This window comes from Saccostrea echinata, unplaced genomic scaffold, assembly GCF_033153115.1.
Source record: "Saccostrea echinata isolate AGI-Se365-2 ecotype Australia unplaced genomic scaffold, CSIRO_AGI_Sech_v1 ptg000029l, whole genome shotgun sequence".
Lineage (NCBI taxonomy): Eukaryota > Metazoa > Mollusca > Bivalvia > Ostreida > Ostreidae > Saccostrea > Saccostrea echinata.
The window spans coordinates 18,786,469-18,919,094 of NW_026889778.1; the positions used below are offsets into that span (position 1 = coordinate 18,786,469).

Consider the following 132,626-nt stretch of genomic DNA (forward strand, 5'->3'; position numbering starts at 1 on the left):
CTCTAATTAACTGTGTCTTTTGTTGAAATGTTTATAGAGATTTGGCTGAGGTGATTTGATTTTAAGAACGATTCTACTTTCTTTACAACTCGAGTGATTGAATTGCTAACAATTATTCAGACGGAGGTTAAGATTTACATTTGACTATGAAAGTAAAGACGAAAGGAAATGTGTCTCATTTAGAACTATTGTTTACAACTTATTAAATTCACCTGTTTCTGCTCGCGATCTGTAATAATCTGTGGAAGTATAAATGGCGTCACTAGTTTCCCCCAGTGGTTTCCAATCCTCTATCAATCCATTACTTCGCAAACTATTGTAAACTTTCAGAAAACCCTTTTCTGTAAAATATTTCCGGAAGTACTCGTGTTCAGCTCCAAAGATATCTCTTTTTTCTCTATTTCTGCAATATGAATTGCTTAAAAATTAATTTTAAAAGAAACAAAGTATAGAAATTCTATAGTTCAGATCACACCGAGTGATTACTGAACTTTCAAAAATAGTGATATGTTGCATATTGTTGCATATTGTAGACAGCATGATGCATGTGAAAACATGGTTCAGACTTGTCAAACCTTTCAATTCAACTATCAATAATTTCGGCACGCAATCCAATATACATGTACATTGTACATACATTAAACGTTCCTGTTGGATAACACGAATTTCGTGAATTCTAATTATGGAGAGACCTCGAATGTTATATTTCAATGAATATGTGAACCATGCTGCCTGACCACACCTTTATGTGCGTGAAAGATGTTATAATCCATATTTGAGAGAATTTCTGTGAGCAGAATAATTTTTCAAAAATTTTGCAATTATGATACCCCCTCTCAAAACTTGAATAAAGATTTGATAAGTTAATGTCTGGTACCGAATTCCCTCTTTAGTCAGCAATCAAAGTGGACTCTGACCAAACAGCATTTATTTAGAGACAGAAACTATGATATGTATTTGTTTACTTTACGATTAGCACCCCAAGTCAGACCCGTAGCAGCAACGATTTCAAAAGGGGGGGGGGGAGTTCCCACAAAATCTGACTAAAAAGACCAAAAAGTGTGGGGGCCAACTTCCAAAATAATCTGACTAGCAAAGGAAAAAAACCTAATAACTGTCCAAATCCTTGAGCTTGCCAGTGTTCGACCTTACAGCAACCGTCATCTAAGGGAAATTTTGTGACAATACAGCAAACTAAATCTTTATTATATCACTGTAATCAATGAATGTATTAAAACTGCTGAAGTAAACCTGATTTCATACTGTTTCATATTTTTCATTGTTTAAGCATATTTCGATAGTCTTCAGGTTATGTTTAATTTAATTCATAATTTAATTAATTAACTTAAAAACAAATAACATATTTATGATAAAAGTTGCATCGTGTATACACTTGTACGTGAAGCTGTTGTAGCAAACACGCGTATAAAATAAAGTGCACAATAATTAGGAGTTTTCTCAGATTCGGCCTTTGTCTACTATCATTGGTATTTACTAAAGGTATTTTAATTATATTTTTCTTATCTCTCTTTCTGCTTTGCATTTACCAAGTTTTCTGTGACCTATAAACTTATTTCTATGCTCAATTATCTGACACATCATATTGACGACTTGTTTTCACTGGTATGGAAAACATATTGATCATGATGATCAGAAAGATCTAGATAAAAATACCTCGTTAGAAATTAAAATAATATAAAATTTTTGCTTTAAATACTACAAACTACATATAGATTGCAAAAAGCTAGATATAAAAGAGAGATAATTGTGATGCAAGTAGAATATTTTTTAAAAAAAATCTGGCATTTATTATGAAACTGTATTGAAAACGGCTCATACTACGGGTGAAACCTTGTAGGGCTATTTCATTCAAGGAACTATCGAAAAATGTCGTAGTCGATTTTATTTTTGGGCAAAATGAACTTAAGATATAAAAAAAACTTAACGTAATTTTACTACAGTGAAACACGCTTATCACAAATGCCAGGGACGGACGATTATGCTTCGTTATAAACGTAATTCATTAGATACCCATTAAGTTTACAATATACTGGGAATGAAAATTAATTCAGATTTAGAAATGTCTGAAAGAAAAAGACGATTACTGTCAAATGGTTAATGGTCTGAACTATACGTAGAAAGATTTTAGAAGTAGTAAATGTTAGCAACCTTTTATATTGTTCGTAAACATTTTTTTAACAAATAAAATTCTTCAGTTGCGGTAAAATTGTTAAATGATTTAGAATACAAGCAATTAAAACTCAAGTTTGCCGACAGAATAAAATTTATTTAAGATATTTCCAATTACATTCTTGTTTCTCTTTTAAGCAATTAAAAGAAACTGTAACAAGTCTGCCACTTCGTCCTCGGCTCTTTGGAAAACTTCTACTGTTGCTTGGGAGGCTTCCCCTGTTTATTCCTCTTTTTGAACTCATCATGGTCTATGTATTGATGATATCGAGCTTGGCTATCCTGAATTCGTTCCAGTCCGTTCTGCCAGTCGGGAATGTTTAAGTTATGGCCACTATAGCCACCACCATGATCGCTAGCTTCTTGCTGACGATAGTCTAGGATACGCCTTTTTTCTCTATCCCTGCAATGAGTTACTTAAAAATCATTTTTAAAAAAAAAAAAAATTATTTTTAAAAAAGTCAAATTTAGAAATTCCAAATCACACTTAGTGAAATACTGGACTTTTAAAAAGTGATATGGTGCATATTATTGCATGTTGTAGACGACATGGTGCATGTGAAAACATGGTTCAGACTTGTCAAAACTTTCAATTAAACTATCACTAATTTCGACACACAATCAAAAATACATTGTACATGCATTAAACGTGCATGTTGGATAACATGAATTTCGTGAATTCTAATTATGGAAAGACCTCGAATGTGATACCATTCCGAGGAATATGTGAATCATGCTGCCCGACCACACTTTTATGTGCGTGAAAGATGTTTTAATCCATACTTGAGAGAGTTTCTGTATGCAGAATATTTTTTCAAACATTTTGCAATTATGATACCCCCTCTCCAAAATTTAATGCAAAATTTGATAAATTTATATCTTCTGGAACCTAATACTCTCTTTATTAAGCAATCAAAGTGGACCCCTGACCAAACATAACATTTATTTAGACAGAAACTATGAAATGTATTTATTTACTTAGCGTTCAGCATCCCAAATAGCATATGATGATTTGCCCTCAAAACTGGTATTAAAATTTAGAAAATTAAATATATAGTAAAGCCGATAAGCTTGTGACGTAACAGCCTATACGACTTAAAGTATTTTTTATCCAATCAAATGACGCGTTACAAACTTAATTTAAATCATATCACTATAATCAATGAATGTATTAAAACTGCTAAAGTAAAACTAATTTCATAACATTTCCTATTTCTCATTGTTGAAGTATATTCGAAGTCTTCAAGTTATGATTAATTTAATTTATAATTTAATTTGCAGAATTGAAAATATCTACTTAGTAAAAAAGCAAATGCATCATATACTTATAAAAATACATTTTATCTACTAACCAAACATTATAAAGAAATTTTTGGATATCAACCATATTTCACCTTTTAAACTTAAACTTAAATTCGTCATTGAGGGCACTCGTAAGTACTCCATTGTCATCGTCAATCTTCTCTGAGAATGATGCACCTTGGAAAATAGATACAGAAATCGTATAATCAAAAAACATCTAAATTAATGTTAAAGAATAAAAAAGATGGTAGTTGTCTCTCAGTATTGGAATGTTCAACATACTTTCAACGTTGAATTAAACGATTAAGAAAACTAAATCATTTAAATAACGTCTATTTTTAAGACTTGAAAATACACCTCTGTTCCTGACTTCTAATTGACGTGACCTTAGAGACACGCACCTTAGAATGGATCGTGTTTGTGAACATACAGAGATACTATTTATGAACTTAACAATACAGATCAGGCTGTTTGTAAAAATCCTGTACTTAACATCCATAATGTAAGAGGGTTAGATAATTTCATATTTAGTCTAATACTAAAAGTACAATTCTATCAAGCATTAAATAAATTAGAGACATTTACGTTTTTCGACTTAAATTCACATAATTACATGTACAAACAAGATTTAACTTCTGTCATATGTTGATAAGTGGTACCGGTTTAAACTATCAACTTCGAAAAATGAATCTATGACTACCGGTAGGTGTTCAACATTGAATTAACTTTGTTTCTGCATTCACATTTCTTTCGGAAATCACCTCTCATTATCAATAAAATTAATAATATCAACATTTACTAAAAAAAAAAAAACAGGTGTAGAAATTTTATATTTTGTTTTATATTCATATATAAACAATCACTCTTTGGTAATTTTAGGCATATTTTAGTATGACAATACCCCAAACGTATAAAGGTTAATAATTTTGCAAAACGTTTTATATGCAAGCTTTTTCCTTTGCAATTGCCATAGTCAATTCAATTTGTGATCATGTAATACGTGCTTGTTAACTGAAAAATCTTATTTCATACACGTTAAAGTGTATTTGAAGTAAGTGAAAAAAAATCCAATGGCGAATAGAAAAAAAAGGAAAGAAAAGAAAAAAATCCACGTCAAATGCTGAATATCTCAAAGTTAGCAAAAATACAATGAAATAGTCAGTACTTTCAACAGTCATTGTATAAAAATAATCAATTGCTCATAAACAAAAACGATTATAAAGGTATGGTAAATTAAGGGTTTTAATAGTTTTCTTTTCACATATAATAGGTCTTAATTACTGTTTAGATATATGGAATTTTTACGGAATTATTTATTAAAAAATCTTCTTACCTTCATTTATTATGAAGATCAACAAAACAACGAGAAAGGGCTCCCAATGCATTATCAGTTTATCTACAAATAATTGTTAGAGGGAACATAATTTACATGTATAACAAAAAGCTCTGTAGCATATGCTACAATTAATTAATAAGTCTGGGAAGTTTGCAATGACCGTTTCAAACATTTTGAAACTGGAAATAATTATATTTTGTTTACAGAAGTTTCACGACTTACCGTGATTTTAATACGAGAGGATATTTACAAACTTGAAATAAAATAATCTTACCTCATTTGTGACTTTGGACAATGCAATGCTTAAGTATGCAGAATTTACTTAAATATATATACTTTTTCTGAGTAGCTGGTAGCTGGAAAACACCATGACGCAAAATTCTTAGAAGTAATTGACACACATCAGTTATGACAAATTAAAATTAGATCAAGACCTTTGAAATGTTTAAGGATTCATAACAAACGATCAAATCTCAAAGTTTTATTGGTTGGTTCATTATCTTCATCTTTTCCATTTTACAAAGAAGATATAAAGAACTGAAGAGAAAAATGGATGCCAAAATTTTCATAAATTTTTACTGAGGAAACATTTTGAGAGTGATTTATATTTGATTCAATTTTCCATATCTATTAAATAACATTCAAATTGCTAATTGAACATATTTGCACCTGAAGTTATCATTATTTTGAAAACTGTGCATTTAATTTTTATCTCTTTGAGATTCTTTTCTACTAGTTTTAAGAAATCAGACACAGCTGTCAGTATGGACCCATTTGTTTAGGCGAAGATGTCAGGAAATCAGTTTAATTTATTAATATTTTAATACATCTGATTTATTGAGAGTAATCGATTTTATGAATTTTGTGATTTTATAAAGTCAATAAATATTAGCAAGTGACTTATCGTAGTTTGTTAAGATGGAAGCTAAAGGTAAAACTTTTATTTCATTGATTAAGTTTTCTTTTCTTGATAAATGTTGTAATATTTCTAGTCAGCATTTCGTAAACTCTATGATCTTTATTAGGACCTTGTTAACAAATATAACCTTTCATTGGGTGGTATTTTAGCTGATGTGTTTCATACGTATTGTAAGGCCTTTGTTTTTTTTTCCTAAATTTGACTGCAGGATATTCAGTATAAATGATAAATACATTGGCCTCACGGCAGATGTCACCAGTCGAAAGGGGTGCTTACTTCTCCTAGGCACCTGATCCCACCTCTGGAATGTTGTTCGGGGGTCCGTGTTTTACGCCCTGTTTACAGATTTATATGGTCTGTAGATTTGTTTGAGATCGATGAACTAAAGCCTGTAACAGAGTATCAGGAAAGGCGTATAGTCATAGTTTATAACTGTGTTAACAGTATTGATACATATCACAAACTAGCAAAAAAAGGTCATATATTCCTGATATAGATTTCAATTTTTAAACTCAAACACTGCCTCTGTTTATATCATTTAAATTTCTGACAAATTATTTAACACGTGAAAGACGGATGATCAGACAAACAAACCCTTGATCTTTAGACTCAGTAAATTAAAATTAATGACTTCGAATTTTATCTAGGCCATATCTGATGTAATTCTCGTGAGTGCTTTTAAAGTGGATGCCTATTGTTTGTTATGCAATATCACCAATTACTCTCCATGCATTTCCCACCAAACACTGGTAATCAATTATGATTAGCTCATTCTTATACAAGTTCATAGACGAATTATTACTACCAGGCTCCTTTTTATAAGGTTTTTCAATTTAACTGATTTGATATATATATATATATATATATATATATATATATATATATATATATATATATATATATATATATATATATATATATATATGAAGGACATTTGAAATCAATAACCATGATGGTCATTAAAAGTAAAATATATTAAATAAATAAATAAAAAATACAGTTAAGTGTATTAAACATCTTATGAATTATCGCGGAATAATTTTAGAAATTTGAAATTCTATGATACCTCCTTTTAAAAGAGCTATTAACTAGAGATTTGAAAAATTACCTTCTGGAACTTAATTCCCTCTTAATAAACAATAGTTAACGTCTAGTGTAAGTATAGTACACATAAAAAGTAAATTTCTAAAGAATTTTCTTACATTTGGGCCACTACAGTTCTCCTCTTTGTATTGTAAATGATACATATTAAAGAGATAACCATGTACCGCAAAAGGCCTCTATATGGTATGTGACACGCAGTCCCAGAAAAGAAAACACGTCTTATACTGTTTGTATTTTCCCGTCTTGGAGATCATTAAATTTGATTTCGGAATGTTTCATCAATGGACGAATCACTCAATGGATATGTCAAGTTTAGAAGGAACAATAATTATTCCACTCCCAAAACACCAAAATGAACGATGGAAATCTCTTTCGAAAATAGAATCATTTCACGGTCGGGGAAGTGATGCTTGCACCCTCAAGCACATACATGTCAATTGTTTTGGGAGGCAAGTCTTGTTTGTACATTTTCCCTCTCAACTTGTTCTGTAACATTTTTGGTATAATATATTACAAAGTGTGGTTAAGCTTAAATGGATTTAATTTTTCTTCCACGATATACCGGGTAAAACAAGTAGAAAAAAAGTTTCTACTGTCTTAGTAGCCCGTAATTATATACTGTAATCTCCGTTATTCTTAGAAAAAGTAAATGGTCTTTAAAGCAAAATTAACTTAAGTTGCAGAATTAAAAGTATTTGATCAAAAGTGGTTATAAAAATGTATAAAAACCTACAATGATATAAATGTTAAAGGTGAAAATATCGACCTGTGATAAAGCTCATAAATCAAATAAAGAATACAATTGAACAGGGAGGAGAAAACATGACCCCTTGAAACACCAGAGATGGGATCAGGTGGCCATGAAGAGTAAGCATTCCCTGTCGATCGGTCATATCCACCGTCAGCCATATATATTGATCAGATAAACGTAGTAATCCATAGTCAAATTGGTATTAAAAATGGCCTAACATTTATTGGAAGACATGTCAGTCATATTACGACCCAACGATAGGTTGTATTGGGAAAGAAAGCCTTTATAACGATAATAGAAATTACAAGATGCTGACTTGAAACGACATAAAAACGGTTTAAAAATTAATCGTACTTGAACATGCTCTTGCGTGCCTAATCAGCTGGGAGACATGAACAGCAAAGGCAGTTGATAGTGGAATAAACCTATATAAATAAGGAAAGCTGACGATGGAAAAGCTGAAGTCGTCCCCTTTGTCTATAGTATGGCTGGGCAATAACACCGATATTCCAGCGTATTGCAGTTTGTTGACCAAAATGTCGTATTGCGATACGTCTTTCTAGTACCAATATACCGGCAAATGGTTGAACTTGTGATTTCTATAATAAAATATAAAGTTTAAGATGTCAGAAATGTTTGCGATCGCGCCAAACAGTAAGATAATAATTGCTGTATGGGTACGATTTGGTGCATAACTGAAATTAAATCAATAAGAACTTTATTCTTTTTTTTTTTGGGGGGGGGGTGCTACTTATCATAGTTGTTTCCCTTTTGCATCTAAATGAAGATTAATTTAAACGAGAGAAGATCATTATTATCTTTACTGAAAATATTTCAATACATATCGCAATACAGTTAAAATTCGCATTATATCGCAATACGTTTACAGCCAAACGCAACCCTAGTCTATAGATTGGTTATCAGTTGGCCATCGACGTCTATAGGCAGTAAAGCATCCAAGAAAGAAACAGATCAAAACTCTCTCTATCTCTTCCTATCTCTCTGTTTTCATTTGAGTTCAATGGGATATATCAAAATGACATATGAATGAAAAAAAAAATTCAATTAATAAAACGATGTATCGAAATGTTACTTAAAGCCAAGACAAAAGTCTTCTCATGTAGAATTTTTTGAATAAATTTGCTTCATAAGAATCTAAAACAGGTCGGCTAACAAATCACAATTAGTGCCCATCGAAATTATCAACGATTGTTGGAAGACCCAGTCTTCAAAGACTACATGTATATAGAAATTGTCAATGAGGAACTCCAGAATCAAACAATAAAAAGATATATGATCATGTTACGGTAGTCTATAATAAGATATTTGTTATTCAGATCTTGTCAAGACAGTAATGTATATAGTTTAGACCCGAGAACAAGCAATCAAACGTTTCTTGAAAGACGTTTGCTTTCTTGAATTCATATGAAGTGAGGTATGATTAGAATTCTACCTATCGTCAAAACTTTTATGACGAATGATTAAGTGTGGAAGTGGTTGAACAGGTGTGATTGCCAGAGAGTTTAATGTCTGCCTGTGGTCATAAACACTGCGTTACAGAATGGTAAATATCAGCATATGTGGACGTAGGCTTTTGCAGCTGTGATTGCCTGTGGAATTCCATATCTATCTTGCTGATATATGCATATATACACCACAATATAAAAAGAAACAGCAAAAGATGAAAAAATTATATTTATTTTTTCCCTATTTTTATTTCATTTTTTATTTTATTAGTTTTTGTCCCTGAGTTTTATTCATTGTAAATAAATCATGCTTTATGGTCCTTTGTGCTCTTCAGACAATTATTCAACCTTCATGATAAACTGAGATATTCATCTGTAAAAAAAAAAAAAATAGATGATGTGTATTTTTGCAATCTTTTACACTCGAATGTTATTTACGGAATGAAGCTAATTTTAACCTACGTTATACGATATAACATAACTTGGGGCAGTTTACGCTTTATAAAACGCGAAGCAGTTTATAACAAAGTTATGTTTTATCGTATAATATAGGTTAAAATAAGCTTCATTCCTTATAATTTAATTTCAGTGTAGATGATAAGACAATATTTCCTCTAAGATGGCTTCAAATTGATCATGTTTTTAAAAGTAACGTCAAAGGGAGTACATTGTAATATGTTTTTGATGAGACTCATTGTGACGTAGGCAACTTGTGTTATACGATATAAACGAAATCTTTTATCCAATCAACTTTTATCCAATCAAATGACGTGTTACAATTAAAATTAAATAAATTTGATATCATAGATGTAAATTAAAATAGTTATCAATCAAATATAAGTCTAAGTAACTAAATATCAGTAACTTGTGCTTATATAGGGAAATGTAGAGAAGCTTGTCACTCAATTTGGGTCAATTCAACCTTTACATTAATACAAGAATAAATTTACTTTTTTGATCTGCACCAATGTCCTGATATTGATGATCATCCATCTTTGTGACGTTCTGCATGACGTAATCTTCATTTCTAGCAAGTAAAAATATGTTGTAAAAATTTAGATCATAGTAAAATAAAAACAAATCACATTAAATTTATAAATTTATACTTACATGTACTCAGATCTTCGGAAACAGCATATATCTAAATTTCAAAAATAATATAATGAAATGGATTGGATACATGTGATAAAACATGGTTTCAGAATCAGGGCATATTGCGAAAATGCTTGCCTTTTTTAATGAATCTCCTTCGAAGGATGATAAAAATTATAAGTCCGGCACAAAAGATGAACATAACAGTAGAGACAGATGCCAATATGGGAATAAGGGCGGATAACTCTGGAATCCATCAATTTGCCATAATTTGAATATGTGCATTTTTATATACATGTACATGAACATTATTAAATTCAGTGTTGCTGATAATTAACACTAAGTTTAATGAGTGATGGTTTTAGGAATGATTATCTTGTACATGAACATTTTTCAATTCTATGTTGTTTGATAATTAAAACTTATTGTAATGAGTGATAGCTTAAGCATTGATTCTTTATTATGTACTTCAAAAATACAACGGTACCTGTTGAAGAAGATTTGCATACATTCTGCTGTGAATCGGAATTCCCTGTAAGATATTGAAATGTGTATTATTAACTAATGAATAAAATGCACTTTCATCTCAAAACTTTGTTTTCGATTACTTATTTACAAACTATTTTTTTCATGTTGTCATGTACAGGTTTAATTGTGCATTTTCCTTTTATTTAGGTAAATTAGGGGGCCCATTCCTTTACATCTAGATTATCTAAATTCAGTATTTAATATATCGTAATACACATTAAATACAGCTTGATTCTATAGTATACAGCTGTTCTTTAATATATAACACGTGTCCTCCTGACATTTGACAAATGGATTGTTTGCAATGTGTTTTAAGAAAACCGGAATGAGGTGGGCATACCATGGATTTATAACTATACCCTGTGACAGATAAATGTTATTCTCACAGGGTGAAACTACGCAAATCTGCGCGTGTCAACTAAATTTTCACTCTCAGGTCTGGAAAGATGACCTAAATGAGAAACCTCTGTCGTTCAGTCATCTTTCAGTAGACTTTCAGTCACTTATCACATGTATCAATTCAGCGGATTGCATAGTGTCTTCCTTTATTTTGAAAATAGTTCAAAAATGCACAATCGGTAATCCTTTCTAGAAAAATGTGATAAATATATCACATTCTAAGCATGAGATCCTCAGTTTTTCTAGTCACTGAGAAAAACTTATAGATGACTCAGAATACCACTGTCATCAAAGGCGTAGTTCTCAACAGGGGATTTCAATTATTCGTATGCGCAGTTATCAACATGGAATTTATAATAGTGTCAGTGAAAAATGACACTTGAGATGTGTACTTATCATACAAAACAGCCTGTAACATTTTCAATTGCAAAATAATTTCCCGTTGCATTATAAATTTAGAAAATGAAATGCGGAAAAATAACCTAGACACAAAATAATTGAATGAAATGATATTTAATATGTGGTTTTTGTCATTATTTTCCTTATTAGTAAGTATACATGCAAAAAGTATCTTTTCGTGCGTATCTATATCGATTCCATTGATTTTTCGAAGCATAAGCATTAAGAGCCATTCTCTGTAAGCATCAAAATGGGCTGGAAATTGACTGCCACCGATTTTGTTGAAACTTGGTGAAATAATTACACTATACCATTTTACAAAAATATTATTGGAAATGGTCAATTGGTCTTGTTTCCATGGCAACAGGTTACCTATTTTCACACATTGGTGGAAAATACTTATAAATGTCATATCACCCCATTAATGTATATTTAATGAATATAGGTGACCATTATTAATTTTGTTTTTTCTCAAAAATAATTTGTAATTTGTATTTTATATACAAGAAAGTTAAAAAAAAAAAACAACAAAAAACTTCGACCTGCCGATAAATGCCAAAATGATATCAAAAATTGCTTTAAAACAGGTGGGGAAAACATAACAGTGTGTACAAAAAAAAAAAAAAAAAAAAAAAACAAACAAACAAACAAAAAAACAGGCACTGGAGGAATATTTTGATGCTCTGAATTTTACCCGAAAAAATTATGAAAACATAAAAAAATTGGAGAGGTATTATTTATTTTAAGAAAATAAATTGATTGTAAAGTTTGTAAAAATCTCTAAATTTACACATTTTTGCCAAGAGTTATTTCCCCTTTCGGAGATCTTTTGCTAAAATAAAAGAAAATGAAAGTGAAAGTAGAGAGCAGAAAGTAGATTCTGTGTGTTTTGGATATTCTCAGGGTTTTTTTTAACCCAACTTATGTGTTATTTTATATTACCTATAGTTAAATGGTTGTTCACTCCTTACTGAGAAATATACATGTATGTGTATAATGAGGATAAGCATGAAAATGGATTGCACCTAAATTCCTACCTATGTGACACGTACTGCATCATTGCAAAAATGTTTTTAAAAACAAAGTAACATTCAGTTACATGGACTTCAGAGCAACGAATAAGGTTGTGATGTAGAAAGATACCCGGCAGTAAGAAGATCACTAGGCAAGGTCCAGTGAAAATTTTTACTCAAACTCACTTTCACGCTTTGTAATACGGTAAGTTTATTAATAACAGGGTGTGACTATCTATAGGAAAGAAACATTAAAGTATCCAAAACATAATAATGACATGAATCTAATTATATCAATAATTTAATATCTATTAGTATCTAGGCATATTTTAAAACTATCTGTTGATGAAAATATTGTTAACCTAGTTTTAAACCTAAAGCATACCTGTAGTGTTTATGAGAAGAGCTACATTGATTTTAGGCATAGCATCAGCTTTCTAAGTGTGTGCTTTAAATGGGGGTGGGGTGGGGTGGGGGTATCAAGTTATTGCCATGCAAGGTATTTCATCCATTTATTCTTTTTTTTTTTGATTTTACATGTTGACCTCATTAGACAGTATACACATTTAAAATCACATCGCTAAACTGAACACGTGACAATATTGAAAGTTTTTTTAGATTTCAGTTTGTGCAGGGCTTAAATTTGTTGTTGTACATTGTTATGTTTTTGTTTTTTTCTTTGTTTGTTTGTTTGTTTTTTTTTTTGTGTGAAAAGGGAAGGGGGTGCCAAATGCTCTTTCAGGCCTTTTTTTTAGGAACTTATTGTATAAAATTGTAAGAACTTTGAAATTTATCTTTTATCAGATTATTTTATTGCAGCAAAGTAAGAAAATTAATAATATATTTAGAATTTTTTTTATCATTATATTAAACATTCCGTTAAATTTAAGCCACATTACAATGTGTGTACTTTACTGAAACAGTATCAATCAATACAATAAGGTAAGGAAAATATGGCAATTTCCAGTTGAGAAGAGTTCCTTTTACATGCATCCAGATGTTGAGGATATGTATAATGCCCATTGTTGAAATCTTGATTCATAGATTTATGTGCCCAAATTTTGGCAGAGAAAGATATTATATTTTGATTCTTATGTCATATTTTATGAGTACAAAATATTTATGGTAACTGATCAAGCCCCCTCCCCTTTTTTTAAATTTCATTTTTTGGGGGGTGGGGTGTCACATTTTAGTGTGCCTCCACTTTAATCAGATATAGTGTAAGTCTCATACATCGATGTGCATGTGTATTAAAGCTAAAATTACACTCACTTTGAGTCAAAATGAGGTTCTCTGTTTATTGAATTTCAAAAGCATACAGGGAGTTCACTCCCATGGGCATCCCCTACGTACGGTGTTTTGGACCTAATAATAACGGTGGAGGTCTGTAGACTACTTTCCACCTAATAGCACTTCCCCTAACACAAATCTTGGTTTTGCGCCTGAATAAGGAAGAATTAAATTACAGAATCTTTAAATTATATATTGAGTTGTGATTGTCAATTTTAATGTGTATGATGATTGACAATTATATCTTCAACAGTTTCTTTGTACTTGAGCTAAAATGTAAAGGGATGGAAGGAAGAAAGGAAAATGAGGAACATGACAAATACATGTAATATATTCCCCTAGCATATTGTTTGTGGCAAAATTTGAAGGACATAATATATTCTTTCAGGGGAAAGGTATAATATGGAGGGGGTGGGGTCAAAATTCATTTTTTCAACAAGAATTTTTATAGATACATGTGGCAGCGTTTTACACCATACTTATGCTACTGCAACAAAAAAAAAAGTTTTTTTTTTTTATCAAAAGTCCTGCAACCAACCATTTAATAAATAATTCCCTACTAAATGAACAGCAAAAGATTATTTCAAAAAAAAAAAAAAAGTGGAGGCCAAAGGGGGGGGGGGCACTTATGACTATGTGCTTGTCCTACTAGAATTACATGTTTAAACATGGATATATGTTTCAATTATAAAATCATGTTCCTTCAATAAGCAGGGTCATGATTTTATATAGGTACTTATTGCTTGTTTCCATGGAAAAAGAACAGTGCAAAAACACCTATGCTGCAGTTGTTCAGAAATATGATCAGTTTAAGTATTCATCTGTATATGTCCGAGTAAGTACTGTAGATTCCTAGATATACGCGAGGAATTAATTATCGCGTAATTACGCGAGAAGCACCATTCGCGAAATAAAATTACTCGCTTTTATTTTTGGTGAAGAAATCAATGTAAAATCACTTGATCAACCATCCACTTGCGAATTATTGTTCTCGCGATTTGACGTTAAAGAGTCATTTCGCGATAATAAGTACTCGCGAAAAATAAGGAATCTACAGTATATGAATTAGAAGTACAATCAAACACTGAGGCTAGAGTTTTGTATATTGATACATCAATAATTATAGGGAATATTCCTGAACTATTTGGTTGCCATAGCAACTTTTTTTTTAAAATTAAGACTTTCTATTTTCATGTAAGTGAAATGACAAGGTTAATGTGATTTATTTTATTGAAGAACTAAGTCCTGATAGTCCTGCACTATTGGCTGCTATAGCACCCGTTTTTTATTTAAATTATGAATTTCTATTTAAATGAAAGTGAAATACAAATTTGATTAATGCAATTTATGTTATTGAAAAAGAAAAATAATCATGCATGAAGCTATCATAATATTTGTTTTATACTTGTGATAGCAACCCCTATATAAGGAAGCGTTCCAGAACTACCGGTATTTGGTTACCATAGCAACATGATTTTTAGACGTATGATTTTTTATTTATCTTTTTAAATGTAAGTGAAATGACAAATATAATAAATGTGATCTATTTCATTGAAGAATTTTTGTCTTGCACTGAGGCCATAGTTTTCGCATAATTATAACATCAATAATTATAGATATTGTTCCTGAACTATTTGGTTGCCATAGCAACACAATATTTTTTTTTAGTTATTGAACTTATATTTTATTCAGATAATGTAAGTGAAATGACATGGTTTATTAGTGTGATTTGTTTTATTGATAACTTTTTTAATGCTATAATGTACAATTAGTAAGCAAAATGTTGAATCTACAAATTAATCCAAAAATTCCGTAGCAACCATTTTCGTTTTCATTTTATTTTATTTTAAGAAATAATACCTCTCTAGAAATTTTATATTTTGTTGAGTGTAGAATGAACTTTTCAATGATGGTAGTTGTTTGTTATGGATTTCTCGCGTTTTCTAGCTACTTTGTTTAGAAAATGCCAAAAATTGGCATTTTTTTTAAATTTGTTAAATTTCAAAAAATTGACAATTTTCACTGAAAGACGACTCTTTCATGACCCACTACTGAATCAAATCATTAGTTGTGATAGTTACAAAAACAATTAGTCCATCAGAATAGGCAACAATTCATCCTGTAAAAATTACGTAGAAAATAGAAATTGAAGATGAAGTTGGTATAATTTCAGTAGATCGCTCCATATTTTTGGCCTTAAAATGGCGGGTTTGGTTACCAAGGCAACCTGGACTCAAATTTAATAACTGCCCCCAAATATGCTCTATACATGGTGTTCCTATATTACATGCAAAAAATCAGCCAAATCTGTGATGTACCATTTCCAACTTTTTCCATATTTTTTTTTTTCTTACAGAGAATGACTTCACATGCTAAGTTGCTTTTCGTACACTTATGTGTCTGTATCCTTATTATCAGACATAGAAGAAGACATGCATAATTAAGTAGATTTTTATTTGTTAATGTAAAACCATAGATATGAAAAATTGAGAAGATTCAGAGAACAACTAAAAAAAGAGTTTGATAAAGGGAGTTATCATATATCTTTGGTGAGCAAATTATAAAGCTGAATGAACATGAATACTACTTATTGTTGTTGCCCTATTTTTCCCAATTGATTTTATGTTCAGTTTCTTTTTTACATGTTGTAGTTTAAATTTAGTTTCATTTTGCTAAATTTAGCTGGATATACGTGTATTTTTCAATTGAAAAAAGAATCAAACTACAAATATGTCTTAACATGTCAATTAGCATATGACAAAAGACAATATAATTGTATATATCCAATATTGTTATATAAAACAAATCTTCTTGCTTTTGAAGAGATTCAGGCATTTATTTTATTGTAAGGTAAATTTACCTTGAGGAATAATGTGGAAAGTTGTCATAAAAGATCCATAATCATTGGTTACTCTCACAGTATAATATCCAAACTGATCTTCTTCCAGCACTGTCTTCTTCAAATGCACAGAAAATGAAGAAATATTGATAATGGTGCTTGTTCTTATAAAATCACTGGACAAAGTAAGCTCTGGTGATGTACTTTTTTGTCGGAAGCCCCACTGAAAGGATGGTGTAGGGTACGACAGAAAATTCGCCGACATTTCTAGCTTGTCATGAAAGGAAGCAGGTATCCGTAGAAAGTATAAACCATCAAGGGATCTTGGCCCACCTTGAATTGAACTTTTATAATTAAGAACAAATGATAAAACTTTCAAGTTACAAATAGTTTCAATAGTTTTCTGATAATTAAGTGAGTAAATATTATATTTATAGAAAAATAAAATATAGTATTATAAATATTTTGAAATTTACGTTCATTATCAAAATACATCATGTGTACTGTTTCGCCGTTTTTCTTATGTCTCTTTTTCCACTCAATTTCATTCTTTTCCTAAAAATTATAGTCTTTTTTGAATCACATTTTGATTCGCATAATTTACATTTTATTTTATAACAAATAGAGCTGTACATTTATCAGAATTAGTAATTAACATACAATTAACATATATCTGTATCGGATCAGAAGCAGCAAATCCAATACGGTTTTCTGCTGTACATATATACAGAGCAGTATGAAAACATCTAGCTGATTTTTCTGTGAAGTTCAGCGTGTTCGTAAAGGTACCAATGCTCAGTATCTCACTGGTGTTCTGATTCCGGATCGACATGTTAGTAAAACTAGAGCTATCGACTTCGCAAAACACCGACATAGGAGCTGTTTCGTTGACTGTTGGACAGCCATGAAGTTTAAAAACCTTAATTTTAGGAAGATCTGTTATAAACGGAAGAATAAAACTAAAATACATTAATAACATAAACAAACCCAGAATTATCTCACAAATACAACATTTTATAAGACTTCATTAATGATAATTATAATTAGTTTTTGAAATGAAAATCATGTGTCTTAGCTTACAGAGCACCGTTACCCTGCGGGACGACTGAAGACCAGTGGGCACAACTGAGTTATTAGCCATACATATGATGTTCTTTCCGTTGTCCTCTTTGTTGACTGTAATGTTTAATATTGCATTCACTATGTGAGTTTGAGTAGAAGGGTCGATCGTACAGGAAACGTACGTTGATTTTAAGTATGTTTCCCGGAATATCCACCAGAGTGATACAGGTGGACGACCCCCAGAAGATGAACACGTGACCGTTATCTGATTGCCCTCCTTTGTGTTTTGAATTTTGGAAATTTTTGTGGTTCTTGGTCTTACTAAAATAAAAAAAAATGTATGTATTAAAAAAATCAAACATTAAAAGCATCAACACATATGCCTTCTCTATGTATCAAACAAGCATTCATCACGATAAATCAAAGAGCAGGCGTTTTGACGTCATAGACAACTGCTTTCTCAGTAAAAATGGAAATCGCTTTTTTCTTGTTTTGTGATTGATCATCCACAAAATTATCTTTTCAAAAACCATTCTGATTCTACGTACAGAACTCTGAAGTTGATATTAAAAAATGATGGGGTCCCTCGTTCGGAAATTCTATGTATTGTTTGGAGACCAGGTCCCATAACAATCCTATTTGGATTTGATGGGCACTAATTTTTCTTATTTATTACCTCACCTACTTCTATACTCTTATAAAGCAAAATTAATTCAAAAACATCTACACGAGATGAAGAAAACAATTGCTGTGATCTTCAACTCGACCTTTAGATATATTTACTGCAATTTATCAATCATCAAGCTACTTTCATTCATATGTCGACTCGATATATCCCAATAAACTTGAAATTGAAGACACTACAGAGTCTGATATACATGTATCATATTGGGTGTTGTATAACAAGCGGGGTGATTTCAGCTTTTCAATAGTCAACATGTATTGTTTATGTAGTAATATTTACATTTGCAAATGTTTTCCTTTAAATAAGACTGTTAAAAGCAACGCGTACCTATATCCGTATAAACAAGGGTTCCTCGCGTCATAAACGTTTGACGTTATTTCTCAGTGAAGTCATAAAGGGTTGACGCTGAATCAATGGATCAAATACATGCCGTTGAGTTTGAAAAATAAAACATTTCACACGCTAAAGATCATAATCAGGAAAATATAAACTATAAATAAGTCATAAATGTAAATATAAGTAATAATGTATCATTTTTAAACATCTATCAGGATACAAATACGGGTTGGTACGAGATCAAATTTACCATAAAGCCCTTCGGGCTTTATGGAATTTGATCTCGTCACCAACCCTTATTTATATCCCGATAGATGTTTAAATATGATACATTATTTCTTAAATATTCCTATATCATCTGTATAAATGTTTATGACTTCCAGCTACTGTCTAAGTATTTTTCTGCGTGGTATTAATACGCTCTTAAGGTACATTAAATGAAGGTTCACAAAGTCAGTCTATGAAATAAGCTTAAATATCTACAGCAAACTGACAGAAATTGTAATTCCGCCGAATTCTGACCCAGTAAAAAGTATATCTACACTAATTGAATTCGCAAGATCATGTTATGAGTACATACAATCAATTTTTCAAATCGAGATAAGCTACTGACAAATAAGTTGATGTTACAATGATTTCAATAACATCGTTAAGAGTCAGCTTTTTAAAAAAATCTTCGGTCGTGATAATGACAGTTATAATGATTTTTCATACTTGAACAAAGGAAAAACACACAGGAGATCTTCAGTGTTTGGTGCTAGTGCATGTTCAGACAGGAATTACAAGTAGAATCTCCCTTTTCATTGCATGGATATTATAAACATAATTTGATGCGAGCAGGAAACACGTATTACTTTAACAAAACTGATGGAATGATTGGTCTAACCTGAATATGACAGATGCAATATACACTGACCCAAACTTCTAAGTGTTCACCTAACATTTTTCAAGTTATAAAGAACAAATGCATACATTAAGTATTTTTTTTTAATTTATGGTTAATGATGCAGATTTCAGTTCGATGTTGCGTAAATTTCATGTAGGTATCTCGTCAGACTTTAAAGCAAAAGGTACCCCAAAATGAAAATTCACATAAAATAATCTCTATGGAGTAAGACAACCACTCGCTCTAATTACTTCACGACATCCTTTTCTCATGGAAACCATGTACCCCTGAATAGAAGGTTAACCTATCTGCTGCCATACCTGCTGTATGGATATTTCTAAAGCGTTGAAATTGCGTGGAAGGGGGGAGGGGGGTTTTGACATTCCTTTTAAAAGTCCCAAATGTGTTCAATGGGATTCAGATTTTGCAGGCCAGTGCATCACACAGATGCCTTTTGGTCAACACTTAGACCCTCTTTGGGCGTCTCGCACGTAGGTGTACCTTTTCAAGGATGATTTAGACTGTTTTGAGATGATACTGGACTGCCATGAGCACCAATTTGTTTGCCATTTTCTTACCATGGAAGTTGCTGATCTAAATGTTTCTAAAGTGGTTCAAGACCATGTAACAATCTTTTGACCTGGTTGTGACGCGAAACCTTGGCCCCGGACGATGATCCAGATCACTTCCGGTTTGGTTAAATTTTGTCCAAAACTTTCAAATTTGATAAGTTCGCGATGAAAATAACGCACAATTTATAGAAATATGTGTTTAAATGGATTTTTTTTACTGGATATTAATTTTTAAAAGTAATATCAAGGACAAATAAACACTGAAATAAAAATGAGTTAAACGTGTCGTAAGGATGATCCAGATATCAACATTGCAACGGCTCTCCCTCCTTCCTCAAAGGTCATTTTGCCCTTGTTTTGTGTTTTTTAATTAAACCCGTTCTTAAAGATCGATAATGGTCACAAAAAGAAGCTGATTACGCAAAACACGTGTCGTAAAGTACCGATTTATTGTTTTTAAGCTTCGTCACGGGACATTGGTTTTCATCGGTGATAATTGATTTTCTTTCGACAATTGTTAAGATGACTCATTGGTTATAATAATTTGAAAATGTCATACCATTCTATCATGTAAATTTTTAATAAATACATTTATTAGAGTGAACACTTAGAAGTTTTGTTAAGTGTACAAGAAAATGATATTCAATACATTGTACTTACAGTCAAGGAATATTTGAACAATTCTTCTCATTGGCTGTGATAAAGCAGGATTGTATGAAGTACATGTGTAGTTCTGGAGGTCATCGACTCTTGTAGGAAGAAAGCTGTACATAGTAGCATTAATACCAGTAGATAATAATGCAAAGTCTTTATACCATGACACATTGGCAGGAGGATCACCACCTGATGACTGACATGACAGATTTAAAGGAGATCCTTCTGTACCATTGACTCATAAGGTGCCATTTTCATTGTAGGAATCAATGTTTATGCTGGAAGGAGGCACTATAAAAATAATGCTGAGTATTAACACTTTTGAATACTTGAACAGGAAAGCTGAGTATTAACTCTTTCGAATAATATACTTAAATGGAAAGGCCTCTCCACTGTTCAACTAATAAAAAAAGAATAACTTCGTGATAACGTAGATATTTACAATATAACTTAAGATAAATTTTGCTTTGTTGTGGAGGGTTAGTGTTAACAACACACGAGTACAGCCCCACGTCCTCCTCTCTGGTGAGTCCTGTTATCTTAAGGTCGTACCCCCCTGTCTGTGTATTCCTCACCACCGTCAAACGTTCTCCTCTGGACAGATTAGGGTTTTTCTCCTCATTATAAAAGTAGGCAGTCATTGAAGGTGGTCCATTCCAACTTGTTCGTCCATGTACGTATGGTGGTCTTAAAGGACATTTTAATCGTATCGTTCCCCCTTCCTGTCCATAGATGACAGCACCACTTGATTGGCTGCAGACTTTAAAAAAGACTTTAAATAGTTTTAAATGAATCTTCAATACCCAAGTTAAAATATTAACTTCAAGAAATGCCAATGACATTTTAACACTTTATGTTTTGTTTTAATGGGTCTTTTTAGAAGGAGGAGGAGAAGGTCTTGATAAATCTTATCATCTGGAAAAATAGCATCACGAAGAACACACTTTTTAAATTTAATTTATTCTTTTAATATATAAAGTATCAAAGTTGGTAATTTTTTTCAAAATGACGCGTTATTTCAATTGAAGTAATAAGTTTAGATAAAAAAAAAATAATGATATCAGTGGTTTGAATGAGACTATGATTATATATAAGTACTAAAAAATATTGTTTTGTTTAAAATTTGTTTTTGAAAGTTAAATTTTCAGTAATTTTTTGTTCCTTATACAGCCAGGAAGAATTGATCAAAAACACCTATTGTTCAAGGGATTTAAAAAAAATGAACGAATTATCTATAGCCTTTTCTTCCCTAAAAATGTTTCTTTTAGATATTTACAAATGTCCTTTACTTGTTACAAATTCAATGTAATCCTCTTATTTTTTTTAAATAGCTTTTACTCTACTTTCTGAAATATATGAACCATGTTAAGGAATTTCTAATTCGATACAATTATCAATCTCGTAATCTGTACTTTTTTATTTGTTTATACAAAAATAAAAGTCAAAATGGTAGTAATTGAATCTCATCGTGTATGCATAGTAAACGCAAAGTAAAAAGTTACATGTAAGAAAGCCTGAAATTAAAATACCTACTTAAAATGATATTAATGAATGCGACCTATTGAATATTGTACGTACCAAAAGGCAGCCTTGAGAGTTGAAGAAGAAACAAAAATACACAAGAAATGTAATACAGTGATCTGTGTGCAGTTGTATCCATTATCTTGTAGTTCTTCCGTGTTTATTTTTTGTAGTGAGAGTGTGAACAAAGAAATATTTATTACGACAAGTATGCTTTGACGGCGCGCACGATTTTTGTGTCATTTTCAGTACTGTCAGAACGAAATAAATTGTCCAAGAATAATGATTTTGGCTTAATCTTCAAGTCAAAGAAAACCTTTAATTGTGAATCTAGCATTTTATAATACATACAATATTGTTTTTCGCTCATCTGAGCTGAAAGGTCAAGGGAGTGTTTTTGTTCTGTGTCCATTAGCCCTTTCGGTAAACTTTACACATTTCGAACTCTTGTAAAAAAAAAAAATCCTCTGTCTTTTTCAACTTAACTTCCCTTAAAGCATCCTCAGGTGAATATAATTCAATTTGTTCAAATGGAAGGTCACGATCTCTTTCATAATTAAACATTTGTGAAAAATTATTAGTATTTTTCAAAAAATCCTTCTCGAGAATCACCTTGGCCAAAAAGGAATAAACATGCGAAATCTTCATCATAATGAGTAGATTCAAACCATGACACCGGTGGTAGGGTGGGATTTAAGGAATGTTTATTATAAATAAATTTTAAAATCCTCTCAAAAACAGCATGCGAACCCTCTTAACTAAAGTTAAGGAAATTTAAAAACTTTTTTTTGAAACTTAGAGCAGAGGTTCATCACTTCTTAATTCAAATTGCCTACCAATTATTGGGAAACATGTCAAACATGTCGACCGGTGTTATTGGCAAAGAGACCCTATAGAATATCGTAGAATTTTTGAGATGATGACTTTTTAAGCCTGTAATAGCAAATTAATTGTTAGGTATTATGTCATGTCTCGGTGTAAAATTTGATCCTTCGAATTGTAAGAACATGCTCTTACGCATTGAAATAGCTGGGAGAAAAAAAAATACCATATCCAGGTGATAGTGAAATTTTATTACATTAATAAGAAAAAATGACGATGTCAAAGCTGCATTCTTTTCTTCTGTCTGTAGGTTACTTGTTAATTGATAATTACCGTCGTCACAAAAAAAAAACATTCAAGTTTGAAACAGATGTATCAGATTGTAATTTTTCTTTTTAATTTTGAGTTTACTGGGAAAAATCAAGCTGAAAAATAATTGCAAGTAACCAGTTTTGACTGATGAAATATCGTTGAAATGTCAAAATGTTGAAGGCCACAGGAAAAGTTTCTTCCTCTCATGAGGGAAATTTTAAATAAATTCTGCTACATAAGAATATAAATACAGGTCGAATAACAAACGAACACAATTAGTGCTTACTGAAATTCCAACAAATTGTTGGAAGATTGGTGTCCAAGGACTGCAAGTTTATTGTCAATGAGAAACCCGAGCATCAAACAATACAAAATAGTAAGAATATTGATACTAAAAGGTTGTCCATAATATCACATAGGTATTAAATTTTTGGCTAAACAGTATATGTATGTATTTAATATAGAACTGAGATCAATCAATCAAGTGTTTCTTTAAAGATTTTCTTTCTTGAATTCATATCAGATGAGATATAATTAGAATTCTACAGATGCGATTACACGTATATGTCTTTCTGCAATCTTTAAAACTGTTTGTTTATCCGAAGAGTTTCATGTTTGCCTGCTGTCATAAGAACTGCTGTACAGGATGGTTAATATTATTAGCAAGTGTTGAGTCGTTTAAAAGTTTGCCGCTTTAATTTTATTTAACGTTCAATGTCTATCCTGTTGATTCATACACTGCTAAAATGCACTTTGAAATATTATGCACTTTGTATTTTTTCAAAGTGGGACCAAGTTAACGCACATATTAACGCACTTGGAAAAAAATGTGCACAGCTGGTTCAATATTCTTGATATGATAAATGATTAATTGAATCTAGTTTGATAACTTTTCGGTGATGACGTCACTTCTTGATCTGAGATATAAACGTTTAAAAAAAAAATAAGGGTTGACTTGTTCCCAAAGGTTCTCGTAACTGCTATAAGAGTAAAAAAGTCTTTTAGAAATAATGGAGGAATACTTGTTTAATAGCACAATTTGCTTTGTTTTTTATTTTATCCAGTCTGTAATAACTTCGGTAGATGTAGTTGTTTATTGTTTATTCCCGAACAACATGTTTTTCTTTTGATATGTATTGCAATTGATTTTGTAAAGTGACTTTGGCCAAAGTATAGTCATTTGGCTATTGTTGCCTAGATCAGCAATAAAGCCCATGAGTCTCTCTTCCTTTATATAATAGGGTGGTTATTTTTTTTTCAGGGAAGATTATTTCATTTTTTTAATCTATTTTACATAAACTCAAATTTATGGAGAGAAAGTATATCAATATCATACCAGTTATGTAAATGCATATACCTGGGTAGAAAAGATAAAGAGTTGGGCTGAGGGACCTTCTACTTGTCTTCTCCTCGTTCTCGATGAGGGTAGATCAATTCATCAGTTTTTCGAAAGAAATATAACAAAATAATGCTGGCTTTGACTAAAAATCTAAGTCCAACATTATTGATTTATAATTTTTTTTTCAAAGTGCGTCAGGTGTCTCCATGGTAAAAATATTGATGTTCACTCTTATTGCACTATGAAAATTTTTCAATTTGCGTTGAATTTGTTCCAGATTTAACGAATTCTGAAGAATTTGTTCCAAAGTACGTAATTTGTGCGTTGCCACAATGCACTTATACACCACTTATAGACAACAACTAGCAAGCAGAAATTTACATTTATTTTTCCCCCTACGTTTGCATTTGTATTTAGTTTTAAAATTAATCTTTTTAATTACAGCATTTTTTTGTCTGAAATTACTATACATGTACAATACAGTAAAACTTGTCTAATCCGGCGACCAGTGGTTCCAAAAATTTTGGCCGGATTAGACAACATCCGGATTGGAGAAAATTGAACCGTTATAGCAAGTTAAAAATTACATAGATATAAACAAAGAGTGGTAAATAAATACTTGATCAAATGTGTCATTTTTTACGGTTAACTTAAAAAAATCGTCTATTTCATTTGTTTTGAACTCTGTTAGTTCTTCAGAATTTTCATTTTCTGTTTATTTTTTTTAATCAGTAACGAAATATAATATCTCTTGGTCATTTATCGTGAAATGTTTAAAACACACTCCAAAACCTCATCGTAGCTGTAAATATTATTTTTGTAAGATTTCTAATTAATTTCTTTCTTTTAAAATTAATATGTTTGAATATTTAGACACTGTATTTGTTAATTTCAAATGTTATAATGAATATTGGACCAAAATCTTCTGTCGTTATGGTCGTTGTAAACTAGCGACACAAAGGGAAGTAATTCGAATTACAAGTCGTGCACGCAAAACGAAAGTAGAAATGAGGTCATGAATAACTTCAATAATTCTCCAAGTTATTCTACAGACAGGCTACACGCAACCATCACTATCACTCACTGTACATATCTTCATTCAAACTTAAATAGAGTTTTATTGAAACGTAAATCAATAAAACATTGTGTTCTTCTTTGCACTACAGTCAATTAGTCTCCACCTTCATGAAATATTGAGATCTGTAAAACAAAATAAATAAGCTGTATATTTAAAATCTTTTACATTGAAAAGTTACTTAAAAATAAGTTAAATATCATAGTTTATAAGTAACTAAAAGTAAATAACTGAATCAGTAACATATGTCTAAATAAGAAAATGTAGAGAAGCTTGCCACTCAATTTGGGTCAAGTGCATGTTAAACTTTACGTGAGCATGTTTGTTTGTTGTTTAATGTATCATCGAGGATTTTTCACTCATATTGAGATGCCACAACTTGCCGGTGGAGGGCTGCAAACTTAGACCTATACTCGGTGCTTGTGGCATTTGAGCAATGAGGGATCTTTTTCGTGCCAACACCTACTGCGGCACAAGACCTCGGTTTATGCGGTCTCATCCGAAGGTTACAAAAAACATGATTCATTTAGATCATTTTAGCCCTGTGAATTTCTAAAAAACAGAAAATCTAAACTGCTAAGTTGAAAATGCATATCATTTCATCTGAACCCTTTGTGACTTCATATCTTAAAAGGACGAAATTTTCCCGCTAGTCCACGTACTGATTTCATGACTTGTGTCATTATCCTCAAATCCTGATAAATTCTTCAAAAAGATGACAAACATTTCAGCTGTTTTTCAATATTTTGCATTGACCCCAATCTCTTATCAAAAATGTTCAAATTTATCATAAAAAACTGTTTCAGAGGACTATTGTCCATGATTCATTTTTTGTATCGAGGGATGGGCTAATATTTTAATTCTCTGCTGAAGATACTCAAATACACCAATTTTCTTAAAAGAAATAAAAAAAAACGTTGGAATTTCACAAAGTTTTTCATCAAAATATGAGCTCTCAAAGTAAAGTTTTTTTTATGGGCCTTGAAATCAGTAAGTCTTTGCTTTATATTGAGGTTGGAAAAGGGACAATTGGTCTCATTCGGTTTATAGGATATATGATCGGGGCCATTCTATATACAAAGTAAATCTAGCTCTTTTTAATATTTGTTTTACCTTCAGTGTTTTCCACAACAACGACATATACATTTCTGTTTTGGATGTTTCCTCTTTTTTTGTAAGACTGCAAGTAGGCATGGCATCATTAAACAGAATAAAATAAATTTTTAATCTTCAGAAAAACTATTTGAAATTTTTTTTATTGATGCACAGTGTACCTTTCGACATGTTTTCCACTGAAATCGTTTTCTAAAATGAAAGTATAAAAGACATTTGATTTATGATTTTGGTTTTATGCTGAAACACATGCACGTGAAGACAATGGCTCATGACATAAATGAAAATGTTTCAAACAAACTCAGATTCATAAACTCATACAGTTAGCAATTAAGAAGCCGAAATTATTAGATAAGTGATTACAAAAGAGGGAAAGCACTAGTACTGAAAGAGAACTAATTGTAAGACAGGTACTTCCGATCATAAATTCATTAACGTGAATGCATGTTTTAAAGATTATCAGTTCATTAGAAATTTAAGAAGAAGGCAATTGATTTCTTTTAAAATAAATAAATTTTGAGTCAGCCTCATTATGCAAACATTATTTCTGGATACTATTTATTTTCATAAGATACCATATACAAGGTCGCCCGCGTGGCGCAGTGGTTAGAGCGTCTGCTCTGGAGTTGCGAAGTAAGGGATTGATTCTTACGTCGCGGGTTCGAATCCCACTGTGGGACATGGAGACCGGTCCTTCGGATGAGACCGTATAAACCGAGGACCCGTGTCGCAGTAGGTGCTGGCACAAAAAGATCCCTCACTGCTCAATGGCCATAAGTGCCGAGTATAGGACAAACTTTGCAGCTCTCTACCGGCAAGTGGTGGCGTCTCCATATGAGTGAAAAATTCTCGAGAGGGACGTTAAACAGCATACAAACAAACAAAACCATATACAAGTACAAACATTGATATATCTGTTTAAAATATTGTAAAGGAATATTTAGATTTTTCAGTAGTTTTTCTTAATTACCTTTCATTTGCATTTTCATTTATTTAAACTGAAAAAAAAAAAATCTTTTTCGATCTGCAACAATGTCCTGATCGATGATCATCTATTTTGTGTGACGTCCTGCAAGACGTAATCTTCATTTCTAGTAACATAAATATGTTGTGAAAATTGAGATTATAGTAAAAGCAAATCACATAAAAAATTAAAGATTTATACTTACACATATCTTCGGAAACAGCATATTTCTAATTTAAAAAAATCAAATATATGTCAAAGCATTAAAATTTCAGAAATCTGAGCATATTTTGTAAATTCTTGCCTCTTTTATTACATATCCTCTTAAGGATGTCAATAGTTACACGTCCGGCACAGACAGCTAACAGAACAGTGGAGACAGATGCCAGTACGGGAATTAGAGGGGGAATTTCTGGAACCAGTTGATTTACCATTATATTAATCGAATACGTGTATCTTTATAAACATTTGCACTGTTTAATTCTATTTTATTGAAAATTTAACACTCAATAAATATAATGATCATTGCATTCTATATTTTGCAAAAATACATGTACAACTTGTTGAAGAAGATTTGCATAAGCTCTGCAGTGACTCGGGCTTCCCTGTAAGATATTGAAATGAATGGAGACTAAAGTTTTAAGGGTAAAATGTACTTTTATTACAAAACTTTTTTACTATTGACAATCTTCTAATTCAATGACTTTTGATGTTTTACTGTAAACCAGCTTTTATTCGCTTGTGATAAATATCTGGGAGATTTGCGGCCTTCTTAAAGTTGCGAATATTTATCGCCGCAAATTATTTATTTTAAAGGTTTCCTATGTCGAGAAAACTAATCGTCACGGATTAATTTTAAACTGCCGAATCGCGAATAAAAGATGACACGAATTATAGCTGGATTACAGTATTACGTACTTTCCTTTCATCTTACCTCAGTTAGACGGCCCTCTCTGTATCAATACTCTCTAAATTCAATAGCCAATAGGTCTCCGGTACATATTTCTGACAGTATGACGCTATGTTACATATTGATAGCTCTGTTTTATTTAACACACGTTTTCTTGACATGTAAGAAGTATAGCTCATCTTTATACAAAACTCGGTTGTAAAAATATATAGAATAACGCAATCAATTTCAAAATAACTTCCCGTAACATTAAGAATATAAAAATAGAAACGCAGAAATAAATAACCTATATATATATATATATATATATATATATATATATATATATATATATATATATATATATATATGTATGTGTGTGTGTGTGTGTGTGTGTGTGTGTGTGTGGGTGTGTGGGTGGGTGTGAAATGGCATTTGTGTTTTTGGTATTTTTAATTCCTTAGTATGTATGTAAAAAGTCTTTTCCTGTACATCTATATCGATGCCATTGATATTCGGAAGTACGCATTAACGGTGCAGAGTTGTTTTTCATACATCACTTATGTGTTTGAAATCTTATTATTAGACAAAGAAGAATCAATGCATAGTAGTTAATGTAAGTCATAGATATGTAAAACTGGAAAGTTTCAGTAAACAACTCAGAATCGGTTTGATAGAGGAAGTTTTCATGAATTTTTGAAAAATGTGGACCTGAAACAAAAACGTTACAACGTTTGTAAGACCTCATTTATGGTAATAGTAATAAGTGTTTTTAAATGCTAGCTTACAGATCACCGTCAGCCTCTGGGATGACTGAAGACCAGTTGGTACAACTGAGTTATTTGCCATACATATGATGGTCTTTCCGTTGTCCTCTTTGTTTACTGTAATGTTTAACATAGCATCCACAGTGTAAGTTTGAGTTAAAGAGTCCATCGTAGAGGAAACATACGTTGATTTTAAGTATGTTCCCCGGAATATCCACCATAGTGATGCAGGAGGACGACCCCAGGAAGATGAACACGTGACCATTATCTGATCGTTCTCCTTTGTATTTGGAATCTTGGCAATTTCCGGAATTGTCGGTCTCACTGAAAGAAAAATAAATAAAAATATGACATAGAGATCACACTTCACATTAAACTATAACGTAGTCAGAAAGATGCGCTGTATTTGTATTTTTGCCTTACACTAATTGATAATACGTCGTCAATATATCTAAATGTTGAAGTGAAGGCCATAATAAGAGACTTTTTTTCTTTTCAAGTAGAGGTTTTTGAATAAATGTTGTTTCAGGTGAATACAAAAACAGGTCGCATAATAATGGAGCGCGATTGGTACCCTTTGGAATTTTGACAGATTGTTGGAAGACATGATCTCCAAGACGCATGTAAATTGTTATCATAATTTGAAACAATTAGGAAACCTGTATTACTAGCCAACACAACTAAGAGAATATTTGATCATAATTGATTATACATAATGCAGTTTTCAAGAAAATGATATTTATGTCCTTGCACTTACGATCAAGGAATATCTGAACATTTTTTCGCATTGGTTGTGATAAACCTGGATTGTATGCAGTGCATGTGTAGTTCTGGAGGTCGTCGACTCTTGTAGGAATAAAGCTGTACAAAGTCCTATTAATACCAGTAACTAATAATGCAGAGCCTTTAAACCAAGACACAGTGGCGGGAGGATCACCGCCTGATGACTGGCATGACAGATTTAAAGGAGAGTCTTCTGTACCATGGACTCTTAAGGTGCCATCTTCATTGTAGGAATCAATGTCTATGCTGGAGGGAGGCACTATAAAAATACAGTTGAGTATTTACAGTTTTGAATACCTAAGGATCGAAAGTTACGAATAACACTTTTGAAAACTTAAACAGGAAAGACATCTCCACGTTTCGACTAATAAACAAGATGGGAACATCTTTCCAATAGCGTAGATATTTACAATATAATTTCAGGTATATTCTGTATTCTTTTGGTGGGATGGTATTTACATCACACGAGTATAGCCCCACGTCCTCCTCTTTGGTGATTCCTGTTGTTTGGAGATCGTATCCTCCTGTCTGCGTATTCCTCACCACTGTCAAACGTTCTCCTTTGGACACATTAGGGTTTTTCGCCTCATTAATAAAGTAGGTATACATTGACGGTGGTCCATTCCAAACCGTTCGTCCATTTACGTCTGGCGGTGATAAAGGGCATATCAATCGTATAGTCTCTCCTTCCTGACCATAGATGACAATACCACCTGATTGGCTGCAGACTTAAAAAAAGTTTAAATGACACTTCTTTGTCCTAAAAAATCATATCTAATTTAAATAATGTAACTAAAATCCAATGATATTTAAACGTTTTTTAAAATTTTGTTTTTTATAAAGTATATTTCTAGGAAAGCAGAAGAATAATACCTGTATAAGTCTTGAAAATCTGGACCATACCAATTGTAGTGTTAAATATATTTCTTGTTAGTAGTAAATCGTTGTTTTTATAAAATGTAAAAGGTTCTTTCAATGCAATTGAAATATGACAGGGAGGTTTCAGCAATGCAAAGTTGAAAATTTTAAAATAAAGCCTTCGAGGGGAATGAAAATAATAAATCCAACCCACAAGTTAAATAACCCTTACAGTTAAATAATATATATGGCTTTTCAACATAAAACAAAAATAAATTAGTGAGATAAAGCGCCACCACTGTAATCATCAAAGTTTTACTTTATTTCTCTTGTTTTGAACTAAGTAATCAAAATTTTAATCACCACGCAGTGCAGTTAAGGTGCCAAATGGAAATATCGGCGAATTTTTTTTAGATAGACAAATACATTCTTTACAAGGATGGACGTTTCTTTTTATGACTTTACTATTATCAGACAAATGTAATGTGGTTGAAAACTACATGTTGAGGACTATTAGATTTCTTATTTAGACTTGTCACGTGATGTGGCAGTCATGTGATTTTAGCAAATATACCTGAAGTATTGAGGTCAACTATAAATTCTAATATTGCAAGGGCATAACCAAAAATACATTTTTCATTGTATAAATATAACTTGATCCGCCTCTCACTGCATACAAACTGCGTCAAATTTTACGATATGACGTCACATTGACAAGTGCATTGCGAACAGTAAATTGTTTATATATTGCTCTGTGGGACTTAACCAACGACAATAATGCATGCACTAGTTAGTATTGATGTAGTTTAAAGCTATTCAACAGTTTAAAATAGCAGATCATTTCATTTTGTGGTACTTTGAAGAACTTATATTTTTTTGTGATGTCATAGTAAGCATTTCCCGTATAAATTAGGCACCGCCTTCTTACTGCAGCCTTAACTGTGCTGCGCAGAGAATATTTTTTTATGTGTACTTAGAGAGTAGGCTAAAATAAAACAAATGTTTTATAGACAACAAACACAATGTCTGTGTTTCTCGTAAAACAAGGAATACAACCGGAGTTTTCTTTGTTTTTAGGTAGCAGTTGTTTTAACAAATCATGTAATCATGATGGATTGTTATGAATCCATTACTGATTTTTTCTCAAGGACATAAAGGTCTTAAAATTGAGTTCATGGTTTGCCAACCTGATACTGTTGGTTTCAATGAGGTTATTATACATGTACGTATACTTTAAAGAGTTGTTTTAAAATTCTCTCATTGAAGATTACCCTTTTAGCTCTTTTATTCATCTAAAAAAACCAAGAATTACATGTATGCAGCTCATAAAAATAGATTGGGCAGCTATCGGTAAGAGGTACATTTTTTAAAAACCAACACATTCTCTATATCCCAGTTTTCCTTTTGACAAATCTTACGTGTTTTAAATTCAATATATTTTTTTTCTACGAGATCCTCAGCATTACTCTACATTCCTTACACATATAAAAGATATTATTTGATTACCAACTTCTTACGTGTACATACACTTCACTTTTATTTTATTCTAAAAAAAAAGTAGTGATGTCAGTAACGGATATTCATATACTTAACATATCAAATACGAAGTTAAAGAAAACGTTATAGAAGAGCCTGGAAACAGAATACATAAAACAATTTCAAGTATCTTCTGAAAATTGTACGTACCAAAACGCAGCCTAGAGACTTGAAGAAGAAAGGACAACACAAAAGAAATGAAAGACCGTGATTTGTGTACAATCTTATCCATCATCTTTTAATACTTGTACTTCCGTGTCTATATTTGTAGTATATATATATACATGTGTGTTTGTGAATGTGTGTATGTGTGTGATGAATAAGTGCGAAAAGAAAATGCATTCACATTGCGCACGCTATTAGTTGTCAATTTTGGTAACGTCAAAATGACGTTTTATGGGCAACATCAGAAATATAAGTTCCTTCCTGTACGAAATGTCCGCCCGGAACATAAGGGAAAAGAGGCGCACTTGGAGAAGGATTCCGGGCGTCAGTTTGTCTCACTACATATAAAGTGATAAACAGGTTCCAGGCCAAGAGGAAACCAAGCAGAATTGGACAGGAATTTGAGGCGAAAAATGCAAATGAGCTACGCACCGGAAAAATAAATGACACCTAGAAAAAAAAAAAAAACGCCTGGAAACTAAAATGCCGCCTGAAGGAGAATTACGCCTGGAAAGTCCTTCTCATTATATAATACTATGTGACCTAAAACCTATGTAGCGAAGAAAAGCAAAGTTATGATTTACAATGTTAAAGTAAAAAATCTAGCCTTTTTAACACATTGACAAGTCAGTAACATCTAAAATAGCATAGAAATATAATTTATGAAAGCCGTTTCATTTCTTTGCATAAGGGGCAATGAGACACCATCATGAGTGTAAAATTATATCTAAGAATATGACAAACTTTTTAAAATACATTTATCACGTAAATGATGACAATGAATCAAGCAAATGACTTAAAACAGTTCATGTACTCAGTACTTTACAGTTTGAGTGGTTTACTCTTGAGTGGAAGTTCTTTACAACAGGCCTTTAAAAGCACAGAAAAGCCATCCTAAATGTCAATAAATGGAAGATGAACCCAATCATTCTAAGAGAAATGGAGCAAAGTTGTCTTTGTTACAGAGCAGAAAGCCAGCGGGATTGTTAGTTAATCATCAAAGACAAAATATTGTTTATAAGGGTACCATATCAAATTTTACCTAGAAAAAAAAGAAAACTGACACATATTACAAGTTCTTATAATGGTTTATTGGCAGTCATGGCCACTGCTGCTCTCATAACTGCACATACAAATATGAAAACAGTTCTGAGGGGGGCCTGGGGACAGATGTACACCCGGAAATTAAAATAAAGATCATGTTCTTTAATACTTTTGAAATAAAATTAATTGTAAAGTCCAGGTGAGCACTACTTGTAAGCTAGACTATGCAGCAGATGCATATATGTAGTCTGCCTCACCAGTAGAGCTACCCCCCACCCCAACCCTCCTTAAACCTTAAACACCAAAATCTCTGACATACTCAAACTGTAAGTAAAAAAAGTCTTATGAACCTTTGAATAACCAAAACGTCTAATTAATTTTTTACCTATAGAGCCTGATAAACAAAAATGTCATTAATACTATTTGGCTTTGATAAACCGATTTAACTTAAATGAGTTAAAGCTAATCAAATTTCACAAATAAATCTTTTAATTTCTTTTAACTTTGTAATAATCGAGGTATCCAAGAAAACCTGGATGGGAAACTTTCTCAAAGTCCATAAAAACATTGATGAAAAAGTTTTCCATCTTATTTACCTTAGATACTCAATCAATAAAAAAAGCAAAATTTATTTCTTAGTAGGCCTGAGTATAGCAAGTTACCAAGCGATGTAATATTTATTTGTTTGCTTGTTTGTTGTTTAACGTTCCTCTCAAAAATTTTTCACTCATATGGAGACGCCACCACTTGCCGGTGGAGAGCTGCAAATTTTGACCTATATTCCGCACTCAGAGCTATTGAGTATTGAGGGATCTTTTTCGTGCAACATTTAATGCAATACGGGACATCGGTTTATACGGTCTCATCCGAAGGACCGGTCTCCACGTCCCACAATGGGATTCGAACCTGCGACGGAAGGATCAACTCCTTACTCCGCGACTCTAGAGCAGACGCTCTACCACTGCTCTACGCGGGCTGCAATCTTTATCACGATACGGTAATGCAATACAACATGTGTCAATAGAGTTATCAGTATGTATATCTTTATATTTTTTTGGTTTTGTCTATCCCCAAAGTAAATGGATATCTCGATGAAACCAAAGTTTATTACCGGTAAAGTTTATTACTGGTGGATTCAAAGTATTAACCTTGTATTCTCTTTTTTATCTACCTTGTCAGGTCTTACGTACTTTTTTCAAGCAAGACAATAAAAATTAACTTTTACTGTATCAAAATATACACCCACCAGACGATACGATATGTGTATCATACACCTTTTTGACCAATACATTTGATGTAATAATGTAAAACTGTATTGTTACACCTTTATTTCTTGATATTTCTCCTTCAATGATATTAATAAGCAAGAAAAAATTAATGGTTCGTCAACAGTTAACTTGTACGTGAATAATATAATGAATAAACAATTAATGTTTATATTAGCTATTTCATCACCATCTGCCGTTTGGAGCGCAATGTACTTGCAAATTCCTCAAAAGGCTTTTAATCCAAAGTTTAACGGTTTTATACATAAAGTTACTTAAAAAAATCCTCTTGACAAATCTTTCTAGATCATCGAAATTTAAGGTTTCATTTATTTGTCTATTCATCTAAATCTCTACAGTCTTCAAACATTTTCATTAAATAATAAATACATGTATATCAATGTCTAGATATGTGGAGACGATACAAGTAATCTGTGCTTGTAACAACTTGAAAAGGATTTTCTCTTCTCGCATTGTGAAAATTTTTCCTTATGGATGCACATCTATTTCGATATCCACCCCCACCCCCCCCCGTTTCTTTTCAATAAAGTGTATTGTCATGCAGACAATGTAATAAAGGAAGATAACTGAAAAGCAGCCACAGAAGTATCAATATAGTCCAAAAACATAAAATAAAATTTTATAGACCGTGGGCAAAAATGTAAATTTTTTTTTTGGTTTGAAAAAGTGTTGTGGAAGGAAAAATTTGAGTCGACTATTTTGCATAATCTTAAAATGTAGTTTCAGCTAATGTATGAAAATATATGTGACGAGAGTATCAAGAATTTTTTCAGCTTATCAAAAATGCCCACTCTTATCAATGTAATGAAAATATTACAGGATAATTTGTGCAATTGGATATTTTTCCTCCAAGCTTTCAAACAACACCTTAATATATAAAAAAAATTCAACTGCATCAAAAATCTTGTCATACAGCTTCGCATTGTTTATTTATTTAGACGCTGATGATTCCTCCGCAACCTCTTCCTGTTGTAAAAAAGAAAATTTTGAATTAATGAATGAGGAAAAACACGTTTAAGATGTGAATTTTTTTCTAGCATTTTGTTGGCTAATAACATCTATTTATGTTTTCAATATTGCATATCATAAGCCTTGCGGAAAAAAATTGTTTTTGCAACAACTGTTTCTAGGATTAAAAGATGAAGGGTGATCAGAAAAACATTGAAAAAAGGGTGTTGACAAGTATTAACAACGCGGCTAGGATAAGGTTGACCAAAAAATATCACAATGTGCCAGCTGCAGTAACCTCTCTGAACTATCTAGAGATGACTATATAATGGTATATAACGTCAAGTTACTACAAACTTCAGCTGTCATGACAGGGAAAGTGTCATAATTTTTACATACATCTACCTTTAACATGACATTTATATTTTTTTTTTTACGGTCTTCTGGATTTTTATTTTAAACTTTAATGTGCTGTTATGATGGTGAACACATGCAATATTTCATCGTTATACCTTTTTCTTGTCTCATATGTACGTATTCAAACAATAACAAAAAAAAATTGTGAAATCCCCCTCCCCCCTTCCACACGTCCGTAGGCAGAGTTAGAATTTAGAAATCGTGTATACATCAGACTAAAATCCTCCTTTATTTGTGAGTAAGTTAAATTTATCGTGAAATATTTTCTTAAGAAGTAAAATTCAGACTAGCCCCCTGCAATTTATATGTACCCAAGAAAACGTGAAATTGACTTATGTAACAAACTACGGAAGCCCGTTGAGGCCAGTTCAGAGAAATAAATAAATTTTATTGCGTTTAAACGCAGTTATTATTGCGTTTAAACGCAAAACATTGCGTTTAATCGCAATAATCATTGCGTTTAAACGCAAACGATTGCCCTTAATCACATTGTATATTGCAAACCAATTGCGTATAATCACGAAAGATTGCGATTGAACGCAATCTTTTACGCTTAAACGCAATACTTTTTGCGTTTAAACGCAATAATATTGTTGGGTTTAAACGCAATAATATTGTTGGGTTTAAACGCAATAATACTGTTGGGTTTAAACGCAATAATTTTGCGATTAAACGCAATAGTTTTGCGATTAAACACAATAATTTTTGTGTTTAAACGCAAAAATTTTGCGATTAATCGAAATAATCTTTGAATTTAAACGCAATAATAATTACGCTTAAACGCAATAATATCTTTGCGTTTAAACGCAATATTCTTTGTGTTCAAATGCAATAATTTGTATCAAACCTTTCAGAATGCAACAGATCTACACATACTGTTATATATTTTTTATTTCTTTCTTTTTTTCATTTATTAGGAAATTGTATATTGTCTACCTTTATAGAATCAGATTCCTCCGAGGAAAACGATCTCTGAAGGGATAAATCACCGATGTGAATTTATAGAGGAGAAACAGAAACATGTTGGATTGTAAATACAAAGGCAACCTAAGAACGAGACATGTCTTTAACTTACTAAATCGCTATATTTTTAATGAAGATTTGGTCAATTGCTTAATTACAATCACAAATCACTTGTCCATTTTGTTATTTTGTTCTACTTTTAAACAAATTCTGTAAACAATTAGAAGTTATCTTCTAAATAAAAGACTAAAGAAAAAAAAAGAATTGTTAAAAAACTATCCCCCACGTTTCGGTCACAAAGTTTAACCCATGTATAAATGGGTTCAGGAAAAAACATGTATCGGAATTAAGTATAACAATTGATCAAAGGATTCATAACATGTATAACATTGGGTTCTAATACGTTTAAGACATTCTGGTTGTTAGGATGCCATTGTTTTACTACAATTTCAAAACCTGGAAAATTTTGCAAAAAGACACAGAATCAAATGGTTTTTTGAAGTGTCGGCTCCTGCTAATTATAAGCTTTGGCTTATTGATGTCTAATTTTGAAACTACAGTACCATTGTGTTTAAATGCAAAGCGAATCCTTACAAGGAAGGCCGTGATCGGGAGGTCGTGAGTTCGAATCTCGGTCTCGACTGACCTAAGTCGATAAAAAATGGGTAGCAACTGTTCCTTCGCCATGCGCACGGCACGTTGAAGTTGCGGGTCCCTCGGATGAGACCTCAAAAACCGAGGCCCCGTGTCACGGCAGGCGTTGGCACAATAAAGATCCCTCACTGCTCAATGGCCCTGAGTGCCGAGTAAAGGTCGAAATTGAAGCCCTTCACCGGTATATGGTGACGTCTCTAAATGACTGAAAAATTCTCGAATGGGACGTAAAAACGATAAAATTATTGTTTTTAATCGCAAAAGTATTGCGTTTAATCACAATATCATTGCATTTTATCGCAATCTTTCGCGATTAAACGCAAAGTGTTTTGGATTTAAACGCAAAATACATTGCAATTAAACGCAATCTTTTGCGTTTAAACGCAATGATTATTGCGATTAAACGCAATTTTTTTGTGCTCAAATGGAATAAAAAATAGTTCTTTTTCTGAACTGGCCTCAACTGGCTTCCGTAACAAACCGTTCACAATAATTTTGTTTTTTACTTGTGCCGATGCAATTTTTATGCAACATTAAGAAAAAATTGGAAGTGTCCGTCACGTGATCATCACAGTCATGTGACATCACAAAATTGCTTTTTTATAATACCCTATTAAACTCTCTTCACAAAATTATTTTCAAAACCTAGCTCAAATTACAATGGTATTTTTTAAATGCATATCAAGCCTTTGAACAGCCTTAACATAGCTGCGAGGGAGCTGAGAGTTTCAAAAATTTAGGATCAACTCTGTCTGTATATTTACTTATACCTAGCCAATCTCCCTGCTCCACTCAAATACACCATGTTATTTTACAAACATAAACATGTAAAATTAACAATCTTATCATTATAGTATTCATGTCTATGTGTGTGTGTGTGTGTGTGAGAGAGAGAGAGAGAGAGAGAGAGAGAGAGAGAGAGAGAGAGAGAGAGATGAGTTAAAAAGAATGTGGCTGACAGATAAATAGAGGAGGAAGCAAAGCTAATAAACTTTCACTTGCCCAATCAGTTAAATTACTAGAATGATGGAAATTTTAGTAATGGAATGGAGGAATCGAAAAATTAGTAAATCTACTAAATGCTTAGTAATATCCAGTGCTGAATGAAGTAAAATATTAGTTGTCTGTTTAGTTAAATAATTATTTAACAAAGTAAACTTACTTAACACTCTATAAAATCTACATTTAAAGTAGCGGTTGTATAGTCAGCATATTTTATTAATTTTGTTAGTGTATTTTACCGGTAATTGTTTTAGTGAAGTTGCCCTTATTGGTCCTAAGTCCTCTATCAATCCATTACGTCGCAATCTATTGTAGACACTCAGAAGATGGTCTCTTGTAAGATATGCCCGGAGGAACTCCAGTCTAGCTTTCATGCTACACCTTTTTTCCATGCTTGCAAATTGAGTTACTTAAAAAAATAATTTAAAAAAGAAACCACATTTAGAAATTCTATGGTTCAGATCACACTTTTATAGAGGTTATCTGCTGCATAATGTTGCATAATGTTGACAATGTAATGATGTAAGTAGAAATTGTGGTTGAGGATCGACAAAACTTTCACTGATTTTGGCACGAAATCTAGCCTAATTTGTATGTTTTAAACGTGCCTTTTTGGAGAACATGAATTTCGTATATCTAATTTTGGATAGACCTCGAATTGATACCATTCCGAGGAATATGTGGACCATGCTGCCCGACCAAGCTTTACGTGCGTCAAAGATGTTTTAATTAAATGTATGGAGATAGCGAAAAGTATTCAAGCTCAAAAGTCCAATAAACAATACAAATTTTGAATCAGAGCAATTACAACCTCTAAAACATTGGAGGTGGGATCAGGTGCCATGAAGGAGTGAGCATACCCTGCCGACGGGTCACATCCGCCCGTGTGCTCCTTGTCATGATCGAGAAATAACGTAAAAAAACCGTCGACAATTCAATGTGTAAATAATGGCCCAACAATTAGTATGAAAAACGTCAGTCAGCATTTGACTTAATGATAAATTGCATTTGCTGACAAGGTCATTGTATCGTCCATAGAACTTATGAAATAACGACTTAAAAGGAGACTGGTGATATTCTTGTTTCATCAACTTGTTTGTCAATAACTTACCTCGTTTTAGAAATTGTTTAAACGTAATGAATGCTCTTGCGTATTGAATCAACTGGGAGATATAAACCCCGTATACAGTTGATGAAGGAATATTTCTGCATAAGTAAGGGAAGTTTCCGATTTAAAAGTTAAAGTTATCACGTTTATCATGAAGCTTGGTTGTTAGATTACCATTACCATCCTTTTCTAGTAAAATATCCAAATATGAAACAGATGTGTCAGACTCTGTGGTTATCCTTTAATTCAAGCTTACTGGGATATATCTTATCGACATAAGAATGGAAATAACCACTGTTAATTGACAATACGTCGTCGATATATCTAAATGTCGAGCTGAAGGCCACAGCAAGTGTTTTCTTCTTTTCACATATAAAATTGTGAACAAATTCTGCTTCATATAAATACAAAAATAGGTCTGCTAATAACGGGGCGCAATTGGTGCCAATGGGAATTCCAATAGATTGTTAGAAGACTTGGTCTCCAAAAACCACATAGATATTGTCAATCAGAAACTCAAGCATCTTTTTAATATCAACTTCTGAGTACTTGAGTGTACAATCAAAATGTTTTTTAACAAAATAATTTTGCAAATGATCAATGACAAGGTAAGTAGATTTACGAGTTCTATTTTTATTGAAAAAACAGCTGTCAATGATATCAAACAGCCTGGACTTTAATCCATCCTCCAGAGGATTTCTGTACACAGAAGTTTGCAATTATGATACCTCCTCTCCAAATTTTCACAAGATTTGACAAATCATCTTCTTGAACCAAATTCCTTCTTCATTTAGCAATATAAGTGGATCCCTGACCAAAAATAGCATATATTTATAATCAGAAACCCTCTTATGTGTGTACTATTCCCTTAGCGTATCAAATAGCATATCATGATTTGCCTTCAAAAATGATTCTAAAATGTCAGGTCAAGCTGATACGCATTTTGTGACGATACAGCCTATAACTAATTTCTTATCCAATCAAGTAGCGCGTTATCAACTGATTTGAAATTATATTACTGTAATCAATGAATGTATTAAAACTGAAAAGGAACCCTGAATTCATAACATTTCCTATTATACACTGTTTTGAGTATATTTCGATAGTCGTAAGTTTGCTTAATTTATAATTTAATTTGCAAAATTGAAAATATTTACTTAGCACAGACGGATCCAGCAATTTCCGAAAGGATGGGGTTCAATGGTGGTGCCCCTTCCCACCATACACATGCACACTCGGACAAAGATTCACACACACAGGGAGAGAAAAATATTCTTAGGCCGTAGTACAATATATGTTTGTCAAATACGTCTCTTTATTCTTTTAAAATGCACCCCCAATCCGGATTTAAAAAAAAAAAAAAAAAAAAAAAAAAAAAAAAAAAAAAAAAAATTAAACATTCCAAAAACTACCGTAGCCTTAGAATAAATTGGATTTGCAAAATTTCCATTAAATACAGAGAATAATTCAGAATGAAATAAATTGTCCAAGAATAATGATTTCCGGCTTAACCTTCAAGTCAAAGAAAACCCATAATTGTGAACCTAGCATTTTATAATATATACAATATTGTTTTTCGCTCATCTGAACTGAAAAGTCAAGGGAACATTTTTGTTCTGTGTCCATTAGCTCTGTCTGTAAACTGTACACATTTAGAATTCTTGTCAAGAATTTCTCTGTCTTTTTCAACTTAACCTGCCAAAAACACTACTGGACGAAAAAAGTGCTGAGAATCCCAAATTGTACTGATAATGTTTGATAATTACTGATACTGTGCTGTTTTTGCTGATAAATACTGATATTTACTGTTATTCTTACTGTTGTTACTGATAATTTTAGTTGTTTCTGATAAATACTGATAATTACTGTCGTCTTTACTGTTGAGTCTGATAAATACTGATAAATACTGTTGATGTGCTGTCGATGCTGAGATTTACTGATAATTATTATATATTTGTTATATAATACAGGATTTTTGCATCCCTGATATGAACACAGGCACGCGCCCTGTATTACACACCCTGTATCAGCACCCTTTATTTCACCCTTTATCACACCCTTTATTACACCTTTCTGGAACATCTCTGTATTTTTCATTTGGAGTATCTCGGATCTTTTTCTATTTGTTAATGAAGTTTATTTAAATTGTAATTTTATTTCATCAGATATCTTACGCTATTCAAAATAATGATTTGTTTAATTTATAATTATTTCATTTCTTATCGCTGAATGCATTGCCTTTGGGGGGAAAATGAGAAACGGAAATTCAACAAAAACAGAACACATTCGATTAATTAAAAAATGGTAATTAATTTACAAGTTTATATAAGATTTTTAGACACTATTTTCAAATATATAATAAAAACAACAATACATGACAAAATCTGTATCACACCCCATATCAACCCTCGACCAATATCAGCCCTCTGGCCTTCGGCCCTCGGGCTGATATTGGAGTCTCGGGTTGATATGGGGTGTGATACAGATTTTGCCATGTATTATTCTCTATTTACTGTGGTCATTGTTCTTTGGCTGAGAAGGTGCTAAAAAAGCTTGAGTGATGATTAATTATTTTAAAGAAAGCATTTTATCAACAAAATTCATTACAATCTACTTACTAGTTAAATTCTAAATGAAAAAGTCACATGAATTATTTGTTTTCACATTTCATTATTCATTCATTTATTTTATTTTCTTCTTCTTCTTCTTCTTCTTATTTTTTTTACATCTTAATGTTAAAATTAGATCAAAAATGTTTATGTTTTCCTTTATCTTTATATTTCTCCTTTGTTGTCAATATCTGAAAGCGGGGTGTACATGCAGTGGTTAATCTACCTATGCAGGTACTTTTTAAAACATTTTTTTTTATTCAGAAAGGTTTTTTTTTTTTTTTTAAAAAAATCCCATCTCATATTTTTTTCCGTGTGTATTTGTACTGTCGTTAAAAATTTTAGGAAGCATCTTTAATACAGTCAATGGCTGCAATTAAATTTATAATTTCATGTAGTGAACTTGAATATTTGACAAGTAACATGAGTTCCGTCTGCTCTGTTAGTGGAGACCCCCTCCCCCTTTACAAACCATCCTCCTTTTAACAAGGCAGTATTAAATATTTCTCACAAAAATCTATTCATATAACATATACTATGCCCTTTAATGAAGAATGTGACAGGTTCAAATAACAAGATTTAATCATGATCTTAAATTCGTTGAATTATCTCTTAATTTTAGCTAGTGCGCTCTAGTTCTATAATTTATGTCCTCCTCGCAATATTTTTAATATCATTTTGTGGTATCAAGCTACGTGTATCTTTTTTTTAAGTCATCAGGAAGTACATGTAGAAATCTTATGCAGTGTGATTTTCATTCAATGAAATACGCATCTTTCTTTCTTCGTTAGTACGATGTACTGGTAACAGCAATCTAAAAAAATAATAATAATAACCTGCTTATACGCGGTCAGTCAGTTAAAAAACAAAATAAAACAAAACTTGAAATTAATCGGTTATTCTAAAACACCGTGTAAAATATACATGTCCAGTTTCTACTTTCGTTTTGAGAATCGGGTCAAATATAAGTACATTTTGTATTTCTTACGACATACATTTAGTAAAATTAGTAAAATTAGAAATAACCTTGTACAGAGAGTATAATATTTGTTGTCCATTCCATCTCTCGTTGTGCGAAACCAGTGTACTTAAAGTACACGCGACATGATTCAATTACATGTAGTTATTCACAATGTAGAAGAAAAAAAAGGGGGGGGGGATGAAAGACTGTTAACTAAGTAAGCTGAGAGGCGCAAGGCTGATTCTTTAGTTTTAAGTCCCATATAGTTATACATGTAATAATTACTTAATATCTATAATATACGTGAATAAATTACTTTAGAGAATCAAGGAACAATACAAAATTCAGCTATACCATTTATTCATGAGTGCGATCAGCATGTTTCTCAAATTTTCAAAACAGATTTTTTTTCTCGGATTCAGCAATGCGGAGTTTTTGCGTTTCTGAATTGTAAACAGTTGATGCCAATATCATTACACAAATTGCCAAATCACTAAACCATCTTATAAAAAAAAATCTCGAACAAATTTTGCATATTAATTATTTATTAGATAAAGTCGAAATCCTCGTCTCCGTTTTACAGGCCCTTAAACACTGTTAACAGAGATTCAAATGAATTTACATGTAGCACGCTCCCCCCGGATATTCTTTAAACTTTATCTCAAGAAATGTATGTAAAACTAGCAAATGAAATTATAAATACTGAGCAAAGATCTACGTGAATTAAAATATATTTATTTTATTTTAACATGTTTAAGTTACTTCATTTAATTAATAAGTTTGTACAATGTATATAACTTCATCAATTTTCTTTTCCTTTTTTTATTTTGTACTGTGTCCTATTTTGCTAAACATTTTTCTATCAATTTAATTTGTCAACAAAATCGATAACAAAAATTAAATTTTTTGTACGTCCATAAAGATTATTCCTGCTCCAAATAGCAAGTACATATACAGTGTAGGTTCATTTGTTTATTATTAACACCGGTGGCCGCAGACGCAGAACAATAGGTAATTAGTGCTCATTGTTACGCTAACCACTACAACTTACATGGAATATACATGTTGTACCCCGTTCTGCCCCAGTGCCTAAGACATGTACACAAGAAAGCCAAATCACGGGTTGATCTTCGATTTCTGATCAATACAATCAATTTAAACGTGTATTCCATTCAGATCTGTGACCTTAAAATATTAAAATCGATCAACTTAATCATTCATTATTTACACTTAGTAGGTCCCGTTTCTTATTTTCCATTCCATAAAATTAAATTAAATTAATGAGATTTTTAAAACTTATTGAATAAAAATGTATTATTTGGTGACTTGTGAAATTGTAAGAGACCAAAATCAAAATTACATGTATACTATTGCACTTACGCTATAATTCTGACAAATAATTTTGATCAGCTCCCGTCTGCCGATTGCACATGTATAAACATGTAGCAGAGTTATATTCTGGGACGATCTACGAATGCTTGCATTACGTATTCCTAAAAAAAGAAAAAATACTAATAATAAATGTGCCTCCAGACGGAACATATTCACCCCTGTTTTCATCTCTCAATTTATTTTAAAAAAGAATAAAAGTATCAGTTTCGGGCAGATTTTCAGGGGGGAAAGGATCAGAAAGACCGCAAATTAAAAGAAATATGCATATCTATGGGAAAGAATAAAAAAAAAATGCTATCACTTAAGGCCATATTTAAAATGAAAATGATTGTTTGTCCTCTCTTGACCGAGTGAAAATTTTTTTTTCTATTCTGCTGAAATTTTTTTTATCCCGATTTTTTCCCATCCATTAATAATTATTTCAACTTCAGTGCTTTTTTTAATGAAAAAAATCACCAACCTCCTTACCAAAATTTCTTAAGTCGGGCTATCAATCTTTTTTTTTTCTTCAAAAAGCCTTAATGTTTTAGTATAACAGTGACTTATGTTAAAATGAAATCATGCAAAAGAAAAATTCCATTTATCCTGCTTACAGATAAACAAGTCATGTACTATTTTCGTAGATTCTTGGAAAACATTTGCCTTTACGCTGACAATTTTATTTAATGTTTAACTTTAATTATAATTGTCAAGATTTTCACAACCGTATTATAATCGAGATCAGTGTCATATTTTTTGTCACAAGCAGTAAATATAAAGAAACATGAAAATGTTGTGAAAATTAAATAAAGAGAAAGTAAAGATTGAAGAAGGTTTTAACAACCCTAAGCTCTATTTTAGCACCTCCTCAGCTCAAGAACAATGACCACAGTAATTATCAGTAAATCTCAGCATCGACAGCACTTCAACAGTATTTATCAGTATTTATCAGACTCAACAGTAAAGACGACAGTAATTATCAGTATTTATCAGAAACAACTAAAATTATCACCAACAACAGTAATAATAACAGTAAATATCAGTATTTATCAGCAAGAACAGCACAGTATCAGTAATTATCAAACATTATCAGTACAATTTGGGATTCTCAGCACTTTTTTCGTCCAGTAGTGAAAGCATCCTCAGGTATATATAATTCAATTTGCTCAAATGAAAGGTCACGATCTCTTTCATAATTTGGAATTTGTGAAAAATTATTAGCATTTTTCAAAAAAATCCTTCTCGAGGATCACCTTGGCCAAAAAGGGTGAAACATACAAAATCTTCATCATGGGTAGATTCAATTTTTTTTTTCAAACCATGACCCCCGTGGTAGGGTGGGATTACAATCGGAGATTTAAGGAATGTTTATCATAAATAAATTTTAAAAACCTCTCAAAAACAGCATGCTCCCCTCTTAACTAAAGTTAAGGAAATTTAAAAAAAACTTTTTTTTTGAAACTTAGAGCGGAGGTTCATTACTTCTTAATCAAAACTGCCGAACAATTATTGGGAAACATGTCAGCCAAACATGTCGGCGGGTATTATTGGCAAACAGACCCTATATAACATCATAGAATTTTCGAGATGATGACTTTTTAAGCCTGTAAGAGCAACTAAATTGTTAGTATTATATCCTGTCTCGGTGTAATATTTCATCCTTCGAATTCTTAGAACATGCTCTTACGCACTGAAATAGCTGGGAGACATAAATACCATATCCATGTACCGTTCACGGTAGCTCAGTCCGTAGAGCGCTCGCTCCGTGATCAGGTGGTCATGAATTCGAATCTCGGCCTCGACTGACCTAAGTCGATAAAAAATGGGTAGCAACTGTTCCTTCGCCATGCGCTCGGCTCTTTGAAGTGAAAGTTGATGAGTCCTTCGGATGAGACCTCAAAAACCGAGGCCCCGTGTCACGGCAGGCGTTGGCACGATAAAGATTCCTCACTATTCAAAGGCCCTGAGTGCCAAGTAAAGGTCAAAATTTGAAGCCCTTCACCGGTATATGGTGATGTCTCTATATGAGTGAAAAATTCTCGAATGGGACGTAAAACAATATACAATCAATCAATCAACCATATCCAGATGATAGTGGAATTTTATTACATTAATAAGAAAAATTGACGATGACAAAGCTGCATCCGTTCCCTCCTCTGTCTGTAGGTTACTTGTTAATTGATAATAACCGTTGTCATAAAAAAAAATCCAAGTATGAAACAGATGTATTAGATTGAAATTTTTTTTTTTTAAATTTTGAGTTCACTGGGAAACATCAAGCTGAAAAATAATTGCAAGTAACTAATTTTGACTGATGAAATATCGTTGAAATGTCAAAATGTTGAAGGCCACAGCAAAAGTTTCTTCCTCTCATGAAGGAAATTTTAAATAAATTCTGCTACAGAAGAGTATAAATACAGGTCGAGTAACAAACGAACACAATTAGTGCTTATCGAAATTCCAACAAATTGTTGGAATACTTGGTCTCCAAGGACTACAATTTTATTGTCAATGAGAAACCCGAGCATCAAACAATACAAAATAGTAAGAATATTGATACTAAAAGGTTGTCCATAATATCACATAGGTATTAGATTTTTGGCTAAACAGTATATGTATGTATTTAATATAGAACTGAGATCAATCAATCAAGTGTTTCTTTAAAGATTTTCTTTCTTGAATTCATATCAGATGAGATATAATTAGAATTTTAAAGATGAGATTACATGTATATGTCTCTCTGCAATCTTCAAAACTGTTTGTTTATCTGAAGAGTTTCATGTCTGCCTGCAGTCTTAAGCACTGCTTTATAGGATGGTTAATATTAGCAAGTGTTGAGTCGTTTAAAAGTTTGCCGCTTTAATTTTGTTTAATGTTCAATGTCTATCCTGTTGATTCATACACTGTCAAAACGCACTTTGAAATATTATGCACTTTGTATTTTTTTTTCAAAGCGCATTAAAATTGGGACCAAGTTAACGCACTTTGAAAAAAAATGTGCACGGTTTAGTCAATATTCTTGCAAGTTTTAGATATGACAAAAAATTAATTGAATCTGGTTTGATAACTTTTCGGTGAGACGTCACTTCAAGATCTGAGAAAAAAAAATAAAGGTTGTCTTGTTCCCAAAGGTTCTCGTAACTGTTATAAGAGGAAAAAGTCTTTTAGAAATAATGTAGGAATGTTTGTTTAATAGCACAATTTGCTTTCTTTTTTATTTTATCCAGTCTGTAATAAGTTCGGTAGGTGTAGTTGTTTATTGTTTAATCCCGCACACAAATGGTGGCCTTTTTTTTTTTTTTTAAACAGTTATTTGGTAAGTATAAAGAGGTATGGCAAAGATATTAATTCATTTTGCAAATGTTTCTTTTGATATGTATTGCATTTGATTTTGTAAAGTTACTTTGGCTAAGGTATAGTTAGTTGGCTATTGTTGGCTAAATCAGCGATATAGCCCCTGAGTCTCTCTTCCTTTATATAATAGGGTGGCTATTTTTTTTAGGGAAGATTATTTCTTCTTCTTTTTTTTTTTTTTTTTATCTATTTTACATTAACTCAAATTTTTGGAGAGAAAGTAAATCAATGTCATACCAGTTATGTAAATAGAGGATATTCAATGTTTTGTAGATGAATATGGAATTTATTTCACGAGTGGGACAGGATTTTTTGATATTTTCACGAGTGCGAAGCACGAGTGAAAATATTAAAAAATCCTGTCTCACGAGTAAAATAAATTCCATATTCATCCACAAAACTTTGAATTTTCTGTTTATTACATTTTCTTTGATTTTCCCTTTGCCTCTGTCTTTTCTTTTTTCATAGGCTTGACGTCAACGTTGAGCGGTTGAGACGTCATAGCTTAGCAGTTGTGTGATTGAAAACATTACATAGCATGGATTTTAGCAACATATTTGGGAAGAAATTTGCAGTTTAGCTCTACCAAGATGCTTAGTTACTATCTCTATCTTATGACAGGCCAGGAATTATTTTTTACTTACTTTGATATCCTTTCACACTGTGAGAGAATATCATTTTGGTATCCTTTCACACTGTGAGAGAATATCACTTTTATTCAATAAATAAATCACAGTATTTCACTGTTGAAAATGTAATAAATACATATATCTCGGAAAATAAAGATAAAAAGTTGGGCTGAGGGACCTTCTACATGTCTTCTCCTCGTTCTCGATAAGAGGAGATCAATTCATCAGTTTTTCGAAAGAAATATAACAACATAATGCTGGCTTTTACTACAAATCTAAGTCCAACATTTTTGTTTTATTCATATTATTTTTCAAATTGCGTCAAGTGTCTCCATGGTAAAAATACTGATGTTCACTCTTAACGCACTATGATTTTTTTTTTCAATTTGCGTTGATTTTGTCCCACATTTAACGATTTCTGAGGAAATTTTTCCGAAGTGCGTAATCTGTGCGTAGCCACAATGCACTTATACACCACTTAAAGACAACAACTAGCAAATCGAAATTTATATTTTTTCCCCCCTACGTTTGCATTTGTATTTAGCTTTAAAATTATTTTTTTAATTACAGCATTTTTGTCTGAAATTACTATACGTGTGCAATACATATCTTTTCATTTTTTGTTCCCGGAGTTGTATTCAAACGTGAATCAATAATACTTTGTGGTCATCTTTGCACTACAGTCAATAAGTCTCCACCTTCATGAAATATTGAGATAATATTGAAATCTGTAAAACAAAATAAATAAGGTATATATTTAAAATCTTTTACATTGAAAATTTACTTATAAATAAGTTAGATATCATAATTTTAAAATGACATAGGTTTCAGTTAAATATAAGTATAGGTAACTGAAAGTAAGTAACTGAATCGGTAACATTTGTCTATATAAGGAAATGTAGAGAAGCTCGCTACTAAATTTCGGTCAAGTGGTATGTTAAGCTTTACGAGAGTATGTTTGCTTGTTGTTTAATGTATCATCCAGAATGTTTCACTCATATTGAGATGCCACAACTTTCCGATGGAGGGCTGCAAATTTAGACCTTTACTCGGTACTTGTGGCATTTGAGCAGTGAGGGATCTTTTTCGGGCCAGTACCTACTGCGGCACAGGACCTCGGTTTAAACGGTCTCATCCGAAGGATACAAAGAACATGATTCATTTAGAGCATTTTTAGCCCTGTGAATTTCTGAAAAAGAAAATCAAAACTGCTCAGTTGAAAATGCATTTAATTTCACCTGAAATCCTGGTGACTTCATATCTTAAAAGGACGAAATTTTCTCGCTCGTCCACATATTGACGTCATGACTTGTGTCATTATCCACAAATCCTGATAAATTCTTCAAAAAGATGACAAACTTTTCAGTTGTTTTTCAATATTTTGCATAGACCCCAACCTCTTATCTAAAACGTTCAAATATATCATGTAAAAAACTGTTTCAGAGGACTATTGTCCATGATTCACTTTTTGTATCGAAGGATGGGCTAATATTTTAGTTTTCTGTTGAAGATGCTCAATTACACCCATTTTCTTCAAAAATCAAGAACGTTAGAATTTCACAAAGTTCTTTTGAAAACATGGGCTTTCTAAGTAAAGTTTTTTTTTTTCATAGGACATGAAATAAGTCTTTGCTTTATATTGATGTTTGAAATGGGACGATTGGTCTCATTCGGTTTATAGGATATATGATCGGGGCCATTCTATATACAAAGTAAATCTAGCTCTTTGTATTATTTGTTTTACCTTCATTGTTTTCCACAACAACGACATACACATTTCTGTTTTCGATGTTTTTTTTCGTTTTCTGTAAGACTGCAAGTAGGCAAGGCATCAATAAACAGAATAAAATAAATTTTTAATCTTCAGAAAAACTATTACAAAAATTCTTATAGATGCACACTGTACCTTTCAATATGTCTTCCACTGAAATCCTTTTAAAATAAAAGTATAATAGACATTTGGTTTATGATTTTGCTTTTTATGCTGAAACGCATATACATGAAGACAATGGCTCATAACATAGATGAAAATGTTTTAAACAAACCCAGACTCACAAACTCATTCAGTAAGCAATTTGTATGCAGAAATAATGAAATAAGTGATTACATGGGAGGGAAAGCACTAGTTACTGAAAGAGAACTAATTGTAAGTAAGGTATCTCCCATCAAATATTCTTTATCGTACATGCGTGTGCGAAGGAGGATCAGACCTCTAGAAATTTAAGAAGAAGGTAATTGATTTATTTTAAATAAATTTTGAGTCAGCCTCATTATTTGGAAATATAATTTATGGATACTATTTTTTTCATAAGATACCATGTACAAGTACAAACATTGATATATCTGTTTAAAATTTTGTAAAGGAATATTTGGATTTTTCAGTAGTTCTTATTCACCTTTCATTTGCATTTTCATTTAAACCGAAAATATTTTTTTGATCTGCACAAATGTCCTGATTGATGATCATTTATTTAAGTGACGTTCTGCATGACGTAATCTTCATTTCTAGGAACATAAATATGTTGTAAAAACTGAGATCATAGTAAATGAAAAACAAATCACATAAAAAATTAAAAATTTATACTTACACATATCTTTGGAAACAGCATATCACTAATTTAAAAAAAAAAAAAATCAAATATATGTCAAAACATTGAATTTTCAGAAATCTGAGCATGTTTTGTAAGTTCTTGTCTCTTTTATTACACGTCCTCTTGAGGATGATTTAAGTTACAAGTCCGGCACAGATGAAAAACAGAAGAGTGGAGATAGATGCCAGTATGGGAATTAGAGGGAAATCTCTGAAACCAATTAATTTTCCATTATATCAATAGAATACGTGTATCTTTATAAACATTTGCACTATTTATTTATATATGGTTGGAAGTTTAACATCAAATAAATATAATGATTATTGCATTCTTTATTTTGCCAAAAAAAATTTACATGTACAACCCGTTGAAGAAGATTTGCATAAGCTCTGTTGTGACTCGGGCTCCCCCGTAAGATATTGAAAATAATATTAACTACAGTTTTAAGGGTAAAACGTACGTTTATTGCGAAACTTTTTTACTTATTGACAATCTAGTATTTCTATGATTTTTTAAATGTTTTACTGTAAACCAGCTTTTATTCACTTGTGATAAATATCTGGGAGTTTTGCGACCTTCTTTAACTTGCGAATATTGATCGCCGCGAATTATTTATTTTACTGTGTGTTTAAAGAGAAGGTTTCCGATGTCGAGAAAATTAATCGTCACGGATTGATTTTAAACTGCAGAATCGCAAATAAACGATGACGCGAATTATATGTGGATTACAGTATTGTGTGTTTTCCTTTCATCTTACTTCAGTTAGACGGCCCAGTCTGTATCAGTACTCTCTTAATTCATTAGCTAAGATGTCTCCGGTACATATTAAATACAGCATGACCCTATGGTACATACATGTATTAATAGCTTTGTTTTATTTAACACACGTTTTCCTGACATGTAAGAAGTATAACTCATCCTTATACAAAACTTGCTTGTAAAAATATATAGTATTACGTAATCAATTGCAAAATAACATTAAAAATATAAAAATAAAATCGCGAAAGTAAATAACCTAAATATATACATGTATATATATGTGTGTGTGAAATGGTATTTGTGTTTTGGTATTTTTTTGTCCTTAGTATGCATGTAAAAAGTCTTCTCGTTTACATCTATATCGATGCATTTGATATTTGGAAGTACGTATTAACGGTGCAGAGTTGTTTTTCATACATCACTTATGTGTTTGAAATCTTATTATTGGACAAAGGAGAAGCAATGTATAGTAGATTTTGATTGAGTTAATATAAGTCATAGATATGTAAAACTGGCAAGTTTCAGTAAACAACTCAGAATCGGTTTGATAGAGAAAGTTTTCATGAATTTTTTGAAAAATGTGGACCTGAAACAAAAACGTTACAACGTTTGTAAGACCTCATTTATAATAATTGTAGTAAGTGTTTTTATATCACAGCTTACCGATCACCGTCAGCCTCTGAGATGACTGAAGATCAGAGGATACAGCTGAGTTATTTGTCATACATATGATGGTCTTTCCGTTGTCTTCTTTGTTTACTGTAATGTTAACGTAGCATCCACAGTGTACGTTTGAGTTAAAGAGTCGATTGTAGAGGAAACAAACATTGATTTTAAGTATGTTCCCCGGAATATCCACCAGAGTGATGCAGGAGGACGACCCCCCCCCCCCCACCCCCCCACCCCCCAAAGATGAACACGTGACTATTATCTGATCGTTCTCCTCTTTATTTGGAATCTCGGCAATTTCCGGAATTTTCGGTCCCAGTGAAAGAAAAATAAATTAAAGTATAACATAGATGTCCACACTTCAAATTAAACTATAACATTGTTAGAAAGATGCGCTGTATTAGTAACCGGTTTCTCAATTAAAATTTGCCATCCCTAGAATATATAAATATAACTTAGACTGGATAATGTTTGTAAACTTATCAACAGTACCTCAGGCTGGATCGTTTTTGTAAAACTCTTGTGCTTAAAACTCGTAGAATTAAAGGTTTACATTATTTTAAATTTTGTCAAATACTAAAAGTACTATTCTACCAAGCAATAAAGAAGTTTACATGTTTCAACTTCAATTCCACATGATTGCATGTACAAAAATAATTGTCCCCGGCTTTCGCAAAAGCGAGGGGTCATTAAATCTCATTCGTTTGTCGGTTTGTCCGTCTGTCACAAAAACTTTAACATTTGTCACAAATTTTGAATGAGAAGAGATAGGGCTTTCATATTTCATATGTACATAACCTGTGACAAGACCTTTCGAAATATACTATGGTTTTTGACCCAATGACCTTGAAGTTTGACCTTTTTCCAAAAAAAATAATAACATTACTTTAAATTGGTCATAACTTTTAAAAGAGAAAAGTTAGAGCTTTCATATTACACATGTATATTACCTGTGACAAGACCATTCTAAATAAACTATGATTTTTGACCTTGTGACCTTGACCTTGAAGTTTGACCTACTTTTCAAAAATGTTATCTTTTCTTATGACTTTTGAAAGAGAAGTGATATGGCATTCATATTTGACACGTGCATTACCTGTGACAAGATGTTTCCCAGGATGTTATGATTTTTGACTTCTTGACCTTGACGTCATGTTTGACATAATTTTCAAAAAAATTAACTTTGGTGATTACTTTTGAATGACATATAATAGGGCGTTCATATTTGACACAATATGCCATAAATAATGGCATCCCATCCACTAAGACACTGAAAGCTGGGGACCACAATTCTTTGAATTTGCTTGATTAACTTTTGTCTCATGAATATTTAGTATATCGGTTTAAATTGTCAACTTAAAGGTTGATGTTCAACATTGAACTTTGTTTCTTCTTATACATTAACATTTCTTCTGGAAGGCCTAATCGCCTCTTACTATCAATTAAGTTAAAAATTAAACAATCACAAGTTTGATAATTAAGCCATCTTTTAGTTTGGCAATATGTGAAAGGTATACATTTTATACCTTACAAAACGTTTTATTCTCAAGATTTGTCCTTTGTTACTGCAATAATCAATTTAATATGTGATAATAAAATATGTGCTCGTTATCTAATAAAACTAAATTAATACTCCTAAAAGTGTATCTTAAGTAGCTGAAAAAATACATTGTTGAATTAAAAAAAATTTTTTTTGCTAAATATGAATTTGATAAATATCTTAAAAGTTAGAAAGAAATACAATAAAATTCTTCCTACTTCCGTCATTATTTTATGAAACCAAAACGATTATAAGGATATGGTAAATTAAGAGACTAAATAGTTTTATTTTCACTTTTTTAGATCTAAATTACTTTTTGGCTAAATTTTTTTTTTACGGAATTATAAAACATTTTCTTACTTTCATTTATTATAAAGATCAACAAAACCACAAGAGAGGTCCTCCAATGCATTATTAATTTATCTACAAAAAATGTTTGGAAGGAACATAATTAACATATATTGCAGAAAGTTCTGTAGGAAAAGCAACAATTAATTAATAAGTTTGGGAAATTTTGCAATGACCATTTCAAACATTTTAACATTGTTTTACTGCATTCGTTATTAGATATGTCAAGAACTTCTAAAGAAGGCGTTTGTATCGGCGCTACACGTTTACACAGAAAGTTTGTGTATGGCACATGTAGTTCTTTTAAACGTTCTCCGGACAGAGTAAAATCAACGGATGGGAAACTCAAAGGAGGAATATCAGTCTTAGAAGCTTGTAAAATTACTTCATTAGAGACTGGACAATGGAATGCTTGTAACGCAAAATACTTTGGAGTAACTCACACATATTAGTGTGGCCCTTATGAATTAAAGTCTTTTCGGAAATTAAGCACTCCGAGTCAGCTTACAAGTACTGGAATTCTTCAAATCTTTGTGACAAATAAAAACAAGCATCAAGAACTTCAAAATGATTTAGGATTCATAAGGAAAGGTCAAGCATCAAATGTTTAATGGCTTGCATTTACAAGCAGATATATATGTAATAAGGAAAAAAACCAAAATTTTAATAGATTTACAAAGAAAACATGTTAAAAGTAATTAAAAGATTAAATTTGAATCAATTTGGCTACATATTAAAAAAATACAATTGCTAATTGAAGTTATTTCTCCTAAAGTTACCATTATTGTTAACAATGTGCGTCTTCCAGGTATATTTCATTCGTAACTCTTTGCGACTCTTTTCTACCCGATGCCCCTGTCTCTATGTAGCAAAAATATTTAAGGCGAAGATGCCAACTAGGAAATCAGTTTAATTGTCTTCATTTTTTAATATATTTCATTTATTAGGGTAATTAAATTATAAGAGTCTTGTGATTTTATATGTCATTGATTAATTTTACTTTTCTTGATAAATGCTGTATTTTAAACTCTTATAATGACTTTGATTTCAAATAAAAAAAATTCTTCAACTTTATAAGCTAGAAAATATCATAATGGTGGTTGATAAAATTCAATAATTTATCAAGCGTATTTTGCATTTCGGATGATTACTAAAGGGAGGAGAGGATTAGATGATAATACCCCCCCCCCATCTCTCTCACACACATTCTGTACAGGTAATGCACGTGTCAAATATTCTCTGTCTAGCTTGTTTTGGACACCTATCTAGGGCCTGTAAATAAATTAACTATCCGATATTGGAATTCCATCAAGAGACATTATAGTTGAAACTCAATTGCAAAAAATAAAATGTATTCTTCTTTTACATAGCAACTGACTTCAAACTTTTTTCTCCAACTTTATACGCTTGAAAATATCAAACTGATAGTTGATAAAAACTATTAATTTATATAGTGTATTTTGCATTTCGAATCATTACTTAAAGAAGGAGAGGATTAGGTGATAATATATCCCCCTCTCTCTACCAATTCTGTGCCTTAACTATAGCTTGTTTTGGACATCGAGTTAAAATAGTCAAATCAAAGTGAATGGACTAAATGTGAAGACAACGAACAGTATTTAAGCTCAAAAGTCCATTTAAATAATACAAATCAGGAGCAGAGCAAACACGAAAGTCTGAAAACATCAAGAGGTGAGATCAGGTACCATGCTGTTGTAAGCATCTCCTGTCGACCGGGCACACTCGCTCTATAGGCTCCTTGTCATGATTGGGCAAAAAGAAAAAAAATCAATGTGTAAATAATAGCCTCACAAAGTCAGTCAGCATTCGACTTAATGTATAACAAGGTCGTTGTATGATACTTGCGAAATGGTGACTTTAAACGTGACAGACATCTTAGAGGCTCTTTAAGGGAGCAAAAAATCCCGATTTTTATATTGATCAGGACATATAAAGAATATATAAAGGTGTATTAATGATTATTTTTTGTTTTGTATGATTCAATACAATATTTTCACCCAATACCGCTGAGGTGTAATGATGAACTATTTCGTTTTGTCTGTTTCAATAAAGAATATTTCCACCCGATACCTCTAAAATAGATATTTGTATGGGGTAGTGTAATTACTTTTCTTACTATCATTTAAAAACATGAGAAATATATGCAATAACTGAAGTTAAAACAATAATGTTCAGAGAAAATTCTTAATAATTACTCATAAATTTAATATACAGTCCCTGAAACGTTCTACTTTCCCATTTTTCCGTTCGCTCACCGTTCGTTCAGCGTTCGTTCAGCGTGCGTTCACCGTTCGTTCACCGTGCGTTCACCGTTCGCTCTTCGTTCACAGTTTTGCGTTCAGCGTTCACCGTGCGCTCGCGTTCACCGTTCACAAAGCGTTCACTGTTCGCTCTTCGTTTGTTCACTTTGCGTTCACCTTGCGTTCAGCGTTCAGTTATCGTTCAGTCTTTATTGCCATTCGGAACTCCGAACTGAAAGGACTTATCTTTTTTAAGTAAGGATTTACAGGTTTTAAATTTTATAGTTAACATATCGTGTTTAAAGAATCATTATTATCAGAAATACGAAAATATTTATTTCTAACACATTTTTTTTTCAAATAATACAGAAATACATGTTAGAACTAATTCTGAGGATTATAAACAGTACCATGGATATCCAGTTAATTAAATATCTTTAGAGCGAATTAAATTGATAGTGGGGATTGAAAAAAAAAATGTTTAAAACGTAATACATTATAGAATTTTTTTCTACTTTACATATATAAAGTCTTTAATTAGAGAGAGAGAGAAATGCCTTTATACATGTAACATGATTATCATTAATATAACCAAAGTGATTCTCCAGTAATGATATTTTTCACCGTATCTTTATATGTTTGCCATTCGATATGATTAAGAGCCCCCCCCCCCTTCCCTCTAAATCGGTTACTTAGTACATGTATGTCCAGTATATTTTAATTAACATTTAAAAAGAAGTTAATGTGTTTTGTAGCACAAAAAATTCAGTCTCAAAACAAACTTGCATCTAAACAAAGTCATTAAACAATAGTAATTCAAAATATACATGTGCCGGCGGTGATATTTTAAATTGGCAGGGAATATATTTCAAATTCAAGCGGTTTAATCATTCCAAGTGTTTATTCCCAATGTATTTTATTCATTTATTATTTTTTAGAAGTGTTGGAATCAGACCTAGAAATGATAAGAAAAAATGTTTAACTTAAAACTTCTTGGAAATAATAAAACTTTGCCTTCGGTGTGACGAGACGTTCACACCTGCACAGTGTCGAATGATTTTGATTGACAGGTGAAGCACGTGGACTTCGTGTCAACTTGAAGCAGGAAAATAAAAACCGATTATGACTGTAAAACAAATGGATTTTTTGATAAAAATGGTTACTTTCATTGCCTGATATATTTGGAAAAAAAATAAGATTTTTTATTTGATATAGGTACAAACATTTGAGGAAGGGGGGGGTAAAACCGAATCTCTCTCTCTCTCTCTCTCTCTCTCTCTCTCTCTCTCTCTCTCTCTCTCATTTGTCTGTTTAATAAAACTATGACAGCATATTACTTAAATATCAAGTTGTGAAAATTTAATATATAAAAAATAATATGAATGCCTCTTTGTATCATGTTGTCCGAGTATAATCACGGCCGGGAAATGTCTACAGATACATGTATAAGTCTGCTCAATAAATCATCATAAAAAAAAAAACTGACACATCAGTATATTATTGCATTAAAAATTTAAAATACTGGCGTATTTATGCAATACGTCCAAATACCTTTGTAAAATATTTTATTTTTTTTTTCTCATTTTTTTTTTTTACACGGAATCGCCTTGGCACGGATATACATGTATATATATATATATATGGTTGTTACAACCGTTGTAATTCATTCTATAAGTCCGTAGTTTGCTCTTCTAAAATCCACATTATTTATAATGATTTTATATATCAAATAAGAATAAACATATTTATTTTACAATTAGATTACTACAGCGTTTGGTAACAATTACAAAAATTTTACTTAATGTGCATGTATCGTCTTTCTTAGGACAGTTTTCATTGATTTGTTTATTTATTTATTATTCATTTATTTTTTAGCACCAGGCATACATACAATAGAATAGTTTCAGTGCAAGGAAAAGATCAGAGGCATTCCGAATAAATCGTTCATCTTGCGTTCACCGTTCGTTCACCGTTCACTTTGCGTTCGCGTTTGCGCTCCGTTCGCGTTCTGCGTTCGCTCACCGTTCACCGTTCACACATCGTTCACCAAGTTGCGTTCAGCGTTCACACATCGTTCACTCACCGTTCGCTCTGCGTTCGTTCAGCGTTCGTTCACCGTTCGTTCAGCGTTCGCTCACCGTTCAAGTGGGAAAGTAGAACGTTTCAGGGACTGTAGTCATTTTTAGCAATGATAAATGGATATTTATAAGGAATATTCTTAACTTGGGGAACATTTAGAGATAATATTTAACTTTGAAAATATTAATTACACTCACACTGAATTAGGATTTCCAGAGCCTAATTATAAATGGTCACTTGTTTTAAAATTTATACAATAAAAAAGCATAGTTCGTGTATATTACAGATACTCTATGAGTTAAAGAGACTGGAACCAAATACACCTGTAGATTCACAGATGATTTAGAGGAGCTCTTGACAACAGGCCTTAAAAAGCACAGAAAAACCATTATACAGGTCAATAGAGGGAAGACGAACCCAGTCCTTCTAAAACAGATGGAGCAGAGTTGTCTTCGTTACAGAGCAGAGAGTCATCGAGATTGTTAGTTAATTTTATTACATTTTCAACAGTGAAATACTGTGATATATTTATTGAATAAAAGTGATATTCTTTCACAGTGTGAAAGGATACCAAAATGATATTCTATCACAGGGTGAAGGGATGTCAAATAAGTAGAAAATAATTTCGGGCCTGTCATAAGATAGAGCTAGTAACTAACCATCTTGATAGAGCTAAAACGGCAAATTTCTTCCCAAATATGTTGTTAAAATCCATGCTATGTAATGTTTTCAATCTCACAACTGCTATGCTATGACGTCTCAACCGCTCAACTATGACGTCAAGCCAATGACACTGTGATAAGAAAAGACAGAGGCAAAGGGAAAATCAAAGAAAATGTAATAAACAGAAAATTCAATGTTTTGTAGATGAATATGGAATTTATTTCACGAGTGAGACAGGATTTTTTTTTATATTTTCACTCGTGCTTCGCACTCGTGAAAATATAAAAAAAATCCTGTCCCACTCGTGAAATAATTTCCATATTCATCTACAAAACATTGAATATCCTCTATATATTTCACAGTTTAACGGTTTCATATATAAAGAAAAGTTACTTTAAATAATCCTCCTGACAACGTACGCTTTATAGGTCATGCGATTTAAGGTTTCATTTGTGTGTATCTTCATCTAAATCTCAAATATTTTCATTAGATAATAAATAGATTTATGTCTGGATATGTGAAGACGATGAAAGTAAGTTGTGCCGTCTCGTTTCTTTTACATAATGCTGACAATGTATTAAAGGAGGATAATTTAAAAAGACACGAAAGACACGAAAGTATTAAATAGTTCAAAAACATATCATGAAATTTTATATATTGAGTGAAGCAATGTAAAAAATATGACTCTTGTGTTTGAAAAAAAAAATGTTCTGGAAGAAATATGACTTAACTTTTTACATAATCTTACAATGTATACGTAGTTCCAACTAATTTATGAAAATTTTATAAATGAATAAAAACCTTTCTCAGCTAATCTAAAATGCTTACTCTTCTCAATGTAGTGAAAATATTACAAGATAATTTTGTAACTGGACAATAATTTCAAAGCCTTCGAACAACGCCTTAATATATATAAAGAAATGCACATGACACATTAGTCTTGACACATAGTTTTACATCTTTTAATATACAAATACAACTGAATACATGTTAACATTGTTTTGTTGTTTATTTATTTAGTTGCTGGTGACTCTGGCAATCCTTTTCCTCTTCCTGCTGTAAAAAGAACATTTTGAATTAATGATAGAGGAAATAACAATTTGTAGATAATTTTTTTTTTCAAGCATTTGTGGGCTGGTAACATCCATTTAGGTTTTCAATATTGCATATCCTAAGCCTTGCCCGAAAAAATGATTTTGTGTTTCTAGGTGTAAAAGATGAAAGGGGAGCAGAAAAAACATTGATAAAAGAAGGGGTGTTGACAAATATTAAAATGGAATTGGAAGTTCCAAAAATATAGAATCAACTGTGTCTGTAACTATTTACCCCTGTATGGCCAATCCCCCTGCTCCCCTCAAATTCATGTCTGAAGCCTACTAGTGTTGTGTTTGAAACGAAATATATGCATCTATTGTTAATTACTGGACATGTAAACTTTTCTTGATGTTATCTTTTGTTTTCAATTCTAACCGGCTTAACAAGGTGATTTTACTTGTCAAATCAGTTAGAAATTATGGTAGTGGAATGGAGGAATGAAAATTAGTAAATTCACTAAATGCTTAGCAATATTCACTGTTGAATAATGAAGCAATATCTTACGTGTCTGTTTAGTTAAATATAACTAGTTAACAAAGTAAACTTACTCAACACAGTAGAAACTAAATTTGAATTAGTGATTGTATAGACAGTATTCTTACTTATTCTTTTTCCCAGTTTCCTTTGTGTACTTTTTTAATGTAGTCACTCCCAGTGGTCTCAAGTCCTCTATTAATCCATTACGTCGCATTCTGCTAAGAAATCTCATGAGGTAATGGATAACCAAGTTCATCCTTGTCGTTTTTTCTCTATGCCTGCAAATATGAGTTCCTTAAAAACTGTTTTGTTTAAAAAAAAAACCAAATTAAGAATTTTTATGGTTCAGTTCAACTTTTGAAAAAAGTAATATGCTGTATATGTTTGTATATCGTTGACGATGTGATGAAAATAAAAATATGGTTGAGATTCGTCTAAACTTGCAATTAATTGTCACTAATTCAGGCACGCAATTCAGCATACTTTGTACATGCCTTAACGTGCCTTTTAGATAACATGAATTTCGTAAATCTAATTATGGAGAGACGTCGAATGTGATACCATTCCGAGGAATACGTGGACCATACTGCACGACCACACGTTCACGTGCGCCCAGGATGTTTTAATCCATACTTGAGAGAATTTCTGTACGCAGAAGTTTTCAATTATGATACCTCCTCTTCCAAATTTACTGAAGATTTGACAAATTATCCTCTTGAACCAAATTCCTTAATTAAGCAATATAAGTGGACCCCTGACCAAATATAGCATATATTTATAGACAGAACCCCTGTTATATATGTACTATTCCCTTAGCCTATCAGATAGCATATGACGATTTTCCTTCAAAAATGATTTTGAAATATCACGTCAAGCTGATACGCATATTGTGACGATACAACCTATAAGACTTAAACCAAATTTTTTATCCAATCAAATAGCGCGTTATCAACTGATTTAGAATAATATTATTGAATCAATGAATGTATTAAAACTGCAAAAGGAATTGGAACATTGATTTCATGTCATTTCCTATTATACACTGTTTTTAGTATATTTTGATAGTCTTCAGGTTATGCTTAATTTATAATTTAAATTGCAAAATTGGAAATATTTACTTAGAACGGGCGGATCCAGCAATTTCCGAAAAGATTGGGTTCCATGGTGGTGCCCTCTCCCATCACAAACATGCACACTCGAACAAAGATTCACACACACGGGGAGAGAAAAATCACATTAGGTCGTGGTACAATATATGTTTGTTAAATACGTCTCTTTATTCTTTTAAAATGTAACCCCCCCCCCCCCATCCGAATGAAAAAAAAAAAAACAAACAAACACATTCTAAAAACTACCGTAGCCTTAGAATAAATTGAATTTGCAAAATTTCCATTAAATACAGGGAATAATTGTTGCGGATTTGATAAACTTGTGTTCATTATATTAACTGAATTTTTCTTAAACCTACCTGTAAGTGGGTGTAAAACAAAGAATTAATTTATTGTGGCCTTGTGCATAATCCCTTAAATGACTTATTTAAGTTAGTTCCTTCAAAAGGTGAAAAATGGTATATAGCTGAAGATCGACGGAAACTGATAACAAATTGAACCTCGTACGTTATTTTTCATATATTGAAATAAGTAGAATATTTTTGTATAACAAACATCCATAAATTAAAAAATACTGAAAGGGGGATAGTGAAGTAAAAAGAGGAAAGGAAATATGTGAGACGCTATCTATTGCAACTGTAACATGAGCAGAGTGGCGGCTGATTGAGCTGTTTTGGACCACGTTTAAAATCAAAACGGATAATTAAAACATATATTCCAGAAAACATGTTTAATCCTTACCTTTCTACCACTAGCAAGACAAATGAATCATATTCTTATAAAAATACATTTCATCTACTAACCAAACATTGTAAAAAAATTTTTTTGCTTATCAATCATATTTCACCTTTTGAACTTTTGGCTATCAGGGGTACTCTTCAGCATTCCCTTGTCATTATCAACCTTCACTGAGAGTGATGCACCTTGGAAAACAAAATACAGAAATTGTAGTTATGAAATATCGGAATAAATGCTTAAGACTAAAAAATTATATATAGTAGTCTTCTCTTAATACTGAAATGTTCAATATAGCTTCAACGTTGAAAATAAAACACGGTTAAATGATTAAGAAAACTAATATCATTTAAATAAAATCTAAATAGATAAATCTATCTTGTAAGACTTGAAAATACATATCTGTTCCTCACTTTTAATTGACCTGATCTTAAAGACATTCTATTAAACTGAATCGTGTCTTACGAAAATATAGAAAATATTTACGCTAAATAATGTTTATACTGTAAACGAACTTTAATTAGTGTGCGAGAAATATCCGCTTCTTCTGTCTTATTAAATGTACAAACAAAATTTAACTTCTGTTTCAAAATGGTCAATGAAAGGTTTAATATATCAACTTCGAAAATAAATTTATGACTCGGTGTTCAACATTGAATCAACTTTTGCTTCTACATTCATATTGCTTCCAGAAATTACCTCTTACTATCAATAAAGCTAATAATAACAGTTTTTACCAAAACTAGTGTAGTAATTTTATCTTATTTTATATTCCTAAATGACCAATTACATGTTTGGTAATTTCAGACATCTTTTAGTTTGGTAATCCTAAGAAGGTATAAAGGTTTATAGTTTCATACAAGGTTTTATTTGCAAGCTTTCCTAGTCAATTTAATTTGTAATAATATAATACGTGCTTGTTAACTGATTAAACTTATTTCATAAAGGTAAAAGTGTATTTATGAAAATGAAAATAAACTACATTGAAAAAAAAGAAGAGAAAACAAAATCCACGTCAAATGCTGATTGTCTCAAAGTTACCAAAAATACAATAAAATGATTCGTAAGTTCAACAGTCAATGTATAAAAGTTATTGTTATTACCTGATATTGTTAATAAAACAAAGATAATATATGTATGATAAATTAAGGCTTTTGATTGTTTTATTTTCACATTTTCTTCATCTTAATTACTGTTTGGATTTTTTTTTTTTTTTTTTTTTTTTTTTTTTTTTTTTGCTTAATATGCCGAATATCTCAAAGTTAGCAAAAAATACAATAAAATAGTCCGTATTTTTCTACAGACAATGTATGAAAGTAAAATATTGTTCATAAATCAATGATTATAAAGGTATGGTAAAATAAGGCTTTAATCGTTTTATTTTCACATTTTCTAGGTACTAATTACTGTTTGGATAATTGTTTTTGCTGAATATGCTGAATATTACAAAATTAGCCCCAAAAAAATCCGTACTTTCATGAGTCAATGTAGAAAAGTAAACATTGTTCATAAAAAAATATAAAGGTATGGCAAATTTGGGGTTTTAATCTTTTTTCCCCACATTTCCTAGGTCTAAACTACTGTTTGGATTAAAGTTCTTTTTTAAACTAAATTATAAAATATCTTCTTACCTTCATTTATAATGAAGATCAACAAAACAACAAGAAAGGGCTCTAAATGCATTATAAGTTTACCTACAAATAAATGATAGGAGGGAACATAATTTACACGGATAATAAAAAGTTCAGTTGCATATGCTACAATGAATTAATAAGTTTGGGAAATTAGCAATGACCATTTTAAACATTTTGGAACTGGAAATAATTGCAATTTGTTTACAGAAGATTGAAGACTTACCGTGATTTTAATACAAGTGGATATTTACCAACTCGAAATAATCTTACCTTATTTAAGACTAATAATGGATAATGCAATGATTAAGTATGCAGAATTAACTTAAATATACATACGTTTTTCGAGTAGCTTTAAAACAGAATGACGCACAATTCTTCGAAGTAATTGACACTTAACACCTGACACTCAGCTGATCCTTAAGAATTTAACTTTAGCACATCGAGTCATCTCGATCAATACATGTATACTTGTTACAAGTACTAGAATCCTTCAAATCTTTGAGACAAATAAAACCTAGCATCAAGAATATTAAAATGTTTAAAGATTCATAAGAAAAGATCAAACCTAAGAAATTTATTGGTTGCTTCGTTATCTTCACGTTTTTTATTTTACAAAGCAAATAGTAATTATGAAAAAAAAATGGATATCAAAATCTTAATGATTTTTAACTTAGGAAAAATTTTTAGAGTGATTTAAATTTGATTTAATATTCAAGAACATTCAAATTACTCTGCGTATGAACAAATTAAAACCAGGCAAGCTATTGACAAACAAGCTGACAAAACAAGGATATCAACAGTCTCGTTTGAAGTCATCTTTTCGCAAGTTTTTCTGTGGATACAATGACCTTGTCAGCACATACAACCTGTCATTGAGTCAAATGCTGACTGAAGTTTTTCATACTGATTGTTAGGCCATTGTTTATACACTAAACTGTCTACAAATATTTCCGATTTTTGTTTCCCGATCATGACAAGGAGTACACAACGGGTGTGACCGGTCGGCAGGGGATGCTCACTCCTCCATTGCACTTGATCCTACCTCTAAATTTTGAGGTCCGTGTTTGCTCTGCTCCAAATTCGTATCGTTTCATTGGACTTTTGAGATTGAATACTGTTCATTATCTTCATATTTCATTGCATCTAAATTTATCAATTTAATGTGAAAACTGTGCATTGTTTTAGTATATTTAATTTTTTTAATTTTTCTGACTCTATTATCTTAAAAGTTTTAATAAATCGGATGCAGCTGTCAGTATGGAGCATAATTATTTTATGCGAAGATGTCAGGAAATCAGTTTGGATTCTTCATTTTTATATATATATATATATGATTTATTGAGAGTACTCGAACTATATAATGCAGGTTATTTCAACATATGTATTTCAACTCTGGATATCTATATTTTTGCAGAATAACAAAATATTTACAAAGCAACAACTGCATTCTTCAGTATGATCTCAAGCAATATATTTTATGATATAAACACAAATGACTACAACATCATAATTGTTTATTAAAATTTTAGTTACATCATCAAAAGTCAGGAAGTCAGTTTTTTTTTTAAATGGACAATACAAGAGATAAATGTATTGATGCGGTTAAACTGCGCTTTGTGAATCGAAAAACATTACCTATGAATAATATTTTGAAAAAGAAGTACCCAAATAAGAACCATCTTTCTTAGAAAAAGAATTTTCAAATTTTTCCCATTTTTAGGGAAATATGGGACATTCAGACAAAAAGAGTTTGTTGATGGGAATCTTGGCGGCTAAACTTAAAGCTATATAAAATGACGTTAAATTGAAAATGCATCTGATATGCATGTTTCTAAAAATGCCTGTAAAAAAAAAAAAAAAAAAAATACATGTATGTTCTTTACATGTTTGGAAAATTTTCCTTGCATAAAGACTTCATAACAATTTTTGGAAACCGTTAGGTCGGGACATGTTTGCTGAAACACCCTCTATAAATCATGTGATTTTATAAAGGCAATAAATAACAGCAAGATACTTATCTTTTTGTTAAAGCTGAACATGATTCGTAAAAGCAATGTGTCCGCCATTTTTGTTCAGATTCTCGCTATATCTGAGGACCCCTATATAAAGGACCTGACTTGGACACCGTTCAGTATAATCAGTCGACACCGGTGTAGACGGACGTATGCTATACAGCACTCGGTAGCGACAAAAATAACTGTAATACCTCGTCTAATGCAGGAAAGTAGATACAAAAGAAACTTACAATTATAGTTGTACAGGTCAGCGCATTATACAAACAAACACAGATACCACGTAACTACAATAAAATGTAAACAAAGGTAATGCAAGATAACCAGCACGAACACGGGTCGTCATTCCACGCCGATACCCGTGACAATAAAGCAGTCAGCTGTAACGAATACGAAGAGTATACCCTGGTGTTGATGCATCGTAGATATAATATCGAAAATGGAGTATGCCTATTTACAAGTCGTGTTCAGCTTTAAGATGGAAGCTAACGGGTAAAATATTATTTTCATTGATTACCTTTGCTATTCTTGATAAATCCTTTCATATTTTTAGTCAGCGTTTCGTAAATTATATAGTCGTAATGTTAGCAAATATAACCTATAATTGGATCGTATTTTAGCTGACGTGTTTTATATTAATTGTTAGGCATTTGTTTTTGTTCAAAATGACTGCTGAATATTGTGTATACCTGATCATTACATAGGGCTCATGGCAGGTTTGACTGGTCGACAGGGGATGCTTACTTCTCCAAGGCACCTTATCCCACCTCTGGAATTTTCGAGGGTCTGTGTTTTATGACCCTGTTTGCAGATTTGTATAGTTTGTAATTTTTTTTGAAAATCGATCACTGTTTATTATCTTCACTTTTTCATTTGGATAAAAATGTGAACATTACACATTTTAAAAACATTTTATTAAGAGGATCTTGTGTCATATTATAGCAGCTCCAACTAAATGGTTTCTCAGTGAAAATTTATACGAAAGCTACATGTTCCAAAACACAGTTTTTGGTTGTATGTGTCTTCAGCTACCGTGAAATTTTATTTTACAATTTGCCAAATAAGTAATGCTATTTGTGTTTTAAACCATTTTGATTCAAAACAAGCACAAGAGTTGTATTTTTTTTTAATTCGTTTCTTTTTTGGTCGAGAAAGACCACGAATATGAGCACTTCTCTTAAGTCTTTCGCAAGAGACAAATTTTAAATAATGAAGAACCATGATGGCGTATAGTTATAATTAATAACTGTGGTAACAGTATTGATGGAGTTCATAAACTAGGGAAAAAGGTCATATAATTCCTGATGTAGACATTTTTTTTGAATTAAACACTGACTCTGGTAAAATCGATTAACTTTCTTACAAATCGTTTAACATGTGACAGACGGTCGAGTAGAAGAAAAACAAACACTTGATCTTTACACTCATTTAATTCAAGTTAATGACACCATTTTTCATCTAGGTCATATTTGATGTAATTTTCATGAGTGCTTTTAAAGTGGACGCCCGTAAAATTGTCGATGTTGTTTGTTTTGCAAAATCACCAATTATTCTCCATCAATTTCCCACCAAATGCTGGTAATCATTTATAAACAGATAATTCTCGTACAAATTCATAGAGGAATTATTACTATCAGGCCCCTTTTTATAAGGTTTGTCAATTTAACTGATATATTTGATATACATGCGAATATAAAGGAAGACAATACCCATGATGTTCAGTAAAATGTATTAAACATCTTATGAATTTTCGCGGAATATTTTTTAAAATGTCCTAAAAAATAAGGAACAGATGATGCAAACAAACTTTTATAAAAAATATTGAAAATAACAACTTAAGACATGTTTATATAAGTAAAATGAATGTTTAAACGCATAGATTGTAATTTTTCATTCAAAATTTTCCAAAAAGGGTTTAAAGTGACAAAAAATTATATAGATTAAAAAGAGTGGCTGTAGAAAGGTAGAATTTTTAACATCTTAGAAAGTTTACGATTTCTTAATATTAAAATTATTTGCATCATTTCCAACCAAAAGAGGTCTAAAAATATATACCAATCCAGGCATTCATTTTTTGTTTATATCATCTGTCCTTAATTTCTTCTTTGATAAACAATAGTCATCGTCTAGTAAGCACAGTGACATTAAAACGTACCACTCATTAAACACCTTATACAACCATACCCAATAATAAAGTAATATACAGGCTTTTTGACATCAAAGATTGGTACTTTTTCAAAGATAAAAAATGGAACTCGTAAATCTACATACCTTGTCTGACTATATGCAAAATCATTTTGTTAAAAAAATATTCTGATTGTACAAAAGTACATGTACTCCAAAGTTGATATTAAGAATATGCTTGAGTTTCAGATTAACAATATCTTTGAAGTTTTTGGAGATCAAGTCTTCCAACAATCTGTCGGAATTCCCAATGGTACCCATTGCACCTCGTTTAAGCTGACCTAATTTTGTATTCATATGAAGCAGAATGTATTTAGAAACTCTATTTACATAAAAAGAAGTTCTCTTGCTTTGGCTTTCAATTCAACACTTACATATATCGACGACGTTTTATTTATTATTCATGTTTATCCCAAAGCTAATACGTTGATTCGATATACACCTTTGAACTCAAAAAAGATACCACAAGGTCTCACACATCTGTTTCACATGTGGATATATTATGCTAGAAAAAGATGTTAATGGTAACCTAACAACAAAACTTTATGATAAACTGATGACTTCAACGTTCCTTATTTATCGAACAATATACCATTATCATAAATTATTATTATTATTATAAATAATGATTATATCTCCCAGTTTTTTTTTCGATATACAAGAGCATGCTCTACGTACGAACAGCTTCTAAAACGAGACAAGCTATTGACAAATAAGTTGATGAAACAAATTCGCAAATTCTTTGATCGATACAATGATCTTGTCAGTAAATGCTATCCATCATTAAGTCGAATGTTGACTGACGTTTTCCATATAAATTATTAGGCAATTATTTTCACACTGAATTGTCTACAGATTTTTCCGTTTGCTCGATCATAACAAAGAGCACACGGCGGCTGCGACATGTCGAAAGGATATGCTTACTCCTCAATGGCACCTGATCCCACATCTAAGTTTTTACAGCTCCATGTTTGCTCTGCTCCAAATTTGTAATTTCTGTTCTTGATTACTGTTCGTTATCTTTATATTTCATACATAGTAAACAACAGATGAATTTTCCTACAATGCACAACTATAGTTCTTCCCTTTGTATATTACAGTACAGTGATGTTGCTAATATAAAGACGCCTTCTATTTGGAACTATGAAGTAACCAGAAAACCAATTTTAAAGAGAAACCATACATTCAGAAGAATCCATAAAAAGAGTCGTCGAAGTGATGATTACGCCCTCAAGCACATGCATGTCAACTGTCTTCGGAGGCAAGTCTCTCTATATATTTTCCTCTCAATGTTTTCTGTACCATTTTTTGGTATGATAGATTAAAAAGTTGGGTTAACCTTAAAAGGATTAAATTCTAACTTCAACGAAATAGCGGATTAAAAAAAAACTGCTTCTAGGGCAATAATCCGTAATTATGTACTGTAATCTCCGTTATTCTTAGAAAAGGTAAATAGCATTAAAAGCAAAATTAACTTTAGTTGAAAAATTAACTTTTTTTCGATCAAAAGTAATTTATAAAAAAAATCATAAAAACCCAAAGCGATATAAATGTTAAAGGTGACGATAAGGAACAGTGATCAAGCTCGAAACTCCTGTAAAGAATTCAAATGAAAAGGAAGGAGAAAACACGACCCCTGGAAACACCAGAGATTGGATCAGGTGGCTATGAGGAGTTAGCATTCCCTGTCGACCACTCATGTCCACTGTTAGCCCAATATATTGATCAGATATCTAAACGGAGTAATCCGCAGTCAAAATGGTATAAAAACAATGGTCATAAAATTATTGCTAAACATGTCAGTCATTATACGACCCTTTGTATTGGGAACCAAGGTTTTTTTAACGTTCATAGAATTTAAAAGATGCTAATTTAAAACGACATAAAACTCTGTAACATCAACCTATTTGTCAGAAGCCTGTCTCGGTTTAAAAATTGATCGAAAATAGAAAATGCTGGGAGACATAAACAGCAAAAGCAGCTGCTAGTGGAATAAATCTACATATATATGGAAAATTAACGATAGACCAATTGAAGTCTTCCCTTTGTCTATAGGTAAGTTGTAAGTTGACCATTGACGTTTATAGCCAGTAAAACATCCATGAAAAAAGAAGCAGATGCGCAACGGGTTCCAGTAAATGTTCTACCAAGCCTCTTTCTTTACTCCTCAGAAAATATTAATAGCAATGAAGGAGAAACCTAAGGAGTACTGTACTACAATTTATTCGAAAAGAGGTGTAAATCAGATGTGGATACTCAAGCACTCTAAGGAACTGATAGAAAGTTTGAAATCGCAAAATGTTACTAAAATCAATATCATCAAAGCGTGCGTAATAGTCCAGGATTTTTAACATCATAGTCTGCTGCTTTTTCAATAAAAATGGAACTTGTAAATTTACTTACCTTTTCATTGGTTATTTGCAAAATTATTTTCTTAAAAACATTTTGATTGTAGACACAACTACTCTGAAGTTGATATCTAAAATGCTTGAGTTTCTGATTGACAATATCTATGTAGTATTTTAGGAGATAATGTCTTCCAACAATCTATCGGAATTTCCATGGGTACTGATTGTGCCCCCTTATTAGCAGATTTATTTTTGTATACATATGAAGCAGAATTTATTCAAAAACTTATACTTGTAAATAGGATAGCACTTGCTCTGGCCTTCACTTCGACATTTAATATATCGACGCCAAATTATCAATTAGCAATAGTTACTTCCATTTATATGTAGAACTCGATATATCCCAATGAACTTGAAATAAAAGATTAGTATTTTTATTACTAGGTGCTTTTTTTTTTATAGCGCCTTATCTAATTATACAATTACCCCCAAAGCGCTTAACATGTAAAAACAAGTACAATATAAAACAAAAAAACGCTAACTAAATCAAAGGGACATAGAAAATAATACCATATTGAAGTTCATAAAGGAATTAAAATTAAAGGATTTTTTTAAAATAAAAATCAACTGGATGCCTAATTATTACATTATTAATCAAAAGCTTTTGTTTAAAAACAACTAACACTTGACTGTTTGCACCGAAGATCCAGAGGGAGGCCTTTCCACGGGATGAATGAGGATTCATCGCGCAGGTATGTTAAGGCAGTACCCAGATCATATTTCGGCGAATTTAGACTTTTTTCGTAAAATGTAACGTTGATAAATCGGAAAAACCATAGATAAAACATTCACTATTATTATCCATTGTATAAACGTCATTGAGTCTTAGGCTTAAAGAAGCACTCCACTACGACGTCATCACGTGACGTCTATAAATAGAAAAATTGCCTTAATGAAAAAAGAAAAAGTTCAACACTACCCTGGAGATAATTCATTTCTTTTAGTGAAAATAATTATGTAAAAACATCACAGGGCCATGAAAAGTGCTGCTAGAATCCTACTCTCCTGACACAGAAAAAAATATTCCAAAGTTTCGCATGAAACCTTACCAAAATTTTTACATTTTATACATACGATCAAGGAATTTTTATCAATTCATGTTAACCACACGATTCTAGCAGCACTTTCCAAGTACTATAGAATACAAGCTTTCGATACAAGCAAAAATTATGTTTCAAAGTATGTGGCGTAGTGTTGAACTTTTGCATCTTTGTTGTTATAGAACGACAGAGGAAAGGCTGATCGGGATTTCAAAGCACTGCGTGTGTTCATTATAAGAAAACATGATAAGAATATATCAGCGTACCTGATTCTTAATCTTTAATTCCTTATGAATCACACATAACATTCACGGTATATGCCTTAAAACTCCCATTTCATATATTTGTTTACATGAATTCTCGTCACCTTTAATTTCACTCGGCAAATATTTGATCAATAGTTATGACGTCATGGGTTTGTTATTTAACCCCCGTGCTAAATAATTAGCTATTTATACCACCCCAAAATGACAAGATTTAGTTTATATTATGTTTTGAATGATTCCATTCATTTCTTGGACCTGAAATCAAACTTTAAATATAATATTAAGAAATCATTATCTCTAAAGTTCACGTCATACAGCTTACTATGACGTCATATTGTAAAGGCAAGTAGGATATATCTCTGGGTGTAGCCTTAACATACCCGCGCGAACCTTCTAACACTATACAGCCCACTATAAGTGCGTGGCTTTTGAAGCAACATTGAATCCCCAGATCGAAGTACACGCTGTAGACATGAACCAGTTCCTGGATAATGGCTGGGGCTTGTTTCTGTAAAGCCTTGAAGGTATACAAAATGCTTTTATATTTTTTTTATATGCCACAAGTAACCAATGAAGAGTCATGAGAATCGTTGTAATAAGCTCATGCTTCGTTAAACGTGTCACTAATCTGGCAGCAATGTTTTGAACTTTCTGCAACTTCTGCAAGGATGTGTCATTAAGACCATAAAGATGTGCATTACCATAATTAAGTAGAGTTGTAAAGAGTGATCTAACGAGTGTCCTACGCGCTTCCTCTGTTATGAGTGATCTTATTCTACCAATATTTCGAAGATGGAAATACAATGTAACAGGATCTGGTCAATGAATTTATTTGATACTCCATACTAAGTTTGCTGTCGAAAATGCCTCAAGATTTTTGATACATGAAGCATAAGTGATGACAGATCCACCAATAGCCCGAGTTGACATCTTGAAAATTCATTTTCCTTACGTTTTGGGTTAAAGATGATGAGTTCTATCTTTCCTGATTTAGCTTGAGTATGTTGTTTTGCATCCAATTTCGTACATTTCAGAGTTTAAAACATGTTTCAAATTTGGATATTTTACTAGAAAAAGACGCTTGTGGTAACCTTACAACAAAACTTTATGTAAACTTGATAACTTTAACTTTTCTCTCTTCAACTTCCTTACTTGTGTAGTAATATACACTTATCACCTGCATATGAGTTTATGTCTCCAGTCGATTCGATACGGAAGACCATGCTCTACATACGAACATTTTTAAAACGAAGAAGAATATTAACAAACAAGTTGATGAAACAAAGTTATCAACAGTCTCGTTGTTAGTCAACATTTCGCAAGTTCTATGGTTGAGACAATGACCTTGTCAGCAAATATAATCTATCATAAAGTTGAATGCTGACTAACGTTTTTCATACTAATTGTTAGGCCATTATTTACATATTGAATTGTCTACAGATTTTTCCGATTTTCATGACAAGGAGCATACGGAAGGTGTGACCGGTCCACAGGGGTGGTTTACTCTTCCATGGCACCTGATCCCTTTTCCTATGATTTTAGAGGTCCGTGTTTGCTCTGCTCCAAAATTGTATTGTTTCAATAGAATTTTGAGCTTGATTACTGTTCGTTATATTCATATTTATGTAGTAGACTCTCTTTTTTTAAATCTTGAATTCACTGGGATATATCGAGCTGACATGCCATTGAATGCAAATAACCATCTTCAATTTGGATAATGACATCGATGCATACGAAATGTTTAATTGAAAGCCAGGGTAAAATTCAACTTCTTTTCATGAAAAAGATTTTAATAGATTCTGTTTCATAAGAATATGAAACAAGTCGGTCAACAAATCACAAATAGTGCACATCGAAATTCCAACAATTTGTTGGAAAATCTAGTCTCTGAAGATTATATAAATATTGTCAATGAGGAAATCCAGCATCAAACAAAAAAAAAAAATTCAAGAACATTGACAGGTAAAGGTAATTTATAAGATATCAGGTATTCGAATCTTATATATACAGTAATGTATTTAGTTTAGACCCGCGAACAATCAATCAAACGTTTCTTGAAAGACTTTTGCTTTTTCGAATACACATGAAGTTAGGTATAGTTAGAATTCTACTTATCGTCAAAACTTTTATGAGGACAAATTGTCTCCCACTTTCATTGAAAGTGGGGGATATTAGTTTGGGTATGTCTGTTCATCTATCCATCTGTCTGTCCGTCCGTCTAGCTGTCTTTCTAGCTATATTTCCATTTCTATTTGTTTTCTCTGTGATAACTCTTTGAAAGTTAGGAGAGTTGATTTCTTGATCATTCTACCGGAATGCAAATTTCGCCAAGCGAAAGGTCAGGAACTAAGAAGGCCTAATATGCATGTAATTCTCGTGCAGCTGTCTTTGTGTTTGACGTCAGTGGGCGGGGACTATTGAAATTGACATGTGAGGCCTCGTGTAATTTAAATCTATTAGTCTACATTTTTAAAATCTAAATTTACAATTTTATTTCACAATGAAATGGAAATATAAGGAATCACTGTCTAGTTAGTAGAGTATGCCAGGGACATCAACGATAGTTGGAAACGTGGGATAATTTATGCATAACGGGCTTCGCCCGTTGTGCAAATTATCCCACGTTTCAAACTATCGTTGATGTCCCTGGCATACTCTACTAACTAGACAGTGATTCCTTAAGTATTTCGGTCTGTCACTTTCGTTTCCAGACGATATATTAAGAAGTCTTTGAGTTTTTTCAAAGAACTTGTATACCACAACTTCCTATGACCTGAAAAAGAACCCAATTGATTTTGAGGTCAAAAAGTCAACGGTAAAGGTAAGAAATCCATACATTCTGTCTGTGTGTAACACTTGTGTTACGATATATCAAGATTTGCAGTGAAATTTTACACCACAACTCCCTGCGGTCTAAAGAAGACCCTTATTGAGGTCAAAAGGTCAAAGTTCAAGGTAATAAATTCATACTTTGTTTGTGAAACACCTTCGTTTCCGGGCAAAATCTTTTAAAGTCTTTGAGATTTTGCGACGAAATTTGATACCTTAACTCTCTAGGGCCTAAAGAAAACCCTTTTGATTTCAAGGTAAAAAAATTCTATCATTAGAAATAACATTCTCCAGATGAAAACTTTAGGGTTTTTTTTAGCCCTTTTTCAATAAAATTTTACATTAGAACTTCCTATGAAAAGAATTTTGAGGTTAAATTGTCAGAGGTCAAGGTCATAAATCCATACATTCTGTGTAACACTTTTTTCCCAAACTTTATCTCAAAAAGACTTTGATCTTTTACACTGAAATTTTTTATCACAACTCCCCGTGGTCTTAAATACTCATACCGATTCTGAGGTCAAAAGGTCAAAGGTCAATATCAGAAATATATATTGCATATGTAGTTTTCAGATAATAATTTTAGTTTATCTGTAAGCTTTTGCGATGAATACGGACTTTAAGGCCAAAAGCTGAATGGTCAAGTTTAACCTTTTTTTCTTTTTGCCCTCTGCAATTTTTCCTATTTCTCTCACTCTCTTCTTTTTTCCTTAATGGGGGGACAGAAGTTCTCTGAATTAGCTTGTTAAGTATGAAAGTGGCTATACTAGTGTGATTATCTGAAGTATTTCATGTCTTCCTGTGGTAATAAACGTTGCGTTACGGGATGGTTAATATCAGCATGTGTGGACGTAAACTTTTGCAGCTGTGATTGCTTGTGGAGTTTTGTATCTATCCTGCTATTACATGCACTTATACACCGCAATAAAGGAAATAAAGACAACTAGCGAACAAAAATTTATATTTCTTATCCCCTGTGTTTGCATTCATTGTAAGTTTTAAGATTGAAATCTTTTAATTACAGTACTTTCTGCCTAACATACATTTACAAAATATATTTTATTAGCGTTTGTTCCTGAGTTGTATTCAATTGTTTGTAAGTGATGTTTTATGGTCCTCTGCACTATAACCAATTATTCAAACCTTCATGAATTATTGCGATACTCATCTGTAAAAAAAAAAATAAATGAGATGTATGTTGCAATCTTGAAAACTGAACAGTTACTTTAATTTGATATAAATTAGATTTCACCTTTTACTGATAACAGTAAACTATAAGTCTAAGTAACTGAATATCAGTAAAATGTGTCTAAATTAGGAAACGTAGAGAAGCTCGTCACTCGATTTGGGTCAAACGGTGCATTCGAGCTTACTTAAATAGAATTAACAAGCCTAGTTATAAGTGACAAGAGGCCCATGGGCCACAACGCTCACCTGAGTAACTTTGGTCCTGCTGTTCTTCAAAAGACGATCTTTTTGTAATACCTTTTGTGGCCCCGCCCTACCCATGGGGGTTATGATTTCAATTTAAAATCTACACTACCCCAGGATGTTTCCATATAAGTTTCAGCTGTACTGGCCAAGTGGTTCTTGAGAAAATTCTCAAAGATTTTTCCTATATATTTCAATGAAAAACTTGGATTCCCTATTGTGGCCCCGCCCTACCCCCAGGGGTCTATAATAATTTAGAATTTACACTGCCCCACGATGCTTTTATAAAAGTCTTGACTTTTCTGACCAAGTGGTTCTTGAGAAGAAGATTTTTTTTTCTATATATTTCAATATAAAACTTGGATTCCTTATTGTGGCCGCGACCTGCCCTGGGGGGTCCTGATTTTAACAATTTAGAATCTACACTACCCAAGGATGCTTCCACATAAGTTTCAGCTTTTCTGGCCCAATGGTTCTTAAGAAGAAGATTTTAAAAGATTTTTTCTATGTATTTCAATTTTCAACTTGGATTCCCTATTGTGGCCCCGCCCATCCCCTGGGGGTCATGATTTGAACAATTAAGAATTAAATCTACTCCAGGATGCTTCCACATACGTTTCAGCTTTTCTGGTCCAGTGGTTCTTGAGAAGAAGATTTTTTAAAGATTTTTTCTATGTATTTCAATGTTAAACTTGGATTCCCTATTATGGCCCCGCTCTTCCCCCGGAGGTCATGATTTTAACATTTAAAATCTACACTACCCAAGGGTGCTTCCACATAAGTTTCAGCTTTTCTGGCCCAGTGGTTCTTAAGAAGAAGATTTTTTAATGACCCCACCCTATTTTTGTCTTTTCTTGATTATCCCCCTTGTAAGGGGGTTTGGCCCTTTATTTTAACAATTTAAACTCCCCGTTACTCAAGGATGCTTTGTACCAAATTTGGTTAAAACTGACCCAGTGGTTCTTGAGAAGTTGAAAATGTGAAAAGTTTACAGACGGACGGACGGACAGACGGACGGACAACGGGTGATCAGAAAAGCTCACTTGAGCTTTCAGCTCAGGTGAGCTAAAAAAGGATTAACTTGTTCTATTCTTGTAGTGGAATTTATAATAGAATGTACGGATATATTCCCAGCCATTCCCTGTATTTCTTGTTGCAATACAAGATTTGAAGTTGCATGCATAGGGCTCATTAAAAGAATGTTTTATTCCACTTTTCCAAAATTTTACAAATATGTAATATTTGTCTTACCTTCTTTGTTTTCCAAAACGACGTCATACACATTACTGTTCTCTGTGTTTTCTACGTTTTTCGTGAAACTGCAAGTAAACATGCCATCAATAAACATGATATAAAAGACATCTTTTACCTTTAGAAAAAGTATCTTGTTAGATATTTTTCGTGCAGTTTACCTTTTGATATGTTTCCCACTGGATTTGATTTCTGTAATAAAAGAATGGACTTTTTATCCATGATATCTGAATTTTGCGCTGAAATGCTATAGATGACAACATGTATCAAACTTAAATAAACTTGAACTCGTACTTCATAAGTAATTTGTACAACGAAGTATTCAAATAAGTGATAGGTAAGCAAACAAGGAAGGGAAAAAGCACTGAACGATCTCATAATGTGATCAAGGTATCTTGATTCGATCATAGTTTCTTCAACGTAAATTATATATCTATATTATCAGTGCTCTGGAAATAAATGCAAAATATTATCAGACTTTTTTTGAAATTTAAAAATAAATAAAATCAGCTGAATAGTTTGAAAAACTAATTTCTGGATACTGATAATTCCTTAGCTTCTTGTTCATGTACATATATATTTTCTTGCTGAATTATCTGTTAATAAATCATTTGAATTTCACGTTAATACCTATAAATAAAATTATATTCTTGGAATATTTAGTTTCTTCATTCATGGTTATAGCTGTTCTTATAATTCAACCATTATATGCAATATACAAGAAGACATTTACGTTTTTGATCTGTCCTAATGTCATGATATTGATGATCATCCATCTTTGTGACGTTCTGCATGACGTAATTTTCATTTCTAGTAACATAAATTGTTGTAAAAAGTCAAATCATAGTAAAATAAAAAACAAAAATCAAATTAAGAATTATAAATTTATACTTACTCAGATCTTCGGAAACAGCAAATAGCTAAAATTTAAAAAGTAATGAAATGAAATTGATTAGTTACATGTGAAAAAAAAAAGGATTTCAGAATCTGAGTATATTACATGAATGCTTGCCTTTTTTAATAAATCGCCGCCGAAGGATGATAAAAATTACATGTACAAGTCCGGAACAGACGATGAACATAACAGTGGAGACAGAGGCCAATACAGGAATCAGGGCGGATAACTCTGGAATCCATTTATTAACCATAATTCGTTTATGTGCATTTTTAATATATATGTACATGAACATTATTTAATTCTATGTTGTTGATTATCAACACCAAGCTTAATGAGTGATTGTTTTAGCAATGAATATTTTGAACTTAAAAAATACAACCTGTTGAAGAAGATTTGCATACATTCTGTTGTGAATCGGGATTCCCTGTAAGATATTGAAATGTATATTATTTACTAACGAATAAAATGCACTTTTATTTCAAAACTTTGTTTTTCTTTTTCTTAATAACAAAATATTATTTTTACGAGATCATTTTTAGGTTTAATTATGCATTTTCCTTTTATTTAGCATAAATTCCTTTACATTGATAGTATCTAAATTTAATATCTAATATATTCTACGTTTTTAAGGTGTGAAAAACCGAATACTATACGTACATAGCTATATTTTGTTCTATTTTAAGGTCAAGATCTAGTAAACGAAATCTGCCTACAGATTTCTCAAATTTGAGAAATAAATTCCTTTAATGATGCTTTATGATTTTAGCTTGGTCAAAGAAGTTGTTTCGGGGCATAATTTGTAGGTAAATAACGCGAAAAATCATATTTTAAACTGTCATTTTCAGTGAAAAATTAAGGAAACTTGCCATGAATATGGGAGTTTTTTTTTTGCCAAATCAGACAACTGAAATGTATCCAGACTGCCTACAGTCTCTCAGAAAACGGTAATTTGTAAGATCCTTGGCTTCTTCTTTAAAATAATATTAAATTGAATATAGGTATCGGGATTACTTTTCACTTGATTTCAAATTGGATTCCATGAAAATACTTTATTTTCTACATAATTTTATTAGAGCCGTAAAGTACGGGGAAAAGAAAGTTGAAAATGATTATGACGTCAAAATGGATTTAGCATCAAAAAGTTAGTCTAAAGTCATTTACTAGATCTTGACCTTAACAAATGTTGAATTACGAGGTGAGTTATATTAGGACGCCCGACATGGACTTAAAGTTGGTTTTAAGATTGTGAATCGATTGTGATGCACTATTTGAAATCTAAGGACTTTGTAGAAATTAACACAGGCGTTTTGTTATTATTAAACAATAAAATAACAAAAATAGCAACATAAAAACAATCAACAACAGATAAATGTTTTATAAATTAAACGTACCAGAATTACAATAAAGATTTAGTAGCAAAATTTCTTCAGCTTTCAAGTGCCTAATTACAGTCCCCCGCTTTTATGCCGATGTACAAATGTTGTCTGTAAAACGGGGGAACACTGTATATAGCTTTTCTTTATATAAGACGTATCCCCCTTACTTGTGACTCCCTCTCCCGGTAATTCCCTCTCGTCACTGTCAACAAAAGTGTATCTCTCAATTCTCAGCAGGGATTTCAAATTATTCGTGTGCGTAATTATCAACAGAGAATTCATTCACAATATTGTCAGTAAATATCGACACTTTAAATGTCTACTTATCAGACAAAACCAGCCTCTAAAATATCCAATTGCAAAATAATTTCCGGTAGCATTATAAATTTAGAAAATGACATGCGGAAAAAAAACCTAGACATAAAATTTTATGAATGAAATCATTTTTGATATGTGTTTTTGTCAATATTTTTTCCTTAGTAGTTAGTATACATGACAAATATATATCTTCGTGCACATCTATACAGTACCGATTCCGTTGATTTTTCGAAGCATAAGCATTAACATGCTTAGTTGCCTTTCATACATTTATGCCTTTATAAACTTATTATTGGACATAGAAGAAGACATGCATAAATAGATATTTATTTTGTTTATGTACACCATTAATATGAAAAATTGAGAAGATTCAGTGAACAGCTCAAAAGAAGTTTGATAGAGGGAGTTATCATGAATCTTTGTTGGGCAAATTATAAAACTCAATAGACATGTTTACTATTTTTTGTTGTTGAATTATTTTTTTCCCAATTGATTTTATGTTCGGTATCTCTTGTACATGTTGTAGTTTTAATATGGTTTCGATTTGCTAAATGTCGTGGATATGCGTGGACACATGCAGAAATTTACACTGTAAAAGTAATCACGCTACATCAAAACAACAAATATACCTTAACATATCAATTTGCTTTTCATTAATTCATATGATATAAAAACAATATAATTGTACAAAGGACATCATATCCAACATTGTAATATAAACAAATCTTCTTGCTTTTGAAGAGATTCAGATATTGAATTTATTGTAAGATAAATTTACCTTGAGGAATAAGGTGGAAAGTTGTCATAAAAGATCCATAATCATTGGTTACTCTCACAGTATAATAACCAAATTGATTTTCTTCCAGCACTGTCTTCTTTAAATGCACAGAAAATGAAGAAACATTTATACTGGTGCTTGTTCTTATAAAATCACTGGACAGCTTAACCTCTGGTGATGTACTTGTTTGTCTGAAGCCCCACTGAAAGGATGGTGTAGGGTACGACAGAAAATTCGCCGATATTTCTAGCTTATCATGAAGGGAAGCAGGTATCCGTAGAAAGTATAAACCATCAAGGAATCTTGGCCCACCTTGAATTGAACTTTCTTAATTAAGAACAAATGATAAAACTTCCATGTTACAAATAGTTTCAATTATTTTCTGATAATTTAGTGAGGAAATATTATATTTATAGAAAATTAAAATATAGTATTCTAAATATCTTGAAATTTACATTCTTGATCAATATACATCATGTGTACTGTTTCGCCATTTTACTTATGTCTCTTTTTCCAATCAAATTTCATTCTTTTCCTAAAAAATATATTCTTTTTTCAGGTCACATTTTGATTCGCATAATTTACATTTTATATAATAACAAATACAGCTGTACATTTATCAGAATTAGTAATTAACATACAATTAACATATATCTGTATAGAATCGGAAGCAGCAAACCCCAGAACATTTTCTGCTGTACATATATAAGAAGCTGTATGAAAACATCTAGCTGATTTTTCTGTGAAGTTCAATGTGTTCGTAAAGGTACCAATGCTGAGTATCTCACTGGTGTTCTGATTACGGATCGACATGTTTGTGAAACTAGAGCTATCAACTTCGCAAATCACTGACATAGGAGCAGGTTCATTGACTGTTGGACCGCTATGAAGTTTAAAAACCTTAATTTTAGGAAGATCTGTTATAAACGGAAGAATAAAACTTAAATACATTAAAACCAGAAACAAAAGCAGAATTTTCTCTTAATTACAACTTTTTGAAATACTTTATAATGATAATTATGATTAGTTTTTGACATGAAAGTCATGTCTTAGCTTACAGAGTACCGTTACAATCTGGGACGACTGATGGCCAGTAGGCACAACTGAGTTATTTGCAATACATATGATGTTCTTTCCGTTGTCCTCTTTAAAGATTGTAATATTTAATATTGCATTCACAGTATATGTTTGAGTAGAAGGGTCGATTGTAGAGGAAATGTACGTTGATTTTAAGTATGTTCCCCGGAATATCCACCAGAGTGATGCAGATGGGCGACCCCCAGAGGATGAACAGGTGACAGTTATCTGATCGCCTTCCTTTGTATTTGGGATCTTTGGAATCTCTGGGATACCCGGTCTCACTGAAGTAAAATATTTGAAGTAAATAGAAATGCATTGTTTATACTTCACCTTAAACATGTTAAAACTATTCCATAGTCAAGTAGATGTGCTTTTTATTTATTATTACCTAAGTTTTGTTATTAGTGTCCTCTTATGTTATTTTTTTTAAATGGACATGTTGTTGAAGTATTGATTAAATAATACCTTAAAAATAAGCAATGTCATAAAGAGGTACAATTAATTTCAAGTGACATGGCACGTCAAATTGTCATATAGTTGTCAGTAATGTTTCTCTGTAACTATCTGTCTGTGTGTCTGTCTGTCTATCCTTTGCTTCCATGAGATTTTATTTGATCTTTGAGATGTTTAATTTGATATATAGATATTCGACATACTCTTGTAGTTATTTAAACTGGTAACAAAATCACAGTTTCCTGAAATTTACCCCATTTTTAGTTATTGCTATTCTTCTAAAAAAAAAAGTCAGGAAAAAAACTTTGTTTGCAAAAGGTAATTCAACTCTAAGAAATAAGATTAAGAATAATTATTTGTCGATCAAGTGAAATTTGATTTATATTTGTTTTAAACTTTTGATTACGCTATATAAGTACTCTATTACTAAATTTTGACAAAAACACTGTTTTCCAGATGTTTCATGAATGGTGTTTGTTGTACATAGTTGCATTGCATATCAAGTTCGACATAAAAACTACGCATGTATTCCTTAATTCGTTTTTCAGGTAAAACTTTGAAAAATTATTAGTAATTGATTCATAGTATAAAATTGCATATTTAGTTTCTGCCTTATCTAATGCAATAAACATGTCTTTCTGAGTCCTTGTTGAATATGAATGTTTTGATTGATGAGATATACTATATACATGTAATTCTTTACACAGTTTGAAAAGCCTTTTTGGACTTGACCTGGATTCTGCATATTTGAACAAAAATATAATTTATAGTTCAACTTTACTATCCGGAGGTACATGAAGTCTATTCTCAAATATCTGCCTTTTGATTGCATCCAACAGAACATGTATTACTTTTAACAAAACTGAAAGAATACCTGATCTTAATTGATTATGACTAATGCAGTTTTTCAAGAAAATGGTATTCAAGACCATGCACTTACAACCAAGGAATATTTGAACATTTTCCCGCATTGGCTGTGATAAAGCTTGGTTAAATGAAGTACATGTGTAGTTCTGGAGGTCATCGTCTCTTGTAGGAATAAAGCTGTACATTGTCTCAGTAAATCCAGTAGATAATAATACAGAGTCTCTATACCAAGACACGTTGGCCGGAGGGTCACCACCTAATGACTGACATGACAAAGTTAAAGTGGAGCCTTCTGTACCATTAACTCTTAAGATGCCATCAACATTATAGGCATCGATGTTTATTCTGGAGGGAGGCACTATCATAATAAAAGATATTGTAAACTTTTGAGTACTTATAAAAGTGAACTGACATCTTAGGTATTCCACTACTTAAACAGGAATACTTAAACAGGAAACACATCTTCATTTTTTCAACTAATACAACAAGAACAACATTCTGAAAATATAAATATTTACAATATAATTTCAGATACATTCTGTATTCTTTTGATGGGAAGGTGTTAACGTCACACGAGTACTCTCCCTCGTCTTCCTGTCTTGTGAGTCCCGTTATCTGGAGATCGTATCCCCTTGTCTGTGTATTCCTCACCACTGTTAAACGTTCTCCTCTGGACAGACTAGGGTTTTTCTCCTGATTATAAAAGTAGGCAGTCATTGAAGGTGGTCCACTCCAATCCGTTCGTCCATTTGAGGCTGGTGGTGATAAAGGGCATATCAATTTTATCGTCCCTCCTTCCAGTCCGTAGGTGACAGCATTATTTGATTGACTGCTGACTTAAAAATAGTTTTGAATGACACTTCAATGTCCTAAAAATGAATTCACACTTGTATATTTAAACGTTTATTTCAATTTCAAGAAATGCCGATGAGTTTTAAACGGTTTATAAGTTCTGATTTTTTTAAAGTGGATCTTTTAAGCTATGGTCATATAAAATTTTGATAATCCGGAAAATTAACATCAGTACACAAATTGTTTATTTCATTTATTCTTTTAATTTTAATATTTTCTAAATATAAATTTTTGTATTTTTAAATGTTCTTCATATGTTAAATAAATGTAATTGACAAATAACTAAAGCAGGCCACCATTGTTTATCAATTTAATGTTTTGTACGGAATTTCCTGAAAGGTCTTAAGTTCGTGCAAAATGATATTGATGGTTTGAATGAGATCAATATATATACTTTAATGATGGTATATAATGAGAGTGTTGGTAACGTAACGCGTTTTATAGAAAATCAATACATTACCTTTAAACCTAAGACCATTGCTCCCCAACAGTGTTACTTTATCATTTTGACAAATCTCCACGTGTTAAAAAATCAATATAATTTTTTTTGTAAAAGATACTTAACTCCTTACATATACGACATCATTATGCATCATAAAACATTAATCGATTACTAATTTTATACATCTGTTTGTACATTACTTTTATTTCCTTTAACATAAAAAAGTATTGATGTCAGTAATGGAATTTCATATAATTTACATATTAATTGCGAAGTAAAAAACAGCTTTAAGAGAGGACCCTAAAGCAGAGGACAGAAGACATATAACACATTTTTTTAATATACGTACCACAACGCAACCTAGAGCCTCGAAGAAGAAACAAAAACACAAGAGAAATGAAAGACCTTGATTTGTGAATAGCCTTATCCATTATCCTTTTATATACTTCCGTGTCTATATTTGTAGTGTGTCTGTTAGATAAGCGCACGAAAAATATTTTACTCGTGCAACGCTATTGGTGTAAATTTCAGAAACGTCAACATGACGTTGAATTGTGCAACCTTAGAAATACAAGGTAAAGGTTCAATAACACGTGTAAGTTAGTTACCGGTTTTTCTCCAACTCGATTTCTTAATCTTTTTATTTGTCAATAGACACGAAGCTTGCCGAGTAAAAAGTTAAGGAAGGAGAAACACTGGTAACTAAAGAGCATTCTTCTCCCTAACCTCTACTAAATTCTTTAAAACTTTCTGCTCATGTACAGTATTACTGCACGAAGCACTTAATACATGTACTATTCCGTAGCGCAATGTTCATCATAAATTTAGAATCAGTGTCTACTTATGTTTTAGTGAACCAAAAACAAAAATGGATCACTGTACGGGAAAGATATAGCGATAGCTATAATGGGAGAACTAAAAAAATCATTTTGTGGGAGCAGTGAAACACATCGTTGATGGAAAAATGACCTTTTTTCGGTCTAAGCTTTCGTTAAAAAAAACAATGAACCATTTGCACAAACTTAGTATGTGAAAATGTGCTAATGAAAGTGGTTAACTTGACGAACAGTGGCCGATTTTATCATTCCAGCAAACAATTGAGGACATTTATAACGTTATATTGATTTGGAAATTTCCGTAGACAATACCTAATTAAGTCTTCAATTTCTCAAAGAAAATGCTAGATATCCAATTTTTCAGATTTTTAGAAACCGTATCATTTTTCGTGACCTTTCTCTTAGAATGTTAAAAATATTAAATAACCTGTGTAAATTGATGTTCATAATACGATAATTTATGTTTAAGTGTACTAAAAAAAATAAAGTTTACATACTCTCAACATCTATGTTTTCAGTTGGTAAACGAATGCCAAAAATGGAGAAAATTCGATTGATATTCCGGAATAGACAATATTTTACACAATTGAATTTAATGCAAGGGTCTTGAAAGTTTACATTGTATAAGGCAAGATTGTAGATTACACAACATCCGGATTAGACGAGTTTCACTGAATATTTAGGGTTGTTAAAAAACTTCCTGGACACGGTGATCTACAAGAAAATTGTTGTGTACTTTGTGAAGAATGACACATTTTTTATTATTATTTTTTACTGATAAATTAACAAATATTTTGAAATTATACAATGCTGTTTGCGGTCATAGGATTCACGGAGCAACTACTTTTTTGACGTTTGGTGACGTGACAACCTGATTCCAAATTAACCTGTCAATCTCTTATTAATTCTAAATATCTTTTAGATCTGCGTACTTGTTTGTCTTTTTCTCATTCAAAAAATATATTAATATAGCAAGCTTTTAAGACGTTACTTTAAAAAAAATATGTCTTTGGTAGCTTTTGGATATCAGATCCTAAAATTTTTGTCTACACTAGTTTAACGTTCATATATGAAAACAATGTAAAATCCATAGAAGCAAAGTCAGGGCAATAAGCGGGGTATCGCAGGAGTAGATCCACAAAAATGGTATTCTTAAAACCGGTAGAGCGCTCGATCTGGAAGGTTGTGTGCTCGATTCAAAGCTGCGACTGACCTAAGTTGTTAAAAAATAGGTAGCAATTGTTCCCTCGCCAAGCGCTCGGTACTTTGAAGTGAAAGTTGCTTTCGGATGAGACTTTAAAAATGAGGTCCTGTGTCACAGTAGGCATTGGCACGATAAAGAACCCTCACTGTTCAATGGCCCTGAGTGCCGAGTAAAGGTCTTAATTTGAAACCCCCTTCATCGATATATATATATATATATGTATAGTGACGTCTCTATGTGAGTGAAAAATTCTCGAACAGGACGTAAAACAACATACATGTACAATCAATCAATCAACTATTTTAAAACGCTGCTACAATTTGATCATTTTTGTCCCAGATACGTGTAGGCGATCATCAGCAGAATCTTCCATTTTAGTCTCTTTTGGACATTTTCCTGCCTATACACATGGGACGGGATTCATAAAACTTCTTAGTATATTCTTAAGTTTAAAAAATCACGTAAGTTATATATTTATACTTAAGTCCCCTAAGTTTTACTTAAATTTGGTAGAAATACTTGAGTGTAATTCATAAACATACTTAGTGCTTAAGAATTGACTTAAAGTTAAGTGTCCTCAGGAGGTGTCTTAAGTAGAAAAGAAATACTTAAGTTTTCTTTATCAAAATAAAAAATAATGATTTACAAAAGACATTTTAATCTTTCAGTAAGAAACCATGCTATAACATCCAACTAGAAACTTGTTTTGACTCTGAGATGTTTATCAACTGGTAGGATACAGTATTGTGCAATGTTGTTGACAAAGCTGTATCAGTTGTGATGTAATACACATGGAAATAAATACCTCCAACACAAAAGAGTGCGCTTTTTGTTCGGGAAATTGTATGCGTTGCTAGGGTGACCTAACTTAAGTGCTCTAATTTCCTCAGAATTAAACTTAGGTAAGAATTGCACTTAGAAATTATATCAGTATGACTTAAGATTTTTTTCTTTGCTAAGAATTTATTTCATACTTAAGCGTGAATCTTTAGCACAAATCTTAAGTATGTTTATGAATCCCAGCCATGATTTTCAAACAGCTCTTTGCTCCAATACGTGCAATGACGTTGCCATTCTTGACTTTGTTTTAACGCATTCATCATCTATAATTAGCAATTAAACAGTCATTGCTTCTCCAATCTAATTCAAAATATCTCCAAATGACGTTTGACTAACATTTCAAAGTATATTTTGACATCGTGTAACGTCAAATACGTGTTGCGCTATAGCAAAGTTCATTATGACGTCATTATGTTACGTTATTACGTTAAAAATTAGACAAATAGTGCGGGAAAATTGTTAATTGTCTATCTTGATAGGGCATTTAGTATTGTTTGAAACAATGAACAAGCCTCAGGAAAAAAAAAGTTCCTTCGTGAGTTCTAATTTGATACATGTCAATACATGTTCAGGATACGGTGAGCATTATATTGGCCAAACCGGGGACACCCTTAGATACCGAATGACCATTCATCGTCAACAGATTCGTCAAACCGAATACCGGTGACGGGAATTAATGATTAAGAAAAAATATTATCTTTCACTCATTTCTGGCCATGTACATAATTGTTATTGTTTGTATTTGTGATTTGAGTGAATTAAGAAAAATATTATCTATGCTTAACACTCTAGAAGTCGGGAATTTCAATCATTTTTTTTTATCGAAATCTTGTCTAATACGAAGTAAACTGTAAATCCCTTACAGTAAATTAATTTGTTTCAAAAGTCTAATACACAGCCTACCCCACCCACTCAGAAAAATTCATTGATCAGTCTTTGAGTTATTTACAAAACTTTTCTGCTTCGATTTTTCAGTTATCGATCAGTATAGAATGTCCATTTTGCTTTGAATAACTTTTGTTGGTGCTTTGGATAATCCGTTGGCACCATTGAAATAGGTCATTGTACAATATTTATTGGTTGTATAAAATTCTGATTTATATGGGTTTTTTTCTCTTTTTCATTATCAAAATAGGAAAGGGAAGGAATTTACTTAAAACTTGACCTTTTCAATTCGCATTCCAAAAGAATCTATCCTTTGCATGTTTTATATGCAACAGGTGTATTTTTCTGGTAATTTGAATAATTGCGAAAATTAAATAAAATCAGTAATTAATCATTTATTTGAAACTCTTCACCATTTTTACAATAGTATATAGAGATTACAACATATGGGTGATTTAATACAATAGCATGCGTGAATGATAAAGAACAAAAATTAGTAGGTTGCTATAAATGTGAAGCATGGGAATTCTAGGCCGGGGAGCATATTGTATTTATTTTCTTTATAAATGAACACAGTTTTCTCAGAAAGCAGTGTTTATTACTATTAATGATGTGTTTAAAACTTATAATATTCTTAAATCTGATGTGTTTTTTTTGTTAAACATAACATTCTTTCTTTTTGAAGTGAACTGCACAGTAAGAAAATCGCAAATCATAAGACTTTTACTGTCCAATTATCGACATTAAACAGTCTTAGCCGGCCACTTCATTATGTGCGATGATGAACATACCATTATATCCATCTTTTACGTATGAGGCAAATATATTTATTTTAATTGAAATTAAAAATTAATATATAAAAGTGGCCTATTTATCTGTTCTCAGTCAGAATGAATTACATGTTAAAAAAAGTATTATGGCTATACAAAATAATCCTTTGATACATTTGAACATATTCTATTGGATATACATGTATACCATACAGTAGGGTCTAATACAAGTTCTAACAACTAACGAAGTTCAAACCTTAAAAAGTTACAACTTTCAATATCTGGGTAAAGTTTTATATACACACAAGTTTTATTACAGACATTCATTATACGTTTAAAATATATAATGAGTGCGGCGTTAGTCAGAAATACCTAAGTGAATCTACCAGATTCTCTATTAAATTGTTGTACTGTTGAAAAAATATATTGGTTGGTATCAACATTTTGTGATTCATTTCCCTATTAAATTAGATGACAATCAATTGTTATAATATTATATTTTCATGTAAATCACTTGAATTTGATTCGTCAAGAAACATATGATAAAAGACACCGTTACCCTCTGAATGATGAAACCACACCCTTCAGCGCGACAGAATTTAGAAACAGTGAACATTGCATGACGACTGGTGATATTATATAAATATTGCATGTAGTTGAGTGTAACATTGTAAAGTTTCACCCCAAGAAAAATTATTTTTTGGAATATCACCCGTCGTCAAGCAATGTTGACTGTTGCTACGCTGGAGGGCGTGGCTTCATCATTCAGCGGGTAATAGTGTTTTTTAACAAATGTTTCTCGACGAATCAGATTCAACTATTTTACATGAAAGTATAATATTCCAAAATATAGTGAATGCACAGAATCTATGCGCGCACTCTTCACTTCACGTTCTTTGTATTTGTATAAAACATTTAGTAAAATGTGATAAATACCACATGTTGTTGAGGGTAACACTGAACATTTTCACACCTCGAAAACCATTGTCAACCTTGGCTGCTCCTCGAATAACAATGGTTTTCTTGGGGTAAAAATTTTCAATGTTACCCTCATCTACATGCTGTATTTACAAGTGTATACATGTAATATGTAGCATGATATTATTTGTTACCTTCCCAATTGCGGGTACATTTAGTATACTCAGAATTTAACCTCCTTATTAGAGGAAAAAATTGTACAAATGTAACGGGAATTCCGGCATTGAATAACTCGATGAATATTCAGTTCTCATATTACATGTATGTTTTCCTCATTTTAAATTATCATATCACAACAATAACTGGCTCTGAAATTAAAACAAAACATACAATATGATGATTCTCAAAGTATAATGTCAATTCGCTTCAAATATTGTACCGTTTTTAAGTAATATAACATTTCAAATAAATTTTATTTTCTGCCAGTCATATGAACCATCGTTGGTTGTTGATTAAAATACAACAATTCACTGGATAACGATCATTGAATTTACAAGATGCTGACTAAAATGACATAAAACTCTGTAATATCAACCTATTTGTCAGTAGCCTGCCTCGGATTTAAAAATTGATCCTATTAGGACATGCTCTTGCGTACCGAATCAGCTGGGAAACAAAAACAACAAATGCAGGTGATAGTGGAATAAATCTACATAAATAGGGACAGTTGACGATGGAAAAGCTGAAGTCGGCCCCTTAGTCTATAGGTTAGTTTTTAGTCAGTAAATCATAGACGTATGAAATAGATGTATCAGACCTTATCTCTTTTAAATTTTAAGTTCACTGGGGCATACATGTATCGAGCTTACATATGAATACAAATAATTTTCAATTGATAAGACGAAGTCGATGTATCGAAATGTTGAATTGAAAGCCAAGGCAAAAGATGTATTTTCATGTTTTTTTTTTAATAAATCCTGATTCATTATAATATGAAACAGGTCGGTTAACAAATCACAGTTAGTGCCCATCGAAATTGCAACAGATTGTTGGAAGACCCAGTCTCCAAAGACTATATAGATATTGTCAATGAGGAACTCCGGCATCAAACAATAAAAAAAAATACAAGAATATTAACATGTAAAGGTAGTCTATAAAGAAATCCGGTATTCAAATCTTGTCTAGACTGTGATGTATATATTTTAGACCCGAGAACAATCAATTAAATTATTCTTGAAAGACGTTTGCTTTCTTGAATTCATATGAAGTGAGGTATGATTAGAATTCTACCTATCTTCAAACTTTTATGACGAATGATAAATTGTGGAAGCGGTTGGAAAGGTACGATTACCTGAAGAGTTTCATATCTGCCTTTGGTCATAAACACTGCGTTACGGGATGGTTAATATCAGCATTAGTGGGCGTAGACTTTTGCAGCTGTGATTGCCTGTGGAGTTTTATATATATCCTGCTGATACATGCACTTATACACCATAATATAAAAAAAACAACAGCAAGAGATAAAAAAAAATTATTTATTTTTTCCCTGTGTTGGCATTCATTGAAAGTTTTAAAACTGAAATCATTTAATTACAGGACTTTCTGCCAGAAATGACTATATATGCACATATTATAGATTTTATTAGTTTTTGTCCCTGAGTTGTATTCATTTGTAAATAAATTATGCTTTATGGTCCTTTGTGCACTTCAGACAATCATTCAACCTTCATGATAAAGTGAGATATTCATCTGTAAAAAAAAAATGAGGTGTATGTTTGCAATCTTTTACATTGAAATGTTACTTTGACATCAATTAGATATCATAGATGTAAAATGAAATAGTTATCAGTCAAACAAAAGTCTTAGTAACTAAATATCAGTAGCTTGTGTTTATAAAGGGAAATGCAGAGAAGCTTGTCACTCAATTTGGATCAATTCAGACTTTATTTGTAGTATTTCATGTCAATCAAGAATAAATTTACTTTTTTGATCTGCACCAATGTCCTGATATTGATGATCATCCATCTTTGTGACGTTTTGCATGACGTAATCTTCAATTCTAGTAAGTAAATATAAATATGTTGTAAAAATTGAGTTCATAGTAAAATAAAAAATAAATCACATTAAAAATTATAAATGTATGCTTACTCAGATCTTCGGAAACAGCATATATCTAAATATCAAAAAATGAAATGAAATGGATTAGTTACGTGTGATAAAACATGGTTTCGGAATCAGGGCATTTTGCCAAAATGCTTGCCTTTTTTAATAAATCTCCTTCGGAGGATGATAAAAATTATAAGTCCGGCACAGACGATGAACATAACAGTGGAGACAGAGGCTAATACGGGAATAAGGGCGGATAACTCTGGAATTATTAATTTGCCATAATATGAATATGTTCATTTTTATATACATGTATATCAACATTATTCAATTCCATGTTTTTGGTAATTAACACTTAGTGTAATGAGTGATAGTTTTAGCAATGAATCTTAATTTTGTACTTAAAAAACACAACCTGTTGAAGATTTGCATACACCCAGCTGTGACTCTGGATCCCCTGTAAGATATTGAAATGTGTATTATTAACTAATAAGTAAAGTGTACTTTCATCTCAAAACTTTGTTTTTTTATTACTTATTTACAAACTTTTATTTTTATGATATCATATTCAGGTTTAATTGTGCATTTTCCCTTTATTTGGGTAAATTAGAGGGCCCATTCATTTACATCGACATTATCTAAATTCAATTTCTAATACATCCCCATACACATTAAATACAGCATGGTTCTACAGCAAATAGCTTTTTTTATATAACAAGTGCCCACCTGAGATATGATGGATAAATGGATTGTTTAAAATATGTTTTAAGAAAAAGTGAAGGAGGTGAGCATACCATGTATTTTTAACTATGTCCAGTGACAGATAAATGTTATTTTTACAGAATGAAACTTCGCAATTCAGTCAACTGAATTATCACTGCCAGGAACGGAAAGGTGAATAAATGTCAAACCTATGTCGTACAGTCATCTATTAGTAGACTTTCAGTCACCTAACTCATGTATCAGTAAAGTGGATTGCATTGTTTCATCCTTTGTTTTGAAAATAGTTCAAAAATGCATAATCAGTAATCCTTTCCACAAAATTTTGATAAACTTATCACATTCTAAACATAAGATCCTTGGTTTTTCCAGTAATTGAGAACTGTCACGGTAGGTCAGTCGGTAGAGCGCTCGCTCCGTCATCGGAAGATCGTATGTTCGCGAATGACCTAGGTAGATAAAAAAAAATAAGTAGCAACTGTTCCTTCGCCAAGTGCTCGGCAGTTGGAGTGAAGGTTGCGAGTCTTTCGAATGCGACCTCAAAATGGAGGCCCGTGTTACGGTAGGCGTTAGCACGATAAAGAACCCTCACTGCTCAGTTGCCCTGAGTGCTTAGTAAAGATCTAAATTTGAAGCCGTTCACCGGTATATGCTGACGTCTCTATATGAGTGCAATCAATCTAGTTACTGAGACAAACTGATAGAGGACGCAGAATAAATTCCCGATCGCCACTTTCAACAAAGACGTAGATATCAGCAGGAAATTTACAATATTGTCAATAAAAAATTACACTTCAAATGTCTACTTATCATTAAAAAAATCAATGTGTAAGATATTCAATTGCAAAATAACTTCCCGTAGCATTATAAATTTAGAACATGAAATGCAGAAAAATAAACCAGACATAATATTTTATAAATAAAATGATATTTGGTATTTGTTTTTGTCATTATTTTTTCTTAGTATTTAGTATAAAAATTAATGCAAAAAGCGTGTGTATCTATATCGATTCCATTGATTTTTCGAAGCATAAGCATGCAAAGTTGCATTTCGTACACTTATGTGTCTCTATCCTTATTATCACACATAGAAGAAGACATGCTGAGTAGATTTTTCTTTATTTTATGTAAACCATAGATATGAGCAATTGACAATTTTCAGTGAAAATCTCAAAAAAAGTTTGATAGAGGGAGTTATCATGAATCTTTTGGGAGCAGATTATAAAACTGAAGGGATATGTTCACTTCGTATTGTTATTGATTTATTTTTCCCAATTGATTTTATTTTCAGTATCTTTTGTACATGTTGTAGTTTTAATTGGGTTTCGCTTTGCTAATGTAGGTGGTTATACGTGGACACAGAATTTGATACTGTAAAAGGAATCACGCTACATCAAAACTATAAACATGCCTTAACATATCAATTTGCTTTTCATTAATTCATATGATATGAAAAAATTAGGGATGGCAGTTTGTAACCGGTTAACCGATTAATCGGGCGGAACGATGGTAATCGGTTAGAAAATCCGTAATCGGTTAGTCGTAAGAAAAATAATAAAATATATGTAAAAAATCATTTGTAGAAAGAAAACCTCTCCATTAAAAGTTGACATCTAGCGTTTTACAAATCTTATTATCAAGCTAAATTGGGGGTAATTATGGTTCTCCGGATTGAGAGGGTAATTGGTCATTTTGGGAAGTGTTAATTACATGCTATACTGATTTTAAAAAATCATGTCGTTACCCGACTGTCCCGTAATTCTTTGATGATAATAACTAAATCACCGTTGAGCACTGTAAATGTATGTCTATCTTTAGTCGTTATCTATTAAATTATATCATTCAAAGAAGCATTGTAAATTAAGTGGAAGTTGAAGCATTGTTTTGATTATGGTGACAATGCAGAATAATCTTGTGTGACATCTACACTGGATAATTCGTGTCTGATTTCTGAGACAAGATTCATGGTTTCCTTATTTTTTTCTTGTCTTTTGAAATTGAAGAAAAATATATGTACATCAAAATGAAGAAAATACATAGACAGTTTCTAACTTCTAACTTCTTTTTTAGTCTTCTTATGTATATGAATAGATTTACTTTGAAAAAAAATGTGTATTTTGATACAATTAACCGATTAATCGGTCGGAACGTCTTGCGATTAACCGATTAACAATGCTGTAATCGATTGCCATCCCTAGAAAAAATATATTTATATAAATGGAGGACATATCCGACATTGTGATAGAAATCTTCTTGCTTTTAAAGAGATTCAGGTTTTGAATTTATTGTCAGGTAAAACTTACCTTGAGGAATAATTTGGAAAGTTGTCATAAAAGATCCATAATCATTGGTTACTCTCACAGTATAATAACCAAACTGATCTTCTTCCAGCACTGTCTTCTTCAAATGCATAAAAAATGAAGAAATGTTGATACTAGTGCTTGTTCTTATAAAATCACTGGACAAAGTAAGCATTGGTGATGTACTTGTTTGTCTGAAGCCCCACTGAAAGGATGGTGCAGGGTACGACAGAAAATTCGCCGATATTTCTATCTTATCATGAAAGGAAGCAGGTATTCGTAGAAAATATAAGCCATCAAGGGATCTTGGACCACCTAGAATTGAACTTTCATAATTAATAACAAACGATAAAACTTCCATTTAACAAATAGTTTCAATAGTTTTCTGATAATTTAATGAGTAAATATTATATTTATAAAAAAAAAATATAGTAGTGTCAATATCTTGAAATTTACATTCATTATCATTATAGATCATGTGTACGGTTTCGCCGTTTTACTTATGTCTCTTTTTTCCACTCAAATTTAATTCTTTACCTAAAAATTATATATTCTTTTTTCAGATTCCACTTTGATTCGCATAATTAACATTTTATATTATACCAAATAAAGATGAACATTTATCAGAATTAGTAATTAACATACAATTTACATATATCTGTATCGGATCAGAAGCAGCAAATCCAATAAGGTTTTCTGCTGTACATATATACAGAGCAGTATGAAAACATTTAGCTGATTTTTCTGTGAAGTTCAATGTGTTCGTAAAGGTACCAATGCTGAGTATCTCACTGGTGTTCTGATTTCGGATCGACATGTTAGTGAAACTAGAGCTATCGACTTCGCAAATCACTGACATAGGAGCTGTTTCATTGACTGTTGGACCGCCATGAAGTTTAAAAACCTTAATTTTAGGAAGATCTGTATTAAACGGAAGAATAAAACTTAAATACATTCAAACCAGAAACAAAAACAGAATGTTCTTTTAATTACAACTTTTTGAAAGAGTTTATAATGATAATTATAATTAGTTTTTGACATGAAAATCATGTCTTAGCTTACAGAGCACCGTTACCCTCCGGGACGACTGAAGACCAGTAGGCACAACTGAGTTATTTGCAATACATATGAGGTTCTTTCCGTTGTCCTCTTTGTTGACTGTTATGTTTAATATTGCATTCACAGTGTAAGTTTGAGTAGAAGGGTCGATCGTAGAGGAAATGTACGTTGATTTTAAGTATGTTCCCCGGAATATCCACCAGAGTGATGCAGGTGGACGACCACCCGAGGATGTACACGTGACCGTAATCCTATCGCCTTCCTTTGTATTTGGAATCTTGGGAATCTCCGGGATACCAGGTCTCACTGAAATAAAATAACTGAAGTACATGAGATGCATTGTTTATACTTCACCTTAAAACTATTCCTTAGTCAAGTAGATATACTCTTTTATTTTCTATTGCCTAAATTTTGTTATAAGTGTCCTGCTCATTTGCCGATGTTATAATTTTTAAATGGACATCTTGATGAAGTATTGATTAAATAATACCTTAAAAATAAACACTGTCATATAGAGGTACAATTTAATTTCTAGTGACATGACACGTCAAATTGTCATGTAGTTGTTAGTAATGTTTCTCTGTAACTCTCTGTCTGTGTGTCTGTCTATCCTTTGCTTCTAGGAGATTTTATTTCAAATTTGGGATCTTCAAATTAAATTTAGATATTTGACATAGTCTTGTAGTTATTCAAGCTGGTAACAAAATTCAAGTTTCCTGAAATTTACCCCATTTTTATTTAGTTATTGCTATTCTTCTAAAAAAAGTCAGGAAAAAACTTCGTTTGCGGTAGGAAAAATAAGACTGAGAATAGGTATTTGTCGATCAAGTGTGATTCAATTTTTATTTTGAAGCTTTTTGGTTATATTGCTATGCAATTACGAGATTTGGACAAAACAGTGTTTTCCAGATGTTTCGTGAATTGTGTCTGTTGTACATAGTTGCATCGCAGTTCATGTTGAAGAAAAAAAACTACTCATGTATTCCATATTTTATTTTTCAGGTTAAACTTTGAGAAATTGATTCATGGTATAAAATTGAATATATAATTTTTGCCTTTGCTGATTCAATAAACTGAAATATGAAGCTGAAGAACAGTATTCAATCTCGAAAGTCCAATGAAACGATAAAAATTTGAAGCAGCGCAAATACGGACCTCAAAATTTAAAGGTGGGATCAGGTGCCATGGAGGTGTATAAGATGTATTTCTGAGTCCGTGTTATGTTTTCCCCTAAAATTTGGGAAGCTGGTGAATATATATGAATATACATAGTTTAAGATGAACGCATTGATTGTTGAGATATTATAGTAAATAATTGTTTCACAGTTTGAAAAACCTTTTTTCAACTGGACCTGGATTCAGTTTAAAAATGATATTCAAGACCATGTACTTACGACCAAGGAGTAATTGAACATTTCTCCTCATTGGTTGTGATAAAGCTGGATAGAATGAAGTGCATGTGTAGTTCTTGAGGTCATCGTCGCTTGTAGGAATAAAGCTGTACATTGTCTCATTAATTCCAGTGGATAATAATGCAGAGCCTCTATACCAAGACACATTGGCAGGAGGATCACCACCTGATGACTGACATGACAGTGTTAAAGAAGAGCCTTCTGTACCATTCACTCTTAAGATGCCATCTACATCATAGGCATCGATGTTTATACTGGAGGGAGGCACTATTATAATAAAAAAATATTGTAAACTTTAAAGGATTTATAAAAGTGAAATGACATTTTCAATATTTCACTACTTAAACAAATACACTTAAACAAGAAAGACATCTTCAATTTTCAACTAATACTACAGGAAAAGAACAATATTCTGAAAACATAGATATTTACAGTATAATTTCAGATACATCATGTTTTGTTTTGCTGGGATTGTGTTTACATCACACGAGTACTGCCCCACGTCCTCCTCTCTGGTGAGTCCCGTTATCTGGAGGTCGTATCCCCCTGTCTGTGTATTCCTCACCACTGTCAAACGTTCTCCTCTGGACAGCTTAGGGTTTTTCTCCTCATTTATAAAGTAGACAGACATCGAAGGTGGTCCATCCCAAACTGTTTGTCCATGTACGTCTGGTGGTGATAAAGGGCATATCAATCGTATCGTCCCTCCTTCCAGTCCGTAGGTGACGGCATTATTTGATTGACTGCAGACTTAAAAATAGTTTTGAATAACATGCAGTTCAATGTTCTAAAAATAAATTAAAGGTTATACATTCTGAATTATATTACAAAATATACACGTACCAATGATATCTAAACGTTTTATAAATTTTGATATTAGAGGAGAAGTAGGGTAAGGTCTTGAGAAATCATAAAAACCCGGGGGAAAATCATTTTGGGGTAATTGTTTTTATTATTCTTAAGTTAATTCTTCTTTTAATATCCAAAGTATCAAAGTTAGCAATCTAGTTTCTCGATTTTTTAAAATTATGACACTTACGATATTTTGATTAGTGAATCCATCACAGAATACGATTCTCTGTTCGAATAGTGAACAATGAATAGTGAATAAGTTTCTATCCTTTAATTGCAAATAAATAAGTATAAATCATTCTAAATGTTGAAGATTATTTTGATGTAAATGAGAAATGAAAGACACAAGACCCCATTATTTATCAATTGATAGATTTCATAAAAACTACTTGACTGTATGTATCTGAAAATAATGTAAAAGGCTTTCTATTAACTCAATACAATTATCAAATCTCTTTACCTGTGCTCTTCTTTTATGTCTTCATAATAAAAGTATTGATGACAGTAATGGAATTTCATAGACTATACATAATAAATGAGAAGCAAAAAGAAAACACTTATGAGAGAGTCTGAAAACAAAAATACATATAAAAAATATATAAATGAATGCGGCCTTTGGATATATTGTACGTACCAAAACGCAACCTACAGACTTGAAGAAGAAACGAAAATAAACAAGAAATGAAAGACCTTGATCTGTGTGAAGTCTTCTCCATTATCCTTTGGTACTTCCTTGTTTATATTTTGTAGTGTTTGTTATATTAAAAAAATATTTAATATGCGATAAATTGCTTTGACGACGCGCACCGCTATTGGTGTCAATATCGGTAACGTCAAAATGACGTAAAATGCGCAACGAATTACGATTTTTGGCTTTATCTTTCGGTTAAACTATAACTATAACCCTTACATTATAACTATAACCTTGTTATGTTTAATATATACAATGTTATTTTAGGTCATTTGAGCTAAAAGCACAAGTGCATGATCACCTTTTATCTGTCGTCCATCTGTCCGTCTGTAAACTTTTCACATTTCGACTCTTTGTCAAGAATCACTATGTCATTTTCAATCAAACTTTCCAAACTTTCCAAACGACCACTTCTAAGAGGAGATATTTTATAATTTGTAAAATTTTAATTGACATTCTTCAAAAAATCGATCTTCTCAAGAACCACTGGACCAGAAAAGATGAAATTTATTTGAAAGCTTCATTATAGGTATACATGTAGAGTGGATTCAAGTTGATTCAAATCATGACCACTGGGGCAGGGTAGGGTCTCAGGGGGAAATCAAAGATTGTATAGGAATAAATAGGAAACAAACATTTGAAAATTTTCTTAAGAATAGTATCTCCCTCTCTAAACGAAAGTTACCGTTCACGGTAGCTCAGTCGGTAGAGCGCTCGCTCCGTCATCGGGAGGTCGTGAGTTCGAATCTCGGCCGCGACTGACCTAAGTCGATAAAAAATGAGTAGGAACTGTTCCTCCGCCATGCGCTCGGCACTTTGAAGTGAAAGTTGCGGGTCCTTTGGATGAGACCTTAAAAACCGAGTCCCCGTGTCACGGCAGCCGTTGGCACGATAAAGATCCCTCACTGCTCAATGGCCCTGAGTGCCGAGTAAAGGTCAAAATTTGAAGCCCTTCACCGGTATATATGGTGACGTCTCTATATGAGTGAAAAATTCTCGAATGGGACGTAAAACAGCAAACAAACAATCTAAACGAAAGTTATAATGATTCTAATAATTACAATATTTAAAGCGTCAGATCTTCTGCAAAATTGAGAATAATATAAACACTATTTAATCTGACATCTTATTTTTATAGTTGCAATGGCAAAAAAAAAAAAAAAAAAAAAAAAAAAAAATAGAGTTTAAATTATCAGTATCATTTAGCATGCCTGAAAAGTGATTATTGTTAATTACCGCAATTTAAGCTGAAATAAAGTACTGTAAAGTATGTTGAGTATAGAAGATAATTAAGGATAGAGAGAACGTAGGCCTTCTCAAGAAGAATTAACAAATGTATAATCATGTAGTAAGAAGAGTAATCTTCTATTCATGTTATGAAAACAACATGCTTTAGCATGTGAGTGTTGAATAAAAGATGTTTGAAATGCGCCAAAAATGCTTGCAATTAGCGTACTTTTGGTGTCAATATCGGTATCGTCAAAATGACGTTGAATTGCGCAATTAAAAAAAAAACAACGTTTTTCTGATTTATCTTTCGTTTTCCTAGAAAAGACTGCTTTTTGGAAGACATTATTTCAATTTTATGATAAATGTGTATATCATACCCATCACAAATTTCTTGTCAGTTACTTTATTTTGGAAATTCTGTTTAATATATAAAATACTAATACCATCGTTTACTTTTAATTGTAGGTAATGATCACAAATTCAAAATATACAAACGTTCAACCTTGGGTGAGGTTTGCAGAATAGGATGCCAGTTTGTTGAAAATAATCAATTTAAGATACACGTGTAGTCATACAGTAATCCAATTATAGTTTAGAGATTTTTTTTATTTGAAAAATACTCATGTACTACCCATGAAAACTACCCACAAATTACTGTTTACGCTTTTTTCATAAACCGCTTCGCGGTTCATTAAGCATAAACTGTCCCAACCCAGTTTTTAACTTATCACTTGGGTAGCTATTTAACTCTTCCTTAATTCCCTAACTTTTTGCATATGCATGCACTTTATTTGATATTTCTTTCTACTCCGTATATACTCGCCTATTACAAGTCCAGCACAATACCCTGATAAAGGTTTATAGCTTGATAAAGCTATATAGCTTTATCAAGGTATTACAAATACCTTGATCAAGGTAGTTTATGTAAATTTTGGAAATGACCAATGACAAGGTAAGTAAATTTACGAGTTCAATTTTTCTTTTAAAAAAGCCTGGACTTTGATTTATCGTGGGGAATGGTTGTAAATAGAGGTTAAAAAGTCGTAAGTTTTGCTGTTATTGATTTTGGTAAAATATTGTGATTTCAAATTTTCCAAAAGTTCCTTGGAATTTTTAAGTATCCTCATCCGATTTACACCACTTCTCGAATATATTGTTGCACAGTATTCCTGAAGTTTCTCCGTCACTGCTGATAATATTTTAGTGAGAAGTAAAAAAAGAGGCTTGATAGAACATTTACTGGAACCCGCTATATATCTTTGTTTGTAAACTAATTATTGATTTCTTAAATTATAATTGGATTTATCATTCCTACTGTACCCAAAATGGACATGGGAAAGTCGTGGTTTTACTTTTATACAACACATGTCCTAATTATCCAACTTACCAACAGATTTGAGGGTTTTTTTTCACTCTATATCGTAATTTGTTTAAAGTGAAGTCATCACACATAGTTCTAGTTAGAGAACAAAAAAAGCTTACAAATCTAAATCAAAGCCCCTTGCATACTAATGTTTTAAGTGAAAATTAGAGTTTCTAACATTCTGATCTAAATGTGTGAATTGTTTTCTGAATATCATGTGTAAGATTAAAGCAATTAATAGGGTTGATTTTTCTTTTTTGGATTATCTACAGCGTAACAATTAAAAATGAAAATCGTTCAAGCACAGATTGTATATTAATGTATGCTGTTTTGTAATTTATTCAATAGTAAAGATTGTATATAATAGTAGTATATAATAGAATTCAATAGATTTCAAAAGTACAGATTTTACAAGATATACAAAGATAATTAATAATTGGAATTTGATGTATTCTTCAATCCGCGTATAAAACGTGGCCTCACAATCACGTTTTAAATCGTCTAATACATTTTAGATGTAATTTTATGGAAAAAAATCAAATACTAAATAAGTAAATTACTATTAGTATGTCTTACTCCTATGGAGACCAGAACAACCCTAATCTAATAATCCTCTGACTTGTAACTATAACACTGGAAAAAAATCAAAGCAGCATAGCTCAACACAGAAATTATTAACATATACTAACATAAATTTTCTGAGTTATATTTCTTCAGTTTGCCAGTGGACACTTGTTATCAGGTTTTTTTTTTATAGCTATAGAAAACAAAAGTTTACTACAAGAATACTGTATCTTTAAACAGTGAAAAATCGTTAATTATAAAGGGAAATATGTTAAGTTATAGTAGATATACATTCCTTAATCAATCGAATTACACAGTAGTGGATTTCAATGGCTCATATCTTGCATTGAGATACTTGGTTATTTCTTCTGTTAAGATCTTCCATTTTAAACCCTTTTCTTCTGTATTAACTTTGTCGGGATGATAATGGAGTATTGCCTTCAGTAGAGCTTTCTTCATGCTTGCCGAATTTTCTTCCTCTTTCATCGTATTTCCAGTAGGGTATTTTTCGTAAATATATCTTAAAAACTGGACATTGGTCATTCCGGAGTTTTTCTTCTCCATTTCTAAAAGTTCATCTTTCATTTCTTCCTTTACCTTTTGTCTCTCCTTGTCTTTTACCTCTTGTTCATGGCTGATTGTTTCTTCTTGGTACTTCTTCATTGTTTCAACGCATTCATTGTACCAGTCTACAAGATAAAGATTTAGTCGAATAAAATAATTTGACAACTTATATTACTTTCCTCCACCTCTCTCTTTCTCTCTCTCTCTCTCTCTCTCTCTCTCTCTCTCTCTCTCTCTCATGAAATAATTACTTAACTAACAATATAAGATGTACACTTTAACAGAATACTAGAGTATAATTTTTAAATATAATCCAGGCAGGGGTTCAGGCGTGGGTGGATCCTCTCCCATCCCTCAAATATTATAATGTAGGTAAACATGTTGATTCCTTTGGTTTACACTAAATTAATGTAATTAGATTAAATTTAAAATCAAATAATAGGATCAAAATCACAGACTTTTTATGCTTTTTTACAAGAATATTCAAAGGAGATTATGATGGCTTCACACCCTCCAAATCTCATCCAGGTGGCACTGCCGTTGACCCCTGAGAGAACTTGGGGGTCACAATACCCCTCGTTATAAAGCGCCCAGACCACTCAATCCTGGATATGCACTCGAATCAAATATGGTATATTATTACTGACCCAGACTTAGATTTTTATTCCAAAATTACCATCTTGTGTATAATTTGAATATTCCATATCACATAAAGGTATAATTGATTAAAACCAACATCCATATTTATCCTTTTTTTCAAGTTGCTCAGAGGAACGCTTTAGGGTTATGTCTTCCTTATTTTATTATATAATTTTAACTACGTCTTCATACCATTATAATAACATGCATACTTCTTATACCTTTTTTCCCCTGTTTTTAATGACTATTTGACGCTTTTAAAAGATGATTGTACCAAAACAATTATTTTGGGGGATATTGTACTAGACCATATTTTTATTAATCCAACTTGCTTTATGAGATATTTCTAAGCTATATTAAAAAGGAGCACAGAACTGAAGGATGTAACTTAGGTATAAAATTACCGCAATGGACAAAAACTCTTGGTTTCATTGCTGCAGCCAACTGCAGTGCACGTCTGAAGTACTCTTTTGCTTGTGGCTTAAATTTGAGAACCTTTGCATATACCCTTCCGATTCTACTTAGAGCGATGGCTTCTTGTTCAACATCCAATTCCTTTGCTAGTAAAATTGACTGTCTGTACCAGTCAATGATATCTCACACTAAATTAATGTCCAGTGTCTCAAAATCTTCTGTCACTCTTCTCAATAACCCATCTGTAAACATAAAAAGGACTTGTATATAAAAGCTAACCGAAAAGTTTTCAAAACAAGCAATAGAAAATTCCATTTTAAAAGCTAAAGAAAGAAAAATTAATACACTTTACAACTGCAAGTTGAGGATAATACATTACTATTTTTATTGTAGCAATTTCGTTCAGAATCATACCTGTATTGCGAGCTTTTAAAGATTCCGTCATGCTCAAATGCATGTGAACATCGTTTTCAAGCACATCAAGTTCTTTTTGAACTTCTTTCAAAGACTGTCCATGTTTGCGAGCCTCATGAAGCGGAAAGTGGCACTGTGCCATATGTTGTTGGCAAATCAACTCGTTTCCTTTTTGCCATGCGTTTATCCCTTCGTGAAAGTGATGTTGAATAATCTCGAGATATATCGTTGCAAGGATATTGGAAATGGACATTAAATCTGCAATTTGTGATAGGTGTCTTATTCTGGTCTCAAAGGATCTTTCGTTTAAGTACTCATCGAAATCTCTGAAACACTCCTCATACTTAGAAGTGATATCTTCCATCCACATTGAAGTCTTAGAACTCCTACCCTTAACATATGCATACTGATAATACTTTAAGGCTTCTTTAAATTGATGAAGGACAGAATCGGTTTTTTCGTTTCTCATGATGCCAATTTTTCCTAATCGCCACTCACAGATTGCCAGATATTTTGCTGCTGAACACTTCTCATCCTCATTTGCACTCACTGAGTAACTTCTGTAATGAACGAGTAAACAGGAATTTAAAGAAACCCATTTTGTTGTTGCTTAACACACATACACCCTCACACACACAAAGACATCAATTCCTTGTTTGTTTCTTAACTGTGGTAAGTGTGAAATATACCACTCGGTAACTAAACGAAAATCAAATACAGTATCAACTTAAGGCTTCGATTGATTTTTAAACAAGAGGCCAATGCGCAAAATATGGAACGCCAAATTAACATATATTCAAATATTTGAACCTATCTTCAATTAATTATACCTATCTTCAAATCAATTGTACCTATCTTCAAATCAATTGTACCTATCTGTAAATGAATTAAAGATAGTTTTAATTCAGTTATACCTATCTTTAATTCATTTGAAGACAAATGATTTGAAGATAGGTACAATTGATTTGAAGATAGGTACATATGCCATGAATTAAAGATAGGGATAATTGATTTAAAGATAGGTGCAATTGAATTGAACCTATCTTTAATTATAAAGACACTACAATAACAACTACTCCCCATAAAAATGCTTTGTTCGGTTCCCTCCATGTTCAAGTCGTCGATAGAGGTAGCTTTCATTATTTCCTATAACACAAAATGAATTGAACCTAGGTATAATTGAATTGTACCTATCTTCAAATCCTTTGTGGATATGTTTCAATTGTACCTATCTTCAAATCAATTGTACCTATCTTTAAATCAATTGTACCTATCTTCAAATGAATTAAAGATAGGTATAATTCAATTGAACCTATCTTCAATGGAATTAAAGATAGGTGTAATTCCATTAAAGATAGGTGTAATTTATTTGAACCTAGGTTTAATTATTTACACCTATCTTTAATTCATTTAGACCTATCTTTAATTCATTTAGACCTATCTTTAATTCAATTGTACCTATTTTTAATTCAATTGTACCTATCTTCAATTCATTTGAAGATAGGTTCAATTATTTGAAGATAGGTACAATTATTTGAAGATAGGTTCAAATATTTGAATATATGTTAATTTGGCGTTCCATAGCAAAACGCTCATCTGAGTCAATATAGTCCTAATATTCTTAACAGCAGATTTCTCCTACTATATGTTCCTTTATACATGTAAAACTTTGATCGATATTGTGATCTCATCCTTCCTCAAGGGTCGAAATTGGAACAAACTTGTATCTACACTACCTGAGGATGCTTTCATATCAATATGACTAAACATGGCTTCGATGTTTTATAAGAAATATATATATATATATATATATATATATATATATATATATATATATATATATATATATATATATATATATATATATATATATATATATATATATATATATTAAACAAATATAAAAAGAAAACACAAGAATCCTCCGTAAAGCTTTAGCGCTTTCATTAAAAATCTTCAGAAGCTTTACATTACAAAAATGTATACAACGGTAACATAGTAACAATGATTATGACGTTAAACTAAGCGGAACGTTTAATGTCTATATTGTGACGTCATAGATAAAATACTGCAATGATGATGAAAAAGTTCGGGAAAATCATAGGTAGTTTATAAGAGACTATTAAGTTTTGGCTTTAGAATACAAATAAAATGTTTTTCTTTTTCCCGTCTCTGGATATCACTGGCACATCTGAGTTTATAAAAAGGGAAAATGTTAAATCGTTTTTTTCCACAAGTTTCGAGGTGTGCACTTAACTGGATTTGTCTATATTCAGGTGTACTGATGTGTTGCTTATGTACACGTACACGGGCACGGAGACTGTTGCCAGTTTCACCAATATAATATTCTTTGCATCCAGGACATATGATGGCGTATATGACATCTTTCGTATCACATGACATGTTGGCATTAACTTTAAATTCACGCCCGTTAAAACTATAACTCGTCCCTTCTGTAATGTAGTCACATGTGCCGCAGCGAGGGTCCGTACACTTTGACACTGTATAATTATGGTCAGCGAATTGGGAGGAACAAAGTATTCTCTTAAGGTTTTTGGGCTGACGTTTACTGCTGATAAAACGACAGTTTTTGTATGTAGTTTTCGTTTGTTCATCCTCTCTAAGTAAGCTATTTAATTCATAAACAATTGAATTGATGTTTTTATTTCTCGGATTGTACGTGTGAACAAAGGGTATAGTTTCTCCGTCCTTCGCTCGTCGTGTGTTTGAAAGTAATTGTGTTCTATCACACTCCTTGGCTTTCATAATACTATTATCTACCAGTTGCTCTGGGTATTTTTGGCTCAATAAATACAATTTTAATTCCTCCAAACGGATATCCCTCGTATTAATATTGCTCACAATGGTACAGATCCTTCTTGCGAGATTATATGGTATAGCCGTTTTAGTATGGTGGGGATGGCACGATCCGAAATGCAGATATTGGTGTGTATCTGTCGGCTTATAGTATATATCCGTATTTAACCTGGTATTATCTTTTGATATAAGAACATCGAGAAATGGCATTTGCGTATCATCTGTTTCCATCGTGAATTTGATATCCGAGTTCATTTGGTTTAGTAGATCGTAAAACTCCGATAATTTGTCGACATCATCATCCCATAAGATAAAACAGTCGTCTAAAAATCTTTTCCATTTAGACTGTATATTATTTGCAGATTCTATTCCCCACAACGAACATAATTGTTCATGTAACTTATGTTCTAAATAACCTAAGGTTAATGTTGCATAGGTAGGTGCGACTTTCGTCCCCATTGCAGTTCCCTTAGTTTGAAGGTAATGATGGTCAGAAAAAGCAAATGAATTGTTTTCTAGAACTAATTTAAGTGCTTCTAAAATAAAATTCTGTTGGAATCTGTCATTTAGTATATCGGGATAACTTTCCATCCAAAATTTTACAGCTTCCAATCCTAATTCTGTAGGAATATTAGTATATAAACTAACGACATCAAAAGTGACAAGTTTTGTGTTACAGGTGATCTGAGTAGGTAAATGATTTATGAAATCCAGATCGTCTCTTACAAAGCTGGGTACTTTTTGACAATATGGTTTTAAAATTATATCCAATAAGTGACTCAGTCTTTGTGTTGATGAGTTTGGTCCTCCTACAATGGGTCTGAAGCATAAATCACCTGGATCAAGACACGTAATACATACACTATTTTGATTTGCTATGGCGTCCTTAATAATTTTAGACTTGTGAACTTTAGGTAAACCACAGAATTGGCTCTCTCGGAATTCAAAGTTTGTCAGGTAGTCCTGTTCTTTATCTGTTAAACCTTCCGATAGTGGTCCATATACCAGCTTTTTTATTTTAGTAATTGTTTTCTTCTCATGACAATTGTGCAGTCTTTCATAAAAGTTGTTGTCTTGTAACATTTGTAAGATTTTATTTTTGTAAAAATCCTTATTCATTAACACAACTCCACCTCCTTTATCAGTCTCTTTAATAATGATAGTAGGGTCATCGCATAGGCTTTTAAGAGCTTTTTCCTCTTCCTTAGAAAGGTTGGGTTTGATATTTCTGGGTTTGTTTGGAAAATGAATATTTTCTAATGTGTCGCAAACGGCATCCAAAGTTCGATTTCTTCCTCGTTTTGGATTAAACTTAGATTTGTTTCTTACCAGGTCTATTTGTTCTGCTTCTTGAGACTCGGAATCAGATTCATTGGTATCACTTTCATGAAAATATTCATATAGCCTGAGTCGTCGAGTATAGGCTTTAATATCCGTTTTAAGCTCTTGATTATTTACATGAGGTGTAGGGATGTATTTAAGACCCTTAGACAGTAATTTGATTTCGGAATCCGTCAGATGTCTGTCGGAAAGATTAAATACTTTTGGTTCTATTTTAATTACATTCCTGGGTGCACCCCTGGAATTGTTGTTGTTAACAATTGTGGTAATTGGTTCTTGTATCTTTGGCCTTGGTTCATTTTGCCTCCTCCTAAAAAATAATTGCGTACCCCTCTTCCAATATACGTAGTTCTTTCGTTTCTGTAAAAGTTTGGTGGACGCCTACTTCTAACGTACATGTATCCTCGGTAATTTTCATTTTGTCTGTTATTGCCCTGATTCCGTCTTTTTATGCCTTTGTGGTACTTAGGAATCTGTTGATTTTGTGGAAAAGCACTACGAGAAGATTTACTTCTGGATTCAGAATTCTCGTATTGATTCTTATTTGCGGTTTTTCGTTTTCCCGAAAATGATTTTATTCCTTTAGAAAACGATGGTTCAGGCGCATTTTCCGTAGGGAAATCCCCTGTAACTGTAGGATTATTATTAAGTCTAAAATTATTAAGGACGCCATAGCAAATCAAAATAGTGTATGTATTACGTGTCTTGATCCAGGTGATTTATGCTTCAGACCCATTGTAGGAGGACCAAACTCATCAACACAAAGACTGAGTCACTTATTGGATATAATTTTAAAACCATATTGTCAAAAAGTACCCAGCTTTGTAAGAGACGATCTGGATTTCATAAATCATTTACCTACTCAGATCACCTGTAACACAAAACTTGTCACTTTTGATGTCGTTAGTTTATATACTAATATTCCTACAGAATTAGGATTGGAAGCTGTAAAATTTTGGATGGAAAGTTATCCCGATATACTAAATGACAGATTCCAACAGAATTTTATTTTAGAAGCACTTAAATTAGTTCTAGAAAACAATTCATTTGCTTTTTCTGACCATCATTACCTTCAAACTAAGGGAACTGCAATGGGGACGAAAGTTGCACCTACCTATGCAACATTAACCTTAGGTTATTTAGAACATAAGTTACATGAACAATTATGTTCGTTGTGGGGAATAGAATCTGCAAATAATATACAGTCTAAATGGAAAAGATTTTTAGACGACTGTTTTATCTTATGGGATGATGATGTCGACAAATTATCGGAGTTTTACGATCTACTAAACCAAATGAACTCGGATATCAAATTCACGATGGAAACAGATGATACGCAAATGCCATTTCTCGATGTTCTTATATCAAAAGATAATACCAGGTTAAATACGGATATATACTATAAGCCGACAGATACACACCAATATCTGCATTTCGGATCGTGCCATCCCCACCATACTAAAACGGCTATACCATATAATCTCGCAAGAAGGATCTGTACCATTGTGAGCAATATTAATACGAGGGATATCCGTTTGGAGGAATTAAAATTGTATTTATTGAGCCAAAAATACCCAGAGCAACTGGTAGATAATAGTATTATGAAAGCCAAGGAGTGTGATAGAACACAATTACTTTCAAACACACGACGAGCGAAGGACGGAGAAACTATACCCTTTGTTCACACGTACAATCCGAGAAATAAAAACATCAATTCAATTGTTTATGAATTAAATAGCTTACTTAGAGAGGATGAACAAACGAAAACTACATACAAAAACTGTCGTTTTATCAGCAGTAAACGTCAGCCCAAAAACCTTAAGAGAATACTTTGTTCCTCCCAATTCGCTGACCATAATTATACAGTGTCAAAGTGTACGGACCCTCGCTGCGGCACATGTGACTACATTACAGAAGGGACGAGTTATAGTTTTAACGGGCGTGAATTTAAAGTTAATGCCAACATGTCATGTGATACGAAAGATGTCATATACGCCATCATATGTCCTGGATGCAAAGAATATTATATTGGTGAAACTGGCAACAGTCTCCGTGCCCGTGTACGTGTACATAAGCAACACATCAGTACACCTGAATATAGACAAATCCAGTTAAGTGCACACCTCGAAACTTGTGGAAAAAAACGATTTAACATTTTCCCTTTTTATAAACTCAGATGTGCCAGTGATATCCAGAGACGGGAAAAAGAAAAACATTTTATTTGTATTCTAAAGCCAAAACTTAATAGTCTCTTATAAACTACCTATGATTTTCCCGAACTTTTTCATCATCATTGCAGTATTTTATCTATGACGTCACAATATAGACATTAAACGTTCCGCTTAGTTTAACGTCATAATCATTGTTACTATGTTACCGTTGTATACATTTTTGTAATGTAAAGCTTCTGAAGATTTTTAATGAAAGCGCTAAAGCTTTACGGAGGATTCTTGTGTTTTCTTTTTATATTTGTTTAATATTGTAATCCGATTACTGAGACTTTATTTCAATTTTGGATATATATATATATATATATATATATATATATATATATATATATATATATATATATATATATATATATATATATATATATATATATATATATATATATATATATATATATATTTATATAAATCCTTGTTCGTCTCCACAAATTTATGACAAATTTACTTTTTAATTTTTTTTTTTCCGAATTTTTAATTTTGCGACTCGGGTACATATGTATTTGCATTAAACTGTATTTCTAAACATACCTATAGTACAAATTCCTTGCTGTTTTCAGTCTCTCGGCTTGAATAGTTGGATTAAGGCCTTGAATACTTGCTGACGTTTTACGTGTATGCTTTATTTCCTTCTTCTCGAAATGATATACATGGGGAATCTGAAGAAGACATTCTGAAAAAAAATTATACATGTACATGCATATACTGCGGAAAAATTAAAATTGATGGGGGCCAATTTTCGTGGATTGCTTAAATTTTTAAGATTCGTGGGGACGTACAGAATGAAATATGACTTTGTATCCCTAGTTTATTAATTCCTGGAAGATCTTAATTCGTGGATGAGAGGTACCCACGAATTCCATGAAAATTGAGCCACCGCAAAATCTAATGACTCCACAGTACATGACGTTCGTAGGCTTTGACGATCACCTGAATATCAAAAGCATTAAGACATATTATTTTTAGATTTGATCCCTCTAAATAGCATTTGCACGTCCTTCCAACTGCGATAGAAACAAACTTTATAATGTTTTTGTCAACAGAACACTTTTTGTGCTTTTCTTTTATACAATATACGGAAGCGTAAAGATGCCAGCTGAAGTTTTTTTTTGCTATATCGTACGTAGTAGTAACGAGATACTAATTCGTACGAACGACATAATAAGTCGTAGTAACGAGATACTAAGTCGTACGTACGAGATACTAAGCAGTGATAACGAGATAATAAGTCGTAATTAAAAGTTAATAAGTTCCTCAAACATTTTTAGGTATTACGAAACATCACGAGGACGTCATACGTTTCCGTATGCTCTAGCTACACGAATGCGATACTTAGCCGTACGAAAAACATATAGTAAGTTGTTATTATTACAAGATAATAAGTCGTACAAAAGACCTTCATTGAGGCTTGTACGTCTGACAAGATTAGAATTAATAACGAGATTACTCTTATACACAAAACACACACAGACAATCACAAAATAGATTTTTCACGTTTGGAGTCTTTTATTTATATATGTTTAATTATGTTTATTCTCTGTTTAAAAAAACTTCTGATGCATGTGTACATTTTTGTTCGGGTATCTCCCCCCACCCCCCACCTTTTTACAGTTGTAAAAGCTTATTTAAATTTGTCATAAAATTGCAATTTAACAAAATGTAATAAAAATGTAATACATGTGAAGTATACCCATAGTAACAACTTTCAGCAAACAACAAACAACATATATCTTAATAAGTATTTACGTGTTAACGTGTTAACCATCAGTAAAGAGGATTCAACTGAGAGAGCTTCTCGTATATCTTGAAAAAAATTGTCCAATTATGTTAATGATCGTATATATTAAGAATGGAGAAGAGTATCGAACTTTGTATCATTTGTTACCGAGGCAACAATAAATCTCCCTTGCAAACAAAGTGCAAAAGATTAATATTTTACCAAAGAAAAAAGTCATAGTACGTTCAGTGTACCAATGTTATGTTTGTCACCTCGGTTTATACGGTCTCATCCAAAGTACTGGTCTCCACGTCCCGTAGTGGGATTCGAACCCGCGCGTAAGGATCAACTCCTTACTCCGCGACTCAAAAGAAAACGCTCCAACCACTTCGCCGAGCGGGCGACAGCAATACAATTGAAATGATATAAAACAGATCCTTCTGAAAACTGAAAATCGTACTGAAAACTGACATATCTTTAGAAATGAGGACTAATCAATGTATCTTTAGCTTCAAGAAAAGCTTAAAAAGAATTCATTTAATAATAAATTCAAATGCCGATCCAGGAATTTTCGGGGAGGGGTTGGATTGGTTGGTGGTGTTGATATCCGCTCAAAAAATCCAGCTCAGAAATTCTTAAACAGGAAAAAAGGATAAATACATGACTGTATAATATATCAAATATTATATATAACAATGAAAAACTGCAACAGTGGAAAATCTATTTTGTGTGTGTGTGTGTGTGTGTGTGTGTGTGTGTGTGTGTGTGTGTGTGTGTGGTTGGACAGCTGGAGGTTGCCAGGGTTAGAAAGCTGGTCATTTGACAATTTTTACGGTCTTCTTTATAATTAAACATCAGAAGGTATGCAGTAAGCCATGTTTCACAGATTCAAAGAGATGAAATTAAATCCCCAAGTATAAATACATGACAGGTAGATAACACAGGTAACCAGGCCATGTGACCTGGATACAAAATCCATAAACAAATTGGCAGCCATTACCATCTCACTTCAGGTAATGTTTGGATGAGTTCATAATTTTTATGTTTACCTCGATAAGTATAATTTTCCAACATTGCATTGCTAAGACATTTTGCTAACAATAAGGAAAATCAATTAATTTATAAAACACGATGTTTTTTGAGTTCACCTCTTAAAATACAGACATCTGACCCTATCTCAATGACACTTTTCTGAATAAACTTAGTCTGTAAATCTGTCTTTTAATCTTTCATATCATTTTCATGAAAAAGCTTAATCTGCACAATTGAAATCTTACGCTGGCAGTAGATATATGAACAACTCTGTTATATAGATATCATATAGATATTACAACCAACACGTACTGTTACTGTGAAGGTTACTGTAAATTCAAATATTCAAATATTTTCCCTTGTTTCAAAGCACTCTTTCAGACAATGTACATTTTTACTAGTAAAGGGTTACCCGGTATTTATGGGACCATAAAGTTTTTGTAGAGTCACTTAATAAACATATATTTACATCCACTGAATATTTTCTACTTTATTTCAAAAGTAAATCATTGCCGTTTATCAGTTCGTGAACAACACTAGGCATATCACCTGTACGAATTTCTTGATCAGTGGCTCCTCCATCAATGAAACGTACAATGACGTACATATCAATAGTACAATAATCAATCTTTTAAATCCTACTTTAAACGATTATTTATACAGATATAAATATAAACAATAAAATGTCTTTCCTTGGTAGTTAGTACGGGAATTATCATCGCAGCTATTGCAGAAAAAATTTACATAACCCGCTTACGCGGGTTATGTTTTTTTTCTGCAATAGCTGCGACATTAATTCCCGTACTTACAACCAAAGAAAGCATTTTATTGTTTAAATAAATTTGTGAATCAAAAACAACCTGCTATATGTACAAACTGACAATAGAATTCTCCATATAATTCCATCATTTTCCAAACATTTATACAAGACACATAATTATTCTTGAATTGTACTGAGTTTAATTCCAAAAGAATCAATTATTTAATACTTGTAGGGAATTGTATAATATCTCGGATTTTTGTTGTCATCTTACTCAATAACTTGTACACACTCTCAACTCTATTTATATCTATTTATACTTCAGAGTCACAAATTTAATCATGGATCCCCGTACCACTGCCCAGGACGTAATGAGATGTGACTTTTGTGAGACCGCTGTAGTACAGATGCACTGTGCTACATGTCTTGTCAACCTGTGTAAGGCCTGTGTGGGAGAACATATCTCAACAGGTGAATCCAATGAACATAAAGTTGTCAAATTTCAGGCAAGGAAATCCATTCCCCTCTACCCCAGATGTAAAAAACATAATAAAAGGGAAAATACAATGTACTGTAACTTATGTGACATTCCTGTATGTACAAAGTGCATTGCAACTGATCAACATCTTGGTCATAAAGTATCAGAAATCTTACAAATTGTGGCTGAAAAAAAGGCTAAATTCATCAAAGAACAGATTGAATTAAATGAGACAATTTATCCAACTTATCAGAACATTGCCTCTGAGGTACAAAACAGAATGAGTCAGTTAGAAAAGGAATATGGAGATCTCTCAAAAGCCATTAAAAAACATGGAGAGAACTGGCACAGAGAAATTGACAAACTTGTCAAGAAACTTCAGTCTGAGGTTGATGAAATGAAAAACGCACAGTTACAAACTCTGCAGAAACATCTGAATAACATAAACAAGAACATTTCTGACATCAAGGATGAGATCGATTCAATTGATATTGCTATAGACACTAATGACTTGTCCAAACAGTTAAGTGTCACATCTAAGATAAATATATACAGAAATCTTCCACAAAAAATTGCACCAGCTTTACCCAAATTCATTGCAGGAAAAATCGAAGGAAAAAAACTGGATAAACTGTTTGGAGCCTTATCAATAGATTCTCCTACATCAGATAAACATGGCTACAGCATGAAGACAACACAGAAATCACCAGAAACTCGATCCTCTCCTCCAGTCAAACTGCTGCTTGATGAACCAGAGACTGTCACCACCATAAACACTGAGTATGGAATCCTTAACGATGTGGCCTGTCTGAATGATGAAGAAATCTGGACAAAAGGAAATGGAAATGACAGCACCATGAAACTGTTCAGCATCAACCAGGGATCACTTCTCAATTCAATCACAACCAAGTCAGGAGAAAGCCCGACAGCCATAGCAGTGACACAAGATGGAGATCTAGTTTATACTGACTACCATAATGGAACTGTGACCATTGTGAAGAGTAAGAAGATAGAGAAGGAGGTGATCAGACCTGGCAATAACTGGAGACCTTTTGGTGTCTGTAGTACCTCCTCCGGTGACCTTCTGGTAACCATGAATAATGATATGTATTATTTTCATGGTGATGGTACATGTAGAGAATCAAAAGTTGTCCGTTATTCTGGCTCCAAAGAGAAACAAACCATTCAACATGATGATAAAGGTAAACCTCTCTATTCATCAAAGAGTTTTAATGCTTTTATTATAGATAAGAACATCTCAGAGAATAGAAATCTGGATATTTGTGTTGCTGACTGTGATGCTAGAGCTGTAGTTGTGGTCAATCAGGCCGGGAAACTGAGATTCAGGTACTATGGACATTATCCTTCCCCAAAGAAAAAGGCATTCAATCCACTAGGAATCACTACAGACAGTCAGAGTCACATCCTTACCGCTGATGATATCAATGGCTGTGTCCACATCATAGACCAGGATGGACAATTCCTCCGATACATAGACTGTGGACTGAGTGAACCACAGGGACTGTATACAGATACAAATGATAATCTGTTTGTTGCGCAGTTGATAAACAGTCAAGTAAAAAAAATCAAATATCTGCTCTGAAATTTATCACTGTATAGATTAAAGATAATAATCTTGATGACATTTATCATATCAGTTTATTGTGTGCCATCTGCAACTGTACATGAACCTCTGAATTGCATAACTAAAAAGATAGGTATTAAAAGAAAATCAACTACTATCAGCTGAATCCATGTTTTTGTAATGTACACTCCACAAAGATCATAAAAATATTACTACATGTACATGTGAAAATTTTGTGAAGTTGCAGCTACATCTCATTCAATATTTGTTCCAGATTTGTACTGAAAGTTTCCTTGTGTGTGTGAGGGTGTGTGTGTGTGTGTGTGTGAAATGGTATTTGTGTTTTGGTATTTTTATTTCTTTAGTATGTATGTAAAAAGTCTTTTCCTGTACATCTATATCGATACCATTGATATTTGGAAGTACGCCTTAAGGGTGCAGAGTTGTTTATCTTACATCACTTATGTGTTTGCAATCTTATTATTAGACAAAGGAGAAGCAATGTATGGTAGATTTTGATTGAGTTAATGTAAGTCATAGATATGTAAAACTGGCAAAGTTTCAGTAAACAACTCAGAACCGGTTTGATAGAGGAAGTTTTCATAAATATTTGAAAAATGTGGACCTGAAACAAAACGTTACATTTTGTAAGACCTTATTTATGGTAATCGTAATAAGTGTTTTTAAATGACAGCTTACAGACCACCGTCAGCCTCTGGGATGACTGAAAACCAGTTGGTACAAGTGAGTTATTTGCCATACATATGATGGTCTTTCCGTAGTCTTCTTTGTTTACTGTAATGTTTAACGTAGCATCCACAGTGTACGTTTGAGTTAAAGAGTCGATTGTAGAGGAAACAAACGTTGATTTTAAGTATGTTTCCCGGAATATCCACCATAGTGATGCAGGAGGACGACCCCAGGAAGATGAACACGTGACCATTATCTGATCGTTCTCCTTTGTATTTGGAATCTTGGCAATTTCCGGAATTTTCGGTCTTACTGAAAGGAAAATAAAAAAAAGTATAACATAGAGATGCATGATAATAATCACTGAGATATATCGAATCAACGTAAGAATGGAAATGGATATTGTTAATTGATAATACGTCGTCGATATATCTAAATGTTGAAGTGAAGACCACAATATTTTAGAGATACTTTTGACAATATGACCTTCTTTGTTAATTGATAAAGTACTGTGCCTTTCGAAAGGTGAAGCAAAGGTCTAATTTAATGTAATATGAAGGTAACAAACAGCAAAGAATCCAAACCGTCCATTGAAGCTATACAAATTGAGAGTTGAGCAAAATACGGACCTCTAAAAACATCAGAAGTGGGATCAGGTGCCATTGAGTAGGCATTCCCTGTTGACCAACCACACTCGCTATATGCTCCTTGACATGATTGGGCAAACGAAAAAAAGTTGCATTCTTAAGGAAAGTTTGAATTAACTGCATGACTGGTAAATAAGAAAACCAGTCCATGACCTAATAAACCTTTAAAATTATTTTATCTTAGGCGTTCTTGTTTAAAAAAATTAGGGAGTTCCACTTCCTCCCTTGTTTGAATAACAATACAAATCGGACACAGAGCAAACAAGGACCTTTTAAACAAAAGAGGCGGTCTCAGGTACCATCAAAGAGTAATCATCCCCTGTCGACAGGTCAATACCGGTAGTTTACTTCGTTTTTTTAGCTGAGCATAACCAACATCTATTGACGAAAATAGATGTAAATTTAAAAAGCTTAAAGATTGCATTCAGTCGGTACGTGTTTAGCTTTTGCTTAAAGATTATATGCACAGTGTCTTGTTTATCTCGTAGATATAAGGAAAACGGCATTTAATAATTACTGGAACGGAGATGTTGATAAATCTCTTTGTTGTTAATAATCTAAGTATTTTAATAATAATACGATGAAAGATAATGAGAGAACGTGATAATAAAGTAGATTCATAAAGGTGTATGATATGTTTAATTTTAATTCCCTGTAGTATAGATTTTCCAAGGATCATTTTACAGAAATAAGAGGAATGTGTAACTTTATACCAGCATATAGATTGTACAAATGAACTTTACACGCCCGCGTGATGTAGTGGTTAGAGCTCGTGGAGAAAAGATTTGATCCTTACGTCGCAGTTTCGATTTAAACTACAGGACAAAGGGAGTTTCGGATGAGACCGTGTAAACCAACGTCCCGTATAGCTATATGTGAAAAGATCCCTCATTGTCCAAAAGTTATTAGTGCCGACTACAGCGGCAAGTGATGGCGTCTTAAGTATGAGTAATAACTCTCAAACGGACGTTAAACAAACAAAGAAACAAATGAACAAACTCTCATGGGATAAAAGAATTCAAGGTGTTTGATAATCTGAAAATTTTAGATGAGATGATTTACATATAGTCTACTCCTCCTGTTTTCGTTACAGAAAAAGTCCAAATATCCCATCTCAATCATTTTGGCGTAAAACAATCCAAGATGATATGCAAGTTTAAATATATTCTTCCAAACAGGAGATCCTTTCACCTCTACCGGAAGTTGCACGGAGTGCGGCGATGGAATAAAATTTACAACCAATGACCGGGACAATGATCTGGATAGTGGTCACAACTGTGCTTTACTCAGTAGAGGGGTGGTGGTACAACGCGTGTCAAAGGTCAAATCTCAATGGTCAGTTTGGACAGTCCGTTATTTGCACGGACTGAACTGAAATGGATTTGTTGGCCTTTCTCCTGTCAAAATGAAAGTTCTGAAACCTTGATCTACAACTAACTTGAATAGATATAGCAAGAAAAAAATGAAGTATCAATTTCGTAGTATATATATTATATGAACTTTAACCTTATTATTATAAGAGTGCAAACTCAAACAGCAAATTAAATGTGTTATTGTTTGTAAAACAACTGAAATATTATTTTATTCTTCTACCCAACGATATGAAAGAAAACATCGCGATTTTTAATACACTGTTAATCAAATCAATTATTACTTCCCCTCTATTTTCGTGTGTTTGATTTTTGACCCCAAAAAGAATCTTGCATATCTGTGAATGTATGGTTATGTATTAGGACAAGAAAAACCAGTATCTAAATGCTAGACAAAAAAATAATCTCTCCAAGCAAATCAAACCTTTTTGTCATAGTTTTAAAATCCTTTATTTTTGTTTATTAAATGAAAACATTGATATACTGACATAGTGTTTTGTATCCTGAAGTACACTGCCTGTGCACCAATGTGTCAAATCATCGAATTTAATAAAATATTGGCAATATTACCTGAAGGGTTTTACAAACAACCACATGTATTCATGTAGCAACTTTTACTAGATAAAGTTTATCAGTTTCACCGTACGTGAAACATCTAGGAGCTGTGTCAATTCTAAATTTTAAGCTGAAAAGGTGAATTGTAAAGCGTGCCTATAACAACATGAACGACCAAGCCTGTTGGAAATGCAAGTGCAACTATTCCCTAATGAAAGAATGAATCTCTGTGAACTTCTGAAATGAAAAACAGTTTAAAAAATGAAATGATTTTGAATGAATCTTGACGTTCAGATTAATCCTACTTAATTTAATTAAACAGACAGAATGAAAAGAGGAGAACGATTTCTGGCATATCTACTGTAGACTTCAGTTTGGTTAATTATGAAAGACGATTACTGTCAAATATTGAATGATGAAATACATGGAAATAACAAACAGTATTCAAGCTCAAAAGTCCATTAAACATTACAGAATAGGAGCAGAGCAAACACGGACCTCCAAAACATCAGAGGTGGGATCAGGTGCCATGGAGGAATGAGCATCCCCTGCCGACTGGTCACACCCGCCGTGTGCTCCTTGTCATGATCGGGAAATAACGGAAAAATCCGTCGACAATTCAGTGTGTAAATAATGGCCTAACAGATAGTATGAAAAACGTCAGTCAGCATTTGACTCAATGATAAATTGTATTTGCTGACAAGGTCATTGTATCGACCATAGAACTTACGAAATGATGACTTTAAACGAGACAGTTGATATTCTTGTTTCATCAACTTGTTTGTCAATAACTTACCTCGTTTTGGAAATTGTACATACGTCGAGCATGCTCTTGCGTATCGAATCAACTGAGAGATACATACCCCGTATGCAGGTGATGAAGGTATATTGCTGCATAGGTATAAGGGAAGCTGACGATTGAAAAGTTAAAGTCATTATGTTTATCATAAAGCTTGGTTGTTAGATTACCATTAACGTCTTTTTTAAGTAAAATATCCAAATATGAAACAGATGTGTCAGACTCTGTAGTATCTTTTATCTCAAGCTCACCGGGATATATCGTATCGATATAAGAATGGAAATAACCATTGTTAATTGACAATACGTCGTCGATATATCTAAATGTTTAGTTGAAGGCCACAGCAAGTGTTTTCTTCTTTTCACGTATAAGATTTTCGACAAATTCTGCTTCATATGAATACAAAAAAAGGTCTGTCAATAACGGGGCATAATTGGTACCCATGGGAATTCCAATAGATTGTTGGAAGACCTGGTATCCAAAAACCACATAGATATTGTCACTCAGAAACTCAAGCATCTTTTTAGTGTCAACTTCAGATTACTTGTGTGTACAATTAGAATGTTTTTTAACAAAATAATTTTGCAAATGGCCAATGACAAGGTAAGTAAATTTACGAGTTCCGTTTTTATTGAAAAAGCAGCTGTCAATGATATCAAAAATCCTGGACCTTAATTTATCGTGGGAAATGGTTGTGTGTAAAGTTGAAAAGTCGTAAGTTTTAAGCTGTTAATTTTGGTAAAATCTTGTGATTTCAAATTTTCCAAAAGTTCATTGGAATTTGTAAGTATTCACATTAGATTTACACCTCTTCTCGAATAAATTGTTGTACAGTACTCTTCAAATTTCTCCTTCACTACTGTTAATATCTTAGTGAGGAGTAAAGAAAGAGGCTCGGTTAAACATTTACTGGAACCCGCTATGTATCTTTGTTTGTAAGATTTTTATGAAGTTTCGGAATCCAGTATAGATATGGTAATTCAAATTCATTTTGGTTGTTTGGAATATTAAAAATATTCAAAACTGACATATGATTTTGAAGAATGTCTTCCTTAGAAAGGGAGCTATGGGTATAAGTTGGATTACCACTTGTAGAATTAAATCCAAGTTCCTCTAAAATACATTTAATTTAATGAGCCTTACAGACAAAGACAATGTTGTTACCTGCTTTGTCAGCGGGGACCAGTACGTACTGATCATGTAATCTATCTAATACTTTTTTTCACTTCTGGATTATTGAATACAGAGGGATAGATGGTTCTCATATTGCCCCTCAATCGTTTAATGCGCGATTTGATCTGAATTTAAGAGAGGAAAGATTGTTTTTATAAAAATTGTGAGCAGCCTTTGATATTGTATTTTGATATATTTTAACAAAAAATTCTTCATTTGCTGTAAAATTATTAAAAGATTTGGAGTACAAATAAGTTGAACTCTGCGTTGCTGTCTGAATAAATTTTATTTTAGAAATTTTAGAAATCACTATTGCGTCTCTTTTAACCAATTATAAGAAACTTTGATAAGCGTTCAAGTCTGCTCTAAAATTAACAAGAGAGTCGTCTGCCACTTCGTCCTCTGTTCTGAAATCGAAATCGTCTGTCTCCTCTCCTGTTGCTTGAGAGGCGACACCTTCTTCCTCCTCTACGGAACGAAAAACGTCGTCTGCTCCATCCTCGGTTTCTGACGCTCCTCTTTTTGAGGTCATGATGGTATTGACAATAATGTCGCTGTTGACCACCCTGAATTCGTTCCAGCCCATTCTGCCATTTGGCAATAGTAGCGTTATGGCCCTCGTCGCCACCACCATGTTTGGCAACGTCCTGCCGCCGATAGGCTAGGATACGTTCAATGCGATTTACTTGGGCATCAACATTATATCCTTAATAACAGGGAAAAAATATGAAAATTAAAAAGAGGAAAAAAAATGCAGAGTCTAAGGATTTCAGCGTTTAAATATTATTCAATTCTTAGAGTGTTTAATACATTGAATAAAACATGTCTAAAGTATATTTTATGTGCATGTTATAAAACTTGTTCAAGACAGGATAAAAGATGTCAAAGTAAAATTTGTTAAGTTCTGGTTTTAGATAATTTTTTTTTTTAATTTCTACTTAAAAATACACAAAGTAAGTCAAAATTAATATAATTTTCATTTGCGTCCTTCTTATGACATGGATCTATAAGGGTATAACTCCATACAATCCTTATTCGTCAACATAAAAAAAGAAATTTATTTTTCAAATTCAACATTATACGATATCTCTAATTATGTATGACTTTTAGATGTTAAAAATGATATGACGTTGAAAACAAATTTGATTTTGAGACAGATTTTATTTTCCCTACTCTAATGACGGAATTGTGAACAAGTCAGACAAAAGTCAAGATTTACATTTGTATATGAAAGTAAAGACAAAAGAAAATGTGTCGCATTTACAACCATTATTTTAATCTATCAGATGGAAAGCTTTTTACCTGCTTCTGCTCGCGATCTATAATAGTTTGTGGAAGTTTCAATGGTTTTACTGTAGGAAGCTTATCCTAGTGCTCTCCAGTTGTTTATCAATCCATTACGTCGCACACTATTGTAAACGTCCAGAAGACCCATTTCTGAAAAATATGCCCGGAAGTACTCGTGTTCAGCTCCCAAGATACGCCTTTTTTCTCTATGCCTGCAATATGAGTTACTTAAAATTACTTTAAAAAATGAAATTTAGAAGTTCATTGATCAGTTCACGATTAATGTTATAATGTTATAATGAAATGTTATAATGGTAAAAAGTGAAACGGCGCATTGTTGACAATATTTTTAAAAGTATGATACATGTACATAAAATATATTTCTAAAATTCAAAAATATCTGTCGGTCTGTTCTTTTTTTAAATTTTCAACCAGATTGGGCATTGTTTATTTTCAGAAAATATGCAGCATATTGTAATAAAACTACATTAAATCTACTAAACACACATTATAAATACTTTTTTTTTGGATATTAACAATATTTCACCTTTTAAACATTTGGTTTTCGAGGGCATTCGTAAACACTCCATTACCATCACCAATTTTCTCTGAGAGTGATATTCCTTAGAAAAAAAAAATATGCAGAAATTGTACTAATGAAACATCTAAATGTATACTAATGAATAAAAAAGAAGGAATTTTTCTCAAATTATTGGAACGTTTGTCATAACTTCAACGTTGAGACAACGTTGAAAATAAAACCCAATTTAAGGTTGAAGAAAAAACTTAATCATTTTTAACAAGTCCATTTTGTTAGATGAAATATAGAGATAATGAACAGTATTCAAGCTCAAAGTCCATTTAAAGAACAAAAATCGGGAGCGGAGTAAACACGGACCTCAAAAACATAAGAGGTGGGATCAGGTGCCATGGAGGAGTAAGAATCTCCTGTTGACCGGTCACACACACCGTGTGCTCCTTGTCATGATTGGGAAAACCGGAAAATGCGTAGACCATCCTGTGTGCAAACAATAGCCAAACAATCTGTTTGAAATACGTCAGTCAGCATAATGAAAGGTTGTATTTGCTGTCAAGGTCATTGTATCGACCACAAAACTTGCAAAATGATGACTTCAGCCGAGACTGTTCATATCCTTGCTTCATCAATCTGTATATCAATGGTTTGTTTTAGAAATTGTTCGTACGTAGAGCTTGCTTTTGCGTATCGAATCAACTGAGAGACAAAAATCCCAGTTACAGGCGACAAAGGTATATTGCTATATAACTAAAGGAAGTTGATGATTGGAAAGTTAAAGTCATCACGTTTATAATTAAGCTTTCTTGTTAGATAACCATTGGCGTCTTTTTCTAGTGAAATATCTAACTATGAAAAAGATGTGTCAGACTCTGTGGTATCTTTTATTTCAAGCTCACTGGGATATATCAAGTTGACATATGAATGGAAGTAACTATTGCTAACTGATAATACGTTGTCGATATATTGAAATGTCGAGTTAAAGGCCACAGCAAGTGTTTTCTTCTCATGTAAAAGGTTTTGAAAAAACTCTGCTTCATATGATTTCAAAAATATATCAATTGGATATACACAATGGAATTCCAACAGATTGTTGGAAGATCTGATCTCCGAAAAACTACATAAATATTTTAAATCAAAAACTCATGAATCTTTTTACTATCAACTTCAGAGTACTTATGTGTACAATCAGAATGTTTTTGAAAACAATAATTTTACAAATGACCAATGACAAGGTAATTATATTTACGAGTTTCATTTTCATTGAGAGAACATGTGTCTTTTATGTCAAAAAGTCCGGACTTTAATTCATTGTGGGGAATTGTTTTAAGAATTGTTGAAAAATTGTATTTTTTTATGCTATTGATTTTGCTAAAATTTTGTGATCTCAAATTTTCTAAAAGTTCCTGGGAGCTTTTAAGTCTCTACACCTGATCATTCACCACTTTTCGAATATACTGTTGCACAGTACTCCTGAAGTTTCTCCTTCACTGTTGTATATATTTAAGTTAGGAGTAAAGAAAGAGAATGGGTTGAACATTTACTGGAAGCCGCTATGTTTCTTTCATTGTAAGAATTTTTATGGAGTTTTGGAATCCAGTACAGGTATTGTAATTCAAATTCAATTTGATTGTTGGGACTATTAAAAATTATTTAAAACTGAATATGGTTTGAAGACTCTTTGTACGTGCCTTTAATTGACATGATCTTAAGGACACCTTAAACTGGATAATATGATGGAATATATAAGAGATAAAATTGCCATTCGGTTAACCGCAAGACGTTTCGACGGATTAATCGGTTAATCGTATAAAAATAATATATATGTATTATTTCATTAGTGTAAGCTCTCTTTAAATCAACAAGTCTTTAAAGATATTACATATAGCAATTGAATGTTTATTCTATATATATCTTATTTGAATATCAATAAATTTTAAAAAAAGAAAAATTAAGAAACCTAGTATGAACCGTGCTCATATATAAGATAATTGATAAAAATTAGAAATGATGTGTTGCAAGTTCATTTTGCATTGTCACCATAATGAAAACAAAGTCTGAACTTTCTCGCTTAATTTACAATGTTTGTTTATGTGTGATAGGTGAGAGAAAAGGATAGATGAGTGAAGGTTCACATTTAAATTACAGTTCTCAACAATCATTTAATTAAAATTATTAGCAAAACAGTTGACAAGCTGGTTAACGACACTCTGTTTAAACAGCAATTAACATCTTCAATTACAATTATCTGACCAATTACATTTGTAGCACCGGACCACTATATATGCCAATCCGGAGAATTTTCTCCGAATCAGCTTACTATATGTTTCAATTTAATTCTTAGGGTTTTTTTTAAGTTTGCACATATATAAATTGTTTCCGACTAACCGATTACAGATTTTTCGATTACCATCGTTCCGACCGAGTAACCGGTTTCCAAATTAAAATTTGCCATCCCTAGAATATATAAATATAACTTAGACTGGATAATGTTTGTAAACTTATCAATAGTACCTCAGGCTGGATCGTTTTTATAAAAATCTTGTACTTAAAACTCGTAGAAATAAAGGTTTAGATTATTCCAAATTTAGTCAAATACTAAAAGTACTATTCTACCAAGCAATAAAGAAGTTTACATGTTTCAACTTCAATTCCACATGATTACATGTACAAAAATAATTGTCCCCGGCTTTCGCAAAAGCGAGGGGACATTAAATCTCATTCGTTTGTCGGTCTGTCCGTCTGTCACACAAAACTTTAACATTTGTCAAAAATTCTGAATGAGAAGAGATAGGGCTTTCATATTTCATATGTACATAACCTGTGACAAGACCTTTCGAAATATACTATGGTTTTTGACCCCATGACCTTGAAGTTTGACATATTTTCCAAAAAAAAAATAACATTACATTAAATTGGTCATAACTTTTAAAAGAGAAAAGTTAGGGCTTTCATATTACACATGTATATTACCTGTGACAAGACCATTCTAAATATACTATGATTTTTGACCTTGTGACCTTGACCTTGAAGTTTGACCTACTTTTCAAAAATGTTATCTTTTCTTACTACTTTTGAAAGAGAAGAGATATGGCATTCATATTTGACAAGTGCATTACCTGTGACAAGATGTTTCCCAGGATGTTATGCTTTTTGACCACTTGACTTTGACGTCATGTTTGACATAATTTAAAAAAAAAATTAACTTTGGTGATTACTTTTGAATAACATATAATAAGGCGTTCATATTTGACACAATATGCCATAAATAATGGCATCCAATCCACTAAGACACTGAAAGCGGGGGACCACAATTCTTGGAATTTGCTTGTTTAACTTTTGTCTCATGTTATTCATGTTAAACTGTCAACTTAAAGATTGATGTTCAACATTGAACTTTGTTTCTACTTATACATTAACATTTCTTCTGGAAGGCCTGATCGCCTCTTACTATCAATTAAGTAAAATATTAATATAAACATTTACTGAAAAAAAGAAGATGTGTAGTTACTGATTTATATTCATGAATGAACAATCACAAGTTTGATTATGAAGCCATCTTTTAGTTTGGCAATATGTGAAAGGTATACATTTTATACCTTACAAAACGTTTTATACTCAAGATTTGTCCTTCGTAACTGCAAATACATTGTTGAATTAATAAAAATCCCCGCTAAATATGAATTTGATAATTATTTTAAAAGTTAGAAAGAAATACAATAAAATTCTTCCTACTTCAGTCATTATTTTATGAAACCAAAACGATTATAAGGATATGGTAAATCAAGAGATAAATAGTTTTATTTTCACTTTTCTTGGCTCTTAATTACTTTTTGGCTAAATTTATTTTTTACAGAAATATAAAGCATTTTCTTACCGTCATTTATTATAAAGATCAACAAAACCACAAGGGAGGTCTTCCAATGCATTATTAAGTTATCTAAAAAAAAGTTTGGGAGGAACATAATTAACATATATTGCAAAAAGTTCTGTAGGAAACGCAACAATTAATTTATAAGTTTGGAAAATTTTGCAATGACCATTTCAAACATTTTGAAACTAGAAATAATTATTCTTTTTAAGATGTAAGACCTACAGCTATTTTAATATATTAGGGTATTTACTTGAACCTTGAAAATAATCTAACCTCATTAGAGACTGGACATTGGAATTCTTAAGTTTGCAAAATTTACTTTTATATTTATATAAGTTTCTTAGTAGTTGGAAAACACAGTAACTAAAAATGTTTTGGAGTAATTCACACATATTAGTGTGGCCCTTATGAATTAAAGTCTTTTCGGAAATTAAGCACTTCGGGTCAGCTTACAAGTACTGAAATTCCTCAAATCTTTGTGACAAATAAATACAAGCATCAAGAACTTCAAAATGATTTAGGGTTCATAAGGAAAGGTCAAGCATCAAATGTTTAATAGCTTGCATTACAAAGCAGATATATATGTAATAAGGAAAAAAAAAAAACAAAATTTTAATACATTTACAAAGAAAACATGTTAAAAGTGATTAAAAAATTAAATTTTAATCAACTTGGCTGCATATTAAAAAAAATGCAATTGCTAATTGAAGTTATTTCTCCTAAAGTTACCATTATTGTTAACAATGTGCATCTTCCAGGTATATTTCATTCGTAACTCTTTGGGACTCTTTTCTACCCAATGTCCCTGTCTCTGTGTAGCAAAAATATTTAAGGCGAATATGCCAGCTAGGAAATCAGTTTAATTGTCTTCATTTTTTAATATATTTCATTTATCAGGGTAATTAAATTATAAGAGTCTTGTGATTTTATATTTCATTGATTAACTATTCTTTTCTTGGTTAATTTCTGTATTTGTAGTCAGCATTCTTAAACTCTTATAATGACTTTGATTTCAAATAATAAAAAAATTCTTCAACTTTATAAGCTAGAAAATATCATGATGGCGGTTGATAAAATTTAATAATTTATAAAGCGTATTTTGCATTTCGAAGGATTACTAAGGGGAGGAGAGGATTTAGATGATAATAACCCCCGCCATCTCTCTCACACACATTCTGTGCCTTAAGTACAGCTTGTTTTGGACACCTATTCAAAATAGTCAAATCAGGGACTGTAGATAAATTAACTTTCCGATATTAGAATTCCATCAAGAGACATTATAGTTGTAACTCAATAGCAAAAAATAAATTGAATTATTCTTCTCTTACATTGCAACTGACTTCACACTTTTTTCTCCAACTTTATACGCTTGAAAATTTCATACTGATAGTTGATTAAATTAATACTTTATATTGTGTATTTTGCATTTCGAATGATAACTAAAGGAAGGAAAGGATTTGATGATAATATATCACCCTCTCTTTATTACATTCTTTGCCTTAAATATAGCTTGTTTTGGATATTGCGTTAAAATAGTCAAATCAAAGTGAATGGGTTAAATGTGAAGACAACGAGCAGTATTTAAGCTCAAAAGTCCATTCAAATAATACAAATCAGGAGCAGAGCAAACACGAAAGTCTGAATACATCAGAGGTGGGATCAGGCACCATGCAGTTGTAAGCATCTCTTGTCGACCGGGCACACTCGCTCTATAGGCTCCTTGTCATGATCGGGCAAAAAGAAAAAAATCAATGCGTAAATAATGGCCTCACGACATCAGTCAGCATTCGACTTAATGATAGACTTTTTTTTATAAAAAGGTCGTTGTATGATACTTGCGAAATGGTGACTTTAAACGTGACTGATATCTTACAGGCTCTTTAGGGGAGCAATTATCCCGATTTTTATATTGAACAGGACATATAAAGAATATATAGAGGTGAATTAATGATTTTTTTTTGTATATTTCAATAAAGAATATTTTCACCCAATACCGCTGAGGTGTAATGATGCATTATTTCGTTCTGTCTGTTTCAATAAGAAATATTTCCACCCGGTACCTTTAAAATATATATTTGTAGCGGGTAGTGTAATAACTTGTCTTACTAATATTTAAAAACAAGAGAAATAAATGTAAAAACTGAAGTTAAAACAATAAATGTTCAGAGAAAATTCTTCATAATTACTCATAAATTTAATATAGTCATTTTTAGCAATGATAAATGGATATTTATAATGAACATTCTTAACTTGGGAACATATAGAGATAAGATCTAACTTTGAAAATATTAATTACACTCACACTGATTTAGGATTTCCAGGGCCTAAATGGGCATATGTTTTAAAATTTATAAAATAAAAAAAATATAGTTCGTGTATTTTACAGATACTCCATGAGTTAAGGAGACTGGAACAAAATACACCTGTACATTCACAGATGATTAGGAGGAGCTCTTGACAACAGACCTTTAAAAAAAAGCACAGAAAAGCCATCATACAGGTCAATAGAGGGAAGACAAACCAAGTCCTTCTAAGACAGATGGAGCAGAGTTGTCTTCGTTACAGAGCAGAGAGTCATCAGATTGTTAGTTAATTATTTCACAAATGAATCATTTAATTTCTTTTTTAATTATTAAAAAATAGTCTTATTTACCTTAGATAGATTAATCCATTAAGGAATGAATTTAATAGCTACCCAAGTTATACTACACATATAACCTGGGTTGGGGCAGTTTACGCTTTATAAACCGCGAAGCTGTTTATAAAAAGCGTAAATTGTTCCAACCCAGGTTACACCAGTATAACTTGGGTAGCTATTAAATACAATCCTTATGTTATATTTACAGTACTTTTTTTCGTTTGTAAGGAATTTATTGTACAGAGAGGCGTGGCAGTCGAGTCGCGCAGCGACGAGATTGTCACGCCTCTCTGTACAATAAATTCCTTACAAACGAAAGAAAGTGTCTGTAAATGTCTTGTGTCATGGTCATTTGCATAGTCACTCCTTCAGCACCAATCTGCACGCGACATTGCGTCACAGGCTTAGGCCCATCGTGTTCAAACAAATCAGAAAGTACGAAGGAGATGGTTGCATTGAAAAATCAAGCGATGAAAACGAGTGTGCGATTGTATTTGATGGATTAATTTAAGCAGTATGAGTATTTCAAAAAACACAATATACACAGGCACAATAGTGGAAACTTTGATCCGTCCGCACTATGATCCGCTACATTACTGTTACTAGGAATACGCTTGCATGTCCTGACGAAATCAGTCTCAAGTACCGTAGCCACAGGCGTCAAAATTATGGAATGTAGTGTGAAAGAGTCCAAATACATGTATATACGAACATGTGTCCGTTTGCATGTAACTCAAGGAACCCGGAAAACAGGTGCTATTAAGGGAATAATCGAACCGTGCGTATTTTCAATATAGTCAAATTCTATGTATTTTTCAAATTTTTATTTAAAGCAGTCAACTAATGACTTTACATGTATTCCTCTTGAAAATCGTTTTCATGTAATAACTCATCTTCGCTAACCAAGGGTTTTCGGTCCACTCTGCTCCCCATAAACGCTAGCCATGGGTTTTCGGTCCACTCCACTCTCCATAAACCCAAGGGTTTATGGGGAGCGGAGTGGACCGAAAACCCTTGGCTAGCGAAGATGGCAATAACTATGCATTTACAGATTGAAGGGGAGATTGTTGTTGAATTTTGTGAGTTTTCTTCTGTTACGTCTGAATAGGTTGTATATGCTTACTGAAATTGAAGAAAAAATATTCAGAAAGTGTATTGAGTACTTTTGGAAGTTATTGTATAGTACATTGGAAGTTATTGTACGGCTAAGCTCCGCCCCCTAGAAGTTATAGTACGTTGGAATTCAGCCAAATTTTTTCTATCTGATTTAAAGTATGACTAACATCAAAAGAAAAAGTACCGCACCATGACACAAAATTTAATTTTCTATCATTAAGTGTAGAAAATAAGACAATTTCTCATTCAAAAGTGCCTTCAGATTGTACGTATTTTAAATGTAACGTCAAACGGATTGATACGTTTTTGACTGAAGTCATTGTGACGTAGGCAACCCAGGTTAAACGATATATTCTAATTTTTTCATCCAATCAAATGCCGCGTTACAACCAAAATTGAATTATTTCTTAGTAGGTCTGAGCATGGCAAGCTACCGAACGATACAATA

At 32.2% G+C, this 132,626-nt stretch overlaps 6 protein-coding genes and 4 long non-coding RNA genes across 10 annotated transcripts; 1 reads left to right on the plus strand and 9 right to left on the minus strand.

Annotated features, from left to right (window-relative positions):
* Positions 1 to 2,266: 2,266 nt before the first annotated feature.
* On the minus strand, positions 2,267 to 4,888 carry LOC133195683 (uncharacterized). Its single transcript, XM_061331589.1, has 3 exons — positions 4,826 to 4,888; positions 3,585 to 3,669; positions 2,267 to 2,593 (listed from the first exon to the last, which is right to left on the minus strand). Exons 1-3 carry the CDS (start codon positions 4,875 to 4,877, stop codon positions 2,386 to 2,388), a joined length of 345 nt encoding a protein of 114 aa, XP_061187573.1. The 5' UTR covers positions 4,878 to 4,888; the 3' UTR covers positions 2,267 to 2,385.
* A 4,465-nt stretch (positions 4,889 to 9,353) lies between these two features.
* Positions 9,354 to 10,221, minus strand: LOC133194591 (uncharacterized). The gene is made up of 3 exons (XR_009722127.1): positions 10,179 to 10,221; positions 10,019 to 10,095; positions 9,354 to 9,441 (listed from the first exon to the last, which is right to left on the minus strand). It is a non-coding gene; the product is annotated as an uncharacterized LOC133194591 (long non-coding RNA).
* Positions 10,222 to 10,272: 51 nt separating this feature from the next.
* LOC133195051 (uncharacterized) lies at positions 10,273 to 17,506 on the minus strand. The gene is made up of 4 exons (XM_061330935.1): positions 17,289 to 17,506; positions 16,650 to 16,961; positions 10,648 to 10,692; positions 10,273 to 10,406 (listed from the first exon to the last, which is right to left on the minus strand). Exons 1-4 carry the CDS (start codon positions 17,500 to 17,502, stop codon positions 10,273 to 10,275), a joined length of 705 nt encoding a protein of 234 aa, XP_061186919.1. The 5' UTR covers positions 17,503 to 17,506.
* A 226-nt stretch (positions 17,507 to 17,732) lies between these two features.
* Positions 17,733 to 21,531, minus strand: LOC133194592 (uncharacterized). The gene is made up of 3 exons (XR_009722128.1): positions 21,266 to 21,531; positions 20,830 to 21,114; positions 17,733 to 18,011 (listed from the first exon to the last, which is right to left on the minus strand). It is a non-coding gene; the product is annotated as an uncharacterized LOC133194592 (long non-coding RNA).
* Positions 21,532 to 25,187: 3,656 nt separating this feature from the next.
* On the minus strand, positions 25,188 to 28,150 carry LOC133194593 (uncharacterized). The gene is made up of 2 exons (XR_009722129.1): positions 27,976 to 28,150; positions 25,188 to 26,017 (listed from the first exon to the last, which is right to left on the minus strand). It is a non-coding gene; the product is annotated as an uncharacterized LOC133194593 (long non-coding RNA).
* Positions 28,151 to 29,238: 1,088 nt separating this feature from the next.
* LOC133195682 (hemicentin-1-like) lies at positions 29,239 to 99,444 on the minus strand. The gene is made up of 3 exons (XM_061331587.1): positions 99,241 to 99,444; positions 30,383 to 30,667; positions 29,239 to 29,949 (listed from the first exon to the last, which is right to left on the minus strand). Exons 1-3 carry the CDS (start codon positions 99,437 to 99,439, stop codon positions 29,603 to 29,605), a joined length of 831 nt encoding a protein of 276 aa, XP_061187571.1. The 5' UTR covers positions 99,440 to 99,444; the 3' UTR covers positions 29,239 to 29,602.
* On the minus strand, positions 61,162 to 65,515 carry LOC133195684 (uncharacterized). The gene is made up of 5 exons (XM_061331590.1): positions 65,497 to 65,515; positions 65,271 to 65,333; positions 63,752 to 63,827; positions 61,921 to 62,073; positions 61,162 to 61,279 (listed from the first exon to the last, which is right to left on the minus strand). Exons 2-5 carry the CDS (start codon positions 65,320 to 65,322, stop codon positions 61,240 to 61,242), a joined length of 321 nt encoding a protein of 106 aa, XP_061187574.1. The 5' UTR covers positions 65,323 to 65,333; positions 65,497 to 65,515; the 3' UTR covers positions 61,162 to 61,239.
* Positions 99,445 to 103,817: 4,373 nt separating the features above from the next.
* Positions 103,818 to 112,557, minus strand: LOC133195052 (uncharacterized). The gene is made up of 4 exons (XM_061330936.1): positions 112,454 to 112,557; positions 105,540 to 106,099; positions 105,116 to 105,307; positions 103,818 to 104,197 (listed from the first exon to the last, which is right to left on the minus strand). The coding sequence occupies exons 2-4, from the start codon at positions 106,006 to 106,008 to the stop codon at positions 103,818 to 103,820; spliced, it is 1,041 nt and encodes a 346-aa protein (XP_061186920.1). The 5' UTR covers positions 106,009 to 106,099; positions 112,454 to 112,557.
* A 3,215-nt stretch (positions 112,558 to 115,772) lies between these two features.
* On the plus strand, positions 115,773 to 117,512 carry LOC133195054 (tripartite motif-containing protein 55-like). Its single transcript, XM_061330937.1, has one exon. The coding sequence runs from the start codon at positions 115,773 to 115,775 to the stop codon at positions 117,510 to 117,512; it is 1,740 nt and encodes a 579-aa protein (XP_061186921.1).
* Positions 117,513 to 123,081: 5,569 nt separating this feature from the next.
* Positions 123,082 to 124,641, minus strand: LOC133194594 (uncharacterized). Its single transcript, XR_009722130.1, has 3 exons — positions 124,563 to 124,641; positions 124,031 to 124,227; positions 123,082 to 123,434 (listed from the first exon to the last, which is right to left on the minus strand). It is a non-coding gene; the product is annotated as an uncharacterized LOC133194594 (long non-coding RNA).
* Between the last annotated feature and the right edge of the window lie 7,985 nt (positions 124,642 to 132,626).

Bases quoted from the DNA above. Each gene is read 5' to 3' on its own strand.
- LOC133195051 (XM_061330935.1), bottom strand. From the start codon at position 17,502: ATGTCGGTGTTTTGCGAAGTCGATAGCTCTAGTTTTACTAACATGTCG. The intron at 16,962-17,288 runs GTATGTTAATTA...GTTCAATTCAAG, and splicing joins GATACAGATATATGTTAATT to GTGGGCCAAGATCCCTTGAT. The intron at 10,407-10,647 runs GTACCGTTGTAT...GATGGATTCCAG, and splicing joins ATGCAAATCTTCTTCAACAG to AGTTATCCGCCCTTATTCCC.
- LOC133195683 (XM_061331589.1), bottom strand. From the start codon at position 4,877: ATGCATTGGGAGCCCTTTCTCGTTGTTTTGTTGATCTTCATAATAAAT. The intron at 3,670-4,825 runs GTAAGAAGATTT...CTATTTTCCAAG, and splicing joins GATCTTCATAATAAATGAAG to GTGCATCATTCTCAGAGAAG. The intron at 2,594-3,584 runs GTGAAATATGGT...AACTCATTGCAG, and splicing joins TTTAAGTTTAAGTTTAAAAG to GGATAGAGAAAAAAGGCGTA.
- LOC133195684 (XM_061331590.1), bottom strand. From the start codon at position 65,322: ATGCATTTAGAGCCCTTTCTTGTTGTTTTGTTGATCTTCATTATAAAT. The intron at 63,828-65,270 runs GTAAGAAGATAT...TTGTTTTCCAAG, and splicing joins GATCTTCATTATAAATGAAG to GTGCATCACTCTCAGTGAAG. The intron at 61,280-61,920 runs GTAAGAATACTG...TTCTTTTTACAG, and splicing joins GAAACTGGGAAAAAGAATAA to CAGGAAGAGGAAAAGGATTG.
- LOC133195052 (XM_061330936.1), bottom strand. From the start codon at position 106,008: ATGAGAAACGAAAAAACCGATTCTGTCCTTCATCAATTTAAAGAAGCC. The intron at 105,308-105,539 runs GTATGATTCTGA...ATTTAGTGTGAG, and splicing joins TTTAAAAGCTCGCAATACAG to ATATCATTGACTGGTACAGA. The intron at 104,198-105,115 runs GTAATTTTATAC...TTTATCTTGTAG, and splicing joins AAGAGTTTTTGTCCATTGCG to ACTGGTACAATGAATGCGTT.
- LOC133195054 (XM_061330937.1), top strand. From the start codon at position 115,773: ATGGATCCCCGTACCACTGCCCAGGACGTAATGAGATGTGACTTTTGT.
- LOC133195682 (XM_061331587.1), bottom strand. From the start codon at position 99,439: ATGTCTGTCTACTTTATAAATGAGGAGAAAAACCCTAAGCTGTCCAGA. The intron at 30,668-99,240 runs GTAAATATCTAT...GTATTTTTATAG, and splicing joins GATGTATCTGAAATTATACT to TGCCTCCCTCCAGCATAGAC. The intron at 29,950-30,382 runs GTAAGTGCAAGG...TTTTTCTTTCAG, and splicing joins TGTTCAGATATTCCTTGATC to TGAGACCGACAATTCCGGAA.